This window comes from Arachis ipaensis, chromosome B10, assembly GCF_059453495.1.
Source record: "Arachis ipaensis isolate K30076 ecotype BB chromosome B10, ASM5945349v1, whole genome shotgun sequence".
In the NCBI taxonomy this organism is placed as follows: Eukaryota; Viridiplantae; Streptophyta; class Magnoliopsida; order Fabales; family Fabaceae; genus Arachis; species Arachis ipaensis.
Window position 1 is genome coordinate 138,261,200 of NC_142435.1, and position 144,179 is coordinate 138,405,378.

The window sequence follows — 144,179 nt, forward strand, 5'->3', positions numbered from 1 at the left end:
GCGGATATGGTGACAGAGCGGATGATGATATTTTTTATATTTTATTTTACTTTACTTTTGTTGTAGCATTCTCTCACCTTTTGTATATTTAACGTTGTTGCCTTGAAGGCTTTATTTCTGAAAAACTTTGAAAGATAGGTTGTTGTTGTTTTAAACTTCAAGACACTGTTGTAATCAATTTGACTAGCCGGCCTAAACTCCGTGGGCTATGGCTAGAGTCCTTTTGACTATCATACTTATATATATCTATCTTGATTATTATTATATTATGTCTCATGTTGTATCTTGTGTCTTTACGCGTGTAGTTATCGTGAGTGACGTTTCACACATTGTATCTCTGTTTCTATGTCCTTGAGCTATATTTCTTCATCGGGCTTCTCGTATTATTATTTTTTTCTATATATATATATATATTTATCGTATAAGCCTTAAAATTGTCGTGGCACTTAGTTATCTTTTGCTTTACAACATGAGGTAAGGGTTAGGGTAATTAGGATGTTACAATTGTCAGTAGTTTTTGCACACTTACAAGATTATGAGCTATATCTGGTGCAGGAAGTAAATTATTCAAAACAAATTGTTTATGATTATCAAGATAATAAAGATTTGCACTGCCAATATGAATAATACACGTACCTGAGCCATTACCTAACATAATTTGTTCTTGGCCAATGTATATTTCTACTTCAAGAAAACTGGATGGATCATGTGTAATGTGATGAGAGGCTCTAGTATCTGGAAACTATGAAGCCTCAGAAAAAGTAGATGGTGTAGCAAGATAAGCCTGGGGAGGATGATAGGATGGAGGTCGTGGAGCTGGCATAGATGATGATGCAAATTGGGGACATTAGAAATTAAAGATGACTGTTGATAACTTAGATCATATCTATGGAAGAAATGGCAATGTGGCCAAATTTTCCACACACTTGGCATTGAGGACGATTTTGTTGAAAAGAACCTCGGTCCCTGCGAGAGAATCGACCGCCCTTTCCTCTGCCACGATTAAAACCTCTAGTAGTGCCTCGCAAAAATTGAGAAGTGGTGTGTGTAAAATTGGCTTCGGGAAGGGATAATTGAGTTTTTTGGAATCGTGCAAGCATGGTTTCATGCCCAAGAAGCAAGGTTTCTACCTCAATCAGAGACAAAGACTCAAGCATAGGTGGGATTGAAGAAATGTACATTGCATAATCCTCATCAAAACCTTCAGTAATGGCTTCGACATGATCTTTAAGAGAGAGCGGATGATCCAATGCAGCCAAAGAATCAACAATTGATCGAATGCGTTTAAGATAGTTAGAAACAGTCATCCCTTCTTTTTTGATAGTTTTGAGTTTTGCTTTGAGTTGCTTGATTGTGGCTTTTGCTGATTTAGAGAAATAATCTTGAATTCGATCCTATACCTGATATGCAGATTTGCAGTCCAACATCTTGTTTCTGAATGAGATATCCATTGATTGAAGGAGCCATGATATGAGAAAGTGATCTTTTGTAGTCCAAGATTTATATATTGCTAATTCTGTTCTTGCTAATCTTGCAGCATCAAAGTCAAATCTTGTTGAAACTTGGTCCTTGAGAAGGTGATCACTGACTTCATTACCACTAATAATGTAAAGAGTAAGATGTTGCCAAGTTTTGAATGATTTTTCATCTAATTTGTCAAAAAAGGCATGGTGGGAGTAGAAGAAAGTGTAGTAGAGTATTAATTGGAACAATAGACCCCATGAGATCCGAACCTAAGTTCTTGATACCATAAAAAAATCAAGATAGAGATGAATAGAGATTGAAACTGAATTATAAATACTTATTGTAATTGTTTTGTGTCAACCACAATAGACACATAAATGCTATATATATAGGAGTTGTTATAATTAATACAAGTTAATTTATCTTACTGTTAAAGCAAGTAGCTTAATTTTTTTGTTTTCTTGTTCTATTCTCTTATCAGTTAGAAATTTCACTCTTTGATTTAACTGAAGCAAGAAGATGAGATGAGACACCTTTTTAACTTCAGTTTTAACTAAGAAAAATAGATTCTATATTTAAGAACTGGTGAATCTTTATAGTAATACAAATGGGGAGCTCATATGCTGATGTGGTGCTCATACGTTGAGCCTGGAAGTTTATTTGCTTAAGTGTGGTCACTAGAATTTTTTAGATTTATATTTATAAATTATAAATTATAAATTATTATTTGCTTAGGTTGTTATTTTCAAATTTTAAATTATTTATTTGGGTTGTTATACTTAGGTTGTTATTTTTTAAATTTTAAATTTTTTTATTTAGGTTGTTATTTTTAAATCTTAGATTGTTGTACTTAGGTTGTTATTTTTTAAATTTTAAATTGTTTTACTTAGGTTGTTATCTTTTAAAATTTAACACTATTTTTTAAAAAAATGTTGATTCTTTTTAGCACTATTTTTTAAATTTTTGTAGATTTTTTTCAAAAATTACAGCTACATGCGTAAATTTAAATATATTTACGTTAATTTAGAATTTTAAAAATTGTTAATATATTTATTTACTTTATCTGCAAATTTAATTCAAATTTAAACTAAAGTCAATCAAATTTAAAAAATTTTAGCTATGAGTCAATTATAAAAGTATAAGTTATGAGATATGTGTAGCACCACAATTCAAAGTACATCAAACCTCTTTCTTTACATACATCCAAAATCTAAAATTTCTCTACTTATTCCAATGGATGGTATTCACAAAATTGTAGAAATCAAACCTAAAATCGACAATTTGTGTGTAAGTATATGAGTGATACGGTTATGGACACTACCAAGTTACGGTAATTCTTCATTGCCATACTTAATTGAGATAGTTTGGCTCGATGAAGACGTGAGTTTTCTACTAATATTTTTTATTTTATTTTAAATTTATATTATTTATATTTTAAATTTGTTTGTTTATCCCCATCTAATTGTTCTTTGATTTTTGTTTATCAATTCTAGGGAGAAAAAATACACGCCTCGGTTAAGAAGGTTCTTGTGTCTCTGATTCGTGACAAGGAGGCAAAACAAGTTTTGGAAAAGAGCTGTGTAGAGATACTTGATCCACTCCTATTGGTAAGTTCTAACCAATATTTATTTCTAAAAATATTAGTGAAGATATTTTTAATGTTAATTTTTATATTATTTATTATTAATATATTATGTAATACCCTGCAGAAAGGAGATCTATTGGATACACCTACACTTTACTCAACCTAATTGATAAGACATTCCTCTTCATCGTTGAAGTTTAAATATCTGATAATCCACATTTTTCACCTTTTTATAAAGTTAAGAAGATGACTGATAATTTGGACCTCATAAATAAATTCAAAAATGCTCACCCTATTCAAATTGTGAGTACAGTTATTGTAACACCCTACCATACTTAATCTTATGCTTAAATCATAAGACTGGGATAGTAAGGTATTACGACCTCTAAAAATAAATAAATATATATATATATATATATATATATATAATAATAATAATAATAATAATAATAATAATAATAATAATAATAATAATAATAATAATAATAATAATAGGAAAAGAGATACTTAACTAGGAGCCTTGAAAAATGGTTAAAACAAAATGCAAAATAAAAAGCGCGACGCTTAAGGAACAGAACTACTTGTGTGCTAAGAAACCTAAAGATTATAGATAAAAATAAGTAAAAGAACGAAAGAAAGCCAAGAATACAGTGAAACTAGCTCCTGACTCTGCCTGCAAAGCCAAGGCTGGCCGAAGAATATTTATATATATATATATCCAGCGTCCCAAAATACCCAAAATATAGAAATAAAGTCCTAACTCTCCTCTAACCTCTATGAGGAACAAAATAACAAGTTTCTTGGAGAGCAAGCTAAGTAACTAAGTACATATATACATAAACTGATAAACCAAAATATCCCAGGGACTACTCTGCTTCAGGAATCTAGACGCCTAGCGAGGAGCCTCTCGACCTGCATATGAAAACAGCAACACAGTATGGAATGAGAACCGGAGGTTCTCAGCATAGTAAAGGTGCCACGCGTATAATAAATAAGGTCATGGGAATGCCAGAGGCAATCCTAGAACTCCATCATACAATTGTAAAACTTAATTTCTAAACAGAAGTCATAAATAGGGATAGGTATACTAAACCTGCCTAAACTCACTCAATCTTAAACCTAACCTAACATCAAACCATTTCACCCTTCCTCCGTTCTTCCGTCATCCATAATTCAGCAAAGACAAGCAACCAGACAAATTCACGCACAAGTAATAGGCAGCTAGTGCAAGTAGCAAGTATAGCAGGTAGCAGGATGTATACATACAGTTAGGCAAACTCAGGAAATGCATAGCAATCAAAACAAACAAATGCACATGATGCATGCTTGTCCTATGGCTGATGGGGCCCATCTGTCGGTTATCCAGCCAACCCGACAAGTGCAAAAACCTTAGACTGTCCCCTGTCGCGCATCCCCATAAGTCTATGCATAGATTTCACATTCATATATCAGTTAAATCACTCACTGGGAGCTATCCATACCCGGAAATTTATACATGCCCGGTCACTCTTACGACGTAGGGTCAATAGAGTATCGAGATTCAACCTGGAACACGTAGTGGTAAGCCACGGTTCTGTTACCCAGGAAAACTCGTATCTCAGATATCATTCATAAGTCATTCCATATTTATAATCAATATATCATCATTTATCAAGTCTTGGCATTAAACTCCTTTAATATTCTTATCTCCGTCATATAAGCCATCATTTACCTCTTACTTCACCCTCAAGTTATCTTATTTTCCTAGCTTCGCTTATCTACTAGACTTAGTACTATACTTTAAGTCTTAAAAGGAAGAAAATGGAGATTTAGAAGTGAAAATTGGGTTTAAAATAGTCAAAACCGGTTTTTGTAGTAGGCAGCAGCCACGCGCACGCGTAGGCCACGCGCACGCATGGAGCGTACAGCAAGTCACGCGTACGCATGCTTCTCGCGCATGCGTCATCAAAATGCCACGCCACGCGTACGCGTGGATGGGTGTTTTTTCAAAAATTTGGCAGAATGCCTAGAGAGCTTGCTGTAACCAGTTTTTAGTTCCTGCTTCACAGTTTTAAGTATCAATTTTCCATTGTCCATAATTTTCTCCACAAAATTTCGTTTTTCACAAAAATGATATCGTTTAAAAGCTTACAAAACCATCTTTCATTTGCAACAAATCACAACTCAATCCAAAATTTGAGGAGTAAATTATGAACTTTCAAAGTTCATCAAAATTTGGTTTTTAACCAATTCTCAACCAAACCTCATTTTCATCAACTCATGTCCCTTACCATTACAACTTGCATTTAAATACCATATCAACCCATTTCATTAACAACCATTATCAATATTACCTTTAACCAATTCAACAAACCTTGATCATCAATAAATATCAACACTTTATTACACATATCAACACCTTCATCAATCCTTCACTAATGATCTCAAACACACATGTTCAACAATAACAACTCTTACTCATAACTCCCAATACTAGCTCAATCACAAGAATACATACTCTTTACTTCAACACCTCACAAACACATATCAATATATATCACTCATATAAACAACCTTTCATTATTATATATCAACACTTCACATTTGTTATCCCTCCAACACATAAATCAACCCTTTATTACTCATTCAATTCCAATACAAGTTCAACCATAACTTTATCCAACAACTTCACAAGGCTAATCATTTAATGCACATAATCAATTTAACTTATCCTATGGTTTTTCTAGCCTAAGTTTTCACAACACATTAAATGTTAAACGCACGAAACCTAAATCATACCTTGGCCGATCACCGCGTTTGGTCCAAGGCAACCCGCAAGGCCAAATTGTAAGCCTCAATCACCAAAATTCAGCAACTAGAACTCATTTCTAGCTTCCAATTAAGCTCCCAACATATCCAATTGCTTCATATCACATATTTACATGCACCTAACATAAGTATCACAAGCATATTCCCAAAATTGAATACCCAAAACACCAAATTAATGAATTAATTAGAGTTCTAGGACTCTTACCTTACCAACGAGAAATCGGGACAAGACCCGGCAAGTCCACCAAGTTAATTTGATCCCAAACACCGAAATTGAACAATTTTTAACATAATTGCTCATAGATTTTCGAAACTGTAAATGGAGAAATTGAACAGAAAAACGTAAATTCCTTACCTTACAATGTACTGGGCTTTGTAGAGCTCGACGCTGCGGACGCGTGGCCGCAAACGGTGCGGTTCGGAGCTCCGGATCAAAAGTTATGTGGATTTGAAATTAAAGTGAGGGTTAGGTTTCTTATGATGCTCTTTCCCCTGTTTGCTTGCCTTCAGCGTTTTTTTGCATGCAAAACTGGGAAGAATGAGCTTCAGCTCATTTAAATGATGGGTCCGGTTGGGCTCACGGGCCCGGTTCAGGCCTGGTTCAACCGGTTTGGCCTATTCGGTCCAACTTTGGGCCAAATTTTTCAAAATTGGTATCAAAATTCTTGTTTTAACGAGCTTTATCCTATTTTGATATTTGTTTTGTATTTTTAATTTTCATATTTAAAATTCTATTTATTGACTAATTATTTACCGATTTTAGCAGGATTTACAGTTATAAGTGTACTTCCTATTAAAAAGCAGTTTATTTTTCTCTTCCTTGGTCATTAGTAGAATCTAATTCATAAATAATAATTAATAACTAATTATAATTTTAGGATGTTGACTACACCAGTAGTTTGCTTCCAACTTCAAAGGCTTCCTCAATCATTGAAGGGGAGAAAGTAGAAAGTATTAAGGTATTTGTTCTAAAAATGAATTTTATGTTTGTTTGTATTCTCAAAGTTAGATCTTTATTTTATTAAAAAATATTATTGAGATAAAATCAAAAGTGAGAAGGAAGTATTTAATTTAATGTAGTATTTTGTACAGAATTTGTTGCTTGAATTCTCCAATGAAGTTGCGGACAATGATGAATCCGAAGTGTTGAAAAATGCTATTACACCAACCAAGCGACTATCCTCGGAGTCGGAAGATTCGAAGGTGCAAGGAGATACCGCAACTTGCAAGAAGATCAAAATTGAGACTGAAACTTGAGAATTTGGATGCACATGTTTTAGAATCTCTTTTAGAGTATATCTAATAGAATAATGTCAAGCATATGTTTATTTTGGTGAAAACATTGTCTTTTCTTGAGTTGTTATTTTTTTTTTTTTGGTTCTTTTGAATTTTTATGTTTGAAATTTAGAATTTTTTAAATATAAATTGAAGTTATTTGGTTATTACTTATGGTTTTATTTTTAATTTGATTCACACCATTGATATTCTGTTAATTTCTAATTTAGTATTTAATGTCAAAAAGTTATAAATTTCTCATATAAATTATTCTTGATACAATTAAGTTAGTTATTGATTTTTAATGTGTACTTATTTTAAAAAGAAAATCTAATTATAATTTTTAATTAAAGTATTATGTTTAAAATTTTAAATTTAAATTCAAATAAACTTTTTTTTTGAATTTTTAAGTAAGCAATTGGATTTAAGAATATTTTTTAAAATTTTATATAATTTATAAGCTACTATACTAATTACAAAAGATTATATTAAAGTAAATAGAATTACCAGTCTTATTAAAATGTGAGGTTATTTATACTATTTAAAAAAAATTTAATTTGATATTTTTTTATATTTAATTATGTTTCTAATGTTGTTCCGACAAAGTTGAATTAATTTAGGAAATTTTATTTAAAAATTTAAAATTTGTACTAACTAATTAGAAAATTCTATTTAAAATTTAAAATTTAAAATTTGAAATTCTAATACTAATATTAAGTGACTTCTTAACCGTTTCGATTTTTAAATTTAAATTTTTTTACGTGCCACATTTATAAATTTTCTCTTTACTCAATTTATATTGTTATCTTTTAAATTGTTTCTGCAAAAATAGAAGTATATTTTTAATGTTAATTTTTATATTATTTATTGTTAATATATTATGTAATACCCTACAGAAAGGAGATCTATCGGATACACCTACACTTTTACTCAACCTAATTGATAAGACCTTCCTCTTCATCGTTGAAGTTTAAATATCTGATAATCCACATTTTTCACCTTTTTATAAAGTTAAGAAGATGACTAATAATGTGGACCTCATAAATAAATTCAAAAAGGCTCATCCTATTCAAATTGTGAGTACAGTTATAAGTGTACTTTCTATTAAAAAGCAGTTTATTTTTCTCTTCCTTGATCATTAGTAGTATCTAATTTATAAATAATAATTAATAACTAATTATAATTTTAGGATGTTGACTACACCGGTGGTTTGCTTCCAACTTCAAAGGCTTCCTCAATCATTGAAGGGGAGAAAGTAGAAGGTGTTAAGGTATTTGTTCAAAAAATAAATTTTTTTGTTTGTTTATTTTCTCAAAGTTAGATCTTTATTTTTTTAAAAAAATATTATTGAAATAAAATCAAAGGTGTAAAGGAAGTCTTTAATTTAACGTAGTATTTTGTACAGAATTTATTGCTTGAATTCTCCAATGAAGTCGCAGACAATGATGAATCTGAAGTATTGAAAAATGCTACTACACCAACCAAGCGACTATCTTCGGAGTCGGAAGATTCAAAGGTGCAAGGAGATACCTTAACTTGCAAGAAGATCAAGATTAAGAATGAAACTTGAGAATTTGGATGCACATGTTTTAGAATCCCTTTTAGAATATATCTAATAGAATAATGTCAAGCATATGTTTGTTTTGGTGAAAACATTATCTTTTCTTGAGTTGTTATTTTTCTTTTTGTTCTTTTGAATTTTTATGTTTGGAATTTTAAATTTTTTTAAATATAAATTGATGTTATTTGGTTATTACTTATGATTTTATTTTTAATTTGATTCACACCAGTGATATTTTGTTAATTTCTAATTTAGTATTTAATATCATAAAGTTATAAATTTCTCATATAAATTATTGTTGATACAATTAAGTTAGTTATTGATTTTTAATGTGTACTTATTTTAAAAATAAAATCTAATTATAATTTTTAATTAAAGTATTAGGTTTAAAATTTTAAATTTAAATTCAAATAAACTTTTTTTTTAATTTTTAAGTAAGCAATTGAGTTTAAGAATATTTTTTAAAATTTTATATAATTTATAAGCTACTATGCTAATTACAAAAGATTATATTAAAGTAAATAAAATTACCAGTCTTATTAAAATGTGAGGTTATTTATACTATTTAAAAAAAATTTAATTTGACATTTTTCTATATTTAATTCTGTTTCTAATGTTGTTCCGACAAAGTTGAATTAATTTAGGAAATTTTATTTAAAAATTTAAAATTTGTACTAACTAATTAGAAAATTCTATTTAAAAATTTAAAATTTGAAATTCTAATACTAATTCCTAATTAAGTGACTTCTTAACTATTTTGATTTTTAAATTTAAAATTTTTTAGTTGCTACATTTATAAATTTTCTCTTTACTCAATTTACATTGTTAACTTTTAAATTATTTCTGCACAATAGAAGTACTTTTATTTTTTTCTCTTTTTAAATATTTTTTCTAAATTTACGTAATTTATAAGGTTATTAATTTTTAGATTGTATTTAATTTTATTTATTTTTATCGACAAATAATAGGATTCACACTATTTATGACGAAATTAATAAAATTATTTTTAAATTAACAAATTCCTATATTCCTGATGAACAACGAACGTTTAATTAGAAAATTTTATTTAAAAATTTAAAATTTACACTAACTAATTAGTAAACTCTATTTAAAAATTTGAAATTTAAAATTCTAATACTAATTCCTAATTAAGTGACTTCTTAACCGTTTTGATTTTTAAATTTAATTTTTTTATTTGTCACATTTATAAATTTTCTCTTTACTCCATTTACATTGTTATTTTTTAGATTGTCTCTGTACAATAATAGAGGTAGTTTCATATTTTTCTCTTTTTTTAATTATAAGCTATTCATTTTCAATTTCTTTATTTAAAGAAATAAAAAAAGTTTTAACTATTAGTTGAATTTATTGACTGTGAAATTAAACGTATATTTATTTGAAAAAAGAAACTTTTGTGAAAAAATATATATTATTTTTTGTAAAATATATTTACGTAACTAAATAAATGAGAATGAAAAGAAAATTAAAGTCGCCAAACTGACCATTTAGTTATTTATTTATTGAGTAGAGATGCAGAGGAGTGAGGAGGTTGAATTCAAACAGGATAGTTGGTGAAATGGTTGGAAAAAAAATAGAGAAAAAAATGAGAACTACATGGATATAAATATATAACAAAACATAATGATTGATTTAGAATTTTTGATGGAATAGGAACAGAGAAGAAGGAGCAAATGTGCGTGGTGGGTCATGGGTATTTTGGCCAAATAAAATCCCATAAAATACAATATTTTTTATACATTATTTAGCTATTGACAAGTAATAAATTATTAGTTTATATTGTCTTCGTAATATTTTACTAAATTTGTTTATAAAAAAATTACAGGAAATCTGAGTGATAGTTCCAATGGTGTGCATTTTGAATCGGTGTTGTCGGACATTACAAATAGCAGCATCAATACAGGTTGATTTTTGGATGAGTTTTTTTGAAACTTGCTTATGTGAATATGCATTCACTTTATGTATTTTGATTTTCCTACCATTTAGTCAATTACAAACTTTAACAGAAAATTTTTTCAAAACTAATGTCTCGAATTATCTTATTAGGTAATAACCCAACACCATATCGACTAAGGTCTCCAACTACTAATCCACACTCTGTAGGTGAAAAAGAACAATGTGCCAATATTAATAGTATTAGTAATTCGGGTATCACACGTGGAGCATATGATAGCCTCTGTCATCAGACAAGTCAACAATAGCTTCAACAAACATCAAAAAATATCGACCAGTTATAAAGACAACATATGTTAATATGTTTTTATTACTTAAAGACCAAACATTTAATTTTTCAATTGGTCTATTAAAAAACAATATTTGGTATATGCTATATAATTATTATAGATTCATTGGAGCACACAAATCGAATTAGATTGGCCTTCAGTGATGTGATTAACCTTTCATTTGCCTGGAGAGCAAAATATCATCTTTAAAGACGATGATGATCTTGAGAAAATCGTGGAAGAAGAGAAAGAAAAATGTACGATGTTCTTAGCATGGATGGAGGCCAATAAAAAATTTGAATTAGGTCAAATTTTGACATATGCTGAGTTTCTAAATCAATTTGTTTATGATAAAGAAGCAAGGAATGACATCCACGCAAAAGAGGGTATTCTATCGGGAGGTTAAACTATGTTCCATCCGGTACAGGTGATATTTATTATATGAGAATTTTGTTAGCTGTTCAGAGAGGTTGCACAACATATGAGTCTATTAGGACAGTTAATGGAATTACATATTCTAACTTCCAAGATGCTTCCTATTCCATGGGACTACTGTGTGATGATAGGAAATTTATTACAGCTATTAATGAGGTAGCTGAACTTGCATTTGGTCATCAATTAAGAAAATTATTTGCGATGCTACTGATATCTAATAGCATTTGCAACCCAGAGCGTGTTTGGAATGTAACTTGGACATTATTAGTTGATGGAATACTAAACGTTGTGGTAGGCTTAGAGAATGGGGGTTGAATCTATGCCTTCCTTTTTAAGTTGCTGTTATGACCCTTTTAAAACAAACTTTCAATTCTGATTCTGTTTGTACTCAGCAGCAGAATTTTATGAGATAATTTATTTTTGTCTCATGAATATCAGAAAACAGAACACAACAGAGAAGATAAAAGCTAACACCAGCATGTATCCTGGTTCAGTTGCCTTGTGCTATGCAACCTACGTCCAGTCTCCTCCACAACAATGAAGGAATTTCCACTATAGTTAACAGTATTACATACACCAATTCCACAGGATTGACACAATCTTTTCACACTCAAGTTCTAACCTAACTTGATATTGGCTATGCTAATACCTAACTATTCACTCTTAGTGCTAACCCAACTAAGAAAGGGATACCTTACAGGTACAAGATACAAGACATAGACACACCTAAAGAAATCTGAAAATAACTCTAGGCTTTTCTCTCAAGTGTATCACTCAGCCTTTTTTCACTCATGGCTTTTACTTGAGCTCTCTCACAATGCCTTTTCTCACAAGAAATTACAGAAAGATAAACATAGAAAAGTACATCACAATCTGTAAAACATGAAGGAGATTGACTTCATCAACAGCCTCTTTGCTATGTGCAAAACCAGTTTCGCAAATCTCAGATACAGTTTTTCGGTATTGGCTGAATGCTTCTTTGAAAGAAAGCATTATCCAAGTAGAGGAACTTCTTTGCAGAACACAACTCTCAAACTCTAGTTTTCTCTCCTTGGTTCTGAATGAGCACAAAGTCTTTTTTTATCTCCTTGCATGTTGCTGGGTTCTTCTTCCAAGGTCAACACCTTGAGCATTGAGCTTCACCAACCCACAGATTCACTTTTTCTCAATAAACCTTAGAGTAGAAACTTTACTTCTGACTTCTTCATCTTGAACGAAAGCCATAAAGCAGCAACCACAAGAGTCTTCCAATGGTCAACTTAATATGAGCCATTAAGAAGCTACTTGGTCCCCAAGAATCACTTGTGACCGTAGATATACAGCAGATTAGGGCAGAAAACACATTTCCCTTGTATACCATTTTCGGACTTGCAGAGAGTTGGGAAGAAGAGAAGAAGATCTGATGCATGCAAGAGGAAATGGGTTACCTTTAACCTAAGCTTGATTTGGTTTGAACTTGGTGATTTGACATCTGCCTTTCAAGCTTAATCTTTCTCTTTCTTGCTTCTTTGACAATTGGCTTAGTGAAGAAGCTCTCTCTTTCTCTTTCTCACTTTTCTGAGTTTCTGACCAAGGTTCAGAAGTGAACGTTACTTTTGGTAAGGCAAAAGAGAGGGATTTGCTTGCTGAAATCAAATCGGGCTTGGATCGGGTAGTGATATGCTTGGCCCGTTTTGATTTCTTCAGCTTTGATTCCTTGGGCTTCTTATTTTTCTTTTAGCCCGTTATCCTTGCAGTTTGCTTTTCATTTCATTTGGGCTATTAAATTTTGGCCTGCAACAATAAATAATTAGTAATAAGTAATTATAATTAATCAACACTAATTATTTATTTTGCCCAAAAATAATGTTTGTCATCACTAATTATTTAGTTAATTTCTTAACTCAACAATCTCCCCCTTGATGACAAACATACTCAAGCAATAGCCAAAAGTAATTATATTTTAGTAAAGTTTGAAAACTTCCCTTTGATGTTACTTGCTCTAGTGTTGCTCCCCCTTTCCTTTTCAAGATTAGCTCCCCCTGAATTTATGCTTTCCTCTTTGTTCCTGTTTTACATTGTATTTAAAGAGAACACAATATAGAGCTATACACATTTATCTTGTCTAAGAGATATTAAGCAAACAACACCACATAATCAGCCCAACATCAAGCTAATATCAGCAGCAAAAAGATTCAACATATGAAAGCAATTTTTAATGCAACAGTCAGACAAAAAATCCCAAAAAAAATACTAGTAGCTGCAGTAATGCCAAAAAATTAATAGGACACATTTACCATCCTATTATCCTATTGCTATTACTCCCCCTTTTGTCATCAAGGGCGGATAATAAACATGATCAACAAAAACAATGTCTTGAATCCTGCAGAAAAGAGTCAGTACCCAGTGCAAAGTACGAACTAAACTACTAAAGGTGCAACAGTATTTAGAGATATTACAGTCATCCAAAATGAAACAGTTCAATATTAGCAAAAGAAAACAGAGTTCATGAGACAAAAAGGAGATCAGTAGCAGCAGTTTTCATGAGACAAATCCTAGGCGTCAGAACCATTCCCTTCCGAGGCAGCTTCCTCTTCAACATCAGTGGCAGGGTCTTCATCCTTTTGAAGGTTATCAATGAAGGTCATGAATACAGCCACTCTATCCCTTGATTTCTTTAGGAAATTCTCATGTTTGCTGGCCAGTTTTCTTTGCTCTTTGCTCATAGCAATCAAGTGACTTGATTGAGAAACGAACTCCTGAACAACATCTTTGACCACATTCAATAAAGCAGATTTCTTCCCAGTAGAGATGGATGTACCCTCAGTGGAAAGAAAAGGAGATTCCTCATGAACAAAGTCATCATCTTCATCATCTAAGACCACCCGTTCAGATCGAGTAGGACCTTTAGGCTGTTTCAATGAACCACCCCCTTTTAGGTATGAATGTCTATTTTGATATTCCTCATTGGTCAAGTCAACACCAAAATACTCAAATATGCAAGTTAGAAACATGTCATAAGGAAGTGCTTTGTATTTTTCACTCCTAACAGAGTCAAACATATATCTAACCATCAAGTATGCAAATGAAATTTTAGTTTTGGTGAGAAGGGCATATAAAACAAGAGTATCAGTGTAGGAAACCCTTTGATATGAGCCACTTTGAGGAAGAATAATGTGGTTGACCATTCGGTGCAACTGAGCACGCTCATACCCTAGGGCTTTGTGAGTGGGTGTAATGCCATCAATTAAAGAAACATGTTCACAAATGTGAACCAATGCATCATGATAAGAAATTCCAACACCTTCATCCCACTTAATCGAAGTGTAAGCGCAAGGCCCAACATTAGTATACTTCAAAGCATCACTGATAGTTTCATTATTTAAAACTATGTCTCGGCCCTTTACATATGAGTGAGCAGTGCCTTCATGATAGGTCATGTTGGCATAAAATTCTTTGACCAATAAGGGGTAAACAGGCTTTTTGATATCAAAAAGATGATTCCAGTCCAGAAAAATCAAGTTATCAACAAATGGAAACCCTTTCTTTTCAAAGATGGCAAATCAGCGAGAAAAGATGGACACAGAGTACGATACTGGATAACCCCCTCATAAAAGTCATTATTCATGGCAGATTTGAATCTATAGGGGTTATAGTTCGAATGAGAGGTCAAAAAATGAGCTTTGTGATCGAAAGGTCCAATGTCTGGTTCTTTAACATTTTTGAGAGGGACTCGAGTTTTACCTCGTTGAGAGCGCACAGGAACCGACCTGGATTTTCGTTGTGTTGGTTCAGAAACAGGTTTCTCAGCCGCCGAACGTTTGCCTTTGGAGGAGCTAGGCTTTGAAGAACCAGGTTTTGAGGAGCCTGGCTTGGAAGGAGTCGCCTTCGGTGGTGGCGTCGGCTTGGCAGAGGCAAGGAATCTGGGAGTGTTCTTGGTACGAGCCATGGGGTCACACCGAGGAGGAGAGGTAGGAGGAGAAGGAGAGGGTGTGAAGGTTTGGTCTTGGGAGCGAGTTGATGGCTTGGAGGAACGCTTGAGGATTTTTTTCACGAGGAGGCCTTTTAGCAATGGTTTTCTTCCTCATTTGTTAATATTTAGGCTTTTGAGGGAAGAAAAGCAGTAAAGAGAGTGGGAAGAAACTGAAGAGTTTGAGGAGAAGTTATGGAGAGAAGAGAGGGAATGTTGGTAACCGTACCCAAAAGAAAGTTTCTCAAACCATGCAACTGCATCACCACTGATTTGACTTGAAAAGACATGACCTCATTAAAGAAAGATTTTATTTGATTTTAAAATAAAATGGGAAATTAATTTTAAATTTTGAGAAAAAATCAAATTGAAAATATTTTTGGATCAAAAACATTAAATGAAAATCCTAAAAAAATTTAAACACACAGCCCATCAAAAAAAATAACAACCAAACAAAAATTGTAACACTCATATATGGGCCCAGAGATGGTTGGATTTAAGGAAACACATTGGACCACTCTAAATCTGATTTTGAGGTTGGCCCAAATCATTTTTTTTTACTTGAAATAAGCTCAGATCACGCTGATTATGGGGAACGCTCTTCTTCAACCCAAAATTGTCTCATACTTGACCAAACATTTAAGGACTTCCCAAGGAAGCAACATAAGCCTGAAGTGCTCCTTCTATCAACTCTATCACCAGCAAAATCTGCATCACAATAACCAACTGCAGAAAAATCATCAATCTTAGGATACCAAAGACCAAAATTGGATGTGCCATGAACATATCTAATGATCCTCTTAACTGCAGAAAGATGTGACTCTTTTGGTTTGGATTGGAACCTAGAACACAATCCAACACTTTGCACAATATCGGGTCTAGAGGAAGTTAAGTACATAAGAGAACCAATCATTCCTCTATACCTAGTCTCATCAACATCTTTCTCAGTTTCTCCCTTATCTAATTTTGAGCTAGGATGCATGGGAGTTTCCATAGATTTGGCATTTTCCATACCAAATTTCTTAACTAGTTCCTTGGCATACTTTTCTTGATGAATGAAAATAACTTTTTCAGTTTGTTTAATTTGCAGCCCAAGGAAAAAATTAAGGTCCCCCATCATACTCATATCAAATTCACTTGTCATGAGTTTTCCAAATTCAGAACAAAGGGATTCATTAGCTGATCCAAAAATAATGTCATCAACATATATTTGAACTCGAATGAAAGAATAATTAGAATTCTTGATAAATAGAGTTGTGTCAGTGGTGCCTCTTTGAAAACAATTTTTCAAAAGAAAAGAGCTAAGTCTCTCATACCAAGCTCTAGGAGCTTGTCTTAAACCATAGAGAGCTTTAGATAATTTGAAAACATGATTAGAATGCTCTTTATTTTCAAAACCAGGAGGCTGCTCCACATACACTTCTCTATCTATCACACCATTCAAAAATACACATTTCACATCCATTTGATATAATTTAAAACCACACAATGCAGCATAAGCTAAGAGAAGTCTTATGGCTTCCATTCGGGCAACAGGGGCAAAGGATTCATCAAAGTCTATTCCTTCTTCTTGGTCATATCCTTGTGCCACTAGTCTTGCCTTGTTTCTTGCAATGCTACCATCTTCTCCCAACTTGTTCCGAAATATCCACTTGGTGTCGGTCACTTTCTTTCCACTTGGCCTTGGAACCAAAGTCCACACTTGATTCTTTTCAAACTCAAGAATCTCATTCTCCATAGCTTTAACCCAAGAGGGGTCACTAAGTGCTTCCTTGACGTTTTGAGACTCAATTTGCGAAAGAAGGGCAATGTTTGATCCTTCATTTGCCTTTCTAGTGGAAGACCGTGTTTGCACTCCATGAGAAACACCCCCAATTACAAATTCCTCATGATAATTTTTCAAGAATCTTCATTCACGAGGTCTGGTGGATTTGGAGGTAGATTCAGATACCAAGGGATTCTAGGTGCTGCTGGCTTCAGAATTTCCTTCAGATTCATGAGACAAAATGGAATTGTCTCTTGAATTTTCAGCAGTTATAGTTTCTGGTTCAGCTTGACCAGAATTTTCTTTGTCATGATTCTGAGTAATTTCATCTTCCTTTTGAGCTTGATTTCCTGCATCACAATCTTCTAAAATGCTTTGTACCAAGTTAGTATCACAAAATGTAACATGTATGGACTCCTCAATAATCCTAGCATCTTGATGATAAACCCTATATACTTTACTAGTTGTGGAATATCCTACAAACATACACTCATACGCCTTTGGATCAAATTTTTCCAAATTATCTTTGTTATTTAAAACAAAACATTTGCATCCAAAGATGTACAAGTAGTCTAAGTTTGGTGGGTAACCTTTCCAAAGTTCATAAGGGGTTTTCTTTAGAAATTTCCTTATGATTGTTCTATTCAAAATGTGGCAAGCCGTGTTAATCGCTTCAGCCCAAAGGAATTTTGGAACATTACTCTCACATAGCATAGCTCTTGTCATCTCTTGTATGCTTCTATTTCTTCTTTCTAAACACCATTTTGTTGTGGTGTTCTAGGACACGAGAAGTTGTGAGATACTCCAAATTCCTCACAAAAGGGTTCAAACAAATTATTTTCAAATTCAGTTTCATGATCACTTCTTATAGAAGAGATTTTTAAATCCTTTTCATTTTGAATTTTCTTGCAAAAAGGTTCAAAGGCTGAAAAGGCTTCATTTTTGTGTGCAAGAAATAAAACCCAACCAAACCTAGTATAGTCATCCACAATTACTAAACCATAATGTTTACCACCTAGGCTTTGAGTTCTTGTTGGACTAAATAAATCAATGTGTAGCAACTCAAGTGGTCTTTTAGTAGATATGACTTCCTTTGGTTTAAAAGAACTTTTTGTTTGTTTTCCCATTTGGCAAGCATCACAAGTGATATCTTTGTCAAACTTTATCAAAGGAAGGCCTCTTACTAATTCTTTCTTTACAAGTTTGTTTATTTGAAATATACTTGCATGGCCCAGTCTCTTGTGCCATAACCACTTTTCAGATTCTTTAGAGTGAAGACAAGCTACATTTTGATCTTTTAGTTCATCAAGAGTAAGTCCATATATATTATTAAAACGCTTGGCTACAAATATCACTTCATTTGTCTTTTCATTAACAACACAGCATTCAAGTCTTTTGAAAATCACTAAATATCCTAAATCACACAACTGACTTATACTCAAAAGATTGTGCTTCAAACCACATACCAAAAGTACATCATCAATGAAAGTAGATTGCTCATTACCTACTTTTCCAATAGCAATGATTTTACCTTTACCATCATCTCCAAAGGTCACAAAACCTCCATCATACTTATTTAGTTTGATGAAGTATATTGACCTTCCAGTCATGTGCCTTGAACATCCACTATCCATGTACCACATGTCCTTTTTGTTCTTGGATGCTAGGCAAATCTGCATGAAGAGTTTCAAGTAGCCTTAGGTATCCAAATTAATTTGGATCCTTTGAAGTTAATCCATCTTGGTTGCCCTAGTGCATTGAAATCACAAACAACATTGTAAACTTTGTTTCCTACAACTCTCTTTTCAATGAAACATTGTGCATATGAGTGACCAAATTTCTTGCAATTAACACAATAATTTTATGATGTGTGTCGCTGAAATTGCGGTGAGTTATATTGCTTGAAATGATTAAATGGTTGAAATTTTCTGGTTTTTGGAGGAGATGCATTTCTTTTGACAAACTGATTTTTGTTATAATTATTCCTCTTTGCAAAAATATTTTCACCAGAATTTTTGGAAATCTTTGGATTTTTCGAAAATGAGGTTTTGTTGTAGAAAAATGGTTTCTTGAAAGCTCCCTCATTTTTCGAAATGTATCCCAAACCTGGCCTGTTTGAACTCAGTTCGGTTCTTGGTGAAGTCTCATTTTCACTTGTATATACTTCATCAAATCTTTCTTCAAATGTTGGAGCATATCCAATACCAGATTTATTTGGTATGGGTTTGGTATTTGATGAAGAAGCTACAGATTTTATAGAGGAAATATTGAAAACTGCATCTTCCTTGGCTATGTAGCCTAAACCAGATTTTTCAAACAATGGTCTTTGACTTGCAAGTAATTTGTCCAAGTTACTAGAACCTTGAGCAAATTTTGCTAAGTCACCATTCAGCCTTTTAATCATGTCATTTAATCTTTCATTTTCAGCAATTAACTCATGAGAAGGATCCACAATGTGCTTTCCTTTTAATTTTTCAAGTTCTGATTTTAGAAATCTGTTTTCTTCAATGATGTCCAAAGCACATTCAGTTTCCTTCACTTTTTCTTTTAAAAAATCATTTTCAGCCCTTAACATATCTCTTTCAGATCTGCATTCATTGTACTTGTCAAGTAGTTTTGAGGTGTTTAAAGTGAGATCATCAATAATAGCATGTAAGTCTTCAATGGTCAAATCATAATAATTTACCTCATCAAGATTATTGTTTCCAGCCATGAATCAGTCTTTATCATCTCCTTCAGATTCTTCTTCTTCATTTGAGTCGTTCTCAAGATCCTCCCAAGCTGCCATGAGCACTCTCTTCCTTTCCTTCTTTCCTTTGTCCTCCTTCTTGAGCTTTGGACAGTTTAGCTTGAAATGTCCAGCCTCCTTGCAGTGATGGCACGTCACCTTGCTCAAGTCAATCTTGTGCTCCTTTGAACTTGAACCCTTGTATTTGCCTTTGTTCTTTATCATCCTTCTAAATCTCCTAGCAAAAAACAAAAGCTCATCATCTGAAATACCATCACTAGACTCACTCTCTTTTAGTTCTATTTGTGACTTGAGGGCTATTTCCTTTTTCTTTGAGTTTGTGTTTGTGTGTATGGTTTCGTAGGTAAGGAGTTTTTCTCTCAGCTCATCATAGGTTATGGGACTTAGGCTGTTGCTCTCAATTAGGTCAGTGGCAGTGGTTTTTCATTCTTTTGTGAGGCTTCTAAGGAGTTTTCTCACCAAGGTCTGTTCTGCATAGTTTGTACCCATAGCATCAAGGTTGTTGATTATGATTGAGAATCTCTCAAACGCTTCATCAATGCTTTCTCCATCCTTCATGCTAAACATCTCATACTCTTGTTTAGTGCCTTCGTGTTTAACCTGGAGTTTTTTCCAGATTTCTTTGGCTGTCTTGCATCTAGACACCTTCTGGTACTCTTCAAAGCTGATAGCACAGTGAAGAAGGTTGATTGCTTTAGCATTCAGCTCCATCTTCTTCTTATCGTCTTCATTCCATTCAGCTTCTTCTTTTGGAGTCACCACTCCATCAGCACTTGTTTTTGTTGGGATCTTGGGACCGCTCACAACAATCTTCCATATGTTGTAGTCAATGAATTGGATGAAGATTCTTATCCTTTCTTTCCAGTAGGCATAGTTCTTCCCGTTGAAGAAAGGTGGCCGGTTGTTTAACTGGCCTTCAGTGAGGGTGTAGCCAACTGTGGTTGTGCCCAAGTTGTTTGCCATTGGATCTTTGCTCCAAGCGGTTAAGCTTGATTCTTGAGACCTTAGCTCTTGATACCAATTGAAGGTTGTGGTAGGCTTAGAGAAAGGGGGTTTAATATATGCCTTCCTTTTTGAGTTGATGTTATGACCCTTAACAAACTTTCAATTCTGATTCTGTTTGTACTCAACAGCGAAATTTTACAAGACAATTTATTTTTGTCTCATGAATATCAGAAAACAGAACACAGCAGAGAAGAGAAAAGCTAACACCAGCATGTATCCTGGTTCAGTTGCCTTGTGCTATGCAACCTACGTCCAGTCTCCTACACAACAATGGAGGAATTTTCACTATAGTTAACAGTATTACATACACCAATTCCACAAAATTGACACAATCCTTTCACACTCAAGTTCTAACCTAACTTGACATTGGCTATGCTAATACCTAACTATTCACTCTTAGTGCTAACCCAACTAAGAAAGGGATACCTTACAGGTACAATATACAAGACATAGATACACCTAAAGAAATCTGAAAATAACTCTAGGCTTTTCTCTCCAGTGTATCACTCAGCCTTTTTTCACTCATGGCTTTTACTTGAGCTCTCTCACAATGCCTTTTCTCACAAGAAATTACAGAAAGATAAACATAGAAAAGTACATCACAATCTGTAAAACATGAAGGAGATTGACTTCATCAACAGCCTCTTTGCTATGTGCAAAACCAGTTTCGCAAACCTCAGATACAGTTCTTCAGTATTGGCTGAATGCTTCTTTGAAAGAAAGCATTATCCAAGTAGAGGAACTTCTTTGCAGAACACAACTCTCAAACTCTGGTTTTCTCTCCTTGGTTCTGAATGAGCACAAAGTCTTCTTTTATCTCCTTGCATGTTGTTGGGTTCTTCTTCCAAGGTCAACACCTTGAGCCTTGAGTTTCACCAACCCACAGATTCACTTTTTCTCAATAAACCTTAGAGTAGAAACTTTACTTCTGACTTCTTCATCTTGACCGAAAGCCATAAAGCAGCAACCACAAGAGTCTTCCAATGGTCAACTTAATCTGAGCCATTGAGAAGCTACTTGGTCCCCAAGAATCACTTGTGACCGTAGATATACAGCAGATTAGGACAGAAAACACCTTTCCCTTGTATGCCATTTTCGGACTTGTAGAGAGTTGGGAAGAAGAGAAGAAGATCTGATGCATGCAAGAGGAAATAGGTTACCTTTAACCTAAGCTTGATTTAGTTTGAACTTGGAGATTTGACATCTGCCTTTCAAGCTTAATCTTTCTCTTTCTTGCTTCTTTGACAATTGGCTTAGTGAAGAAGCTCTTTCTTTTTCTTTCTCATTTTTCTGAGTTTTTGACCAAGGTTCAGAAGTGAACGTTGCTTTTAGTAAGGCAAAAGAGAGGGATTTGCTTGCTGAAATCAAATCGGGCTTGGATCGGGTAGTGATATGCTTGGCCCATTTTGATTTCTTCAGCTTTGATTCCTTGGGCTTCTTATTTTTCTTTCAGCCCGTTATCCTTGCAGTTTGCTTTTCATTCCATTTGGGCTATTAAATTTTGGCCTGCAACAATAAATAATTAGTAATAAGTAATTATAATTAATCAACACTAATTATTTATTTTGCCCAAAAATAATGTTTGTCATCACTAATTTTTTAATTAATTTCTTAACTCAACAAATACTATATGAGAGGAGAAAAGCTTTAAAAAATCAAGATATTTTACTATGTCTTTTTTTTATATCAAGATTGTATTCTTTTATTATTTTTATTTTTATTAATAATATTAATAGTTTTATTTTAGAATTACTTATTAAATATTTCATAAAATCACCATGTGCTTTTGCTAGGACTAAACATGACTGATGACGAATTGAAAAACCTCTGCCTTATTGAGATGAAAAGATACTCAATAGCAATGCGAGATCTTTAAGAGATTATCAATCAATGCCATATCCTAAAATGTCTGATGTTTGTAAGGTTCCACATCGGTTGGAGAGGGGAACGAAGCATGCCTTATAAGGGTGTGGATACCTCTCCCTAGCATGACGCGTTTTGACGAGTGAGTGTGGGGGGCTTTGGCTATCATCCCTATCCTCAAAGGCAAAACCGTGAGGCCTTGTGTGCCAAAGCGGACAGTATCGTGCTAGCGGGTAGTCTGGGCTGTTACAGATGGTATCAGAGTCGGAGCCCGGATCGATGTGCCAGCGAGGGCGCTGGGCTCCCTTAGGGGGGTGGATTGTAAGGTCCCACATCGGTTGGAGAGGGGAACGAAGCATGCCTTGTAAGGGTGTGGATACCTCTCCCTAGGATGACGCGTTTTGACGAGTGAGTGTGGGGGGTTTTGGCTATCATCCCTATCGTCAAAGGCAAAACCATGAGGTCTTGTGTGCCAAAGCGGACAATATCGTGCTAGCGGGTAGTCTGGGCTGTTACAGGAGTCGCTGTAATGCTACTGCGAAACATAGACCAGACTTTAGGTTTATGCAACGGGACAAGATTAATAGTTAACGAACTTGGCTGCAACGAAATTGGAGTGACGGTAGTGACCGGTAGAAATATTGGAGATAAAGTGTACATTCCAAGAATGAACTTGATCCCTTCAAATTCAGGGTTGCCATTTAAGTTTCAACGGAGACAATTTCCATTAACAGTATGCTTTGCAATGACCATTAACAAGAGTCAAGGTCAATCATTATCACATGTAGGACTTTACTTGCCAAAATCAGTGTTCACCCATGGACAACTTTATGTTGCTTTGTCAAGAGTTAAGAGTCGCAGTGGCGTCAGGGTTTTAATTCTAGACGAAGACGGCAATCTAAAGTCATCAACAACAAATATCGTGTTCAAAAAAGTTTTTAATAATATTTAGGTAAGAATAATATTATTTTTATTTTAATAGCATGTTATGATTTAATAAATTTATCTATAAAAATTTATTAAAAAGTTTTTAATAAATATTTACTATAGATATAATAAATTTATCTATAACTTTGTTTTCAGATTTGAGATAAAATGTGTAACAAGAAGCACAACATCATATGCCAATTGCTTTTCTAATGAAGTTAGTAAGATACTAGATTGTCGATAAATTTTTATTAGCCTTTTGATATAAAATTTAGTGTAAAATTGACATGTTATTATTACAGTTATATATGTTCTTATTTTTTTCATGTCTTCCTTTTTATGGTTTAAGAATATTATAAACTTTAAACTCTTCTATTTGCTTTTTACTTTGAATAAAGATAAAACAGCATATTTAGTACGTTTATTATATAATGATAATAATCGTGTTATACTAAATTTAAAAAAATTTTAATTATAAAATATTATTTTTAATTTAACATGTCAAATTTATGAAGTGGAAAATCAGCTATATAGTGACTATTTACATGATATGGAGAGAAAGAATGAAAATTTTATGTGCACCAAAGCTGCATTATTTTATTTTAGTATTTTATTTTAGTAATGTTCTCAAACTGAATTTTTAAGGTTTTAACTAATTTTTTATTTACTTTTATTATTGTGAATAAAAATGATGTACATATTAAAAATTAACTATCAAGTTAACTATTATATATGTATTTGTGTATATTAATATATGTTATTTGATATATTTAATCTATATTTTATATTTTAATATATATTTTATATAAATAACTGATTTAAAAATCGATTCTTTTTATACACATAATATGATTGATTTTAAATCAATTTATGTTTTTCTCATTTTAAGTAAAAGAGAATTATAGTGGAATGAAATTATCTTTTCACAAACAATTTATGTTTTCACACTTTTTACCTCTTACTACTGATTTTCACCAAAACAAACACTTATTCCTTCCCATTCATCTAATCAAATAACAATTCACATTGGCATTCCGCTAAAAGTAGTAATGCAAAAGTATTTGCAAGGAAACGTAATTCACAGAAAAAATATTAGATATCAAGTTGATTTAAAATAAATTTTGACGAGACTAAATTTAAACATAGAATTTTACATACTAAGTTGAGCACGAATCTAACATAACAAATTAAAGATCAATGTTTATTTTAAGTATATGGTATGAGTGGTTACTTACCCAAAAAAATACTTCTTAATTGTAAAATTTATTGTAATAAGTAAAAAATTCACATATATTTGTTTTTGTATGAAAAATTATTAGTTAAAAATTATTCAATAATAATTTAATCAAACATATTAAATTATTTAATTATTTTTAACTAACAACTTCACTCAATTATACGTGAGTTTCCACTCTCACTGTAATGTCCCTTCGAAACTTTACTTGAATTTCGGATGACAAACTATCAACAAATGTGAATAATATCTCACAGATGAAAAGAATCCACAAAATTAAAGTAATATATTAATCATAGTCCCAATTTGATTGGAAACTAGCAAAAGGCCATCCTGTTTTATCTCATTTTACAGGTTGTCTATATAATATCAAGACAAGAATTTAGCATTAAATCTTGATGTAAGAGGTTTTGTCTAAGGCTTTAAATAATAATTGAGTAAAATTCTAATCCCATAGTATTCAAAGTAGGCCATATGTTTCGCAAGCATACAAAATTTCATCTTACCATAGTGCTCAATAATTCCTTATTATATATGCAAGTCATAACCTTCACTCAAGTCAGTGTCACTTTGATTTTATTTTATTGTTTTTTCTCTGCTTAAGAATTACTCCAATCACGATACCAAGAATAAATAATTATTTTTTATAATAAAAAATTTAAGTGTTGATAAATTTAACTACAAAAACCAAATTAATGTTTTATTTATAAAAAATATGTTCTGATTAATAAAGCTATTTAAATTTTAAAAAATTATTTAAAATTTTCAAAATGCCATTATAAACCTAGCTTAACCTCAATTTCTAATTATAATTTAATTCTCATCCACCTTCAATTTCTAATCTTTTTTCATTGTTACACGTTATTTCACAACCTTTCTTCTTTTTTTTCACCCCATTTTTCTACCACCACACTAACTTTTCTTCTGCCTATGCAATGCCATCAATACCAAAATATCATTTTCTTTTCAAGTTGTAATAAACAGTGACAAGAATCCACAAATTAAAAAAAAAAAAAGTAAAATATGTCTTTTGTGCTTAATGTTTTCAAAATTTTTAAAATTATTCCTAACATTTAATTTGATTTAATTTTATCAGTCAACAATTAATTAAATTTTATTTTTCTAATTTTAACTTTTTCTCATCTAATCCTAACCAATTTCAACTCCTCCAACTCTTCACCTCACCACCATCATTCCAGCCACCAATACGGGCAATACCACATGCATTCCCCTGCACCCGTTTTTTTTTTTTTTTCCGAGTCATCAACTCACTAAATTCGTTTTTGACTCAACTCACCGCGATGCCAGAAGCTTGGAGGAACAAAAATGGAAACAATGTCGTCGAGAAACACCAACGGAAGCGCTCTGCCGACGAAGAAGCTAGGAAGCTTAGAGAGAGACAAAGAAGACGATTCTTCACCAACGTCGAAGAGAGATTCCCGAAAAGCACAGGAAGATTTGGAATCAGACTCAGAAACAGAGAGAAAGCACAGAAGCAGTTCGAGGAGGAAACCGGGACGAGATAGTTCGGATTCAGAAGATGAGAAGTCGCATAGGAGGAAGAGAAAGTCGCAGAGGAGGTATAGCAGCGACGAAAGCTCCGATTCCGGTTTGGATTCGGAGTCCAAAAGTGAAGGAGAGAGGAGGAAGGGGAGCGCAAACCAAAGGCATAGGCTGATGGATATAATTAAAAAAAAATTTGACTAACTGTTGACCGGTAAAAATTTGATGGTAGGGGTAAAATTGAAATTATTTCAAATGTTGGGAATAAAATTGAATCAAATTAAATGTTATGAATAATTTTAAAAAATTTTAAAAATGTTAGAGACAAAAAGTATATTTTACCCTTAAATAAATAAAAAAAAAAAATTAAAGACAACATCTCCCTCCACCACATTCCATTTCTTTGTTCTTTCTTCATTTCTTTCTTTCTTTCTCTCATCCTTTGCCTCACTCGCATTGATTCATATCCAACAATGCCTAATGTAACCTTATCACATATTGTTACTGTCACTGTTGTTGTGGAATAATATATCCTGTTTGTAGCTTCCTTAAGATGTTATCTCCCTAATGACATTCAAATATAATTGTACAAAGCCGATTTCAACAACCGTCTTAACTTCATCAACACCAACGCCGCCGCGCAGTCCACCGCTTCTGTCATTGCCAATGCATCCAATGCACCGCAAACAGAGTGGTCCACCAACAAAGTGGTCATCTACAAAAAATGCCATCTATTAAACTACTCTTCCACCTTAGTTCATGACAACAATACTAGAACGCAGAATTTTTCGACATTAATGGCATTTTCCGACAACGATACTAGAATAAATGAGATAGACTGGCGATGATTGTAAGATTTTCGGTGAGAATAGTTGTCTTCATAATATCTTTGGTGTGCTTTACGATGTCCATGAGGAGGCAAAGGAGGAATAACGGCAGAGGAGAAAATAAGAAAGTTGCGATCAAGTTCGGATACGTAGGTCAAATGCAGCATTGACGGTGGAGAAAACGATGTAGGTAAAGCAAGAAAGAGAACCAGAAGTGAGTACGTATGTGGTGAAAGAGGAAGAAAAGAGGGTTTGGCAGTAAGGTAAAGATGGGGTTGGGAGTGGGGGTGATAGATTGGAGATTAGGGATGGATATAATTAAAGTAAAGGTGAAAATTTGGGTTGGGTTAGAATAGGTTAAGATGAGTATTTTAAAAATTTTAAATAATTTTTTAGAATTTGGATAGTTTTGTTGATAAGAATTCATTTTTTATGAATATATCAATTTTAGTTTTTTGTGAGTAAATTTGTCGACATCTAAATCTTTTATAATTAAAAATGGTCATTTATTCTAAAATAAATTAAACTAACTTTTGACGACATGCATGAATCATTAATTTAATATCTACATCACATACTAATTATCAAAGCATTACCCAAAAAATGGATTAAAGAATTATTACTTTATAGAATAAATGACTATTTGTATCCATGAAAGATGAAAACGCTGACATATATATCCACACTAAATCGAAACTAAACTTGTACCTACGCAAGATGCCCTCCATGTGACAAAAGTAATCTGTCTTTTGAGGGTACAAGTTTAGTTTCGATCTAGTGTGGGTACATATGTCACAGTGTCTTCATCTTTTATATATACAAATGATAATTTATTCTTACTTTATATGTTTACGAATATATATTTAATTATCAATATTATGGGCAATTTATATAAATTAATTAATTCAACATTTAATATATAAATTGTTTATTTATAAAATCTATCTATCACTTGCAATTTATTAACAACAAAATTGAAAATTCACAATTCACCAATTAGAGCATGATTTATAAACACTATTTAGTGTAATCATACAACATTTTAATAAACTCATGATTTAGTACTATGAAATTATCTAAACACCCAATCTAACCCACCATTTAGTTTGGATCCCGTGAGCATAGTATAAAAGGATACACACATGATTTAGCATTTGGTTCCAAAGAAGAAGACAACAACAACTCAACAAGCACCAAGAAGAGAATGGTTGTTTGATCTAGGATATAGAGAATAAAACAAAGCTATGAATTATGGGGATTAATTGTATCAGTTAAATTATATTATTTATGTGACGTGATTCAGAAAGTAAGAGATTAATCAAATAAATGTTTTGTTACATTCACTAGATTCATATATATCAAATTAGATTATACTACATAATAGTGTTCTGGCTTAGGGAGTTTATGTTAGACTATTAGTATAGTATATTACAGAATAGTTGTGATTATAACTTAGGTTGAGGGATATATAATTAGACTAGAAACTCTTCCTATAATTATAACGATCGCAAATTGTGTGAATAGCAATATGTGAATGAAACGCGAAATTGATTTAACTTACTTTCTATTCAACATACATACTAAATCGTTGCACTTAGTTTTGGTTTTATGCGTACAGTAACTTATGGAACATTACTATATATGATTTATTAGTTCATTATAATCTTACTAAATCGATGTCTTATGTCTACGATTTTTATGAAGAAAAAAATATTTGTATACTAAAATTAACTATTAAAATTAATTACTAATATATTTGTATATAAATATATATATTATTTAATTTATTTTAATATATATTTATATTTTAATATATATATTATACTAGTAATTAATTTTAGTGACTGATTTTAATATACAAATAACATAGTTGTACGAAGAAATGTAATATTTTGACATGTACTTTTATTTATGTTCCTAAAAAATATACTGTCTAATATAATTATTATAAGAGAAAATTTCACTCCCCTCTCATGCGGATGCTAAAATGATACTTTCATTCTCTCTATTTTATAAATGTACATTCTCCTCCCTTTTAACTTTTAAAAAATCTCCTCTTTAATCTATTTTAAATTTTTTGTGTTAATTAATACTAACTTTATCCATTTTTTAAGAAAAAATAAATTATTTTTTAAAAAAATACCCATTAACAAAAATTTTATTTTTTATCTTTAAATTTTGCTTACCAAAATACCCTTTAATAAATTATTTTTTTATTGATTAAATTATACTTTTACCAAAATATTTTTAAAAAAATTAATAATTAAATTATTTTTTTCTAAGAGACCTACCTTTCAATAATTTTTTAATTATTAAATTATAATTTTACTAAAATTTTTGTTAATAATTATTTTTATATTTACTATTAATTTTTTGATATCAATATATATTATTTTAACATTAAATAAAAAAATCTTACCACTGTTAATATGTATAACAATTAATATATATTGATATTGAAAAATAATCTTACTAAAAATTTTTATTTAATGTTAAAATAATATATATAAATATCAAAAAATTAATAGTAAAATATAAACAAAATTTTAACGAAAATTTTAGTGAAATTATAATTTAATAATTAAAAAATTATTGAAGGGTATTTTAAAAAAAATAATATAATTATTAAATTTTTTTAAAAATATAATTTAATCAATAAAAGAATAATTTATTAAAAGATATTTTGGTAAGCAACATTTAATGATAAAATTTAAAATTTTTGTTAATAGGTATTTTTTTTTTAAAATAATTTTTTTCTTAAAAAATGGATAAAGTTAACATTAGTTAACACAAAAAGTTTTAAATAGATTAAAGAGGAAGTTTTTTAAAAGTTAAAAGGGAGAGAAATGTACATTTATAAAATAGAGGAGAGAAGAGTGTCATTTTAGCATCTCGCAAGAGAGAGGAGTGAAATTTCTCTTATTATAATTACCAAAAAAATTAATCATATGTACAATTAAGGATGTCTTTATTAATGAACAATATAAGGCACACTATTATGTATCCGTACGAGGTATATATTTAGCCCCAACATTTGTATCATAATAACTATTATTAATTATAAATTAGACCCCTAAACACAACTTTCAGAGGCATGTATGTGTTGCTTGTTGGTATTTCTCTATATGGTAAGTACAAGTATCAATCATATAAACTGAATCATATATTCTATTCGATATAAGTGAAGGATTACCTTACGAAATTAAAGTGAAAGATTTGAGAGTTAGATATTACCTTATTTTAATCATACAACTAATAACCAAAATTTAAGAGACTCTAAAATGAATCTAGATATATACGACTATGATCAATAAACAATGACAAGAAGCCCCACGACACCTTTTTGCTACACCAACTTACAAGTTAGAAAATTACTTTTAATTTTTAAAAAAAGGAGTGAATTTTATGCAGGGCAAAAGCTACATATCTTTCATATAGATCCAAGAGCTAGCATAATAGTAATAATTTAATAAATAATAATATCTAATCAAAAGAAATTTTATATTTTAAAAATATTATTCATATATTAAAATTAATTACTAATATATTTATATATTTTTTAATATGTATTTATATTTTAATATATATTTTATATTGAGTAGATTTTGATGAGTAATTTTAGTATAATTAATTATATTTTTATATATATTTTATATTAATAATTAATTTGAATATATAAATTGTTTAAGCGATAAATATTAAATTTTTAATTTAAATAAAAAAAGCCCTGGTGCATGTTGTTACTTAAAATGTTTTTAAAATGAACGGTATAGCCGTATAGGCATTCCCGGTGTAGTAGTGTACAGAGTAAAGACCAATCAGAAATTGAAAGGTGGTCAAACTACTCACTCAATAAACAACTCCAGTCAAAAGGTGATGTTATCACTTATCAATCACCAAAATCCAAATCCACTGTTCACACAATTTCCCAACTCAATCTTACCTCCGTTACTCTGGATCTAGGATTAGAAAGAAAGAAAATCTTCAATTGTGATAAGATAATTATCACTTTATTAGACTCCAATGTCAATTTTACCTCACTCTCATTAGAAACCGCAGGATTTGAGTAGTACTAAATTATCTAAATATTTATAAAAAATAAAAATGATAGACGCAAACAATTACATAAATTTGCTTTTCTTTTCTTTTTTGTCTCAAAGCTTGATCAACATCTTATATAGTTGTTAGTAGGTTACATTTAAGACATATTATAAGAAAGGAATAAACGATAAAATTTAAATTTCTCCAATTTAGCAGTTTTTCAAAAAATTAAATTGTAATAGTACTCGGAAGTTCACGACAGATTAGTAATTGAGTAGTCGGATTGAAGAATAACTTACCAAAAAAGAAAGAAGCAGTTGTCCGGATTTGCCACATTAAGAAGTCTAGTTGTTTGGGGTCAAAGAAAATTAAAAATGAAAAATAATAAAAAAATCAGTCATGTTCTGCAACTCTTGTTCCATTATTCACTCCCTCAACAACTCCTTCACTGTAGTCTGTATCTGTACACACATTCATTATTACTTCATTTATTTATTATTATTCTTTCCCAGCGCGCCCCTCTCTTTTTATCTTTCTTCCCCCCCCCCCCCCCCACCACCACCCAAAATCAACTAAAGGCTAATGCCGCCACCACTCCCACCTCCACCGCCGCCGCCGCCGCCACCGCCACAACTAACACACTAAAACATAAACCCCTCACCTCTCATCCCAAAAATATATAAAATAAAATAAAATGGATCTCAAAAAACTCTTACTCTTCCTTTGTGTCTTAACCCCAGTCCTCTCTTCCTCACAGGGAACCGAAGAAGACGACGTGAAGTGTCTCAAAGGAATCAAGGACACTCTCCAAGACCCTCAGGGCCGACTCGCCACGTGGCGCTTCGGAAACACAACCGTCGGTTTCATCTGCGACTTCGTCGGCGTCACCTGCTGGAACCTCAAAGAGAATCGCGTCCTGGCTCTCGACCTTCAAGGCATGAAGCTCTCCGGTCAAATCCCTAGCTCCCTCAAATTCTGCGGTAAGAATATCCAGAAGCTGGATCTCGGTTCAAATTCTCTTTCTTCCAATATACCGCCCGAGATCTGCACCTGGATGCAGTTTCTCGTTTCGTTAGATCTCTCCGATAACCAACTTACCGGTCCGATTCCGCCTACTCTTGCTAACTGTACTTACTTGAATGAGCTTGTGCTTAATGATAACGAACTTTCTGGAACCATTCCGTACCAGCTTGGAAGTTTGACTAGGTTGAAGAAGTTATCTGTTGCTAATAACCGTCTTAGCGGAACGGTTCCTTCGTTCTTCAACGGTTTTGATAAGGATGGTTTCGATGGCAACGATGACCTTTGTGGTGGCCCGCTTGGCAACTGCGGTGGCATGAGCAAGAGGAATCTTGCTATAATTGTGGCTGCCGGTGTTTTCGGTGCTGCTGCGTCGTTGCTTTTGGCGTTTGGATTGTGGTGGTACTATCATTTGAGGGTCGGTGGGAGGAGGAAGAAGGGGTTTAGTGGTGGTGGTGGCGGTGGCGGTGGTGGTGGCAATGATTGGGTTGTGAGGTTGAGAGGGCATAAGCTTGTTCAGGTTACGCTTTTTCAGAAGCCGATTGTGAAGGTTAAATTGGGAGATTTAATGGCTGCGACGAATAATTTTAGTGCGGAGAATGTTTTGATTTCGACGAGGACTGGGACTACTTATAAGGCGGATTTGCCGGACGGTTCGGCTCTGGCAGTGAAGAGGTTGAGTGCTTGTAAGATTGGGGAGAAGCAGTTTAGGATGGAGATGAATAGGTTGGGGCAGGTGAGGCACCCGAATTTGGCACCATTGTTGGGTTTCTGTGTAGTGGAGGATGAGAGGTTGTTGGTTTATAAGCACATGTCAAATGGGACTCTTTATTCCTTGCTGCACAAGAATGGAGGGTTGTTGGATTGGATCATGAGGTTTAGGATTGGGGTTGGCGCTGCGAGGGGGCTAGCGTGGCTTCACCATGGCTGCCACCCTCCAATTATTCAGCAAAACATTTGTTCCAATGTGATCCTCGTCGACGAGGATTTCGATGCTAGGTTGATGGATTTCGGGCTTGCCAGGCTCATGGCATCGGATTCAAATGGGAGTTTCGTGAATGGGGATTTGGGGGAGTTAGGGTATATTGCACCGGAGTACTCGAGTACCTTGGTTGCTTCATTGAAAGGGGATGTGTATGGATTTGGGGTTTTGCTTTTGGAATTGGTCACAGGGCGAAAACCACTCGATGTTAGCAACGGGGAGGATGAGTTTAAGGGAAACTTGGTGGATTGGGTGAACATGCATTCGAGTATGGGCCGACTCAAGGACTGCATTGATAAGGCCATAGCCGGAAGGGGGCAGGACGAGGAGATCCTGCAGTTTCTGAAAATTGCATCTAATTGTGTGGTTAATCGCCCCAAGGATAGGTGGTCCATGTACAAGGTTTATCATTCATTGAAGAGTTTAAGCAAAGACTCAAGTTTGTTTGATCATGATGACGAGTTCCCCTTGATCTTTGGTAAGCCGGAAAACGAGTAGTTCTCGACTGGACTGAGTATTGCAGCATGAGGGAGAGTAAACTTGTGGTGCCGGATTCGGATTCGTATTTATAGCGGAGAGGTTTTCAGAATGGTCCTGATGGTTTTTCTGATTTGAACAATTTCCATGGCTGGCACCTAATCAGGTATAGTTTGTACTTGTATCAGCTGCATGTATGATATATTAATAAGCTTTTCCTGAGTTGGTAGATTAGGTTATTGGGATTTCTGAAATCTATTTGTTTCAATGTTTTGTTGTATGAAAAATGCAAAACCTCGAATGAGGTCCAGGATTTCTGGAGTAATGCCTCTCATTCGAAATCTCAAATAGGCAAGAAAAATGGAAGCTGACTTGTGTTCAAGATTATCTAATCAAGATGATGCATTTCATTTAGATCTAAATATCTAATTGATTGGTTTGGAAAGCTTGAAAGTTGAACCATTTTTACATGAAATGTAAATTGAAGTTGTAGTGTTCAAGTTTACCATTTTAACTAGTAAGCCCTGCCACGACTAGTAACAAATTATGGTATTCAACTATTTAAGATTGTTTCATTGACACGTTTCTCCTCTTGAATTATTGACGACCTCCAAAGAAGGATTAGTGTGACAAAAATATTAAAAATGTTAGATGAAATTGCTCAACGAAATGTTCATTTTGAGTAGTTTGTTGAATTAATATAATCTTTGGTGTGTCTGAGGTGGTTTAGTTTATATATTTTCTTAGTAGACGTATAAGTAGGGACGGTAATGGAGAAGGGTGGGATGGGTAATTCAATATCTAGTTATCTACACATCATACTTGTCGCTGTTCTGTTCTGAACATGATCTATATAATATATGATTTATGAAACAAAAATATAAGAGGAATGCTAGGGTCAACAACTTTTGTGATTTGTAGCCATCAAATAATCATTAATGATAGTTTTAATGGTGTGAGATTGGTGTGAGATTTCATCCAATTTTGCTGGTTACATGTTGGCCAGAATTTAACAAAGTAGCTGACTCCTTAGACTTTTCCAAAATAAAAAATAGAATATATACCCATTTTGGTTCTCAAAAAATTTCAGACTGGACACTTTAGTCCCTAACTAAAATTAATTACTCGATTGGTCCCTAACAATTAATTCCGTTAGTCACTTAGGTCTTTTACTCCGTTAACTCTAACGGAAGACAAAATAGTCCCTGACAACTCTAACAGGGGACAAAATGCTCCTTGATCTCCTCTGTTCGGAAACGACACTGTTCTCTCCTAATTTCCATCATATCTCGCATAACACTAGCAGTCTAACACTGTAACTTCAAACTACACAATGTACACTATAAATTTAATGTTCACACAAAAAAAAATCCTCAACTTGTTCTCAATCAATTCATACTCAGGAAACTAATGTCTATGTCTGTTAACTAGTTATCGTCTTCGATGGATCCCATGAATCTAGACAGCAAGTCTGATTTGTTAAGATCCGTCGTCGTCGTTGCCATCTCCCTCTTCCTCTATCCTATCATCTCCATGACCACATTCTCTACCACTACGATCGCTTCCTTCAGCTTCTTCTTCGAATCAATGTTCAGTAATCGCTTCAGTTTTCATGAGTGGCAACGACAACATTGCTCGTTGTACTGATAACTTGGATGCAAGGTCAAAGCTGTCTACCAACTTGGACTCTGGAAAAGAAGGAATGAAGCACTCGGTGTCTATTTCAAATGAGAATTTGCATATGATGTCGAAGGAGAATAGTCTCATGATGTCCTAATGTCCAACAATCTATATTGCTTGCCGGAGAGTGGAGAAAGGCGTGCCCTTGGAGTAGTTGTGGAATTTGGTCTTGAGGATGTCGTGGACGTGTCGGGGTTGGAGGTGATGTTATCGAAGACGTGAAAGTGGATGCTTTTGGTGGGTGAAGTGCAGAGATTTAGGAAGTGTGTGGTCCATGACATGTTGAGGTAGGTGCGATACGTGTGACAATTATACGATAGCTTAATCCTGGAGCTAAAGAGGAGGAAGGAAAAGATGGAAAAGAAGACTGTGAAGGTGAAGAATGAGAGTATGAATATTAGGGTTATGCGAGATATGATAAAAATTGGGGAAGAATAGTGTCGTTTTCGAATAAATGGGTCAGGGATCATTTTGTCCCTTGTTAGAGTTGTCAGGGACCATTTTGTCCTCCGTTAGAGTTAACAGAGTAAAGGACCTAAGTGACTGACAGAATTAATTGTTAGGGACCAATCGAGTAATTAATTTTAGTTGGGACTAAAGTGTCCAGTTTAAAATTCTTTGAGGACCAAAATGGATATATACTCTAAAAAATATTTAAAAAATTATGTAAGTTTCAAATATAATTAAAATAATTATATTACAAATTCTAAATTTTTGAACAAAGTTTAACTTCATCAAATTTAATAATCTATTTCAAAAATTTGTTTGTATACGATCGAAATTGGTTCAAATGGTCATGAAGTATTATTATCCATATTTGTTCCAAAATTTAGTCAAGGATTGAAATTGGTTCAAATTGTCATTTTCACCTATAAGTATTCGAGATATAATTATTAATGTAATTTTTTTTTATCAATTTAAATTTGTAGGATGAGTGCTTTTATGATAATAAGTGATAAAATATTTAATGATTATAGACACTAGTTTATTCTTCCTAAAAACTAAAAAGAATGAATTGGAGGAATGGAGGGAGGAGATGAGTGAGTACCGCATTACATATTCAAATGAGATATGCATAGAATTAATTTTAAGATTTGTTCTCAAATGTGGGAAGAAAAATATCATCCATTCCTTTTCAAGCATGATGAAATGAGTTTGACTAATGGCTTTAGTATTGAGGATCATCTTCCTATGAAAGTTGTATCATATGTTTTAGTTTACCCCGTAAATTCTAGGGAGACATAATTGTTATTATGCTTCTAAGGACAAAAGGGAAGCATAGGTAATCCTAACATTTTTTGCGTGTATGTTTCGATCCAATATACCAAAAGTTAGCTATATGTCCGTTACTGTATATAAAAATATGTATTTAGTATTTCATAAAAAATAATATATTATTATAAATAAATTTATTTATTTTATTATGATAACTTTGATTATTCTAATAATTAATTATTTAATTAAAAACTAGGTAAACATTCATAAATATAAAATACATAATAATTAATTTAGTAATTAATTTTTAATGTCTAGAAATATTTTTGGTTTCCAAACTCTAATAGGCAAGAGCATTAAGGGGGTATTCTACTATTCTATATCTTAGAGAAAAAAAAAATAGTCAAGCTGTTTTTTTTTTTTTTCAAAATTCTCCAATTGAAAATAAAAAAATTGAACGGTCAAAGATCAGAAAAGTAATAGAATGGTGCAGCTTATGAGGACTATTCCTATCAGGCTGAACGATGACTAAACTTGTTCTCCACGACCAAAAAAAAAAACTTGTTTTCGAAGGATGATAAATTATACTTTTGTATGTATTGTTATATAATAATTTTTTCATATTTTTAATACATGAATTATTGATATTTTTAACTAATACAATTTATAATTAATATTTGTACAAAAATAAAAATAAAATTTTAAAACATGCATTAAATATATTTGAAATTAGGCAAGTGTTTCTTTTCATAAATTATATATCTTTGTAAGAATAAAAATGAGTTGTTCTGGACAATCGAGAAAAATAATCTTTGTAAGAATAAAAATGATGTGATCAGTTAATTATCAATCCTGATGCGATATTTTAAATTCAAATAAAATGAGTAAACAAGTTTATTTCATGTATTATATATGTGCATATTTAAATCTATATATCATAATATAGGAAAGTTTTCACGTATTTCTGTGTACGATTGCGGAATTTCATGTTCCTGTGTACTATCAAGTTTCCAACAATATTTTTGTTTTCTAGTAAGCTTTGAGATTACTATATTAACCCTTAAAGTAGACATGAAATTATGCAATTGGCCAGCTGAGAATAGTTCACATAGGAATAGCAAGATAGTTCGAATGTTTGTGGCTTAATCATTGGCCTAATTTTAACTGAGTCAAAGTGTATAAGAATAGGATAGAATGACTTAACATTCCTCATTTCCAATATAGAGCATTTGAAAATATTTTAATTTTTACATAATTTTAAAAACAATTTTTTACATATTAATATTATTATAGAGAGTAATTGAATATGTTAAGCGACTAACACTGATAAAATTAAACAATTTGTTAATAGGAAGGAAATTAAGTATAATTAAGTAGATATTTATACAATATATAAAAAAATTCTATTCAATCTGTATTTATAAAATTTTTAAAATTTATTCTTTATCAATTTATTTAATTTGTATTAATTTCATTTTATTGCAAAAATATTCTTGAATAATTATTGGAGATAGAAGATAAAAAAATATAATTATAAGAAAATAGTGTTAAAATTTAAATATGACTATATATATATATATATATATATATATATATATTGTTCTCAAAAGTATTTTTTCTTTGTACTTCTTTTTTTTATTTGTCTTGTTAGTTTACTATTATTTTATTGTTTTAAATTATAATATAAAATTAAGTGCTGTCTTTTTTTAAAGTAATATTCAAACTATATTCTCTTATTATGTTGTTTTAGTTCTTTTGTATTTTAAAATTTGTTAATTTTTTTAATATATTTTTAATTAGTATATCCATATATATGAAAAATTTTAGGGGTCAATAATTTTTGGGCAAGTTAACAAAATAAAATATGAGCTCCAAAATTACCGAAATACAACTTTTACAGTTTAGATACGAAAATACAACTTTCTACAAAACTATGTAAACTACTGATAGGGTCCCACGATTTTAAAATACACATAAACCGCTGATGGGATCCCACCGTTTCTGTGTGAATGGCAAATAGGCATAAATCATAGAAGAGATCTAGCGGTTTATGGTTACACAAACAAAATCGCATCAACTTTACTCAAGAGAATCAAAATTACATAGAGAAACACAAATAACAACGACATTACAGTAAAACCAAATCAACAGCATAACAGTAAACATTCAGACCAACAACTTAACACACCAATACAAGACAGCAAAACAAATAAGGATAGAACAATAAAACTTAAACACAAAGATTTGATTGACAGCTATGTATCGGCTTCGGGTGCAGCACATCGTTGGGGGCAACTCCTGCGAGTGTATCCAGTCTGCCTACATAGCCCACAGCGCTTCGGCCTAGTAGTATCGGCCTCATCCATGGTGTTACAGATTCTGGTATACCTCGGTCGCCCTTCTCTGACACGTCTCATGTTAGGATCAGGAACGACAGTCGGACTGTTATAAGGTGGCCAGAGACCCTTTGGAATAGGAGGCAGAAACCCCATCCGATATACATTGAACACCTCAGTTATGGTATAAACTTCATGAACGTATGTAGCCCAGTCTAGCCGGGAATGAGCACAGCATGCAATCGCATGGCAGCACGGGTAATGTAGAGTCTGGAAGTACCCACAGTCACAAGTGCGATCCCTGAGGAAAACCCGATACGTACCTAGCGAGAAGTTACCGGTAGCTGTCATCTCTGCAATAGTATACTCAGACTGATGTCTGTCAAACAGAATAACAGTGAAGCACCTCGAATCCTTCAAGTCGCTCTCTATCGCCTTAACCAGCGTCTGACAAAATCGGTGGCCAGATCCCAACTGAGCCTCTGCTGACTGTCCTCGAATGACAAAAAGCTCTGCTAGCCTCCCATATGTCGACTTTACTAGTGCAGTGATCGGCAGATTCCGTGTCCCCTTCAACACAAAATTGACACACTCGAATATGTTCGTCGTCATGTGGCCGAACCGTCTGCCTCCATCTTGGTGCTGAGTCCACTTGTCATGCTCCATTCGGTTAGCCCAATCACATATGGCCGGATTCTCAATCCTCATAATATCAAACCAATAGTCAAACTTGGCCTCAATTTTGGCATATGCGGCATTCACGAGCAGCGGCCTCGCATCCTGCCCCTTGAGCTGCAACGTGTCGAATGCAAAACGCTCGATATGCATGAGGCGGTAGCCAACCACTATCAGGTGCTTCCAGTGTAGCCTTAATGCCATTGTGCCTGTCAGAGATCATTAGAATGCCTTCTTGAGGAGTCACATGTTGACGCAAATTGGATAAGAAAAATTACCAGGACTTTGCATTCTCCCCTTCCATAAGTGCAAAGACAATAGGCAAACTCCCATCAACGGTTTACATAGTTTTGTAGAAAGTTGTATTTTCGTATCTAAATTGCAAAAATTGTATTTCGATAATTTTAGAGTCCAAATGTTTTATTTTCGTAACTTGCCCATAATTTTTACTATTTTTGTCATTATTTGTACAAGTATAATTATTAAATTATCTTTAACAAATAAATTTTATTAATTTATGTGTGCAAAAAGACTTTTAAATTTAAATTCTATCAAAGATTAATTTTTCTTTTATGTAAATTGAAAGTTTTTTCTTATTTTTCTGTAAAAAAGAATTAATAGTGAATTTTTTTACTTTTAAATATTTTTATTGTGTGCTCTTTAAGACTAGTTATTTTAATTTTAAAAAATACTTGTTTTTTGTTGTCTTTTTGTATTATAGTCACAACATATTGTAACACTTACATTTAGTTTAGTTTTATAATAGTATCTCTGATGTTTTAAATATATTTTAGTTTTATCTTTAACAGCTATTTTATTTATACTTCTAAAAATATTAATACCATATAACATGACAAATTGAACTATTAGTAATACCTGAGTTAAGTACCGCTATATATAAGTGAAATTAGCATAACATTATGAAGTTATTAATTAGCCACATTAACTATTGGTTATTAATTCACTAAAAATCAACACTAATTTTTTTTATAAAATTAGTCGTGTGATTCTTATTATGAGTAATACAAAGCAAAAAAATACAAAATTAAAAGAAGAAAAATGTGCTTTCAATTATATTAAGTATAAAATAGACATAAATTTTATATTTAATTAGAATGAAATTAAAAAAAATACAAATGCGTGATCTTTTTATTTTAATTAGCAATTGAGGTATTTTATATATATATATATATATATATATATATATATATATATATATATATATATATATATTTTACTTATAATCTCATATAATGGATACTTACTCTTTTTTTTAGAGAAAATTCTACTCTTCTTCTCTCCGAGATGTTAAAATGATACTCGTCTTCCCTCTATTTTATAAATGTACATTCTCCTCCTTTCTAACTTTTAAAAAACTTCTTCTTTAATTCATTTTAAATTTTTTGTGTTAACTAATGTTAACTTTATTCATTTTTTAAGAAAAAATAAATTATTTTTTGAAAAAATATCCATTAAAAAAATTTTATTTTTTATCATTAAACTTTACTCACCAAAATACCCTTTAATAAATTATTCTTTTATTGATTAAATTGTATTTTTAAATATATTCATTAATCATCAAAAGAAGAACCCTATTGTACTTAATTTAAAGTATTTTATTTCTTATAAAGTCTATCGACTTTACTTTATTTTTGATTAATATTCAAAATTTCTACTAAAATAACTTTTTAGGTTTCACAAAATATAACCTACATAATTTTGATTGCAAACAAAATTAAGAACTTACCATGATTTTCTATCAAAATTTAAATAAATTTTTAAGCTCATTACAAACATATTTGTAAGTTAAAAAATACTATGTACATACAAAAAATTAAATATTAAGATAATTACTATGTATTAAAGTAATATGTAGAAACGGAGTTATGTTATATTTTGAAAAAAAAAAAACTAAAAATTAATTTTATAAAAAGAGAGTTAAATAAAAATGTATATATAATTTGTTAAAAAAAAATTAAGAGGGGGCATTACGCCTCTTCCTTTACACAAGATTTTGTCTTTATTTATACATATTAATTTACATATTTTTAATTAAATAATTAACTATTAAAATAATTAAACTTAACATAATAGAATAATCAAATAATAAATAAATAATTTAATTATTTTATAGTACTATAATGAAAAATTTTATGAAAATTAAATGATATTTTTATACACAATAACTAAATATTTTTTATATCATTGCATGATTTTTGTTGTGAAACTCGTTAAAAAAAAAAAATAACGCCATTTAATGCAGCTCAGCCAAGACATATTATATGTGGCGGCTGGGAAAATGGCTTTTAAAATTTGTCTACAAGGACAAACTAAGCTGACTTCAATCATACAAAACTTGTTAAAGGAAAAAACGGTTGCATGTCTACATGTACCACCCAGCCTTCATGTTTATGTGTGTTTCACTCGCCAAATCTGGACCTTTTATTTTTTTTTATTATTATATCTAAATGGTTAACGTTGTTGGAATATCATATTTCAAAAAGGACATTGGCATACGTGAACATCTTCCCATAATATATTCCAAAGAATAATTTATCCAAATAACTAATTGAGCAAACTTTTGGTAAATGATATTTATGAAAAATCAATGACTTCACCTTGTGTTGAGTATTATGTGAATTGTTAAGTAGTTGCTTTAATTAGAAAATTAGACACAAATAATAAAATAATACTAAAAGAGTACTTTGTTTCAAGTAGGGCTGGCAATATATACTTTATCCGCAGGTATCCAATCCGTTCGGGTAGGGTTGTTTACTCGATCCGCTGCGGGATAGGGTAGGGTGCAGTGCGAGTTTGTTTGCGGCGGATAAGATAGGGTACGGATTTAGGGTGCACTCCTAATATATTATATAATATATCTGTAAAAGTTATGTATATAGTGAAAAAAATGAGTGTTGAATCTACAATCTTTCTCTTATAAAAAATTTAAAATAACCAAGAAACTAGTTGATGATTATATTATTTGTAATTTTAAGTTAAAATTTTTTAAGATTTTATTGTTTTTAATTTTAATTTGAACTTAGTTTTTTATTTTCTATTTTATTAATATGTATGGAATTTGAAAGGTTGAATTTTATATTTGTTTAATTTTTTTTATTTTTCTGTGGGTAGATCAGATAGGATAGGGTCTAGAACTTTAGGGTGCGAGTAGGGTTAGGGTTAAAAAATTCTCAACCTATAAATAAAATAGTGTAGAATTTTAAAAAATTTTCAACTCGCGTATAGAATTAAAGTAGAGTTTAAACTCTACCTTACCCTATCTATTGGCATTCCTACCAAGGACCAATGGATTGAAATTCTAATGCTTTAATAAAAAAACTTTAAATAGAAATTAGAATTTTTATGAGTATAAATCATGTCTAAAACAGTTAATAGACTCTCTTATTTATTCTCATTTTTTTTTTTGGAAAAAATCTTAGACATGTGAGACTTTAGCCCTTTTGGGCTGTTCTTAATGCCTCTAACCGTATTAGATTAATTTTAATAATAATGTAAGAAATAAGTTGATAGATTAGGTTGCTATAAATATTTTTAGATATTGATAAAATTTTGGAATAATAATTAGTTATTAAATTTTATAGTATTTTTTAAAATTTAAAAAATAGGACAATACATCTTTATATATTGATAATATGTCTTTTACGAATCATTTCATCCTCAAAATTTTAAAAAATATCATAAAATTTAATAATTAAGTGTTACACTAAAATTTGATTAATATCTAAAAAAAGTAGTCTTAATTTGCACCCTTCTTCTATTTGCTAGAACTAAATTGAAACAAATAATAATAATAATAATAATAATAATAATAATAATAATAATATAAAAGCCAGAATGTGGGGCTTCCCCGTCCATAGAGATTCACCTTCTTTTGATAATTATTATATAATAATTAATAAGAATAGACACAGACATTTGCATATTATTATTGTAGTACAATTTTGATCAAATTGAGCAAGAAGAAGAGTCATCTGGTTCTTACATCTGCCAAATATATTTCAATAAAGAGAAACAAAAACTGCAAGGACTGAGAATATGTCTCCCATGCAATTGAAAAATAAAAAAATAAAATAATTTTTGTTTTTTTTACAGAAATTTTGAATCTATGTTACTTTGGACCAAGTCACATCCTTCTCGAATCTATAGGAAATCAGACCAGAAAGAAAAAGCAAAGTTAAAGAAAAAGCAGCAAACAGAGATTGCTCCTTTGCTTATTTGGCTTTTTTTCAGATACCTTAATTTTTGCAGCCTCTCAATTAATTTGTATTAATCATTTGTTTAGGATTTGCACAAGATATGCCTTCAGCCCTTAATTAACTAACCAAAAGCTTATGAAAGCATAAGAAAAATTATCAAAGTAGCATATATTTAGAATTCGATTTCTATGTTTTATTAATGTAAGAGACATTTAATTTGGTATTGTTAAATAGATATAATTGGTTTTCCTTTGAGATACTCAGCATAAAACTTAACTAATTTTATTTAAAAAATTATTGAAAGTCTTTTAAATTATTCTCTGAAATTTTAAATAATAAAGTTTTAATTTTTAATATTTTAAAAAATAACATATATTTAAATTTTTTATTTAAATATTAAGATAATAGTTAAGAAGATAAATTAGTATTTCTAATCATTATTTATTTTATTTATGTGATGCTATCTTATAGGTCCACATGGCACTGAAAAGATAACGCTTGTTATATTAATTATGCATTTATGCAATGATCAAGACAAAATGGAAAGAAAAAGGGATTGTTGTTCACTATATAATCTTCAAATTAGTTAATTAATTAAGGAATTTGCTTTGGTGAACACAAGATATTTAAAATAAGGTGTCGCTAACTAATTTGGATTCATCGATTAGTCAGCTCACTTATTTGTTTAAATAAATATTGGAAGTTTATCACTTTGTGCTTATAATAATTTATTGGCCAATAATAAATTCTTAAAAAAAATTTAGATTTGCGATAAATTAATTTTTAACCTGTCATATGGAAAATCCTATTCGACACCAAAAAAAATAGGGTACCGCCAAAAGAAGGAATGCCCAAAATATGAAGCTTAATTAATAATTATATTATCATGCATGGAAATGGAGTATGCCTTTTCTTGCATATATTGCTCTCATCATAATCCAAATTGGTTAATATTTTGATATTTATTTTTTTTAACAGTATAGTCCTATCCACAAATTAAATCTCTCATTCTCATTCTCTTTCTCTAGATTTGAGTAAGGAAAAAGTAAATAAATAGACTGTGTTGCTTTCAAAAGTGTTGTCTTTCTCAAGATTCTCACGTGTATGTAAATTTTGTTAAGATAAGGAATGATGATAAGAACATCCACTATTTCTACACATTTCTTGCAAAATTACATGTTTTCTTACTACAACAATTTTGAGGACACAAATAAATTTGCATGCAAAATTTTGGTTACTTCATCATCATCACCTAAGGCCTTAATTTACATAACATCATCATTTAAAGGTACATTCCAAAAAAGGGACAAAAAAAAAAGAAAAAAAAAACATGAGGATCACACTTATATAGTCTTCAAATACTTATATAGCACTAATATATGTAACAAAGTGACAACACTATCTTATAATAGAAACATATGATGAAATTCTTCCACAGAGATAATAATAGAAAAAAATTCAAGGGTTTTTCTTGTATGATTTTTTCCTCACACAAATTGTGGAGCACAACATTTCTCACTCAAGCTTGTGTTGGCGGCTGTCTATATTTCACTGCTCTCCTAAAAAAAATATAAAAAAATAAATTATTGAATATTCATTGAACACTTAATTATATGAATTCAAGAAATAATAATAATAATAATAATAATAATAATAATAATAATAAATTTAAGATAAATATGTTTCATGTAATGACATATCAGAATATTTCAAACAAGTATATTAATCTTACCCCTATTGTTAAAATTTGTCTAGTTATTTCTGATAATAAAATATACATTTTTATTTAGAATGCCACTACTTTATAAATATACATAATAGGATAGAACTAAAATAGTATATAGTGTAATAATAATCATTAAATTGGGTCCTCAAATCTACAGTTTCTTTGAACCGAGGCTTGAATTGAATTGGGTTATGCTCAGTGCAAATGGGGCTAAAAGTAGCTCATGATCCTCCAATAAATTAATTAAGCTTTCCATAGAAAGAAAAAGGGGAACCTCCTAATAATTTTTCCCCACTCCAATAACTAAAGTGGTACAGTTATTCACCCAATGTCTTTTTTTTTTTTCCTAATTTTTTTTCGGTTTCTCATGAAAATAAGAGAAAGATTGTTCGTTAAAGAAGCTTTTGATAAAGAAGTGAAAATTATCACTCTTTTGAGTTTTGACTGTTTCAAGTGTGAGTCCATTATGTTCCCCATTTAGCCAAGTAGAAAGTGACATGATATATTATGCTTATTAGTCCTAATTGAATAAAATCTAGTTGATTTCGAGATTTTAAATTCTTGTGATTTTAACCTCTATTGAACACACTAAAATCATGTTTCTAGCATGAAAATTAATTTGACACAACCAAATTCAAAATGAAGCTTAGAAACACCACATCTAGTAGTAATAGTAGTTATGTATGTTCATGGAAAAATAATGGTTTATATTTTAGTTTTGGTTTTATAATTTTTTTTTGTTTCTTTAAATTTTAAAATAGAGTTTAATTTTGATGCATTTTAAAGAGTTTTACACGGTTATTCAATTAAATTCATGTGTTTAGATATTTTTTAAATAAACAATTTAAAACTAATTATTTTTAAGGGTATAACAATGTAGATAATTAAATAAATGTATAAAATTATTTTACGTGTATAAAAATTAAATTCTATAAAATATATGTTTTTTTTTTCTCTAACTAGATACACAGTGTTTTAACATATCACTTAAATATTTAACATAAGAAATTAAGGGTTTAACTAACATGTGTCTTAAAATAAATTTATCATCAGTAAAAAAATTTAAATATTTTTATTTAATAAATATAAAATAAATACATTAAAAACTTAAATTTCAATAAAAAATTTTCTTGATTTGTAATATTAAGATAAGATAGATAAACCCAAAAACTAATTATAGAGACCTAAAATTAAAATATTTTAAATCTTAAGCAAACCGAAACAAAAAGTTATTAATTTTGTATGTCAAGACAACATTAAACAAAAAACCAAATAGGAAAGAAAGAAGTTCAAAGTTCAAACCCCATCCCAAGATGAATTTACCTTACTATGATCCTACATTATTACTCTATCTTTCACCCACAATTTTCTAATCACATTTCATGTAAGAAAGCATGCAGATTAAAAGAAGAAGTAGAAGAAAAAGAAAGAAAAATTAAAGTATATGATTTTGTATGTATATGAATGAAACTCAAACCTGTTGTGAATTGGATCAGGTCCATTAGGAACTCTTCTCTTGCTTACAAAGATCATTTCAGATTTTGAATGCCTCTTCATCATACTAACCAACTTTAACTGCTTTGACATCGCATTCACTCTCAATGGAACTACCATAACCGTCTTCTTCGCTTGTCGATGAAGACGGTTAGCCGATATTGCTGTTAGCATCAACCATGTAACTAATATGAATCCCAAAATTCCAAGAATCAACCTTCCCCTGCCTACACCACCACTACCCATATTTATTTTTTCTCAATTTTCTTTTTCTTTTCTCTTCTCTTATGACTCTTTACTAAGTGGCAATATCTTGCAACTAAAGAAGCTTAAGAACAACAACAATAATATCATCTTGGCATTGATGATCACTAGCTACAACAATGATAATTAAAGAAAGAAAAGAAACAGAGAATTATATAGGAAAGGAGTAAGGACAAAATAATGAATTGGTTCCTAACTTGGCGGGCTTGGAGTGAATGACCCTATTTAAAAGCAGACATAGAAGAGAAAGAGAAAGAGAAAGAGAAAGAGAAAGGGAGAAGAGAGAGCATGGCCAAACATATAAAGGGTTTTTGTGAATCACAAAAGTTAGTTATTTAAGAGTCTCTTTAAGCTTGGTAGAGATAAAAAAAAATTTGATAAATGTTAAGTGTAAAACAATTTTATACGTGCATCTAATTATAAAAAAATAAGTTAATAGAAATAATTATTTTTTATATTGACAACTTGAATAGTCATCCTGAAAAACTAATAGAATGAACAATTACGTAAAGGTAAATATTCGCATGCAGTTGTCTTTGTATGAAATTGAACGTTGAAAGCTGTTAGAGAATAGTTTAGTCAAATATATCAAATTATTTAACGATTTTTTACCAATAACTTCACATAAAAACAATCACATGTAAATTTTTATCTTATGTAAAATGTGTTACATTATCAACGCATTAAAATTAAATTATAAAAAAAAAAGAAAAAAAAAAGGGGTGTGCATTTTCATGCAACTAAACTAAGAAAGTGGATCTATCCATCTATCTATGTATCTTACTCTCTCTACAAACACTGTTTTGTACTTTGTAGGAATGCAAAAAGCTTTGGCTAGTTGTGTGTGAACTGTGAAGAATTATTTCTTTTTTGATTGAATGAATGAAAACCTGATTCAGAAAGATTCATGTTATATATTGTAGTTTCTCTCTTCAGGATCTACACTCAGAGAAAAAGTAAAGTAAACCAGAGTTACTTTGAACGGAGTAACCAGAATTCTTCCACTGTAATCAAACTTCAGAAATTATCTAAGTTTGTGGAGTTTAGACAAAATTGAATTAGAAGTTCAACTTATGAATTTAGAGACTTTTTTCAAAAGAAAAAAGCTCAAAGTAGTAAAGTTAAGAGTTACTCCTAAAATACATGTTGAAATATAAAATATATATTGAAAATAAATTAAATAATACATATATTTATATATAAATATATAGTGGCTAATTTTTGTTATACACGTAATATTTTTATTATTAGAATGTGTGTTTAACCAATGAATACTAATACGTTTTGAAAAAATAACGGATGCAGTACCTCTTAAAAAGTAACTTGCTATTAGAAGTAACAAACCTATTAGTAGTAGGTTTTGCCGTTTTGGGCTTTTATTTTCTTAAAAATTATAATCTTACAAAAAAATAGTTACCTAATTAATAGATTATTCTTTTAGATTTGAATTACTGATATAAAATATAACAAAAGAAAATTAAATTTTGTTTAATTAATAAAAGGTATAATATTTTTATTTAATAAAAGTGTTTAAAGATGAGCCGTTTATAATTGAATCTTATTTTAAAAACTAAAAGTAAGTTAATTTAAGAATTTGATATATTGTGCCATTCATTTCTCTATTTTTTTTTTCTAACAAAAGAAAATTCAATTGGATGTTAAATATTACTAAAATATAAAATATTGGTGACAATAAGAATCAAATTTCCTTGAATTCCGTTATGATGTATATTGGACAATAGACATTTTTAATGTGTAAGTCTCCATTCATCAAGTTGCCAACAATTCAAATACCATCTAACCAAATTGTTGTTCAAAGAATCTTAAGAAAAACTAATTTAATGTATTTGGTGCCAACTAATTTTGTTTGATAAAAATTCAAAAGCTACCCAGGAAGATTGGGGAATGTATTGTGCAGAGTGGGACACAAGAATTTGAGGCATATATATATATGACACATTAAAATATTTAATTTCTTGTATATAGGCAACGCGCATTCCTGTCTCAATAAATCTAAGACATATAATTACTACCCAAAAGGGCAAAAAAAATTGTAAGAAAAATGATCACAATATAAGTTGTCCACGTGAAATATGACTATGTCGTTTAACATGATCAATAAAAACACGAAAACATAATTATGAAAGTGAGATTAAAAACCTAACATGAATCATATTTACAATTTTGGACTAAATATTTATATTCTAAGAATTGAAACGACTAATATAACAATTTAAAAGGCTAAAGCTAATCTTTATTCTCTAGTAAAGATTTTTTGTTTTTGCACTCGTGAGGGTTTATCAAAGCAAACACAATAATGTTACATAAAGAACTTTTTTTTGTGCAATTAAGACTTAAAAAAGTTTCAAATGAAAATTTCCTAAACCTTAATTATACAGTTGTGAAAATAAAAGTTTAAACAATTTTCTTGGACAACTAAACAAAAAAGGCAAGAGAGCAGTGTGTGATTGAAAAATTTATCTCGAAACATGTGTCTACTATGTTGTGTTAGAGATAATAAAGAACCGGGGCCATGAGTCTTATTCATGTGCAACAATTTAGGATGAGAAAGAAACTAATGTGTTGGTGGGATTTTGTGCAATAATAGTATATACATGATTTCTTTCATTACTAAAGAAGACAAAAGTCATTGCTGTTGCTGCTAGTTCCATTCAAGATAACATTTTCTTTTTGGCTGTGTCTATAGTTATTGAAATAAACTTTTGATTAAATATTAGAGTGAGTATTAACACTAATATTTTGATATTATCACTCCAATGTTTAACATATTCATACAAAAAAAAAATGCAACAGAAGAATATATCTGACAGTGATAATATCCATTTCTTAAATATTATATCCTTACTTCTAATTCTCAAATTATAAGTGAACTTGGTTTTTTGAGATGAACGATTACAATATTATATATACTCATCTCAAAAATAAATTCACATATTGTTATTCAGTGGTACAAAATTTTTTTAAGCAGTATCCATCCATGGATTAAAATTTTGTATAGCTTTTATGTTGTTTGTTTGAGAATTAGCAGCACCAAAACCTAAATCCTTTTGATCCCACATTGATGGATTAGACATTCTACTGCAATTCTATAATTTGAAGGAGTCATCTCCTCTTCTTTTGAGCCCATGTTGGTCCGTAAATCGCCAAGAGAGTCCGGCCAAATCGCCTATCGGTTATCTGTAGTTCCAGACAACCACTTAACAGCTCAAACTATGGCCATAACATTAATATTTGCAACTAATGTATAATCCAAAATATATAAGGGATTCTCTTTATAACTGCTATTGGTTTCTACTACTTGTAATAAAACTTTTCAGCTCCAGACATATATCTATGGTAACATGTTTATTACCCTCTCCATTCTCTATTATCAGTTATTGTCACATTTATATCTGGATCAATAAGTCAACGGATAGATTGTTCAGATATATTGATCCAAGAATGTAGCAAAAAGAGGCGGTAACATGTTTGGGCGCCATTATTTTGATAAAAAAAAGATCTTTTTTCAATGAAAAAAGATCTTTTTTTTATTTTTTAGTGTGTTTGGCAAATTTTGAATAGTAAAAGTAAAAGTATTAGAAAAATCAGAAAAACATCTTTTTTGAGAAGCTGTAATTTACATATTTTTTTAAAAGATCTTTTTTCCTTAAAAAAAGATGTTTTTCATGTAATAAATAAACAAAAAAATACTTTTATATTATTATATCCAAACATAATTGATAGATAAAAAGATCTTTTTGCATGAGATACCCAAACATAAAATTACTTTTACTTTTTCATAAGATCTTTTAAAAAAAGATAATTCGAAAAAAGATCTTTTCTTAAAAGCTCACCCAAACAAGCCCTAATTAGGGTTTATTGCCTACAAGGAGAGTCCCTAACATTTCATGTTATGCATACACAAGTACCATTGGTTACTTGAATTACCTTTACAAGGCACCCGCATGAATCCAACATGTCGGTTTTTAAAGGATACTCAACAACCTGGATCAGATAACATGGCAATTCAATAGAAACTTAGCAAGTGAAAGATTGTTTGGACCAAGAATAAGAAAAGCAAGAAACTGCTACATACAATAAAAGTGTCTTCTCCAACCAAGGATGACTCTGAAATTTGCCTCATGAGCACCCCATAGTCAACTTGTGTGTACGGAGGGGTAACACTGATGTAATCAAATGGGCCACTGTTTCCTGCATGCAATAAATTTTGAATTTACAACTGCGGGAATGGTTTAAATTGGCAGGATTTATAATTTATGCATCAAACAGAATTGAAAGGAAAAAGATGCACATGCCTACAAATTGATCTGCCCGTTCAAAGAATTTTTCGACACGGACAGTATGTATGATTGAGGCATCAAGGAATCCAGTCGCCTCTAAATTTAGACGCAAAACATCCGATACAACCCATGGATCCATTTCCACAAAATGCACCTGAAATTCAGTTTGTATCATCGAAACAATAGACTTCAAGCAAAACACAAATACAAACGTAGGCAGAAATTAGCAATCAAATTCTTAAAACTCCTTTCCATCACCATGACCTTGATGAAATCTTTCAAGAGATTACACTTAAAAGTTTTTGTAGAATTAACAATACATAGTGAAATGCTCGTAAAAAACATAAGTACCTCGGAACATCCTCGGCTGAGAGCTTCAATTCCAACAGAACCTGTACCACTATACAAGTCTAACCAGCGCCCTGGTCTCAATGATGCAGGACAGCCACCAGCCGCCTTTGAATTATTAAACAAAATTATAAAAAAAAATTTCATTTTATTGTTATTATGGAAAAAAACAGAATTATCAGTGTAAACATGGAATTTGCACTATCAAATTATAAGGAATATATACTGCATATCAACTTCCAATACGCAAACTAGTACCTGTAATATATCAAATGCTGCACCTTTTACCACTTCCATCATGGGGCGCACATCCATGCCCTTTGGTGAGAGCAGCTTCGTTCTTCGAGCCGTCCCTCCAAGAACCTATCTTGCCATATAAATCAAAGATTAAAATTTTCAATTAGTAAAGATAAGTTGACAACAAGCTTCAAAGATTATCTCAAAATAAATAGATGTGGCAACCTTGAAAATTAAGAAGTTTAAGGCAAACCTATATTCATAAGAGAAATAGAATACAGTTAAAGAGTGTATTGATGAAATCATCATTAGATTTAGCTCCATAGGCATCATCACTTTCATCTTCTAATGAGTGGAAAAATATTTCTACTGTAGATTTTAGAATGAGTTAATCACTAAAGGAGGAAAAAACCCATAGATCCTAGGTTTTAAGTTTGGAACTACAATGTGTCAATTCCTCTTAACCTTCGAAAATAAAAAATGATTAATAGTTAGGAAAAATAATTATGAGCTCATAAAGAAGAAAAGTGTTAGAATGTACTAATGATAAAACCTCAAATATATCTATCATCTTTAATCTTATAGGTAATGCTTCATCATATACATAAGAAGCAACCATCCTAAATGATGTTGGGAATGCAAAGACTGCAGAATACAATGGAATAAGCTCCTCAAAAGTGCAGGGTACACTTTACTTACTATTCCTTTGGGTGGTTGTTTGCAAGTTGGGATTTTGGAGATGAAGGAATGGTCCGCACTTCATAGAGTAAAAATTGAAAATTTAACAGGCAAGCCTTTTCTTTTCGCATTTCCTCCAAAACCCCGAGCCACAAACAACCTAAGGGAGCTTCTGCAGTACCCTTACAAACTTCAAGGGTACTGGTACCCTTATTGAAAATTATTAGTACCCTAATTTTCGAAGTCCCTATTGTACCACCAGCATCCAAGTTCTATCACCAGAAATCTGACCAACCCAACAGAAGTGCTATCAAGGGAGTAAAGGTTTCCCATCTAAATTCTTTTTCCATTCCTAGTACTAAATTACAAGTACCTATATATTAACAATGGAACCAAAGAGAACCCCCTTAGTTTAGTTGCTTACTTAAAAAGCAAAAGCAACCTTGCAGCATCTATATGAACTTACAATTCAGCAGTGAACTCCCTTAGGAGGTGCCTTGCTAGTAAAATACTTTTACATTCCTGAGAATTTTACCTTAAAACAACTTTCCGAAGTAAGATTTCTAGTGTAAAATTCCGTCATAGAATTCTAAATCACTATGAATGATTATCAATTTGCACTTTGCACTTGAAAGAAGCGAGGCTAAAATTAAGAGTTACCTGAAGCAACTTATGTGTAGTCCTTGGAGGCTTAGCTTCCTCTGCTGAATCTTCTTTCACTTGCTTCCCTCTCTTCATCTTAGGTTGCTCCTTTCTCCTCTTTGACTAAACAGTGGCATTAATTATAACAAAACCAAAATGAACTATAAATGAATAATATGCAGTAATTTTCACACAATACAGAAAATTCAGAAAGCTTTGTTGTGAAATTGACACAGAATTATAAGCATTGGAACCTTGGAAGACGGTTGAGAAAAGTAGTCATCAGCATCAACATCGTAACCATACTTCTCAAGTAAGATTTTTTTATCTTTACTGGCCAATCCATTTTTCGATTCTGCAAACACACACACGATTCCATTAATTTAAGGAACATTAAACCAAATATATATAAAAAAAAAATTATTTGTAATTAGGAAAAGATGAACATACTAGTGTAAGATGAGACTATGAGAGAGAGGGGTCGAATATTGGTGCGAGAAGAAGAGAAAGTGAAGAGATGAGGAAAAGGAGAAGAATTTGATGATGATGAACCAAGATTTGTTTTGGTGTTTAGAATGAGAGGTGAGAGTATTGAAAGTGAAGAACAAGAAGAAGAAGAAGAAACCGCCATTGCCGGAGAATGAAAGAAGGTGAAGAGTGTGTTTGAAAGAGTGAGGATTTTTTGTTTTTTTGTTTTTTTTTTTTATTAGTAAATAATAACGAAAAAAATAAAAGAAAGTAGAAATTGTTGAGGTTGCTAAATGCTAAGAATTTGAAGGATGAAGGCTCTGTACTCTAGTGTTAATCTGAAAACCCAGAATTGAGTTAGGAAAGGATATAAAACGATCTCAAACTGAAAAATTGCTCTTACACTCCTTCAAATTTGTCAAAATTGTTCTATAACGTAAACTTTTTATAAAATTGCAATGTACCCCAACTTTGTATTACAAAACAAAAATCGCTTTTTATTTTTATTATTGAGATTTCAATAATGTTAGGAACCATATGGTTCCAGCCAAAAATCAGCCAAATGTTTTTGGATGAATCTAAAATCTCTACGTGGATGGTGTTTATATTGGTCATTAGGATGTTTTTTTCTTTGTAAATTGGATGGTTCTGAATCTGTTTTCTGATTTATCATGTTTTAGGTATTTGGAAAGGGAAAGAAGGTGAAGAGACCGAAACTAATTGAATCAGTTTTCGTGATTCACGTTGCAATGATACTGAATGTATCTCCTCCTAATTTAAATTTGGTAAAATATTTAATAATCAATATTTTAAATCATAAATAAATAAAACTAATTACTATATTTATAATTAATTAAGTTGTTTCATTCTTGACTGATTTAGAATTGGTTCTATATATTTGTCCTTGAGATTTTGGTGGTGTTTTAATCAATGTGGAGAGTTAGTATTTTTTTTTTTTTTTTTTGTATGGATGCCTCCACGTTGAGGGTGAGATTTGTGGTTTTTTATTTTTATTTTTTTATACCATTGTGGTGAGGGTTAGATTTGTATTTTAGTGTTGAAAAAATTGTAAACATGTCCTCTGATTTGTTTGAAAACAAAAAAAAAAATTTCACCACAAATCGAATCCTTTGATTTGTGTACTATGTAAATCTGACCCTCCAATTTTTTAAATTTAAAGGTCCGATTTGTTATTTAAAATAAAATAAAAAATTTTAAATTCATATAAAAAAAACATACCAATTAATCATGATACTTAATTATACATCATTTTTTTTATTTCTAAAAAAATTAGCCAACAAAAATACCTAACTTTTTTTTAATTTTATATATTTAAGACTTTAAGAATAAATATATAATTCAATTCTTGTCTATTTTTACAAAAGATAAAACAATTTCTATATAAAAAAATAAAAAAGATACACTCCGATCTTCAACTTTTTTTTTTTGAGACAAAACGATCTCTCTATTAAAAAATTTGTTTTTTTTTTTATTTCTAAAAAAATTAGCCAACAAAAATACCTAACTTTTTTTAAATTTTATATATTTAAGACTTTAAGAATAAATATATAATTCAATTCTTGTCTATTTTTACAAAAGATAAAACAATTTCTATATAAAAAAATAAAAAAGATACACTCCGATCTTCAACTTTTTTATTTTGAGACAATACGATCTCTCTATTAAAAAATCTGTTTAATAAGGATAAATATTCTATTTAGCTCTTGATCTTTTCTCCGTGAGACATAGCGTACTTTAATCATTCTTAAACCTCAACCAAATCTCATTCATTAAAAAAAATGGACAGATCGACCCTACTACCGGATGATAAAATGTTGCCGCTGACGTGTCAGATAACAGTGCCATGTGTTATTCCCAAATAGTTGCAGGGACTAAAAATCTTCTACATGTCCCTCCTTCTTCTTCCTTCTCCTCCTCTTTCTCCTCCTCCTCATTTTTTTTCAAATTCCAACCTTTGTGCCTTTGTTTCTCTGTGAATAAATGCACCTCTTTATTTTTTTCCTTCAAAGTCTTCTTTCCTTCACTCACTTATTTCCAATTTCTTTCACAAAAACACCACTGAGCTTCCATTTCTTCATCAATGGTGGATACCACTGAACTTTCATTTCTTCAACAATGACAAATTCTACTATCACCCATTTCACAACCACTAAACCTCATTCTCCATTCACCTCAAGAATCCACCATCCAAAATCTTCTACCACCATCACCAAAAAAGATAAATTTATAGTACCTAATAATCGATAAAAATTTCAAGCGGGTCAAATTGAACCATCTATATAATATATCACGTCACACACATAAAAATTTAAACTTTCATTTGATTAGTAGCAAAAAATAAATCTAGAAATCGTAAATGAAGAAGCTAATAACTTTGAGTTTTTCGATGAGATTGGCGACGATAGAGGTGGCTTCGAAGAGGATGGAGGAGGTGTCGACGCCGTCAAGGGAGAAGTTGGTGGAGATTTTGAGGCACTTTATCGTTTTTCTCTTTGTTCTCTACTGCTTACTAGTGAACTGAACAAGAAGAAAAAGGGATAGGGAGGGAGTTTTTAGTCCCTGCAATTATTTGGGGGTGACACGTGACATTGTTACCTGATACATCAACAGCAATTTTTTGTCATCTAGTAGCAGGGGTCAATCTGTTCATTTTTCTTAATAGATGGGGCCTGATTGAGGTTTAAGAATGATTAAGGTACATTATATCTCACGAAAAAAAAGTCAAAGACCGGATAGGGTATTTACTTGTTTAATAATAACAAAAATTAGTTTTATGGAGTTTTATTTGTAATTTGTGGGGTTTTAAACTCCCACAAACTATTAATAAAGTTGTTTTTGAAAAATTTATTCATCAGGTTAGATGGAGAAAGACCATTGACAAAAATGATGTCGTAAAAAAAGATAATTGCAGTATGGTTACAAAATAGAAATAATAGATGTAAAAATGATAATGATGAGAATGAAAAAGACGATGGTAATGGTAGTCATAGCTAGTCATATCATTGAATAGAATTTTGTGGGAATTTAAAATTCTCACAAAATACAAATAAAACCCCATACAAATAATTACCGCTACTATTTAACAAAATTTTTAACGAACGGGTCATATTATCCCAAAATAAAAAGTTAAATAAAAATCACTTTATCCTTCATAAAAATAGACATAGACCAAATTAAGTCTTTATTCTATTTTTAACATTATTATTTTCTTTTTTTTTAATGAATTTTTTAACAAAAAATTATTTCATTGTAAGAGAATATATTACAAAAAAGCAAAAAAGCCCTTCGGGATTTATAAAATTAGATAGAATATGATTTTTCCAACAAAACCACAAATAAAAATAGAACCAAATCTAAAAGAAAAAATCGACTAATACAAATAAAAAATATAAAACAATAAGATTAAATTATTTTATTAGTTTTAATAATTTTACTAATTTTTTAACAATATTTTTATTGTCTAAAAAATTATAATTAATTTTTTATATTAGATAAAAAAATTTTATTAGATTCTTACTAGCTGAACATACTAATTTAAAATAATTACTTTTATAATATTTTGTAATTTATCCCATACTAAATACAAAAATAAATATTTCAAAAAAAATCATATTTTTTAACAAAAGCTAGTTAAAAAGAACTTAATTAATTTTTTTTATCTAATATAGGAGTATAATTACAAATTTTTAAACTATAAAAATTTAATGAAAATATAATGACTAACAGAATAATTAAATCAAACGACAATTCCTAAAATTAAAAGAAAAAGAAAATAAAAATTAGAATTTAATTTTGTTCGGTGGGTCGGTTACCGGACGGTTTGGATTGCGATCCGGGATGATGGTAGGGGCTCGTCAGGTCGTGGACTGCCGGTCGAGGGGTGCGAGGTCCCGATGTCCCGTGTTCTTCGTAGAGAGAGGGGGGTGCCACCTGCAAAGACACTCCGACGCTCTTGTCAGTAAATGTGCAGGCAGAAAGGGTAGTGTGATATGTGACGTACCTTGGGGGAAGAGCAAGTCTTCCCCTTATATACCTGTCAGAGGTGGGCCCGTCCAGAATAGGCCCATGTTCCTAGGGACGTTGTCCCCCAGCTGCACATGAGCTGTCCTGGACGCGTGTCCGGGTCAGTTTGCGGGGCGTCTATCCGGATCGGGCGGTGTTTGGGTCGGCCCGGCCCGTGGAGGTTCTGGGCCAGGCCGTAACAGCCAGTGCCCCCGACGCGCCAGTGATGGTCGTGAGGGACATTGGTGGCGCGTGATTTCTTTGTTCGTGTGTTGTTGTCGGGTCGGCTGACCGTGGGAGGGACGTGCCCCCTGCGCGCGTGTCTCTTGGTTGCTGGGGCGACCGTTTTGTCGCTTCGTTCTTCGCGCTGAGCATTAAATGCTCATAATGGGTTACGAAAAACCCCGCGCGCAAAGACCATTATACCCCTGGCCTTTTCGCGCTTTATGCAGCGGTTTTTAAACAGTTTCTTATTTCCTTTGCTCCCACTTTCGCTATTCCTATTTTCTTCTCTCCCTGATATCCAAACCTTCTTATTCGAGCGTCTCTGTGCCTCTTCCTTCACTTTCCAGTTCCTACAATCAATTCAGGTAATTCTAGAATCCTTCTCTTTTCTGTTTCGTTCTCACATGCTTGTTGTATGTATTTGTGTTGCCATTTTTGCTGTTGTGTGGCCATTTGATGCTAGGTAGATGTGTTGCGGGAGGGGTACCATTCTTGGGTAGGTTTCTAGGTGATTTGTGCGATTGGTATAGCTCTTAGCCGTATTTGGTCATGATTGAGTAGAAAGGGTATAGTTTCTTGGGTTTTCCCCGGACTCCCGACCTCGTAGACTAACGGAATGGTACCCCGCTGTAGGTATGCCTCGTGTCGTCTCCCGGGCTTCCCCTTCCGCGGCGAGCTATGATCCGTACGCTTGGGTAACCTCGGATGTAAAGGATTCGCCAAACCAGATGGATCTGGCGGAGTTGACGGAGTTCCGGCAAGCCGGGTACTTGTGCGGGGGAACAGACGAAGAGGCCAATTATGAGACCTCCGTGCCTGCCCCCCATGAGCGGCTGTACGAGATCAATCTTCACTCTCCCCGAATCGCCGACTGGATTTGGTTTTACAAATCCATGTTCACCCAGGTCAGGGTTCGCCTTCCTTTTTCCGAATTCCAGATGTCGCTCTTGAATCGGATATCCGTGTCACCGTCACAGCTCCATCCGAACAGCTGGGCTTCTATCCGCTGTTTTGAGATGGTTTGCGAGTATCTCGAGCTGCCGGTGTCGGTGGATGTCTTCCTTTTCTTCTTCAACCTTACCAACTCTTCCAAACAAGGGAAAGCGAGGAAAGGGTTCCTCTCTTTCCGGTCTGCCCAGGATAGGAGAATATTTGGTCTGTTCGAGGACTCTTACCATGGGTTTAAAGATAAGTTCTTCAAAGTCCGTCCCGTTAAAGGTCGCCACCCCTTTTGGTTGTTCTTGGAGGGGGAACGCCTCATCCCCACTTACTGGAGTTTTGGGGCGGGGTCGAATCCTTTTATTAAGGTAACGTATAAGAGGATGTCCTCGGTAGATAAGAAAATAGCCGATGTGCTATTTGCTCTTTTTGAAAAGAACCCCGTGAATCCTCATCTCCTCATGGGTGAACGGGAGGCCGCCAGGAGCTATATCCGTGAGTCGTCTTGTTTTGTATTTTTTGTGTTGTTTATTATTGTTTGCTTTACGCGATCTAACGACTGATGTGTTTGTTTGTTTGCTGCAGTGGAGATGTCTGCTACAGTGACGGGTCTTGAGAACCTGATAAAGACCTTCTTCGAAGAAAGCGATGACGAGAAAGCCGAGGAGAAGGATGCCGGGAACTCGGTTGTCCCTTCTGGGGAGAAGGAGGACCAGACTGTGCCCCCTCCCCAGGATACTGATATGTCGGGTAAGAACCCAGAGGGGGCGCAGGCTTCTCCCCCTCCCGAGGTCATCGTTGGCGGGCACTCGCCCTCTGCCCCTCAGGAAGATGACGATGTGGAACTCATCCACACCCCTAAGAGGCGGAGGGCGTCTTCGAGCCCGGAGGGGACTCTCACCATCATGGAGAGAAATTTCGATGCCACAACCTTTATCGACTCGCAGCTGATCCCTGGGACAGAGGAGCATTTCCATGGAACCGACCTGGCCGGGCAGGCGAGATGGATGTATCGGACTTTGCTCCGGGGGGCCGTGATAGCTCGAAAGGCTGAGTTCGAGCTATCGGGAATGCAGGCCCTCCAGAGGAAGCTCGAGTCCTCTGCCAAGGCGAACAACGACTTCAAGATGCAGGTTGAGCTATTCCAGAGCCAATTGTCTGAGATGGGGGAGACTCAAGGCATCCGAGGAAAGGGCGACATCCGCCGAGGAAAAATTGAAGGCTTCCGACGAGACGGTGGCCCGTTTAGCTGAGCGGGAGATGACCTTGGAGAGCCAGCTGAATGCCGCTCAGGGTCGGGTAGCGGTCTTGGAGAAAGAGCGTGACCAGGCCGTGTCGTCGGCTAAAGCCGCTAAGGTCAAGGTCGAGGGGCTCCGGAGGAAGCTGAAAGCAACCAAAGAGCAAGGGAAGAGTGCGATTTCTATGACTGAAGATGCTCTGAAAGCCCAAGTGAGGATCGTGGCTCCCGACTTCGACATATCGGCTATTGGGGTCTTCAAAATGATCCAAGACGGCAAGATTGTCGATATGCCTAGGAAGTGATTTCTTCTAACTTGAACATTTTGATGTAGATTTGTTGAACATTTGTTGCATGTTTTGTAATTTGATACTTCGTTACAGTTATGTTTAGTTGGTCGTTTGGCCGAGTGGCCGTTACTATCTTTCGCCTTTCTCGTCGTATTATTTTTGTTACCGTCTTTTCGGGGTGGGCTCATTGCTTGTGCCCGTTTTGTCGTTTTTACTTTGGTAACGATTTGGACCGATTTGGTCGTGTTGTCGCCGTGTTAATTATTGCTATGGTCTGTCTGGCTCCCGGGTTGATCAGTCCTGGGCTGCCGTTTTAGGACGCAATCGTGTGAAGCGTGTATTGGGAAGCAACAGATAAGTAGGAGAATATTTTCACAAGTGGGAATTAATCGTCAGCTAGGCAAGCTTGTTAATATGGCAAGTATTCGATAAGAGTAAATAGCTAAAAATGGACTAAAATTTAATCATGTGAACAGAGAGAGCATTCGTGAGTCCGTTAGGCCTCCTGGTCGGCTTGCCCGAGTCAGGAGTAAAACCTTCTCAAGTTACCTGCATTCCATGTTCTAGGGATCTCTTTGCCGTCGAGTCTCTCGAGCTTTTAGGCACCCTTTCCAAGCACTTCTCTAATTCTGTAGGGACCTTCCCAATTTGCCGCCAGCTTTCCTTCTCCAGGGGTCGGCAGACCGACGTCGTTGCGTCGCAGAACGAGGTCTCTTTCCCCAAAATCCCTCCTGAGGACTTTAGCGTTGTAGCGCAGGGCTATTCTTTGTTTCAATGCTGTTTCTGACAAATGGGTCATCTCCCTCGTCTCCTCCACCAGGTCCTTTTCTACCGCTTCGTCCACACCTGCGAGCAGTAGCCGCGGGCTCGGTTCGCCGATTTCGACGGGTATCACGGCGTCGACCCCGTATGTTAAGCGAAAAGGGGTTTCTCCCGTAGCGCTTTGCTCGGTTGTTCGGTAGGACCATAGGACCGAAGCGAGCTCGTCAGCCCAAGCGCCTTTCTTGTTGTCTAGGCGTTTCTTGAGGCCAAACAAGATGACCTTGTTTGCGGACTCCACTTGCCCATTTGTCTGGGGGTGTTCAACTGAGGAAAACTTTTGCTTTACCCCTAGGCCAGTGAGGAACTCTGTGAACTTCTTGTCAGTGAATTGTGTTCCATTATCCGAGATGACGACCTCCAGGATGCCGAACCGGGTTATCACCTGTCTCCACATGAACTTCCTGCAATTGGAGGAAGATATGCTGGCCAGTGGCTCGGCCTCTATCCACTTGGTGTAGTAATCGATGGCCACTATGAGATATTTGACTTGTCCAGGGCCAACCGGGAAAGGTCCTAAAAGGTCGACTCCCCATTGAGCGAAAGGTCTTGTGGTCGTCAAAAGGCTTAACTCGGAGGCCGGCGCCTTGTGGAAGTTCGCGTTTTGTTGACACTTTACGCATTTTTTAACGAATTCTCTTGAGTCTTTCATCATTGACGGCCAGTAATATACAGCTCGGATGAGCTTCCTCGCTAGGGCCTTGCCCCCGATGTGGTGGCCACAGCATCCCTTGTGGACTTCTCTAAGTACGTAGTCCGTCTGGTCGGGGTGCAAGCATTTCAATAGGGGTTGGCTGAGCCCCTTTCTGAATAATTGCCCCTTGTATGATTGCATATCTGGCTGCCTCCCTTCTCAATGTTCTAGCTGTCTTCTCGTCGTCTGGTAATTTGCCGAGCTCCAGGAAGTTTGTGATGGGGTCCAGCCAGGAGGGACTCGCCTCCGTCAAGTGGAGGGCGACCGTTGGCTCTTTCACCATGCCTTGAATGAGAGACCGGTTACCCGTTCCTGGTTTCGTGCTTGCTAGTTTGGACAGGAGGTTCGCCCGTGTATTCCTTTCTCTAGGGACGTGTTGGATCGTGACCTCTTGGAACTGACTTGTCATTTCTTTAACCTTTTCCAAGTATTTTTGCAGGAGGGGGTCCCGGGCATGGTAACTTCCGTTTACTTGCGAGGTGACGACTTGTGAATCACTGCATACTTCGACCTTCGTTGCTCCGACTTCCCGAGCTAGTATTAGTTCGCTTAAGAGAGCTTCATATTCCGCTTGGTTGTTCGACACAGGGAACTTGAACTTGGTCGATTGCTCGTAGATGACTCCTGCTGGGCTTTCTAAGATGACCCCGGCTCCCCCAGACGTTTGGTTGGAGGCCCCGTCCACGTGGAGCCTCCACCGTGTGCCCGTTTCCTCGGGGGGATCACCTGCTACCTCAACCAAAAAGTCTGCCATTGCTTGGGCCTTGATTGCGTGCTGGGGCTCATACTGCAAGTCATATTGGGAGTACTTGGCGAATTGCCTAATCCGTTCTCACGACTATACGGTGGCCCTGGAAGTATTGCCTTAACCTTCGGGAGGAAGTTAGGAGTGTAAACGCCAGTTTTTCCAGTTTGCTGTACCTCAGCTCGGCTCCTTGTAGGGCCCTGCTCACGAAGTAGACCGGCTGCTGAGCTTTCCCTTCTTCTCTTACAAGCACTGCTGCAAGCGCTTCTTCTGTTACTGCCAGGTAGAGGTAGAGTGATTCTCCGGCCTTGGGCTTCCCGAGCACCAGAGGTGCTGCTAGGATCTCCTTGAAGTGGTTGAATGCCTCCTCGCACGCTGGGGTCCATTCGAATGCTATTCCCTTTTTCATCAGATTGAAGAAGGGTAGGGCTTTTGCTGCCAATGCGCCGAGGAAACGGGATAAAGCCGTCAGTCTTCCCGCCAATCGTTGGACATCTTTGATACAACCCGGGCTCTTCATCTGGAGAATCGCCTGGCACTTCTCGGGGTTGGCTTCTACTCCTCTTTGGGTGATCATGAATCCCAGGAACTTTCCAGCTTCCATGACAAAGGCACATTTAAGCGGGTTGAGCCTCATGCCGTGTTGTCGGAGGGAGGCGAATACATTTCCCAGGTCGCTCAAGAGATCGTCGGGTCGTGCAGTTTTTGCGAGGATGTCGTCCACGTAGACTTCCACTGTCCTACCTATGAGCTCACTGAATATCTTGTTCATCAATCTCTGGTATGTGGCGCCAGCATTTTTCAGACCAAATGGCATCACTTTGTAGCAATAGGTCCCCCCGGGCGTTATGAACGTCGTTTTCTCCTCGTCGGGTCGGTGCATCGGTATCTGGTTGTACCCGGAGTAGGCGTCCATGAAGCTCAGATACCGGTACCCCGCTGCTGCGTCGACGAGTGCGTCAATGTTGGGCAGGGGGTAGCAGTCCTTAGGACATGCCTTATTAAGGTCAGAGTAGTCTACACACATTCTCCACCTCCCATTGTGTTTATTCACCAAAACTACGTTCGACAGTCAGGTCGAGTAGTCCATTTTCCGGATGAACCCTGCTTCAAGGAGGCTGGCCGCCTGCTTGGCCACCTCCTCTGCCCTTTCCTGTGACATCTTTCTCTTTTCTCTGGGCCACTGGCTTGGCTTCCGGTTTGACGTCCAGATGGTGTGACATGAGCTGGGGATCTATCCCTGGCATGTCGGCTGGCGTCCAAGCGAAGAGGTCGGCATTGGCTCTGATCATCTCCATCAAAGGCTCCTTTAATTCATGGGGAAGGTTTCTGTTTATGAACGTGAACTTCTCGTCCCCGTCACCGACCCTAAATTTCTCCAAATCCCCTTCCGGCTCGGGTCTGGGCTTGTCTTCTATCCTGGCGTCCAGGTCGGCGAGGAAGACCCCCGATGCTTCTTTGGACTTTTTCCTGAGAGAGAGGCTGGCGTGGTCGCAGGCGACCGTCGTTTCCAAGTCTCCTCTGATGGATCCTACGGATCCGTCATCAGCAACAAACTTCATCACGAGCAGCTTCGTACTAATAGCTGCCCCCAGGTCATTGATGGTTTTTCTCCCCAAGATGATGTTGTAAGCTGTGGAATCTCGTAAGATTACAAAATCGTCCATCACCGTCCTTCGCCTCTGCCCTTGCCCCACGGAGGTCGGGAGAGAGATGATTCCATCCGGTTTGATGAAGTGGTCTCCCAACCCTACCACACCGTGCTGGTGGGTCGCCAGATCGGCATCTCGTAGTCCCAGGGCGTCAAAAACGTTTCGAAACATGATGTTCGAGTCTGCCCCCGTATCAACCAGGATCCGCTTGACAAGGCCGGTTTCAACCCTGGCTGTGATGACCATGGGGGGACTTTCCGGCGCCTCGTCGAACCATTGGTCTTCCGGGCCGAAAGAGATGGATGGGAGTCCCCGGGAACTTCTAGCAGACGAGGAGGAGACCGCGAGGACTTTGGCATCTTTTTTCTGTGCCGATTTCGACCTTGGGGCGGAGTTCCTCGCCGTTACTACGTTCACCACCGTGAGACCGTGGTCGTCTCCCTCTGGTTCTTGGCGTCGTCTTGTCGCCCGGGACCCGTCTTCGCTTTCGCGATCCCGATTGCATCTCCTCGGCTCCCTGATAAGATGGGAGAAGTCGGCAAGTTTTCTGTCCCTGATTGCCTGCTCCAGGGTGTCTTTTAGGTCAAAGCAGTCTTGGGTTTTGTGCCCGTATCCCTTGTGATATTCACAGTAGAGGCTCTTGTCTCCCCCCGTCCTGCCCTTCAGAGGTCGGGGTTTCGTCAGTATCCCCTTCTCTGCTATCTGTTGGTAAACTTCCGTGATCGGTGCCGCGAGGGGGGTGTAATTGGTGAATTTCCCGATTCGGGGGAATGGCTTCGGCACCTTACTTGGGCCGCCGTCCCTGGCGTGTTCCCTTGGTTTTTCTCTGCCTTCGTAGTGCCGGGTTTGGTTGTAGACGGGCTGCCGTTTATTGGCAGCCACGACCCGGCTTACTTCCTCGTCGTTGATATACTCCTTGGCCACGCACTGGATCTCCTGCATTGTCCAGACGGGCTTTGTGGTAAGGTGCTTCCTGAAGTCCTCATTCAGGAGCCCGTTCGTCAAACACAAGCTCGCCACCGAGTCCGTCAGACTATCAATTTCCAAGCATTCGTCGTTGAAACGATCCAAGTATTTCCTGGTCGGTTTCCCGGCTCTCTGGGTCACCCCTAGCAAATTGATCGGGTGCTTGGCTTTGGCGATCCTGGTTGTGAACTGAGCCAGGAAGGCATGGCTGATGTCGGAGAATTGGGTCACCGAGCCCTGTGGGAGGTTATTGAACCACCGTATTGCAGGTCCCGCCAAGGTGACCGGGAAGGCGCGACATCTTACCTCATCTCCTACTCCTTCTAAGTTCATCATGGCCTCAAAGGCCGTTAGGTGCTCTAGGGGTCCTACGTTCCGTCATACCTCATGTCCGTTGGCTTGTCAAAATGTTTTGGTAGCCAGACCTCGAGTATGGAGTGGTGGAATGGGGTGGCCCCTATTATCACGGGTCCCCGAGTATTCGTTCTCCCCTCGTCGTCCTCCCGGCGAGCATCTTCGTCCCCACGGTTTGTGGTACGCCGCCCTTCGCGCTTGGCGTAAATGACAGGGTCATGACGCCTTCTTGCGCACCCTCTCTCCCCAGTGCTTTCTGACTCGACCTGGGGGCTAGGCGTGCGCCGGGAGCGGCTCCTAGAGCGAGAACGAGAGTGACTCCGTTCCGGGGTGCGCTGGTCGCGTTCTCTGTCTGCTAACCGGCGCTCTAAGTCTTGCATTCTATGGCATAGCTCTTGCATTATTCTGGCGTGGTTGTCGCCAGTTCCCCCGAAGGGGCGTCTCTCGTGTGCCTGGGTCGTGTCCTTCAGGGGAGATCTCGGATGTTGTCGGGTTCCCGTCCCGGTGACGTCGCCTCCGGGTACGGCCTCTTGGTAGGATGATATGTGACGTACCTTGGGGGATTAGGCAATTCGCCAAGTACTCCAAAAACCTGATTTGGCTGGTAGGATGATATGTGACGTACCTTGGGGGAAGAGCAAGTCTTCCCCTTATATACCTGTCAGAGGTGGGCCCGTCCGGAATAGGCCCATGTTCCTAGGGACGTTGTCCCCCAGTTGCACATGAGCTGTCCTGGACGCGTGTCCAGGTCGGTTTGCGGGACGTCTATCCGGATCGGGTGGTGTTCGGGTCGGCCTGGCCCGTGGAGGTTCTGGGCCAGGCCTTAACAACTTAAATTTTTACCGTCAATTAATCTAATTTTGCTCTTTAAATAAAATAATACTAAATTTTTTCATAAAAAATTTGGATGGTCGTATCGCATTGTCAAAATCAAACTCCGCCATTATACTCAGGTAATTATTATCCAATTTATACTTACCTTGTTCAAACTCTTATTAATTTAGTCTCTAAATCCATCCTATCAAGTATCAACTCACTCACCAAGCCTATTTATTCAAAAGAAAAATTCTGTGGTATCTATCAATTGTTACCTAACTTTTGCCTAACTTATTTTTTGTAATAAATTTTAAATTTTTAAAAATAATTTATTTTTATATTTTTTAAATTAAATATTAATTTTAACCCTTTTTAATAAATAAACACTATTTTTTAGACACCATAACATTCACCTTATTCAAAATCTGTTTCAACTTTCAAGTAAACCTCACAAGTCACACCAGCTTCCTTACTAAAATCTATTGTCCCACCACAATATAGCATGAAATGCCAAAATAACTAAATTTTTCTTCTACATACTGTTTATTTTTTTAATGATATGATTATTTTATTTAAAATTAACTGATGCTGATTTTATCTTGTCTATATTTTTCTTTTGTATAAAAAAATCAATTTTCTTTATCTATATCCTTTGTTTTAGGAATCGAATGAGTTGATTTCACTGGATTGTGATATAAAGTTTGGACATCAGAAAATCAGTCCAAAACCGTTAACGGCTTGAATTAATAATGGAGATAGTTATGGTAAATGGATTTTAAAAAATTAATAAAATGACTTTCTAAAAATAATTTTCCATAAAAAATAAAATTTATTATATCCAATTAAATTTTGGTAACTTTAAATTTCAAACCATAGTTATTAGAACCGAACTGGTGATCGAATCGATCAGACTACTGGGTTACTGGGTCATTGGTTCAGCCGGTGGGTCACTGGTTGAACCGATTAATCCGGTCCCACATAAGTAAAACATATAAAATAGCTAAAAACTTAAAAATTAACAGTTAAAAAACACATCTCCAATAACATTTTAATAAACATTATGTCTCAAATCCTAAAAATAAGTAGTAATACGAAAATAAACATAAAATTTAGTACTATTGTCTATTAGTCTATTACATGAACAACTCAATTTAACACAATGAAAATAACAATTCATGGATTATATCCAAGGAGTAACTTCAAAGTCTGGATATCTTTCTTCATCTGACAAATAATCTGGAGCTACATCCTGATTGGTTTCATTCTGATTTGTATTTTCCGCAGAAGTATTATTAGCTTCACCATCATCTCGATCATCTTCCAGATTCAATTCATCTAGCATTTCAATAATGTTTCACAAATCATAATCAATAATAAGACAAAATATTTGGTTAAAGCATTACAAAATCATCCCTAACAACAACATACCCAAATCATCTAAAGCTTATTGAAGAGACTTATTTGCAAGATCATTCCGTAAAGCATCAACTTCTTCAGGAGTTAAAAATGGTGGTGAATCTTTCATTATCCATTCCGAATGATCATCAAATGCATCAAGACAAATTGGATCATAACTTTGCTTTCTCATTCGGTTCCTATATTATCAATTAACTTGATTATTCTTATTATGACTAAAAATTTAAAATAATGCCTTCAAGAAAGAATAATAAAAAGTACCTTTGTTGTAGCCTTAAGTTGTAATGAACATAAACAAGATCATTAAGCTTTTGATGCTCTAACCGATTCTTTTTCTTTGAGTGAATGTGTTCGAAAATACTCCAGTTACACTCACAACCTGAAGAACTACAAGTTTACCTCAAAACACGAATTGCTAACTTTTGCAGGTTTGGTGCTCCACATCCATAAGATTCCCACCATTGATCTTAACATAAAAAGAAAATAATCACAATCATAAAAATCAAATCTTAAACATATCACAATCATAAAAAACTAATTTTAATAAAAAATTTACCAGGCATCACTGTGCTTCGCTCACGTATTGCAGACTGTCTCCCAAAGTCTCCTTCAGCATTCTTAAAGATTCTCTTCTCACTTGTCAATTTAGTATTCAAATCAGCATCACCGTAAGCATATCTCTCAATCACATCTAGTAGGCCAGAAATTATTTCTTTGTGCTTGTCAAATTCTGCAGAATTAAATCGAAAAGCTGGATTTAACCAATAACCAGCAGCATGAAGGTTTCTTTTAAGTTGTGAATCCCAACGTGAATCTAAAATCTTCAAATAAGGTTCAACAACCCTCTTTCTTTTTTGAAACCTTTTCACCATGTCTTCCCTAGCCTTATACATAGTTTGATAAAGGAAACCCATTGCAGCTCTATCTTCACTATCCACAATACGCAATACATGAACAAGTGGCTTCGTAAGCTTAATAATATCAGTGCATTGATTCCAAAATTTAGAATCCAAGACTTGATCCACAAACTTTTTTGCTTTGGCTTCTTTAGAGTAAGCTGAACTTGTCCATTCTCTAGATGTCACCATAGCTCTCAATGCATCCTTTTAAGCCAAAATAATTTGCAAACCAATACAATCTAGGAAGCTCCGATTCCAACAACCTTCCAGCAGCAACGTAATTTGCAGCATTATTCGTCACTACATGTACAACATTCTCAGAACCAACAAATAACACAACATCCCTAAGCAACTTAAACAAAGCCTCAGCAGTTTTCGAGATATGAGAAGCATCAACTGACTTTAGAAAAACAGTTCCTTTAGGGCAATAAACCAAGAAATTAATTAAAGTACACCTACAACGATCAGTCTATCCATCAGCCATGATAGTACATCCAGTTTGTTTCCAAATCACACGATAACCTTCAATCATCTTCTTTACATCTTCAACCAATTTACTCAACAAATATCCACGAACTCTTTGGTAATTTGGCCCTTTATACCCTGCACCCATGTTTGCAATAGCATTGATCATCGGCTGATAATAAGCTGAATTAACCACATTGAATGGCAAAGAGGCATCCATCATCCATCTTGCAATAGTAATATCACACTTCTCCACAATTTCTTTGCTTTGGAGAACACTTTTAATACTTGGTTGAGCTCCAGGTGTTGCTGCCGGTGGAAAAAAGGATTGTAATCCCTTGAGTTATTTTCCAACTCCCTTTCTAGAGCTAGGTGCTGGAATTCTTGATGCTTGTTTTTTGTCGCATCTCATTACGTTCAATCTCATCAAATTCCCTTTCAACGTCATCACAAGCACCATAACTTTCTGCATATTCTTCTTGAGTTTTTCTTTTCTTGGTTCGAAGATCTTCAATATTTTGATTGAATTGGTGTCTCACCACAGCTAACACCTTTCGATATGCCTCAATATCTCCGCCTTTTCCAGCCAAATGATTCTTAACCCGGTTAATTCCTCCACCTCTAATAAGCTTCTCGCAATAAATACATACCAGAGCAATTTTTTCTTTATCCAAAACTTGTTTACAATGGCCCCATGCAGGATCAATTTTTCCTCTGTTACTATTTTTTTAGGTTCCAATTGTTGGATCAGGAGTTGATCATTGTTCCTGAGAAGTTGGTATTTCTGATGGTGTATTTGATGAAGCCATCCTAAATTCCTAATCAACCAGGGTCCAGGACTAAATGACTAATCTCCAATAATAATACACAACAACAATCCACTAACTACTAAGAATAATATACAGCAGCAACCAACAATGGATAATCAACAAACTGAACAGAAATAAAAAATAAATCAAGAAACAAGAGAGATCAAACAGAAAAACATGTGGAAGTGTTCATGTTCTCATCTGTCCGCATACAAAAATCAAACAGAAATCAAGGTATCAAACATATGTGAACAACCAACAATCTAAATTCTAACAGAAATCAAACAGAAACCAACATACATAATCAATCTACAATAATCAATTAACTTCAAAAAATTAAAAAATTAAAAATACTTACCTGGACGGCTGGACCCTGGACCTGGAGGGATGGAGCGACGAGTAGAAAAGAGGGAGACCTGAAGCGACGAGCAACGAGGAGGCGACTTGAATGTTCAATCTTCGATGGACCGTGGACGTGCTTCTTGGCGGTGGTGAGTGGCGCACTGCTTTGGATGCGGTGGTGAGGTGAGTGTCGTGCTGGTCGAAGCTAAACGGGGCGACGAGGTGGCTAAAAACCTGAAACTGAAGCAGAGTAGCAGACTCTCTATCTCTCAGTTGTCAGCTCTCATGGAGTCATGGTGCCATGGTGATGGTGGTCTCTCAAACCGTTTGGGAATGGGAAGGAAAAGTGGGAAACAAGGGATGGAGGCTAGGGTTACAGCGTTTCAGCAGCAGCTTTTTTTTTTTAAGAAACGACGTCGTTTCCAGCGCAGAAACAAAAAAAAATCGAACCGGTCCGGGTTAAACGAAACCCGCCGGTTCACCAGTTCTGATCAAACCCAGCCGGTTCAATACGAGTCTTTTCGGTTCGACTCCTTGTTTGGTTAGATGCCTCACCCGGACCGGTTATGGCATCGGTTTGCCGGTTTTTCGGTCCGACCGGTCGGGTCGGTCCGGTTCTGTCTTTATCAATTCAAAACCTTATCAACAACAATAACAATAATAATAATAATAGAAATTTTTTAATCGTTACACAGAAATTTATCAATTTTGATACCAAAATTTGTTAATCGTAACACAAGTATAGTTCTTATTAAGAGGGTGAAACAAGAGTTATAAGCAATATATTGATGATTTTCTGGATTTAAAATTTACATGCATGTAGTTTTATGATTGATTAATTTTTGTTTGTGTGCTTGTTTTGAACTGAGTTTATGTGTGTGTCGTCATTATTAAGTAATTTCGGTGCATTCTGGATTTAAATAAGGTGCACTTAGTCTGTGTTTATTTTGAACTGAGTTTGTTTGTGTATCGTCATCATTAAATAATTTTGGTGCATTGTAAATTTGAATTATTATACGTATAAGAAAAAGACAACGATGATGACAATAACGATAGCGATAACGATGAGGATGATAATAATAATAATGGTGATGGAGGAGGAGGTGTTGGTGGTGGTGACCACGACGCTAATAATAATAAAAAAATGAGTAAAAAGGAAGAGGGAGGAGGAGGAGGAGGAGGAGGAGATGGAGGTGGTGGTGTGGTGACGACGACGACAATAGAGAAATATGAGGAAATAGTAGGAGGAGAAAGAGGTATAAAACAAGATTAGTTGGGCAAGGCTTCCATCAGGTAGAAGGTATAGACTATCATTAGAAGGGGTGTATACGGTCCAGCCCAGTTCGAAGGCCCGACCTGAAATCGAAGTATTTTGCATATTTTGGCCCTGCCTTGAAGTGGTCCGGGTTTGACCCTGAGAAAAAAAGATTCACTCGAAAGACATAACTCAACCATGTCTAGGCTAGAGCTCGGGTCATCTGGCCCAACTCAGTGAGAATGGCTTAGCTAAATATTTCATAAATATACTCTTTGATCCTTAGTAATGAGTCTCTGGTCCCTGCACTGCATTTTCGTCTCTCTCAAACTCAAATTAGGACACGGTTTCAGGCTTCAACCCTCTCTCTCTCAACTCCAATCTGATCTCACTCCCTTGCCCTCTCTCAGCCGCTTCTCATCTCAACCCCGCCTCTCTCACTCCCTTGTGCTACCAGCGTCAAAGTCTTTTTCTTCGTGTCAAAGCTCTTCCAAATCTTCTTCTATCTCCACGTCGAAGTTCGTCAAAATCTTCTCTGCGTCGACACTGCAGTACTTGTCGGCGGCGACCCTCAGTGACAACGCCAGCCACCAATAGCATTTGCATAGTGTGACGGTCAGTATGCCGGCACTACCCCCTTTTTCTGCTTCTTCTATTCCTCCTCCTCCTCCTCCTCTTTTTTCTTTGCCACCACCAGTCATGCAAAGGTTAGCTCCACCATCACTAGAAGCCCGTGTGAAGCTCAGTCAGCTACTACCTCTACTTAACCACCATTTTTTTTCTATTCTCAAGGTCAAAGAAATCGATATCTTCTTCTTTTTTTTCAATTAATTAAGGTTGATTCTAAACTTTTGATGATTGTTGTGATTATTAGAAAATTGATTATTGTTTTGAATTTTGATTATCATTCAACTGATTATTATCCTAAACTTTTATTATATTGTTCTGATTATTAATTAAGATTGATTATTGTTTTGACTACTCTTATTATAAAGTTTCTCCTAATTATTTTCTTCTAATTTGTTCTATTTTGATGTGATTATTATTGATTTTTTTATTATTGTTGTTATAGTATTTTTTACTATTGTTATGTGGTCTAAATTTCTGATTTGTTATTTATTATTGGAAAATAATATCTGATTTTTTTTGTACAAATTATTGTTAAAGGCCCAATTTTCACCCGCTTTAATTGTGGCATAAAAATATTTAGATTTTATCGAGTTTAGAGTCAGATTAGGGTTTGACAAATAGATTTGGTATGTATTTAAGGCCCAGTCTGGATTAAAAAAAAAGTTAGTTTCACTCAATTTATATACACCCCTAGTGTGGTGGTTGAGTGAGAGATAAGATGGGATTAGAGGTGAATGGTAAATTTAAAATATGAAAATTTGAGTGAAGCTGTTTTTGAAATAAAATGTTATTAAAATTTTAGTTCTCTTCTCTAAAAATTTTAGTCTCTCTATTTTCATTTGAAAATGAAATTTTAGGGATATTGACTAAAATTTTAGGTTAAATCACAGATATAAACCAAATGGAGGCATATATTATACAATTCTATCAAATTCAAAAACGTTACAAAGATTTACCAGATGGACAATTTCATATAATTCGAATGAGGCTCATTCGAATTACACAAACAAAGAGTAACTCAAAGCAATCAAATTCGAATTATAAGTGATCAACATAAATCGAATTGGATCAATTCGAATTATGCATGCATAAATTCCAGAGGTAATTCGAATACACTCACGTTTTATGATATAATTTGCAATACTCTTTCTACCCATTATTTTATTAAAAAATTAATAATTTAAAAATTTAAAAATATATATATTATTCCATGTATTAAAAAAAGTTAACAAAATATTTAATTACGAGACTTCTTCAAAATATTATGAGTTATCAATTCGAATTCTATACAATACTCTTCTGCCCATCCTTGATAGCTCATGAATATTTTTTAATAAATTTATTTAAATTATACTACAAAAAAATATTTTATTCTATGCAAAACAATTAAAAAAAATGGCTCAAAAGATGTTAGGAGCATAGTTGTCAGAACCGAACCGGTGAAGTTACTGGGTCACTGGTTCAACCGATGGGTCACTGGTCGAACCGGTTAACCCGGTATAATTAAATAATTATGTAAAATTTAATTATTTTTTCTTTATTATAAGTACTTTTATTTTGTTTTTATAAAAATAATTATTATTTTTAAATTTTAATACTTTATTAATTAATTTATATTTATTGTATTATTATATTATTATAAGTAAAAACTTACATATAGTTAATTTTCATGTGATGTTGATATTTAAAAAAAGTTAAATGATTTGACAAGTTTAACTAAATATCATCTAACGATTTTCAATTATTAACTTCATATGAAGATAACTGCATGTGAGTCTTTACCTATTATTATAATACAAGTATTTATTGAAAAAATAATATTCATAGATATCATATAATCATAAAAAGAAAAAATAAATTATGGTTAATAATTTTTTTATCTTTTAAATATATATATATATGTATTAATAAAATTTATTGTTAAATAAAATATAATTAATTTAAAAATGAGTGACTTTAAAATTAAAATTAATTGAATATAAGTAAAATAAAAAATTGTTATATGTATTTATTAAAAATAATATTAATATATTATATAATTATGAAAAGAAAAAATAAGTGAATTTATAATTATTGTTAAATAAAAATATAATTAATTTAAGAATGAGTGAGTTTATAACATAAATTAAAATAAATTAAATAAAAGTAAACTATTTGATGAAAGATATATATATATATATCATAATTTGCATACATACACATTTTGGATAATTTTGACTTTTAAACGGTTCGGTCAGACCAATCTTAATCTTATTGAGTTTGACCGGTTCTTACTGGTTCACTCTGAATTTGATCGGTTCATTTCGATTTCATACCTTGCACAGTCCAAAAGTCAAACCAGACCGGTACTAGGTTCGGTTCATCGGTTTTCCGATCAAACCGGCCAGTCCGGTCCGGTCCAGTTCTGCTAACTATGGCTAGGAGTACTATAAAAATTTATAATGTTCTAATGACTTAGTAAATACATGCATGTACTCAAATTTTAAATAAAATACTCTACATAGTCAATAATAATTTAAAAATTAAAGAAAATATATTTTTATCATGTATTTACCTAAGTCACTGGGACATTACAATTTTTATATAGTACTCCTAACATCTTTTAAGCCATTTTTTTAAAATTATTTTGTATGAAATAAAATATATTTTTTAATTGTTTTGTATGGAATAAGATATTTTTTTTAATTTCTAAATTATTATTGATTATGTAGAGTATTTTATTTAAAATTTGAGTACATGCATGTATTTATCTAAGTCATTAGAACATTACAAATTTTTATAGTACTCCTAACATCTTTTGAGCCATTTTTTTTAAATTGTTTTGCATAGAATAAAATATTTTTTTGTAGTATAATTTAAATAAATTTATTAAAAAATTTATTAAAAAATATTCACGAGTTATCAAAAATGGACAAAAGAGTATTGTATAGAATTCGAATTGATAGCTCATTAATATTTTAAAGAAGTCTCGTAATTAAATATTTTGTTAGTTTTTTAATGCATGAAATAAAATATATATTTTTTAACTTTTAAATTATTAATTTTTTTAATAAATTTTTTAATAAAAGAATGGGCAGAAGAGTACTACAAATTATATCACAAAATGTGTGTAGTTCAAATCAAGGTTATTCGAATTACCCCTAGAATTCATGTATGCATAATTTGAATTGGTCCAATTCAATTTATGTTGATCACTTGTCATTTGAATTACTTTTGGTTTGTGTAATTCGAATGAACCTCATTCAAACTATATGAAATTGTCCTTCCAATAAATTCGTTTTTGAGTTTGGTAGAATTATGTAATATATACCTCTATTTAATTTATATATGTGATTTACCTAAAATTTTACTTCTACCAAATATAGTACTGAATTCTAATTCCCAAATTTTAGTCCTCATTTTAGTCCAGTATCAAAAATAAACTCTGCTTAAAATCTCAGAGAGATTGAAATAAAGTAACGTCATATACTCATATATACAAAAGTTTATCGTTAAAAATTAGTTATTAATAATTTTTATACAGACACCATTAATTAGTTATTAGTATAGAAATAATATGAAATCGTCTTATAAAGAAGTGCCTTTCTAACCAGTAACTTACTCAGAATTCAATACCCACACACACCCAGCTTAGAGGCCCTGATTTTAAAGCGTGTGCGATCAAAACCACGTTGTTTTCGTGGCTTGATTATATCAAAGACATCTTCTGCTACCATGGCTTCAATCCCCCCTTTCTTCACCATAGAGTTCTTTATTGCTGTTTTCAGAAGCAATTTGTTAACGCGAGTAGCTTTCTTTAACGCATTTAATGCCTTTAATTTTAATCTTTTTTCTGCTTTTGCTCTCTTCTCACCCTGAGGGCCATAGTAGAATCTTGCTTCTTCGAAAGAAAGCTTTGGCGTGTATGAACAAAAATAATCTTTTATGGTTCTTGCTTTTGCTGCTACTGACTTGCATAACATTAGATCTTGAAAAGGAATCGTAGTTTGGTTTAGTGTTATTCGATCATCGCCTTCGTCGTCCACGTCGTCGTCGTCCATTGTTGTTGGTGCTAAGCCGTAGAATCTTGCTTCCTCAAACGAAACCGCAGCCACGAAGTATGAATACTCCATTGCTTCTTCCAGGAGAGTGGAAGCCATGTTTGAATGATCCTTCGTTGTTGCTGAGAAAGTGAAGGAATTGGGGGTTTGTGACATAAAGTGTGCTAGGGTTTTATTTTTTCCCTTATAAATTGAATTAATATCTGTTACTTGTACAATAAGTATCAAATCAGTTATGGAATACATATAGAATTTATTTGGGTGGGATTAAGTTGTTAAAAAAATATTATATTTTTTATCTTTTAGTATATTTGATAAATTTTTAATAATAAAAATAAAAAAGAATCTTTTTTTTATAAGTTATCATTTATATTTTATTTAAAAAGATTTTTTGTCTTAAAAAATATTTTAACAAAATAAATAAACAAAAAATATTTTAAATTATTGAACTTAAATATAATTGATAGATAATAAAATATTTTTACATGAGATATTCAAATATCAAATTTTATTTTATTGTTTTAAAATATCTTTAAAAAATTTATTAATTTTTTTTAAATTCATCCAAATAAATGCATAATAAAATATATAAAATATAAATTAAAAATAAATAAAATAACTACTATATATATATATATATATATATATATATATATATATATAATAATTGTTTTGATAACTAATTTTTTTTGTATTTTTAATATTTTTGTTGTACTATATTAAAAGATTAACTTTTTCTTATTAATATCAATTAATTGTTTTTGAAACTATTATTTGGATCTTGGTGAGATTATTCTAACTGGTTAGCATTTAAAAAGTATTATACAGACTATAAAATATAATTGCTTTTATATTCTTAGTTTACTAAACCCAAAATTTATTATTAGATAGATAATGTTATTAGATATTATATCTAACAAATACACTCATGCAATTTTTACTGTCTATAACTAATTCTGTTAAGGTCTCAAAAGTTGTATTTGTTTATAGGTACAAAATATTAAAATAGAAACATAAAAATACAAAATTATATTTACCAGATGAGATATATATAGAGATATTATATTCAAAAATATTAAATTAATATATTTTTATCTATTATAACAAAAAAAATACATAAATATTAATAAAAAATGTAACTTATTTTTATTTTTTATTATTTTTGTTAATTTTAATTTTTATAATTATATTATTTAAAATTTTGTTACTAATAATTTTTATATAGACACCATTAATTAATTATTAGTATAAAAATAATGTGAAATCAAGAGCTTATCTATTCCTATTTATTCAAACAAAACGACATCATTTTGACATCAAATTAATTAAAAACTTATTTGAAAGAATCTATTTGTCTTAAAAAAAATTATACAATATTTTTTGAAATTAAATTTTTAGTATTATAATATTTATTATATTAATATTTTTTAATAAATTATTGAATATATAGTATAATAAATATAAACTAATTAATAAACTATTTAAATTTAAAAATATTATTTATTATGGCAGTAAGTAAATAATTATCGGTGTAAAAAAATATATAAATAGTAAAAATTAAAATACAATTAATTAATAGATTAGTAATATAATTTTAAAAAATAATAATGTTAAAATATATTATTATTATTATTATTATTATTATTATTATTATTATTATTATTATTATTATTATTATTATTATTATTATTATTATTATTATTATTATCTACATAATAAAGTGAAAACACAAACATTATTTGATATACGTGGCATATATAATAATTATAATATTTTTACTAAATTTTTATATGCAGAAATTTTTTTTATCAATTATAAACTTAATTTATCATTTTTTTAACTGAATTAGTTATTGTATTTTATATCTTTGTTTTGAAATACACCAGCTGCCTCACATATATATATATATATATATATATATATATATATATATATATATATAAATGAATATTTATTAATAATATAAGAAATAATGTAGATTCATTGAAATTAAAAGAAATTAAAAATGTTAGGTGCTTTTCGTGTAAAATTGTAAATTAATTATAACTCTTATAATAAAATTATTTTAGCGTGTGTGACATAAATTGATTGGAAAGAATAAATTCTTTTGATTTACTCTAAGAACATCTAATAATGACTCTAAATAGTATAACTAATAATTATGGAATAATGACTTCTGATAAACTTTAAGTAGTTGTTAATATATATAACCATGTATAATGATTTAGACTAATATATATAAATTTATATATGTGAACATCATAGTATATATTGTTAAAGTTGATTAACTTTTTTAAAGCATGTGCTAGTCATTGACTTTCGATGTTACTCCTGATAGTTTTTTATCTTGTAATTTTAAAAACATAAATTTTTAGTGGCCAGTAATTTTTTATAACTTTAACTAATATTTAGTCAGTACAACTATTAAGTTATTTTTAATAAATAAATTTTATTAATTTATTTGTATAAATTTTAATAAATATAAATATAAATTACATTAATTTATATGTGCAAAATTTAGTAATATAAATACAAATTATATATTTTTTGCGTATAAATTTTTGTAAATATAGATATAAATTATTGTTGATAAAATACTGATCTAAAATAATAATATTTATTGATCATATAATATTTTTAATAAATTTAAATGTTTTTACATGAAAAATAATAATAAAAAATTAAAAATAGATAAAAATTAATGTGTTTTGACATTAAGAATGTACTTATTTAATGTCTAATTCTGTACCAATTATTATTATATAATTATTACAAACAAGTACAAAAAATTTTCAAATTTTAATTATAATTCTATAATGCTATCAAAATAATTATTAATTAGTTTATATTTTTAAATTTAAATAATTTATTAATTAATTTATATTTATTATACCATATATTTAATAATTTATTAATAAATATTATAACAATAAAAAATTAATTTAAAAATAAAATTGTATAAATTTTTTTAAGATAAATAGATATTTAACAAATAGAATCTTAACTAACTAACATTAAAATGATGTCATTTTATTAAATGAATATAAATGAATAAGTCTTTGATCAATTTGAATTTAGGGATAAATCAATTCATATTCGTGTTGCCATTTGACGTTAAACGTAATAAGTCAATTACTTTTGTTAATAGATGACAGTAAAAAAGTCATATTATCTCATTATCTCATAGAGATCACAAATAAAAACAGACATAAACCTTTTTTTTTTAATAAAAAAATGTGTAATCATTCTCAAAAAAGACCGGATTGGGTTGGTACTTTGCTCCACTAAAATTTTTAATTATAAATTTTTTTATGTTTTGTAACAATTCGTTGATAAAGAATAAGGGATGGTAATGGGTCTTTATGGGTGGGGGAGGCTGTCCATCTTTGTCATTTTTTTTGGCAAGAAAGACAAAAAGTTTTAAATATTTTTATTTAATGAATATAAAATAAATATATTAAAAATTTAATTTTTTTATATTGTTAATTAAAATTTTTTTATTCTGTAATTTTAACATATACTTTTAAGACATATAATAAATAAATTTTATTATTATTAAATTTTAAATTTTTTTAAAAAATTTAAAATAACGATAATATAATTTAATCAAATATATTAAATTAAATATAATTTAAATACAAATTTAATATAATAATATACATATAAAATTTTCAACATATAAATTAAAATAAAATAGATTAAAATTACTTACATAATTTATATATAATGATATTTAAATATATTTTTTTCGTAAAAATTTAAAAAATACCTCAATTTCTACCCCTATCTCTATTTATTCGTGAAAGCATATCTCCATCCCATAGAAATTTTACAAATCCCCACGAATATAGATTTTTATGCCTAATCAGTAATCAGGATAAATCCAATTTTAAAAAAATCACGAACAAATCAAACAAATAAGACCAAAATGAAGGGATGACTTTTCAAAGTTTGTGCATTAAATGGAAAACACGTGCTCCAACGATGGACCTAAAGACACAATCACACACACGCACTTGAAGCACTCTGCACGACACACACACTCATAATTTAGCGGTGAGCAACACACCCCGCTTTTAATTCTGTTGCATATAATTTACACACGTTTACTTTTTACTTTTTATTTCTTTTAAAAAGAAAGTCATAAATCTAAAAATATGATTTTTTTTAATTTATCAAATTTAATGTATCAATAATTAATTTTGATCATACAAATTTACAAAAAATAAAAAAAAATAGTAACTGTATCCTAAGATAAATATACCGATTGTAAAAAGATTATAATTGTAGACATTTTTAGATGTTTAGATGAGTTCTTTTAAATATTTTTAAAGTGATATAATTAAAAATACTTTAATATTTAGATATTTTAAAATTATTTTTTGTTTTTAATTATGTTAAAATATTTCTTAAATAAAAGATATTTTTACATTAATTTAAAAGAATATGCCGACTTACTTGATGACATCTGTCAATAAAAAAGAAATATTAAAATATTTTAAATTAATTAAAAAATTTAAAATACTAAATAAAAATTCGATACAAAAATGACTTTGACGGAAGAAATTAATACTTTAGCTCATCAACTTATTATTTCTATAAAATAAGATCAGTCAAACTTTTAAGTTTTAACCTTAAATCCATATCTTATCTGAGAATGATAATCATAATAATAATGGAATATTAATTAATATTAATGAGTTTAAAGAAGAGATTATTATGTAACGTCATCCTATCTGAATTCTGAACTAGTACTTTGTTGGAGTTTGGACTGACTCCCTAATCTTCTTCTACTTGTTCCATTATTATTACTGTGGACCCGAACACGCGCCTCCACGTGTCACCTTTCGTAACCGTCCGATTAAAATCCTCCATCACCATCACCATTCACAACCAAACCCACTTTGAACCCTTTCACACAGCTCAACAATATGATGAATTAGATGAAACTCGACACCATTACCCTACTTTGATTTGATTTTCCCCCAACTCCTTCTTTGAACCAGCTACTATTTCTTCTTCTTAATTAATAGGAAGATATAGAAGAATCTGGAAAAAGAAGAAGAAGAAGAAGAAGAAGAAGAAGAGGAAGATGGGGAGTTGCGGGTCTAGACCTAAGGTCTCAGAAGACCCCTTCACGAAGAAGAATCGCCATCATCGAAGGAGAAGAAGAAGAATCCTCCGAAGAAGAGTCTCTTCTAGCAAGATCGAAGCCAATAACGTATCTCACTGCAACTCAGCTCTTCAACTTTCTCATCGCACTTCCGGTACCCTTACTTCCCCCTTTTTTTCCCTCATGGAATTGTAGTTTTGTTATGAATAGATTATAAATTTACAGAACCCTATGATTGATTGATCTCTGGTGTGATGAATGCTGCTACTTGCTTTATTGCATGTTTAGTTTTTTTTTTCCCCTGAGCTGAAATTTCGTTTTTTTTTTTAAATGATTTATTTAATGCTGGTTTGACTGAATATTTGAATCTGAAATCGGAGTGAAACGGCTTGTTTTGTTTCTGTTTCTAGATGCTGCTTGGTTTGATTCTACTTCAGCCTTGGATTCTGAGTGCGACGAAGAATTTTACAGTGTCTACGATGGTAAGTGCCTTCTCTTGCTAATTTTGAGAATCAATTTGCTAATTTATGTTTAGCTTTTTCATTTTAGGTTTAGCAGCATGATTATTAACTGGTTTTCTAGCATTAGATACCTAGCAACAGTAGCAGAAAATTAAAGGTCACTTGTAATTTTTTGTGCATAAACAACCAAGATCAAGATCAGCCAAAAGATTTTAAGATTCTGCATTGGAATAAGGGTTGGTTGTAGAGCTGAGTTATATTTTGTTTCTGCAGGGGAAGCTATTTCGAGCCATGCTGATGAAATTGTAGAGGACAACAAAAAGCTTACCTCAGATCACTGCGGGATTCTGCCAAATACTTGCTTGCCTTGTCTTTCTTCTAATGCCATTGCCGTTGACAAAAGAAGGCCGTCAAGTCCAGAGACACCAACTTCGAGGAGAAAGTCGCTTTCTAAACTGTCGTTTAAATGGAGGGAAGGGTCTTCCGACACGATATTACGTGAGTGTTGTCTTGTGGTTTCCTAATTTTGTTTATTTTTCTATTTTATGTCAGTAGAAGAGTTAGAATGAGTGCGAAAATGGTGTTTCTTGTGAATGACTGAGCTTCTTTTATTTCCCCAGCTGTTAAGACAAGAAGTTAAAATAAATAAACATGAAAATTTAGTTTCCCAGTTTATTGGCTTTTAGTTTTCGGATGTTTACTACCCTTGTTTTTTGGTAGTTTTTCTTGTTTCTCACTCTGGTCTCATTTGTTTCAGTTTCACCCAAGGCACCTAAACTAAAGCCAATAGCAGGTTTGTCAATTCCATTTTGTGCAATAGAGAAACAAAGCCCTGGTTCTTGGTCATTAATTGAGCCAAGTTCATTCAAAGTCAGAGGGAAAAACTACTTTAGGTTGGTACAAAATACTTGTTTTTGTATACACACCGTTTTGGGGGGATTAATGCTTAACCTTTGGGTTATGATCACCCTCATGTAGAGGATATTATGACAAAAACAAAATTTTTCATTATTGATAGTGCTAGAATTCATTGTTGCTTGGACTTGGTTGGCAGGGACAAGAAGAAAGAATTTGCGCCAACCAATGCTGCTTTCTATCCCCTTGGAGCAGACCTCTTTCTGTCTCAGCGAAAAATTGAACATATTGCGCGCTTTATACAAATTCCTTCTATAAACATACCTGGGGATGTTCCTTCTATTCTTATTGTAAATATTCAGGTAGCTGCATATTTCCTAGTCCAGATTGAACTTCAACTGAGAATTTCTTATCTTGAATTATTGGGGTGCAAATTTTATGTTCGACATCTGAATATTAGTTTATTCACTTTCTGTATATGCACGGCAATTTTTCATACTCTTGTATGATTTCCCCTGAAATTGTGTGCTGTTCAAACTGCAGATTCCATTGTATCCTGCCACTATCTTCCAAAGTGAAAATGATGGTGAAGGAATGAATGTGGTTTTGTATTTCAAATTATCCGAGAAGTATTCTAAAGACCTCCCAGACCAATTCCGAGAACATATCACTGTAAGGACTTTTGCCACATCATTCTGCCTCATGTTATGGAGGATGTTGCCTCTGGAACGTAGTATCTTATGGTCTTTATATGCTCAATTAACAAGTTTTGTGCTTTTTCTTATTTCTTGGCAGAAATTGCTCAATGACGAAGTGGAGAGAGTTAAAGGCTTCCCCCTAGATACGATTGCACCCTTTAGGGAGAGATTAAAAATCTTAGGTAGAGTGGCAAATGTGGAGAGTCTTTCCTTAAGCGCAACTGAAAAAAAGCTCATGAATGCTTACAATGAAAAACCTGTTCTCTCACGCCCACAACATGATTTTTTTGTGGTAATTACACCTATTTTATTTACAGATTTAACGCTCAAGTAGACACTTCATTTGCCATTCAACAGAGATTATTGAAGTTTGTTTCTCTAAAATATTAGAGTTGTATTAATAAACTAATGTTAATCCTGCTGTAAGACAAACAAAAATGTGTTCCTCCATCTCAGTGTATGCTTGAAATATCTTGAAAATATTTTTCAAAGTCATTGTTTATGCTATTTCTTGCGCAGGGAGAAAACTATCTTGAGATAGATTTGGACGTGCACCGATTTAGCTACATTGCTAGAAAAGGGTTTGAAGGATTTATTGAAAGACTGAAGCATTGTAACCTGGATTTTGCTTTGACAATTCAGGTAAGTTCTAACCATTTTATCAGCAACAAAAAGATAATCCTTCAACAAACGTTTTTAAGTTTTTTTTTGTGCTTTTCAAATGAGTTTACTTTTAGTAAGATAATAATTTCCCGAACACGCTAACAAACTTAGAAAGTAATTTTAATGGTGCCGAAACAAGAACTAAGACTAACTATGGTCTTTATGCTACAGGGAAACAAGGCAGAAGACTTGCCAGAGCATATATTATGTGCAATAAGGCTGAATAAAATTGATTATAGCAAGTTCAACCATCTTGGCTCTTAAGGTCACAGGATCAACGGAGCTTTAACCATAATATATATTATTATGAAGAATTGCAAGCCGCTTACTCACAGGTGGTTTAAGAATGGGAAATTCTTTAGCTAACTCCAATGTATCGTTGAATTTATTGATTCATTGATATAAGGGTGTGTTTGTTGGTTAAGTTTTTGGAAGGGAATGAATTGAAGAAAAGGGTTTGAAGTGTAGCTATGAATTCATTCTATTCTTCAAACCCTTTCCTTTTCTTTGGTTCTCCTTGAAAACTATCTTGAAAACAAACACACTAAAGGTGTAGAATGTACAGTGATAAGAATTCATAAATTGGAAATAATCAAGGAGAAAATTGTCTTTTCCGAATATATAAGCAATCCCCAAACTCTTGTAAAATCATGAGTTGGGCTACCAACTACCATACAATACATATCGTTGGATATTTGCATATTGGTTATAATTGTGAAAGTGGGTGCAGAAATTGGTATATTATCAATTCAAGCAATTGCATATACTTTTCTCTTTTTCTTAGCTGCTATGAAATGATACATGACAGGAAAGGAAGTGATGGATATCAGTATATGACGAATTTCCTCTTGACATTAAAGATAGTATTCGTTATGAAAGCTCAAGGATCCGTGACATTTAATTTCAAGTCGCACATGTAGCTTTTTTTTTTTTTAAACGGTATTTTGTGACATTTAATTTTAAGTCGCACATGTAGTTTTTTTTTTTTTTTTAAACGATATTTTATCGAAATTTTATTTAAGAGTTTGTCGTTGGAATGAAATGTTACACGCAGGGAGCGAAATTTAAACTCCTGACATATTTGTATGACATATTTGTATGGTATTTAAAATTGTTCGATTACATACAACGACAAAGCCTTAAAATTGTCCGATTACATTTAAACTCCTGACATATTTGTATGACATATTTGTATGGTATTTAAAATTGTTCGATTACATACAACAACAAAGCCTTAAAGTTGTTCGATTACATGAGGGAAAAAAAAAGGAAGAAACTATACGACAAAGCCTTAAAATTGTTCGATTACATGAGGGAAAAAAAAGGAAGAAACTATACGAGCGAAAGTTAATACAAGACTAGTTTAATCAAGATTTATATATTTAAAATTAATTTCTTTTTTGTTATTTATTTGGCTGTATTTTAGTGTTCGAGATTTTTTAATTGTACAGTAGCTATCTTTTCTAACTCATGGTACACCCGTTATTCTGATTCTGTTCCAAACTAACTAGTTTCTTCTTCACAAATATAGCCAATAACCTTAATTTATTTGGTTGAAATTGAAAGGAGCAATCCAAATATTAACATATTTACATAAATTGAAGCAGCTAATTCCCATCAAAACAAATATAAACTAAAAGAAAAAACTAACAGTAATCACTCACGAATTGGTGGAGAACTCATACATCGTCCAAAGATGATAGAGAAAAAACTTCTATGCACCTTGCCTCCGGCTCCAGATTTTGCTGACGAAGTTGAAGTTGAACTCATAGAATTTGAATTAAGAGGATGTGAATGTGGAGCAACCTCGTATCTGCTCTCACCGACGTTAGATGATGCAGCAACCCCATTCACTTTCGGATCCACGAACACTTGATCCGTCCATATTCGACCGGAAGATCCTTGTCTTCTAAATGAACAAGATGATCTTGTCAAATTATTCATGATTTCATTACAGTTCCTTGAGTTGTAATATATTTTTCTTATTCTTTCTCTCTTGTCCCTTTTCTTTCTAAGTATGTTTTAACTTTTAACACCTTTTACTTTAAATAATTATTATTGTTTTGTGATGAGAAAATGTTTATGACTCAATTAGCATGTAGCTTCATAATTAGTAAATAGCCTTCTGTTTTTCCGTCGTCTTATCCATTGAATTTTGACAGATTCATTTTATGGTATTCCATAGTTGGAATCTAACAAATGTCCTTTTATCTATACTTGTAATATGATGCTAATATTAACATAACCAATCAATTAATTTTAAAAATTCCTGCAAAATTTTCAGAAATCAAAATTTATTTCCCACTCATATTGCATGATTAGAAGTTTTAAGTTTCATGCAAAATTTGTTCTCCATACATGTAAAATTTACTTATTATTCATTCAATTTCTGATTTTCGTAACATATTTTTTCTTTTGGGTAATGCAATCGCATATATATTGTTATAAAATTAATTCATGAAAAAAATACGTCATGCAAAAAGTATTTCGTTCCCACATTACAGATTGAGATTTTCAAATTTTCTTTTTAAGTCCTCCCGTACAAATTTTATTTTATAATTTGTTAAGAAAATAAATAGACGAAAAACTAGATGAATTACTTATTTTAATATTTTTAATAGGTTTTTATATTTTATGAATTTATTTTCATCCATGCAAATAAATGTCACCACATGTATAATGGTCGTTCAAAAAACAGATGTAATTAACTAACTGAATGACTGAATACAATGTATCAAAATTAAAGTTATATTGTATTGAAAACGGAAAAATTTTAGCTAGTAAACAAATGATTTATTTGGTTCTTTTGATAGATTTCATTTAGTTACGTTTATAACAAGTTGATGGATGAAATTTTGGTACGTTTACATTAGAAACTTGGAAATTTTTGGTTTAGAGGGAGAAAAAAAGTAGTTGGAGTTAGATAATTAAGATAATTCTCCGAACCATAATATATAATTTAGAAGAAGATAAGTAATTTCATTTTAAATCAAATCGAATCTCTCTTCCATCTTGATATGATCCAACTTGAAGTTAGGGTCACAACCCATTCAATAGAAGTGAGAATAAGAATTGACTCAAAACTTAATATATTATGCAAAATGAATACCTCAAACCAATTTTTTTAGTTCAGAACTATGAAGGTAGAGACTAGAGAGGATTAACACCATAATAAAAAGATCATATATACTAATAACCACACAGATTGTCAAACTTTTCAATTAAGACAAAGAAAGAAATCTAATGTGAATGTCTTTTTGATTATCCAACTAATTGATTATTAAGAAGAAAATAATAATAATAAATGGCATGCAATTATGAGTCAATAATCAAAAGCATCATCCAAAAGTTCAGGGAATGCTGCCCTTATTTCACTGTCCCTGTCCAAAATACCATCCACAAATGAATCCCCTGAATTTGAACGGCCTTCACACATGCTTGCGCCGCAAGCAACAGCGCCGAATGCCTCACTGGATGACATAACCCTCTGTGGATCACACTGCTGCATCTCTGACCACATGATTGAGTCACCATGAAGAAAGTCACTCCAATCAAACGACGAGGAACAAGGAGTTATTTGAGAATTGTGACAGTTATATGACTGCTGAGGGGAGCTCAATTGAGTGAGATTGGAGGATGATGAGGAAGAACTCGACGAAGCAGCTTCGCTGAAGACTACATTTGGTTGGACACATTCTGAGGCCAAGACTTGGTATTGCACCTGATTTTCCCAAAATTGAGCTTGTTCCTCTTGTGTCTGCTCCACCATTGGGTTGGATGGTTCTGTTCTGGTTGGTAACATATTGTTCATCAAATCCTTGTTGGCGGCTAAACCAATTTGGTTTCCTGTGCTTGGGAGGCCATTGATGCTTCCCAAGTCAGAAAGGACTTGTGACACCGGCTTATGAGTTACCGGATCGATTCCCATGTTCATAAGCTTTTTCCTCAGCTTTGTGTTCCAGTAATTCTTGACATCATTGTCTGTTCTCCCGGGAAGCCGTTTCGCAATTAATGACCATCTGCATTGAATTAAAGAAAAGGGCAACAATGTTTTTTGATGAGATTATACAAATAAAATGAAAATATCTTTTAAGGAGAGCATGTTAATGATGTGTGCCAACTTAATGGTTAGTTCATTTCACTCTATACATAAATCAAGAAAATACAGTTCATAATTTCCTCATGTCATAAATTATAAACCATTAACTGCATTTGCATAATGTTTTGTCATGCTAATTTTGCTTAGACTAATTGTTATATCAGAAAAACAGAACTTAGTTGCATCCCACTTTGGAAAATAAATCCAATTTCCAAAAGGAAGCAAAAATGTAAATGAAACATAAATGTAGTGTAAATAAATACTAATATGATAAGATTCATACACAAAATACTAACCTTATATAGATTTAATTTGTTTATTTTTCACATTTGGCTTAATTTATTAGATTGAGGCTATGCAAAATTCTCTCCAAATGTGAGTGAAAAAAAATACAAATACCTGCTTCCTATAGCTGCATGAAGGTTAATAATGAGCTCTTCTTCTTGGGGAGTGAAATTGTCATGCTTGAGATCCGGTCTGAGGTAGTTAGTCCATCTTAGCCGGCAGCTCTTTCCGCATCGGTTCAGTCCTAAAAACACATTCAAACACACAAAAAAAAACAAAAGGGTAATCTCAAACCATTTGAAATTATGCACCATGATTCCAATTTCAACTATCTTCATAAAGAAAGTTATGAACAAATTAGAACCTGCTTTCTTGGGAACCAAGGTCCAGTTTCCAATTCCATGGTTGGAGACATAAGCAAGTATCTTAGCATCTTCCTCAGGAGTCCAAAGACCCCTCTTCACATTGGTTTTGTCACAGCAAGGAGGTCTTCCCATTCTTGAAAAACAGAGAGAGAGAGAGAGATTGAAAAGATTGAAGGAATTATGTAATGAGTGATGCAATGTGCATTGAAGGAGTTTATAACTTTAAAGTGGTGAATGAGAGAAGAGAGGTATGAGGAGGCAAGAAAAGCATGCAATTTTTGGCTCCTAATAACAACAAATGCATGATTATATTTCCATCTTTATGTAAATCTCAAATGAAATTAAAAAACCAAAACCATTTGTATGACATCAGAAACATATAATGCAAGTGCTTCCAATTCCTATTTCAGGTGCAATTTGAATGACCAATTTGGTTAAAACTGAATCGGTTAATTTGATTCTGATACCATAGAATATACATGCAACTCAAAATTGTTTCATCTTATGCTACTTTATAGTGTCCATATTACAGTACACAGTACATGCACCTCTGCACAGAACAAAATAATGATGAAAAAGGTCAAATGCATTATCAAAAGTCATAGTAGATAGAGCACCAGTAAGCATTCTATCAACAAGTTATTAAAATTGGTTCCCAGAATCATACTTTTTTGTTTCTTTCTTGCATTCCTTTTTTTTCCCAATTAAAAGGGAAAAACATTTATGAGGAAGGAAAGAGTTTAATGCCAAAGAAATGTAGCTGAAAGGAATGATTTTTTTAGTTCATAATAACAAGTTTTAGATTGGTCCAGTTGCACCAATCCCCTTTCATGGATAGTATTGTCAGATTTACACACTGTTTTAACTTTTAAGTATTGGTCAACATTACTTCTGTTGTATATAAGAGAAAAATAAGGATGCACATTTATTTTCCAAAAGATGAACATATAATTTCAATAGACTTATGGGGACAAAGATGCTTTTGAATTTGAATATCAAATAATTAATTCAGTATCCTTTAAAAATGGTATAATATTTAGTCTTTTATTACAAAAAAATAAAATAAAACAAACACATTTAAATAGATTTGGTATCTTTTTAAAATTAAATACACATCTAAAATACAAACTAAATAAAACTAAAATTTAAAATTTAAAATTTCTGTTTCAGTTTTATTATTTTTAATTATTAACAAATTATCATTTAAATACACTTCCAAAAATATAAATTCAGTGAAATTGAAGATTTTCATTTGTCTTTGTGACTATTCGTCCGCGCCGCCGTCCTCCTCGGTACCGCCGCGTCATTCCCAGCGCTATTCGTCCTCTTCGCCGTTCCTCTGCAACGCCGTCATCCGCCTCGCTTGTTCTTGGCATTGCCTTCCTCCTCGCCGCTCAGTCCGCAGCCTCGCTTCATCCTACTCCTTGTCGCGTTAGTCCTCATCAGCGTCGCTAATCCTTCTGCGTCGGAAGTGGACTTAGGTATTTTGGATGTGTTTAAGAGAAAGCGATTCATAGTTAACCGTATGTATCAGTTTAGTTATTCAATCACATTGATTTTGCATGCTATGTACAACATCCTAATTTGTGTTGGAGAATGGTTTAGGTAGAAGAACAACTTAAAGAATTACAATCCTCAAATTGTCAACACTGTTATATCTAAAATTATAGCCACTGCAAGGGTTTAAATTTTTTATTTATGATTTTGAATGTTTTAGAAATATTTTGTATATCACTTCATAATTTTAGATGTGTTACAATTATTTTTTAATGTTTAAATTTAAATTTTAGATTTATGATTTTAGATGTGTTTCAAAAATATTTTCTGTATAAGTTAATAATTTTAGATGTGTTATAATTGAAAAAGAAATTACGGTTATAATAGAAAAAGAAATTATGGTCACTTTAAGAAAGATGTGAAGAACGAAATAGAAGAAAGAAGAAAATCGTGTTACAGAGAGAGAGAAGGAATGTAAAAGAAAGAAACAAATCAAACAATAACTAACTATAAAGTGGGTAGAAAATTAGAAAAATTTTAGTTTTTGAAATTTAAATTAATCTTAATTATAAATGTATATCTAAAAAATGGGAATATGATTTGTTGAGTTAAGAAATTAATTAATAAAATTGATGATGACAAACATTTGATTAGTGGGCTAATCACCCAATTAGTTTTGATTATTTTTGATAAAGTGATGCAGGCCAAAAACAAGTGTTGCAGCAGCCCAACATCAAACAAAAAATATCTGCTAATGGGCTGAATGGTAAGTAAAAATAAAAACAAGCCCAAGTCATTCATCTCAAGCTAAATTCTTCAAAGAAGCAAAGGCAAGGCACCAACGGGCTGAACTTGAGTAGAACCCGATCCAAGCCCGAATTGAATCTCAATTCCCTCTCACTTGCTTTCACCAAATCAACGTTCCTTTCTTCTCTGTCTCAGTCAAATCAGAAAATCAGCAAAGTGAGAAAGAGAGAAAGAGCTTCTTCTCTAAGCTAGTCACCAAAGAAGCAAGAGAGAGAAGGATTAAGCTTGAAACACAGAAGTCTAATCAGAAAATCCAAACCAAATCAAGCTTAGGTTAAAGGTAACATGCATCAGATCTTCTTCTCCTTTTTCCAACTCTCTGCTCTGTCCGAAATGGGATACAAAGAAAAGTTATTTTCTGTTCTTCTCTGCTGTATATCCACGGTCTTAAACGTAGCTTGGAGACCAAGTTGGTTTTCAAGGACTCAGATCAAGTTGACCATTGGAAGACTTTTGTGTGGTTGCTGCTTTATGGCTTTCGATCAAGATAAAGAAGTCAGAAGTAAAGTTTCTACTCTAAGGTTTAATAGAAAAAGTGAATCTGAAGGTTGGTGAAGCTCAAGGCTCAAGGTGTTGACCTTGGAAGAAAAACCCAGCAACATGCAAGGAGATAAAAGAGGTTTGCTGTTCATTCAGAAACCAAGGAGAGAAAACCAGAGTTTGAGAGTTGTGTTCTGAAAAGAAGTTCCTCTACTTGGATAATGCTTTCTTTCAAAGAAGCATTCGGCCAATACTGAAGAACTCAAGCTGAGGTTTGCAAATCTGGTTTTGCACATAGCAAAGAGGCTGTTGATGAAGTTAATTTCCTTCATGTTTTACTGATTGTAATGTACTTTTCAATGTTTATCTTTCTGTCATTTCTTGTGAGAAAAGGCATTGTGAGAAAGTTTAAGAAAAAGCCATGAGTGGAAAAAGGCCGAGAGAAACACTTGAGAGAAAAGCCTAGAGTTATTTTCTGATTTCTTTAGGTTGGTTAAGTGTCTTGTATCTTGTACCTGTAAGGTATCCCTTTCTTAGTTGGGTTAGCACTAAGAGTGAATAGTTAGGTATTAGCATAGCCAATGTCAAGTTAGGTTAGAACTTGAGTGTGAAAGGATTGGGTCAATCCTGTGAAATTGGTGTATGTAATATTGTTAACTATAGTAAAAATTCTTCCACTGTTGTGGAGGAGACTGGATGTAGGTTGCATAGCAGAAGGCAACAGAACCAGGATACATGCTGGTGTTAGCTTTTCTCTTCTCTGTTGTGTTTTGTTTTCTGATATTCATGAGACAAAAATAAATTGTCTCATAAATTTTCGCTGCTGAGTACAAGCAGAATCAGAATTAAAAGTTTGTTTAAAAAGAATAAAAACAGCAACCAAAAGGCAGGCATAGATTCAACCCCCCTTCTCTAAACCTACCACAACCTTCATGGTTTTAATTAAAAAATAATTAAATAATATTAAAGGCTGACTAAAGGTTGAATTTTGTTGTACAAATAACATTTTCCAATATCAAATGGGTTGAAAGAAGTTGTTCAAAATGTTGTGCACACCTTGAAGTTGTTCTGCAAAGTTTCAGGTATGAAGGTTAACATTGAAAAATCTAAAGTTATTTGTTCTAGAAATATCTCTAATAGAAGGAAGAAAATGTTGTCTGGTGTTTCTCATATTCCTTTTACTAGTGACCTAGGCAAATACTTGGGGGTGAATGTTAATCATCCTCGAGCTGCTAAGTCTATTTTTTCGGACTCTTTAGAGAAGATTAAGAATAGGCGCAGTTGGAAAGGTCGGCTCCTTAACAGAGCAGTCCGGCTTTGCTTAATTAAATCTGTTGCTTCTTCTCTTCCTATTTATCAGATGCTAGTGACTCTTTTTCCTACTTCGGTTTGTCAAAAGATTGATTCTGTGCTTAGACAATTCTTGTGGAAAGGAAAGGTGGGGGACCGTTGCTTAAATTATGTCAAGTGGAACAAAGTTGTCACTCCAATAAAATATGGAGGCTTGGAAATTAGAGATACCCAATGTGTAAATTTTGCTTTATTAAAAAAGCTTGTTTGGCAATTATTGCATAATAAAGATAAGCTTTGGGTAAGAATTATGTTGGCAAAATATTTATCTGGGAGTTCTTGTTTTTCACCCAATTTTTCTAATAATGTTTCAAGCACTTGGCGAGCTATTTATAAGATAATAGAAAAGCTTCGTGATGGTTTTGATTGGTGTACAGGCAGGATGTCTCAATCCTTTTGGTATCATGCTTGGCAACCATGTGGAACGCTAGCTCCTTTAGTTCCTTTTGTGCACATCTCTGATTCTCACTTGAAGTTAGAAGATGTCTGGCACCATGGACATTGGTGGTGGAATATTCTTTGCACAATGATTCTAGAAGAAGTTAAACTTGATTTGATGCTCTTTGATCCTATCAAGCAGGCAGGAGATAAAACAGGTTGGTTTTGGACAAACTCAAATACTCTCACCTACTCGACTAAAAGCGGGTATGAATGGCTATTGAAAAAGAAATTTGGCTGGAATGAGAATGAAAATTGGCTTTGGCTTTGGCTTTGGCGCTTGAGAATACCGGAGAAGATAAAGTGTCTGCTCTGATTTTGTCTCAACAACAGAGTTTCCACAGCTAGTTACCGGTTTCAAAGAGGTCTTGCTACTTCTGATTTTTGTCAGAGATGTTATCTTGCTATAGAGGATATTAACCACTGCTTTAGGACTTGGCAAAAAGCTCGTCAGATTTGGATTAACTTAAATTTGGGAATGACCGCTGAGGACTCTAGTTTGGATTTTGTGTCTTGGATTCATTCTAACCTCTACAGAAATGAGTTTCTCTTTGCAGCGGCCTTTTGGTGGATTTGGAGGGATAGGAACAATGACATCTTCCATCAAGATGATCCATGGAGTAAGGAGAAAATTGTTCACTTAGTTAAACATGCTGCTCGAGATTTCTCTAAGGTTGTTACCAACCAAAAACATATTATTCCTTCCTCTTTGCAATATAATTGGGAACCACCTCCAATGAATGTCTATAAAGTGAACTGCGATGCAAGCATTTTTTAAAATGAGCAATTAGCTGGTTTTGGATGTATTATTAGAGACAGCATGGGAATTTGGATGAAAGGTTGTTCTGCCAGTATACCTCTTTCTAGTGTTCTCTGTTGTGAGTTTCATGCTATTTGGAGAGGGCTTGTTATGACTTGGGATTGCGAGTGCAAAGAGATCGTATGTGAAACTGATAATCTTGATGTGTTTCTTCTTGTTTCGCGAGGCACAACTAGCATGATTAGGAATGACTCTGATCTGCTTGACAAAATCAAAGAGATGCTTCAGCGTAATTAGACAGCTATTTTAGTGCTCATCCAGCGCACAGCAAACAGAACGGCTGATTTAATGGCTAAGACTGCTGTTTTAAACAAGCAGGTGTACCTAAAGTGGTTACTACCCCTAATAATTTAGACATTATTATTAGAGAGAAGTGCTACTCTTTCTCTTAGGTCCTTTTTCTTTGTTATATTCAGTCACCAAAAACTGGGTTGAAAGAAATACTTTTTAAATTTGTTAAAATAAAAATACTTCAAAAATATTTTAAAATAGAATAAAAATATCCAAACCTAATATATATTCTCAAAAGAATTTTCGGTATCGAATTTGGATACAACTTTTTGCAAGCAATTATTAGATAAAAAAATAAAACATTTTTATTTTTAAAATTTGATACTTTCACATAAAATAATTTTTTTTTTATCAATGGCCAAAAATATATTTTAAAAATAAAAAAATAATTTAGAGATTGAATTTTAGTCTAATTTTATAATTGCACAAATAATTATCCTAATATTTCTACAAAATTTTAAGTTAAATGTACAATTAATTTGTCAAATAAAAAAAAATCATTTTGAATTCATAAAAAATATATTTTTTATTATTTTAATTGCATTTAAAAATATTTTTATTATTAACAAACTTAAAAAAGTATTTTTATTAGTAATTTGTTAATTCATTAATTCAGGACTTCTTTGTTTTAGTTTACTTTACTCTTCCATTTTTAGTCATTCTCATTTAAGAGCAATCTGTTAACTGTATTATGCTTTTTAAAGCAAGGATTGTGTAAAATGACCTTGCTTATAGAAGATATTAAGGAATCATCAATAATAAATTTAGTTACAAGGATAGAAGGAACATAACACACTTTAATATCACTCTTGCTTTAAGAAGAATCCCTTACTTTAAAAGAAGTTCATTTTAAATATTTTCTTTTCTTTTCTTTTCAAGCATACAATTTAAAGGAACCAAAGAACCAAAGTGAGGTAAATAAATAAAGCCAAACCTGGGCAAAAAGAAACAGTATAAATATCCACTTCATATAGAAAATGTTTTAAACCTTTAGTTTTTTCTTTACCCTTTGAAAAGTTGCTAGACCAGAAAAACCAGTATAAAAAACCGCAATATATAAAGTTGCAGCTAAATTCCATGTTGCAGTTCAACTAAAAGTCTAAAACCAATTATATATACTAATATACATTATATTTGACAATGTATTTGTGACTCTACATGAAAATTGTGATAGCAAACTCCCTCATCAGCAAACATTGCAGCTCTTCATACAATACCCTTTGACATCACCATTACCAACCATATAAAGAGGGTTCTTCTCGCATTCACCTACTCTAGCCCATCTAGAACAGTTCTCATTCAGATCAGCACAATCCCCACCACCACTCTCAAATTTCTTGATTGGTTTTTCAAAGTCAGCCACGTGAATCCACTTCGTTGCAGACCATTTTTCACCCTCGATCACCGGGCAGCTTCCATGCAAGCTTCTGGAATCGGTAGTCGCATCCAGATGAAGACTGAAGAACAACAGGGCATCGCCCTTCTCTGGTTTTACTGAAATGATAAGAATAAAATCCTGAGTTTAGATCACAGCCAAAAACATAATTGCAGCAAATTCTCGTGATTAGATTATGTAACAAGGAATGCCAAGATGCCAATTTTTTTTAGAGTGTGGACAAGAATTAGTGCTCCCCAGATATATGTCGTTGAATTAAGTTAACCTCAACATTTTCAACATCAATTTAATCCTTCACCTTAAACTCTAATAAACTGCATACCAAGAGGTGAATAATAACTAGAAAATATTGCCAAAAATGGTGAAATCATGGGTTTATATATGTACATACTTAACACTTGAGGAAAGGGAAATTTAGTTAATCTAGCACTTTAAACAAGTGGATAGAAAAGATGCCAGCTACATCATGAAAACTGAAAAGAAAATCAACCATCGCACCCTTGAAAGTAAGTTACTGAGACCACTCAATATAATGTCTTTTTGAAATATTATACAGCTTAACGCCTTAAATCTCACACGTCAAGAAATGAAGAAACCATGTATATTGTTTGTATAACAATCGAGAAACGTGTACCTGCATATCCTTTGTGAGCACATTCGGACCAGCTCTCATCTTTCGGCTGGGATTCCTTTGCCTGAGGAAGATTTGATTCGAATCCCGTTAGTGCAAGGGGAGAGAGGGAGACAGAAGAGGTGTTCATTAGAATGGGCCATAATAGAAACAAATGTGATGAACACTTTACCTCAGCATTGGGGAAAATGGTTTCCCCACCCTTTTCAACATTAGATAAATACATCAATACAGTGGCAATCCGATGGCCACCCATAATTTGATTTGCCTTGTCATGGAAGTAATCAAAATGTGGTTCGTACTTCTGGCCATTCTCATAGTGCAAAATTTGGATAGACTCCCCATTCTCTGATGACGTTGAAGGCAGATAATTCAGTCATAGAGAGCAAAAGCAAAAATAGAATGGACCAAAGAACGATATTATCTAGTTACCTATGGGAAGGAATGTCCAAGCAGCAATCCGAGCTTCGATGGCAGCAACTACTTCATCCTTGAATATTAAAAGCAATGAAAAAAAAAGACAGTAACTTTGTCAAAAACAGCTTTTAGAGAGTAAAACTTCAGTTCTTGAACACAGATGTACTTAGTCATTTTCTCAATCTAAGTAGAGGAAGAAGAGTGATTTATTGTGAGAGACGGCAGGAGTTATTGGTGACCATTGAACACGCTAGATATATAAACTACTTTAAAATAAATGACTAAATGTGAGTCATCTCCAGATCATTCACTGGCCCCACTTCCTCTCTCAAGCAACATAGACTCTCTGCAGTCTTATGTGACTGTCTTTTGTTATCTATTTGATGCAAACCTCATGCTTTGTGCCAAGAGCTTCAGCGAAATTATTCAGATATGATAAGTGAACCATTTACTTATTAATAACAGCACATATAGTTAAAATCATTGGCAGTGTATGGAAGTAACTCCTCTCAGAATATATGTCAGCCACACACATGTGCTCACTCACCAACGCACAAAATACATACACTCACTCCCTTGGATACAAAGTTCACTTCTTCACAGACATAAAGTATGGTTTTCATTGCTTAATGACCAAAAAATTACTAGGTCCCGCAATTTCCATTGCTTCAAGACATTAATAAATATATGTATAACAACATTTGCGATAATGATGGTGGTGCTGAATGGCAGTTCACTATGATTACACTCCATTATTTTCATCATTCATAAAATGATACTTGCTCCTCCTAGTTTACTCATAATCCAGAACTAAATGACTTCTATAAAGCCAACAAGGTATAGCATTATGAAAAAGCAAGCATTTAAAAAATTTTACAGTACCTTTTATCACTAAAAGAAAATAAAAAAATACACAGTACCTGTCCCTTGCCGAGAAACATCCCGGAACTGGTTCTAACTTCACTCTCTATACTTTTCCCAGATTCATTATCCGCCACCATAGATTTCTCAAGCTTATCCTTGGCCTAAAACCATCAACAAATCAAATAAATAAGAATTCAGGTAAGAAACATCATAATAAATTAATCCCCCCCCCCCCCCCTTTCTTTTTTTCTCTCCTTGAAGTTTTGAAATTTCTAACCGTGGAACAAAATTTCAATCAAATACTACCATTACAAGATACATAAAAATAAAAAATAAAAAATAAAATCAAAGAACTAACCAGAGTGATCAAATGTTCACATTCTTCGTCAGTTAAAAACTTCTTGTATATAAAAGCCCTGCATGACATCACTCACCAAATTATATTATTACTACTAAGTTAACTATTATTTATAATAATAAAATGAAAATAAATAAATAAAAATTACCCTTTGGAAAAATTAAATAGGGAGAAAAGGGGTTTTATACCTTGGTTGCCACGATAGCTGAATGACCCTTGTTGGATCAAACACTGAAGAACCACCTCTGTTCAATCTAAGAAGCGATCCATGCCTATATGAACAATAAAAATATTATAATAAGAAAAAAAAAACTAAATAACAAAAAAGAGGGGTAGGGTGCAGGGTAATTACGTGGTCTTGGTTGCATCGGAAGAGTGCAAGCGAATTGAGGAAACAGAGAGATCGGCGAAGAGAAAGAGGAAAGATATGAAATGGAGAAGGAAATGGCGACGAGACAGCAGCATTGCGCAAAATCAAAGAAATTGATGAAATTAATTTTGAGGAATTAGGGTTTGAGAAAAGGGGAAAAGTGTGAATTCTTCTTTAGATTGTATGATGTCGTTTTTTTCGTGACAATAAATTCAACGAAGTACAATGAAAACCGCCCACTGGATTTGGGTAATGGCTTCGGGTTTGAGCTTCTCTCTGTGTTTTTCTAATTTTCTAATCTCCCAACACTGTTTACTTTCTGGAAGCTTCTTCTTCCTCCCTTTGTCTTTAACTCATAACACACAAAAATAAATAAACACTAAACAATAAGGGTTTTTTTTATTTAAATTAAATAAATATAAAATTAAAAAAAATATAAAATACAGTATAATTACATAAATATATAATTGACCACATATCGGTTATTAAGGGGTACAGGCATAGTTGTCCGGTAATCGAACCGGTCATGTTACTGGATCACTGGGTTACTGATTTAACCGATAGGTCACTGGTTGAACCGGTTAATTCGGTCTTATGTAAATAAAAAACAAAATATAGTAAAAAAATTAGAATTAAAAATTTAAAATACATATTTTTACTAATATTTTAAAAATATCTAGCTATTCTAAACAATATGGAACAGAAACAATAAATATTTTATTAATTTTACTCTATCATAAATATTTTTATTTTGTTTTTATATTAAAATAAGTATTATTTTCGAATTTTAATAATTTATTAATTAGTTTATATCTATTATACTATTATATACTACAAATATTTATTGAAAAATAATATTAATAGATATTATATAATTATGAAAAAAATAATAAGTGAGTTTATAATTACTGTTAAATAAAAATATAATTAATTTAAAAATAAGTGAGCTTATAATTAAAATTAAAATAAATTAAATAAAAGTAAATTATTTACCAAAAGATATTAATATATATTTTAATTTGTATCTATTTTAGTAATAGACAAGGTAGCCTGGTGGACATAGCTACCTGCTTCATTTTGAGAAAATTTTAAATTGTTCCAGTTCGATCGGACCGGTTGCTACCGAATTTGACCGATTTCTACCGGTTTTTTACAGGTTTGATCGGTTCGCACCGATTCTTAACTTTGTGCGGTCCAATTATCGGACCGGATCAATATAAAATCTGGTTTACTAATTTTTTGGTCAAACTGACAAGTCCGATCCAATTCTACTAACAGTGGGTACAGGCACCTCAATTTATATTAAAAGAGTTAAATAAAATTTTAGTATTCCAAATACATGAAAAAATAGAAGAGAAACTCAATATCTAATATATACATCATACCATAAATCAATGATTCAGTATCTGAAATATGATATTTTTTATTCCAATAATATTTTTGATAGAACATGTAAGTATGAACTTGATTATAGTATTACAGCAGTTAGTTATATTATTGAATTGTTAAGAATTTACAAGGACATTGAATAGAATGAAGGAAGATACATAAGGATGAAAAGAGTCTTATGTGCTAGTCTTCAATTATATGGAATCGCTATAGATACTTCTTATTCTACTGTATAATTGTTTTCGCCTTTTTGGTGAATTTAAGTTTTCTCTAACGAGTATATTATTTTTTTCATATTGCAATGGTGTTTATAATTTATACATAAAAATTTTAAAATTTTATTTTAATAATAAATAATAAATAAATTAAAAATTAATTTTTTTATAAAATATTTTTGATAAATAATGAATAAGTATATTTGTTTTTATTGAAATAAATTAAATTATCAACTAAATATATTTGTATTATTATACTGATTATTTATTATTTATGAGTATTGACAAATTATTATATTTAATTATTTATATTAATATATTTTTTATTATTTATAATTAAATTATTTATAATTATTTTAAAAGAGTATTATATTTAATAAAATTATTGTCTTTTATATATTATTAGACTCATTTTATATTGTTAGATACTTTCTTACCATACCAACAACGTTATTAGACAAAGTATGTCCAATTTATTTTATAGGTGCTTGAGTTAATTTAATGATGTCATTTTTTAAATTAATTTTGCAGTGCTCATAAATAACTAGTAAAACAATACAAATATATTTGTTTTTATTGCATTAAATTAAATTATTAATTTAAATTATAATCATCTAAATTTTAAATGAAATATTTTTATAATTTTAAAATTTAAAATTATTTGAGTTAAATTAGATGAGCACACATTTCAGATACTAAATCACCAATTCGCACATTGCATTGTGCGTATCTCGCAACTGCGCCTATATTCTATTTTTGCATGTATTTTTCATACTGAGATTTATTTAACTCTTCTAACACAGAATTAAAGTCTAAGTACCGAGATGTGTTTAAATTTTAGAACTCCCTAAATATAGTCAATTGTGTATTTATATAATTACATTGTATTTGATATATTTTCGTAAATTTTATATTTATTTAATTTAATTAAAAAATCCAAACAATAAACATTTAAATTTCAATAATTACATTTTTCTTTTTGATAAAAGTATTTTGAAGAGAATTAATTTATATATATTTAGAATTAATTTTATCGTAATAAAATTCATTAAAAATCGTTCTTTTTGTTTAAATATATATTAAAATTTAATTTAAAATAAAAAGAAATTAATTTGTCTTCACTCTTGAGAATAATTTTCAAACATTTTAAAAATAATAAATACAGAATAGAGGAGGTGACCAAATAGTCAAAGGAAAATAATTGAAACTTAATTGCAACCAAACAAAAGCAAAAAAAACTTAATTGAGTTGACTTGACAACAAATTTTAAACATTATTCTAATTTTTAACCATTGCAAATGAGATTAGACTTAAGATCGAGTTGGTTTGATATTTATTATTACATACGAGATATAAAAATAGTAATTTATTAACTAATAATAAATTTTTAAATAAAATTTAAATTTATAATAAATTAATCTTTAATTTATCGGATTAAGAGATATATTAAAAAATAAAAAAAGTCATATATGATAATAATAATAATAATAATAATAATATTTAAATTTAAACCAATCTAAATTAAATTATTTATCTTGTAATGTCCCAAGTGTTTTTTATTACTACGTTATCCTCATATTTTATCAAAATTTCTAGACTACCCTTATCCCTCTTTTTCCCACCTTAACCTTAATCCAAAAATCCCTAATGTTACAACACATACACCCACAAATAAGAGAAAGAACGGGAGAAAGGGAGGAGAACAGAAATCAAAAGAGGAGCGATTGAAGAAGAAAGGAAGAAGAAGAAAGGGAAAAGAAGAGACGATGCCAGCAGGGGTGGGCGCTGCTGTTGCCATCGCAGAGAAAAGAATAGATGCGCGAGAGAGATGAGAGTGAGATCACAGGCCTTCCACGGAGAAAGAGGAAAGTGCGTGACGTAGAAGAGGGAGGAGGGAGTCTTGTCATCGTTGCTGTGCCCGTCGCCGCCCACTGCAGTTGATTGAGACTGTCGCCGCCCCGGTTGAGGTCATCATCGTTGCCAACTAGGGCAGAGAAGGAGGACGCGAATGGGAGGGAGAAAGGGGAGCTCTGCTGGAGCTCGTCGCCAAAGTGCTGTCGCCTTCCACCACCGTGACACAGAGCCAGCCTTCTGTTTCTCCATCGACATTGGGGTTGCCTCCGTTGCAGGTGGAGGAGGTCACCGGAGAAGGATTGTTCTGTTCTGCTTCTGGTTTTGGTTTTCCATTGGTTGCCGGAGTCTCTAGGGCCATGAAAGTTGCTGCCGGAGTCGTCGCCGCCAAGAGCCACCACTGCTATACCTTTCCCTTGGTAAAACAAACCCCATTCTGCTTGTACTTGACATCTCTTCTTATTCTTGTTCCACTTTAATCTACCTTACTGTGTCGCTCTATTTTCGTGCCATCTTTCTTGATTGATTTGCTTTTGCTGCTGTTTGTTACGGGCTAGAAGTGGTAGCGATGCTGCTGTTGTTGTCGAGATGACATTCGAGACGTAGTCGTTGGTGCTGTTTGAATTGAAGTTGCTGTCACTGGCTCGGTCCAAACTCTGTGTTCTGTCGTTTCATTCTATTCCAACCTTTCTCAGCTTTTAATTCGGCATTTCGGGTTCGGTTTCTTCGGTCCCTTAGGACCAAGTTGTGAGTAGGCTTTACATTTATAATTGTTTGGCTTTACGTCTATAAATTTTTTTTTTTTTTATATACGGTGCTTTGAATTTAGTTATACTTACAAAGATTATTATCAAAGGATTTTAAATTGGTTTTACTAATTGAGTTATTAGAACTATATATTTATCATTGTTAAGCTCATTCTAATATGCACATGAGACTATATATTTTTATGAGACTATATGTATGTTTGAAGAAGTTTTATATTATTTTAAAGCATTTGATTCTACTCGAATATGTATTTTTGAAGCATTGAAATTTTGTTGGTACTCACTTATTTTGGAATTATGAAATATGTTTGAAATGCTTTAAGATTGAGAAATAGGATTGAATATGATTTGGATGAGAAAGTATTATCTGATTTGATTTTATTCGATACCTTATATATTTGAAAGATCAAAGATTTGTTGTATTTAAAATTATATGTTTGGAATTGGTTTGGGAGGCTCGTATTAGAAAACCGTAGTTAACGGCGGTTATGACGTTAACTTAGATGCATCTAACTCAGACTCCAGCTAGCAGGGGTGTTGCTAGCCTAACGTGTAGGCCACACGTTAGATCTGTTATTCTGTTAGGACACACAAGAGGAAAGGGCTACCCATAGAGGTGGAGCCATCCAGGTGTGGACTTTTGATTTGATTTCTGTATGAGAACTCCCTTATTGATTCACTTATTATTATCAACTGCTATTTTCTAATTTAAATTACTTTGATAATAATGTTTATATGGTCTCATGTAGATTATAGATGTATTGTCTAGTCACTGAGTTGCAAAACTCACCCCTTTTTCTAAAAATATTTTTCAGGAACAAATACTTGACCATGTGAGACTTTCTAATCAAGAGTCACGATCTACAATGAGTATCTATTTTTGTCGAGTCCTAGATGTATATGCTCCATATGTCACAGGCAGGATCCATTCATATTTATTTATTTTACCTTTTGTTAAAAACATGTAATTATTCATTTTAGAAACTGTAAAGTTATTTTAAAATATTTGTAATTTTCTTATTGAATTTATCTTTGAGTCGGTTAGGCTTGCTAGGGATTATTTTCCTGAGCGCCGGTCATGGCTCGTTTTGGGCTGTGACAAAGTGGTATCAGAGCTTAGGTTTAATCTGTGTAATATGGAGCAAGTGTCCTATGGTAGGATCACAGTTGTATAAATAGGAGCGCGCCTATTTGTACAAATTGTGGCACTATCAAAGGCCTATAGGAATGTCCTCTTTGTCCTCTATGTCATTGTTGTCTTCTGATTACTGTGATCATCTGTCATCTGCCACTTCTTACTACTCTTGTCCTTTTTTTTACCCAATTTTGACTTATCCTTTGGTAGATTTTCTCGAACGTGTTTTTGCAAGTTTCAGTTTTAGTTCCGGTTCGCGATTCCTGCCTTGTAGCTAGTTCTAATCTTTCTCGCTTTTGTGAATATTTTGCTTTAATCTTCTTCATTTTCATGTTGTTTTCTATGGTTTTCGATTTCAAGATTTCATCCATTATCTAGAAGATTCGATATGTTTTTGCTGTGAATTATTCCTTTTATAGAATTGCATTTGAATTTGTGGATTTACTTAGCTGCTGATTGAGATGCTTGTTCTGGATTTCGATAAAACAAGTTTGATCTTATTATGTTGATGATCTTTGAAGTTAACATAATTTTGAACCACTCGTGATTCTTTCTTTCGAATCGATAATTTTGAAAACTGTTATTCAGTTGCTCAGGTAGAAGAGCTACGTGACGAGCATATGCATGGAGTGTTATTCTTGTTTGCTAGATTGGAATTATAATTTTCTCAATTTAGGTGTGGCAATTTTTTTATGATCAGTTAATTGAATTGAAGATCTTTTTTGATCTGAAAGTTTGGTTGAGCTTTTTTTTGTTTGATTATTTATTTTGCTATTGTTTTGTTTGTTGAACGTGGCTTTTCTTTCAAGGGCACTATTTTTTCTGGGAACCTTCAAGTTCTTCCCTTTTCAATCTTATGGTTCCTTTGATTATGAAATTTTTGGATTTCAATTGACTCATTTTACTTCTGTTCAATTACTGACAGCACTTCATACTTTTCATGGTAAAAAGACTCAAAATAGCATGCAAATTATGGGATATGAATTTTGTGCATAGAAATTTTTATGTAGTAATCACTTCTTCAAAACCCGTGCTTTCTTTTTCTTTTTCTTTTTCGTTTTTCTACTGGTTGACGCTACTTTGGATTAATACCCTTACCTTACTGTGAAAAACAATTCAAACCAGTTTAATTTATTGTGTACTGAATATTGTATTGAATTTTGAAGAAAGGTCTTTCTTTCCTCCTTCATTTCTTTTTCAATCATGTTCTGAAATCTAAAATTCTTTGTTGTTTTTCAATACCCGAGTTGAGCATTATTTTCAATACCTTTCAAAAGTTTTGAACTTATACTTGTTGGTTAGTTCTTTCTTTTTATGCATTATATTTGTTTGATTTTTGAATACGGTAACATTATTTATTTTATGAAAAAAAATGCTTTGAATGTTCAAGATTCCTTCCTTTATAGATCTTTGTTTTAAACTATTAATCAATGCAAGTTTTACCCTCGCACTTCTGTAATGATTTGCTTGTTTGGATTTTCATTGAAGACCCTTTACTCACAAGTTCCTAATCCATTTACTGATTTTCAGCTGTTTCCTAGTTCCAAATTTATGATCCGAAAAGCATTTTGCTTGAAGTTACTTTACCTTGTGCAAGTTAATCATGTTCTGGTTTAAACCTTGAATTGTTGCATATGTAGGGGGTTTAATTTTAGAATGCCCATAAAGTTTATTGAATAACTGCAAATAGGTTTAATTATTGTGAGTAATTGATTGATTAAATCAAGGCTGAATTGTGACTGTGAAAATGTGATTGGAATTGTTGATTTAGTGATATTGACTGATTATGTGAATCATGAATTGTTTGACCAATAATTACTGGGAATTCTAAATTTGTGGTGGATTACATTGGATTGATTGCCGTTAAGATGGTTGATTGATATATGGTAATGATGGTGAACTTGACTGATGGTTGATTTGGAATTGATTTTGAGAAGTATTAAAAGGGTTGAATTTTGAAATACTAAACTATTTGCTGAAAATCTGAGTTTTGAAATAAAACGGCAACTTTGAAAGTGAACCAGTAACTTAATAGTGATTGGAATGATATGAGACTAAAAGCTAAGCGAACTACAACAAGTATAGTTATTAATATTCAATTTTGAAGGTTTCGTATTAACTGGAGAATTAGTTATGATTTTTCAAAGTTGAATTATAAAATCTGATTTTTGCATTATTTTAAACGAAGTTAGAAAATTTGAAAATCGATAACTAATTCTGTGATGATCGGAATTGTATGGGATCAAGTCTGAATTAAGCTTGGGAATATAAGAAGTTGGACTAGTGAATTTGAGACCTTTCTATTAAGTTTATGATTTATGGTGAGTTTTGAATTGTGGATGTCAAATCTGATTTTTCTGCAGAATGTTTAACACAACAACAACTTGTTTCCTCTACTGGAAATTCTCCAGTTTGAATTTCGAAATGAAACTAGCTTTAAATAAAACTCTAGTCTTATTACTTTAATTTCATAAAATTCTTTTGCTATGTGATTGAATTATATTGAAAGCTAAATTACGTTTAAAGATTTAGACAAAATAAAAAGTAGCAGTTATTATAACTAATGTTAGTTTAAGTTAATTGCAATCACATCAAATTTTAGTTTTATTTTCATTATCTTATATGTGATTTATTTGTAAATTAAGTCATAACTGTGTGATCATATAAAAATATTTTAGTGTATTTTACAATGATAATAAGTTAGATGTACATGTAAATGTTGGCTTAGAGGATAATGAGATGATTGCTGATATTCTTCTGTCATGTTTTACATAATCTATCGATTAATGACATAGATACGTAATATCCAAGGCCATGATAATAATCTAAAGGCACTTCGTTGAAGGTTTCTATAGAACGGGAAAGGAAGCATACTGATTTTTGTGACATTATTTTTAATTTATGTTTTACTTTGCTTTCTCTGTTGTTGATTTTGCCTTTTTGCTTATGCATATCCTTACTTGATGGTACACGTATGTATCCTCCAAGGTTCTTGAGGAAAAATCTTTGTCCTTGACCGCTATTAATCTCCAATTCATAAACCTTGCATCTTTTGTTTCAATTTAAATTTGTGTGACGTGATAACATTCATGCCTTTTATCATTTTTTTGAAATGTTCGTCTCATAGTTTTCCTTTGAGAATGTGAAATAATTCTTAGTTTTATCCATTGTTGATGGATATCTTATTTGATTGTGTTCTTAATCACTCTCTTAAATCTTTGTGAACATTGTCATTGACTTTAGTGGCCATCTCTTATGAGCTTTGTACTTCTTTTATTCATTTTGAACTTGTTTTGACTCATACTCCATCTTTCATTTTTTTTGCTTCTATCGAAGTTTCTTGATTCAGATTTTCTTGTTAAGATGTGGTTTGACTTTCTTTTGGCACATTTCATTGTTTCTATACATCCTTGTTTCATTGCGATCCTACACATCCTTCCAAATTCTTGTGAACCTTATATGTGATACTTGTTCTTCTCTTCCTAAACTTTGTATTCATTTGAGTAAACTCGAGATTTTATCGGTTAACGTGTAATTATTAGATATAACAAGCGATACGTTAGTTTTTTAAGATGTGGCTCATGGGCCCGGAAGGTGAAACTTGTAACTGTGTGACGTCAAAAGAAGATTATGGAGTAGCAGTATTCTGAAGAGGACGTTAAGGAGATTTTGGTATAAGTTGAAATGTTAGTCCTAATGTTTGACTTTCAGATATTCTTTGGGAGTGATGAACGAAGTGAAAAGCGCTATATGTGTTTGACTTATTAACGGAACAAGAGAGTGTGAATGTTAACCACATCTTTTTAACACAAACCTACCTAGTAACCATTTGTACCTGATTATATTTCTTTCTCATGTTCGGTAAAGGCTAAAACCATGTAACATTTTGCATACTGTATCAATTTTCGAGGACGAAAATTTTTGTAAGGAGGGTAGAATGTAATGTCCCAAGTGTTTTTTATTACTACCTTACCCTCATATTTTATCAAAATTTCTAGACTACCCTTATCCCTCTTTTTCCCACCTTAACCTTAATCCAAAAATCCCTAATGTTACAACACATACACCCACAAATAAGAGAAAGAACGGGAGAAAGGGAGGAGAACAGAAATCAAAAGAGGAGCGATTGAAGAAGAAAGGAAGAAGAAGAAAGGGAAAAGAAGAGACGATGCCAGCAGGGGTGGGCGCTGCTGTTGCCATCGCAGAGAAAAGAATAGATGCGCGAGAGAGATGAGAGTGAGATCACAGGCCTTCCACGGAGAAAGAGGAAAGTGCGTGACATAAAAGAGGGAGGAGGGAGTCTTGTCATCGTCGCTGTGCCCGCCGCCCACTGCAGTTGATTGAGACTGTCGCCGCCCCGGTTGAGGTCATCATCGTTGCCAACTAGGGCAGAGAAGGAGGACGCGAATGGGAGGGAGAAAGGGGAGCTCTGCTGGAGCTCATCGCCAAAGTGCTGTCGCCTTCCACCACCGTGACACAGAGCCAGCCTTCTGTTTCTCCATCGACATTGGGGTTACCTCCGTTGCAGGTGGAGGAGGTCACCGGAGAAGGATTGTTCTGTTCTGCTTCTGGTTTTGGTTTTCCATTGGTTGCCGGAGTCTCTAGGGCCATGAAAGTTGCTGCCGGAGTCGTCGCCACTAAGAGCCACCACTGCTATACCTTTCCCTTAGTAAAACAAACCCCATTCTGCTTGTACTTGACATCTCTTCTTATTCTTGTTCCACTTTAATCTACCTTACTGTGTCGCTCTATTTTCGTGCCATCTTTCTTGATTGATTTGCTTTTGCTGCTGTTTGTTACGGGCTAGAAGTGGTAGCGATGCTGTTGTTGTTGTCGAGATGACATTCGAGACGTAGTCGTTGGTGCTGTTTGAATTGAAGTTGCTGCCACTGGCTCGGTCCAAACTCTGTGTTCTGTCGTTTCATTCTATTCCAACCTTTCTCAGCTTTTAATTCGGCATTTCGGGTTCGGTTTCTTCGGTCCCTTAGGACCAAGTTGTGAGTAGGCTTTACATTTATAATTGTTTGGCTTTACGTCTATAAATATTTTTTTTTTATATACGGTGCTTTGAATTTAGTTATACTTACAAAGATTATTATCAAAGGATTTTAAATTGGTTTTACTAATTGAGTTATTAGAACTATATATTTATCATTGTTAAGCTCATTCTAATATGCACATGAGACTATATATTTTTATGAGACTATATGTATGTTTGAAGAAGTTTTATATTATTTTAAAGCATTTGATTCTACTCGAATATGTATTTTTGAAGCATTGAAATTTTGTTGGTACTCACTTATTTTGGAATTATGAAATATGTTTGAAATGCTTTAAGATTGAGAAATAGGATTGAATATGATTTGGATGAGAAAGTATTATCTGATTTGATTTTATTCGATACCTTATATATTTGAAAGATCAAAGATTTGTTGTATTTAAAATTATATGTTTGGAATTGGTTTGGGAGGCTCGTATTAGAAAACCGTAGTTAACGGCGGTTATGACGTTAACTTAGATGCATCTAACTCAGACTCCAGCTAGCAGGGGTGTTGCTAGCCTAACGTGTAGGCCACACGTTAGATCTGTTATTCTGTTAGGACACACAAGAGGAAAGGGCTACCCATAGAGGTGGAGCCATCCAGGTGTGGACTTTTGATTTGATTTCTGTATGAGAACTCCCTTATTGATTCACTTATTATTATCAACTGCTATTTTCTAATTTAAATTACTTTGATAATAATGTTTATATGGTCTCATGTGGATTATAGATGTATTGTCTAGTCACTGAGTTGCAAAACTCACCCCTTTTTCTAAAAATATTTTTCAGGAACAAATACTTGACCATGTGAGACTTTCTAATCAAGAGTCACGATCTACAATGAGTATCTATTTTTGTCGAGTCCTAGATGTATATGCTCCATATGTCACAGGCAGGATCCATTCATATTTATTTATTTTACCTTTTGTTAAAAACATGTAATTATTCATTTTAGAAACTGTAAAGTTATTTTAAAATATTTGTAATTTTCTTATTGAATTTATCTTTGAGTCGGTTAGGCTTGCTAGGGATTATTTTCCTGAGCGCCGGTCATGGCTCGTTTTGGGCTGTGACATATCTAATTCAATTTAAATTAAAAATTGACTAAAAATTGCACTGATTTAAATTTGATTAGATTTTGGCAAATCACATAGATTAAATAGAATTTGAAATTTACTTTTTAAAACTTATTTAATTCAATTCAAATCACACCATATAATATAATATTATTATTTTATTTATAATATGTTTAATTTATTATACATTTTTATTTTATTCATGTCTTATTATTATTTTGTGAATATTTTATGAATTTTAAGAAGATATTTATTTATTCTAATCAATTTATAATTTTTTTTATTTTTACGTTATTATTAATTTTTTAAGATATTATTAAAATTTATTATATTATTATTGGTTATTTGAGATTTAATGTTGAGATTTATTATATATATTTAATTTTTTTATTTACAAAATCGTAAATCTAATTTAATTTAAGTCGTTTAAAATTGAATTAAATTGTCTAAAAATAATCTAATTCAAACTGTATTATAAATAAAATTAGTTTTCGAATCGGATAGTTTTTTTTGTTAAAATCAATTCAAACTGCGGCTGCAAACACTTCTGTTAATAATTTGCCATTTGATTTTATAATGAAATATGTTGAGAGAGTAGATTGAGTAATTTATTATAAATAATGTGTCCCTTAAGGGTTTGTTATCTTTTAATAAATAATTTGCCATTTGATTTTATAGTATTTGTAATATTTTTAATGGTTTTTGTTATCTTTTAATAAGAATATAATTTTCTTTGAGAAAATATAATTATCTGTTTGTGTTTGTTTCTACTTGTTTTGGATCTTGAAAATTAATAGGTTGAGTTCACTTGTATTTTGAAACTGGTATTTGTAATTTGATTTACTTACAATGAAAAGTCCATATTTTATAGCGGACACTAAATGTATGGTCTTATTACGGTATTAAAAAAGATTGAATCAAAATAAATGATAGAGAGAAAGAGACGAGACAAAATCAAAACAATTTGCTCTATAGATGATCTTACTTATGTTAACTATAAAAATGTTCCAACGTGAATCCAACTTATCTCCGTTAATGTTTTTTGACTTTTTGTTGAGGTGGCTAATAGAATTGCTATTGGGACAAATAATAGAAATGTCTGTGGTAAGTATACCAACAAAAAAAAAAAAAAAAAGAAAGAAATATCTGTGGTAAAGAAAATTGAGGAGTAGAGGCTCAATTTAGTTTTTGTCTATTTTTAAGAAAAATAGATGATTTTTTTTAAAAAAAAATTGATTTTCAGTTTTTATATTTTGAAACCATATAATTTATCCGTTAAAAATTTCGTTAAATAGTAATAGTAATTATTTGAGGAGATTTATTTGTAATTTTAAATTTTTATAAAATTTTTTTAACAATATGACTAATTATGACCACTATTTATTTATTTATTTATTTATTTATTTATTATTATTATTATTATTATTATTACTTTTATTTTTATTATTTTTATTATATATCTATATTTTATTATCATTATTATCTTGTCTATTGTTGTTATCACTAATACCAATATTATTATCATTAATGTTCTTTTATTTTGTTTCTTATTTGATGTTATTTTTTTAAAAGGTATTTGTATTATTATTTTTAGCAACGGTATTTCTCCACTTATATACCACTAAAAAAAAAATTTTTAAAAATAAACTTATGAATAGTTTGTGAAAATTAAAAATTTCTATATATTATAAATAAAATCCTCATAAAATTAATTTTTGTTATTATTTAAAAAAAATTTAATCGTATTGTCTCAAAATAAAAAAAATTAAAAATCAAAGTATCTCTTCTTTTTTTTTAAACAGAAATTGTCTTCTCTTTTGTAAAAATAGACAATGACGACCAAGTTAGATGTTTACTCAAAATTAAATAACGATAATAATCTCTCACTAAGCAATATTTTCATCATTCTCACTCTAGTGTGCACGTGTCAATTTCATCGAAGCTCCTTAATCATTGTTTTACTTTTCTTCAAGCGATGATACAATGCTTGAAGTTCACCATTATCATCATTCTTCTTGCTTTTCTGTAAATTAAAGAATATCCACATCAAATCTTGAAGTACAATTGAAGAAGAAACACTTCATTGGCTTCCTTTCCCTAATCTTCAACCGCATTTTTATATATATACACACGACATTCACTAGCTCCATGTTCATTTTCCAGCACTCATACCAATTTATTCAGAATGCAGCTTCCAAAGTCCATTTCCACCTTGCTTTTCTTCATAATCTGCCCTTCCATTTTCTATGGTAATAATTACATATTTCAACTCTCTACTATCCCCAAACAATAGAAACATATATGTTATTTCCTGTCAAATTTGTTTGGTTTTATAATACTCTTATAATCTAAAGTGTAATTGAATATTTTACTTTAGAATATAGTTATATAGAATGCAATACGTTTTGATACGCGAATAGGTACATGATACATCATATTTAAAATATGTATATAAAAATATATATTTATGACATTTTAGTATGTAAATGAATTGTAAATTAGTATATGGTATGTTACCTAATTAGTAAACTCATATAACTATGTTTCAGACAATAATATGATGCCTCGAATATAGTTTTGTGCATTACACACTAGGATAATCTATGATATAGATTTTATCATTTTAGCATAATTTTACATTACTAACTTGGATTAGCTTAATGCATCATACATCAAGTTAATCTCTGTATATTTAAGTGATTTCCATTTATTTTAATGTTACAACATGTAAAAATTTTGCAAAATTATTGGTTTGTTGAAATGACAAAATATATATAAATGCAGGGAATATTGTTATAGAAGCACATAATGCAACATTCTATGTGCACAATAAATGTTCTTTTCCAATATGGCCAGCAACAGCACCAAACAATGGCCAACCAATAATAGCAGATGGTGGATTCTACCTTGCTCCAAACCAAACCCAAAAGATCATAGCACCATTGACATGGAACGGTAGAATTTGGGCTAGAACAGGTTGCAACTTCAATTCGAATTGGAAACCAGCATGCCAAACTGGAGATTGCGACGGAAGACTAGCCTGCAAGGGGCTCATAGGCACGCCCCCGGCAACACTAGTCGAGTTCTCGCTCCAGGGCGAGAAAAAGGCTAGTTTCTATGACGTTAGCCTCGTTGATGGCTATAACATACCAGTTTCCGTGATGGCAAAGAACAAGGATCCTAAATGTTCAATCCTAGGATGCTTAAAAGAGTTAAAAAATTATTGCCCCCATGAGCTTGAGGTTTTGAACACTCGAGGAGAAGTTGTGGCTTGTAAAAGTGCTTGTTTGGCTTTTGATGTTGACAATTTCTGTTGTAGGAATGAATATGGTAGTCCAGAGAAGTGCAAGCCTAATGTGTACTCAAACATTTTTAAGGAGGCTTGTCCATATTATTTTAGTTATGCCTTTGATACACCTACTCCTTTGGCGAATTGTTTTTCTAAAGAGTATGTGTTAACATTTTGTCCTTATGGGTTGGGTGGTGGTGATAATAATGGTAATGGTAATGGTAATGGTGATAAGTACCAATCTGAATAGAATTTTGATATGAATTTAAGAACTAATTTGTTAATGTATTAGTCTTGGTTATGTGTGGTGGTTGATTTCATCAGAGTCAATCAAATTAATATTTGTTATTGTTTGAAATATAGTAATGAAATTGTATATGTGGTTCAATTCTAATGTTGACATTAAAAAGGGTATTGGATTTTATTGGTTGAAATTGTTGGCACTAATTAGTTGTTGCCTGCTACAAAAGGAACACATTTTTTGCATTTTTTTTTCTAAGTTTCACTTTTGGAAAGAAAAAGTCTAGGAGCAACAACTTTATTAAATTATAGTCAGTATATAATTAGCAAAAGAGAAGTGAGTAATTCTATACAATTGAATGAAATCTCATACCATTAAAAATATCATTAATAGCTACTTAATGAATACAAATCACAAAATTTACTGGGCCTAGCATTCCTCTTTTTGAAAAAACAGTTTCTTCCACTTTTGCAGCTTTTAAACACTCAATCACTTGTATTTTTTTTCTCTTCATAAGAAGTGTTATGAAAAACAAAACCTTAAACTCGCTATGTCAGTATTATTATATGTCTTGATTTGTATAAAATGTTGTTGGTGAAGAAGTTGTACTATTTACATCCATGTTGCTATGTATCATGTTATATGCCGATATTATCATTGTTATTTTACATGGATTTTTTTGGATGATCAATTTAACAATGTGTTAGTAAAAATTAAAAGTAAATAATTCTATAGGTTTTTCATTTTTTTACTTGAAACAAATACAATTTTTTGACTAATATTTACTAATTTGTTTGAAATTATTTTTTTATTTTGAATTTTAAATTTTAATTATAAATCTGAAATCTAAAAAAATGGGACAAAAAAATAATTTTATAATAAAAAAATTGACTAATTAAAAATTAATTTTCTATACTTATACAAACATAAAAAGATATTAAATAGGCTGGAAAATTGGGCTGTTAATGTTTTATGAACTGAATAGAAACAAAGCTTAGAAATGGTTTTTGACCAGGCCCATAACCCAGTCACCCCTTTCCATGTTTAGGGTTTCTACGTTCTACTTTGCCGTCGAAATCCTCTTTATAAACCGATGCAGCATCTGGTTACAATCACTGCCTCCAGGTTATGCTTTTTTCGTTCCTCCATATTTCTCTGTTAGATCACCTACTCTTACCATTCATCTTCGTTAGGTTACTCTATTTCGCTTCTTTCTTAATCGTGTGTTTGTTTTCAATCAAGTGATGAGAAAATAAAACTGCAACAATATGAAATGGATTCAATCCATGATTACCTGTATTTAAGTCTCTGATGATTCACTCGCATCTTTTGTTTCTCCTATTCAGCTTCTTTTTTATTATTATTATTTTTTTAAATTTTGTTTTCATGAATTGAAAGCTAAGAGACATGATGATTTTTATATTGGTCCGTGTTTCTGAATTACCGTGACCGACATCTTTTTCCAATCTCTGATCTCTATTAGCGAAATAACAAAACTTATTTCCCTTTTTTCCCAAATCTTAGGGTTTTGAATTTTATATCTCAAATTCAACTATTCTGAACCTTCAATTAGCGGTTGCTCTGTGATTTCTTGCATACATTGCAGTATACGCTATTCCGATTTAACGTATGAGCAGAAATTTTATTGCGTATGAGAGCTACTGCTAATCTGCTATATTGTTCTAACCACAATTGTTGATTTTGTTTTTCGTTCTGTTGAAATTTTCAGCTGAAAGTGAATAATAGATTCGTGTTCTGCTGTGACGAACTAAGAATAAAATTCACATGTCAGACTTCAGAGATTTTTCAAAAGTCAATGAGAATGATAATTCTTCACTGAGCAGAAACTACAAATTTATTTAGTTTTATTATGTTTTTGTTAAGAAATTTTGGAAAATTTTATTGACGGGAGATTTCTCCGAAGGAGTCTCATACATAATTGAGAGCAAACTTAATTGGTGTTTGCATAGTTCTCAAGTAACCGTCAGAAATCAATGCTCTTCGGCGTCGACGGTGTCGCCCTAACGGGTGGCATCTCCGCCGGGGGCTGTCTCATATTCCATTGCCTTGTGGAGCGGCGTCGCCGCCTTTACCATTTGGGACTGGCCATGAGACATACATTTCAATTTATAACTAAATTTTTTCTTTAGATTATATAATTTAGGTATAGTATACTTTTAATTCTTAATTAATTAAATTGTTTAGTTATATTTAATTTTGTCTTTTCAGATTTGTCTCAAAATTATACTGAATGATAATTTCCCGTAAAATGATAGGGATAAAATTTAAAATTTTAGGGATAATTTTATCACACTTGAAAATATAATTGAAAACGTTAGCGTCAAATTAAATTTTAGTGGTATTTTCTAATATTAGGACAAAAAACCTATAATTTATTTTCATGTATACATAATGTGATATAATGTGTCGTGTAGTTTCTAGATATTAATAGATAATGGTGTCAAATTGATTTTAGTTATGCATATGCTAAAATTAACTTATTAATATAGATGAATTTTTGTTAATCTTTTATTGGCTGGCAGGATCTTTATGGAAATGGTTCTACCATTTGTTTAAAACCGTCAAGGAAAAGAAAAAGTTCTTCCTACACCGCAAGATTCTGTTCTCTACAGAGTAAACATGTTCTATAATGTTCAAATTATCCTAGAGAAATTCGTTTGCAATATTGGTAAACTATGAATACTATGTACATTTGTTCTATTTTGTTATTAATGCATATTTTATTAACTGGGACCATTTTTTACACGTTGAGAGTACACGTTTAAGGCCACGTCTGGTCCCTGGCCAATTTTAGGTCGGAATACTTTTTGTTGTTTGCCTCCTGAGTATGTGAAATCTCAATCAGGTAGCATGTTTGTTGGGAGGCAGAATGATTTCTCAGGACGTTGGTTGCGGGGCTGCTCATGTATCTAGGATGAGTTTGTTAAGAATAACATTTTAGCTTCGATTTGTAGTAAGGCTTTAAGAGTGGAATAGATATCTCCGAGGTTCATGTTATTGTGTGAGCAATTGGAAACACCCTGGATATTATGCGGAATTAAAGGTTTGCCAAATTTATTTGATGGAAGCAAAGAGGTTAGACTCTATCAACTTGGTTCAAAATGTTTACTAGATACTGATATGCATAATCTTTTATTTCTGCATGTATTTATGAACTCATGAACAAGGGTGAAACTCAAATCCTTTACCAGCACTGTTTGCTAATTCTCCTCTAACAACTTAAGTTATCAAATCTTTAAAGATCAACCTCTCTATATGACTATATCCAACACAACATTTGGGTGATGCATCAAATTCAAATCTGCCCCCCATAAGAGACTTGTCAAATTCTCATCCTCAATGGGCAGTTATGATTCTTTTTCTGATGTTGTAACTGGCCTATTTCTGTGCATACCTCGTCCAAAAGCTGCTTCCCCTGTAGGTTTCTACCTGGTAGCTGGTATGTTAGGCGACACTGAGTATAAGAACCCTCCAAAAATGATGTTTGAACAAGAATGTCATTAACCACATCAAATTATGAGTTTTCTTTGCATTTGCTCTGGACTAATAATCTTGCCACTGTTAAAATCCTTCTTGTTTGTTTTCATGGCGAGTGCTACGGTGCTGAAACAAAATTTTTTTAACACCTGAAATGAGGTGGTGACAAGGAGAGTTGGACACGTATTGGTATTATTGTTGCAGGAGGAGACACAAATTACAGAACAGCAGTAGTAGCAGGAATTGTATTGGAAATATTAAGTAGTTATTAATAATTAAATAAAGATAACCTTTTTTATTGGTTTTTGTTGTCATTGGACATGAACATGCTATTTTCATTTTGTAGCTGGATAAGTTATTCCAAAATTGAACCATTAATCAATAATAATAATAATAATAATAATAATAATATTTGGATATGGCATGATATTTAGAGCATGTAGTAGTTATTTGTAGTTTTGTATATGAAAATTAAATAGGACCACGATAATACTATCATAGTAATAATGAATTAAAATTATAAATTTCAGTAAAATAAATAATAATAATAATAATAATAATAATAAAATCTTAAATTCTTCTATTATTTTATCTTTTTTTTTTTACAAATTCATTAAACCTTAAAACACAAATTTCTAATTAAGAAATTAATTTTATTATAAAAGATAAATCACATAATTTAAGTATATATATAAAAGTCTAAAATAAAATAAAGAAAGTTAATAAAAAAATAATAAACAAATTAAAAAAAATGTGTTCGAAAAATTATAAACTCTAGTTGCTAAATCCTAAACTCCCTAAATTTTCGACAACAAACTCTAAGCTTTAACCCTCAATCCAAAATCTCTAAATCCTAACTCAAATTTTATACCATAAACACTAAACTACAAACCTAAATAAAAAATACTAAATAAATAACCTTTAACTATAAATGCTAACTCATAAATTCAAAATTATAAATCACACTTTCTATTTTATCAACAATAAACACTAATTTCTTAACCCTAAATTCTAAATAATATCATACATAGTAAAATATTAATAAAGATATTTTGTATCATTTTTTTAATTAAAAATACTAAAATTTTAATATTTATTGTATACAATCTTTTAAATTAAAAAATTTCTACTAAAACCTAATATTTCAAAATGTCAAATCTAATATTGTAATGAGTAAACGAGTTTCTAATTTTTATGTGAGGATAATTTTGTTTCAAAGGATTTATTAAATAATATTGAAGTTAATCTAAAATCTTCTTCTATTGTTTAGCTAGTAGTCATAAAATCATTTATAGATGTACACCTATAATTTTCATATATTGCATTCTTTTTTTTTTTTGGCCATGCAAATTAAATTATGTGAATAGAATAACATACATTAACATAGAATAGACATATAACTAATTTTTATTCAGGACATATATATAATTTTAGCCTTCAATCAATTTATTAATATGAATTATCGTTGTTTTTAAATCCTATATATATTCTTCTTTTAGTTTTATTTTCTTAAAAATTTACTATTCTTTTAAACTTTGAATGACTCATTAATTACTTTGTATTATTATGCTCTTCAATTTTTTTATAAAAAAAGAAAATATTAAAATTATCAAATCACAAAATACTAGCAAAAATAAATTTTTTAATTTAAAAGATTATATACAATAAATATTAAAGTTCTAGTATTTTTATTTAAAAAAGTGATACAAAATATTTTTATTAATATTTTATTATGTATGATATTATTTAGGATTTAGAGTTAAGAAATTAATATTTATTGTTAATAGAATAGAAAGTGTGATTTATGCTTTAGAATTTATGAATTAGCAATTTATGGTTAAAGGTTATTTATTTAGTATTTTTTATTTAGATTTGTAGTTTAAAATTTATGGTATAAGATTTGAGTTAGGATTTAGGGATTTTGGATTGGGGGTTAAGGTTTAGAGTTTGTTGTTGAGAATTTAGGGATTAGAATTTAGCAGTTAGGGTTTATGATTTTTTGAACATATTTTTCTCAATTTATTTATTTTTTTAATTAATTTTATTTATTTTATTTTATACTTTCATATATATACTTAAATTATGTGATTTATTTTTTACAATAAAAATAATTTCTTAATTAAGAAATTATGTTTTAAGGTTTAATAAATTTGTAAAAAAAAATAAAATAATAGAAGGATTTAGAATTTAATTATTATTATTATTATTATTATTATTATTATTATTATTATTATTATTTATTTTACTGGGATTTATAATTTTAATTCATTATTACTATGATAACATTATCGTGATCCTATTTGATTTTTATGTACAAAACTACAAATAACTACTCCTACATGTTCTAAATATCATGTCATATCCAAATATTATTATTATTATTATTATTATTATTATGGCCCAAAATAATTTTTTTTATCAATGATTTATTTTTCAAATAACTGGGTCCAACTAATAATAATAATAATAATATTATTATTATTATTATTATTATTATTATTATTATTATTATTATGGCCCAAAATAATTTTTTATCAATTATTCATTTTTCAAATAACTGGGTTCAACTATAAAATAAAATAAGCATGTCCATGTCTAATGATAACAAAAACCAATAAAAAAATTATCTTCATTAAACTATTAACAAATACTTCCAACAAAATTCCTGTACCACTGTGTTACTCTGCGTTTGTGTCTGCTCCTGCAACAACAACACTAACACGTGTCTAACTCTCTTTATCACCACCTCATTTCAATAGATGCTGAAAAAATTTTGTTTCAGCACCACAGCATAACCCTTGTTTTCATTTATTCTAATGCAAAGAATAACTTTGGGTTAATCAAGTAACCTGTTGAATGAGAAATCTTGCTTGAGGTGTGTCCGCCAAAAAATACCTGATGCTAGCAGGATTTCTGCTATATATTTATGGTCATTTATTGTCACTGAAATTGGTGAGTTTCTCATCATTTTGATTTGATATCTTGAATAATTTGAATGAAATTCCGTGTATTCGAGTCTCTTCATGAATGATGAAGTTAGCTTTTGTTTTGTTCGATAAAGGAAAGATTAACAGAGTTCGCCTCACTGTCTTCATCGGCACTTAGAACTTCTTCACCTGTATGAGAAAATTTGAAGAGAATTAAAATGTAACTCGAACTTTTTTCTTGAGTTGTTGTAATGCCACCAAGGGTATTAGCTTGAATAATTAGTCTGACAATGAACTTAAGATTATCCATGATGAAATAAAAGTTGAATACCTAAATCATCTGAGATGTTTGATCTCTTTCTCACTGGAGATGGTGGGTCTTACCTGTAGAATGCAGGATGAAGAATAGACACAGGACTTGGTTGTTCTACGGTAACCATTGTGTCAGCCACTAGAACCTACTTCTCATGGCCTTCTCTTCTTAGCAATAGCCAGTCAGCAATCAAAGAGTAAGTATATGTAGGGAATAGGAGTAGGAGCGAGTAAGAGACGGGGGAATACGAGAGGATAGGGCCGTGGATGAGCAGGAGAAGGCGATTAAGATTGTTAGCCAGAGCCATCGTAATATGGATGGTAGGGATCGCTCCCTTATGCTTTAGCTGATATGGAGTGAGGAGGCAAAGCATTCAGGAGCTGTTACAGAATAAGGTCTGACAAAATCAGTTGTAAAAACGGATTCTCTGCATGCCATGTCTGTGTTTTACTGCCTGACTTTACTCTAAAAAGCTCTTTCTTTGCAAGTGGCAAGCAGGCTATAGCTATGGTTCTATGGTTAATGACTGAATGCTGGAAAGAAGGGTATTCAGGTTTGTTGAAGGGTATTTAGGTTTGTTTGGCATGAAGTACACATGGTTTATTCCTTTATTCAGTAAGCATGGTATAAGAAGAGTACCCATCACCTCTTTTTATGCAAATCACTCTATGAATGCAGAAGATTCAGTGGTAGTTGTCTAATAGATAGAGCAAGAAAGATAGAAGCCGCAAGGATAGTGATTGGTGAATGTATAGCTTCTGGTTCCTCTCTTTCTCTAAAAGTTTTGAAAATGCAATCCTACAAGTACTGTTTTAGCAAGTAAGATTTTGATCCCCAACGATAGGTGAACGGACATTTTCGGGGACTAGCCTGCTTCCTATTACTCAAGTAAGAGAGAAATTCCTAGCACATAATTAAGGGAGTCATGGAAAGGTGACTGAAACACCAGAAACGGCGACTACCCGAGCTAATGATAGAGGCAAGAACACTTTCTGGCCAAGTCCCATTAATTGATCATAACGATATTGTGGAAATGCTGCGCAGACCCATATATATAGAAAAAGAAACAGAATTACTTTGATATTAAACCGGGCGGACCCATATATATAGCAAAAGAAACAGAAACCTTGATACTAAACAAGATCAAGCCCGGGATCCTCTTTGAAACTGCGAAGATCTAGGATAGGCGGCCAACCTCCTGGAGAGAGTGATGTGCATGGACTAGGTGAGTAGGGATGCAGCTCTGTGGACCGCTCGTCGGGCTTGATAGGTGGTGGTATCACATCCTTCTCAAAAGAACCGTACGTGAGACACTCGCATCATACGGCTTCGCTCCGGAAGAAGGATCCCCCCTTTCCTTTGACCAACGGGTCCTCGAACCAATGTTCCCGTTTTTTTGCTCGTTAGCCTTTAGTTTTCAATAAGGTTCGGCTTTACTAATAGAATAGAAAGGGCTTTTTTCGCTTGTTTAGTATTGCTTTGGCTTCGCCATCTGTATCTTGCTGGCGCGGAAGCTGCCGCAACTAAAAGAAAATGAATGAAGGAAGAAAGCATTAGCATTACAAAGACTACAAAGGCATTCCAGGCAGACTACAATACAAGTCATGAGTGATAGCGAAGCCAAGCCGGATAGGCTTTTTGATTTATGTCGAAAGCCCCAAAACTAGCTATCTTTTTGCAGACAACTAACGCAAGCCTACTCAACTAATCTCATAAGTAAATGTCTGTCCGCATCGCAACTAAACTAATAGAAAAAAAAACGACTAGACTTGTAGTGGAGTGCTCCTTGCTGTTCGGATCTTGATCGGGTCCATGCTTCCCAAGCTCTATGCTGTTGGGGAACTCTGCAAGGGTCTTACCACCTTCTTGATTTATTATATTTGAGTCTTTGGAGTACTTGGGGATTATATTCCGCGCTGAGGATTTGTGCTTGTGGGCTAAGGTGAATATTGCAGACCAGCGGATCTGGTGGTCGATAATCATTCGGACTTGGTAAAGGTTGTCGCGGCACCTGTAGTAGGACAAAGGACTTATCGGGATGCCGACAGACTAATTTAAGATGTCTCTGTCGCTGACGTTCGTTAAGCAGGCCACGTGGATTGGCCTGGCTCTTCTTCGGCTAATGATACCTCGATCCCGAAGCCTTCGCAGTATCTTTTTTGATAGGCACCTCTATTTGTATGGGGAATTCGTAACTGATAGATCCCGCCCAGTGCCCTCCCCCTGCCACCTTCCGAACCGCAGGAGTATACAATGACAACCTCCGGACACTCATGCCCGATCGTGCGACTGCGTCTTGAACATCCGATGGCGCGTTGCTCCGACCTGAGCTATGCAATGAGATCCCCCTTGATCCTTGCCAGATGTGTTGGAAGGTCCCCCAGAATACGCTTACTTGGGGGCTTCTTACTCTAGCAGTTCCAAGAGTCTCCGCTAGTGGAACTCCGTCCAGTAGATTCTCTGTTTCGCTCATCCCCTTCGTCAGCTGTTGGATCGGGATACTATTCTCTAGGTTCCTAAACTTGGAATGGATGACAGAGCGTAGGTGGCAAACAGTTATATGGATACGGTGCTTTACCCGTAGACGCTTCTCCAGCTCTCGCAAGAATTGTTTGGGAGTCGTCCTCGGAGGGACTTCCCAAATGACCGTACCAGGGAATTCTACCGTACTCCGTGCAGTTATTGTTGTTGATCCTGCAGAGCCTACCCAAAGGTTTAGGCCGGATTGTAGGAAGTGCGCAATACATTTTTGTATTTCTATGAGAAGCTCTACGGAACCCACGATTCCCAGTAGTAAGTCATCGGCATATCCCACGTAAAAAATCCTTATGAAATAAGGGTTTTTAATTTGGAAGGGGCCAGTTTACGGGCCAGGCCTCTCTCTGACCTGATAACTAGTCACGCCTCCCCGCCCAGCTCTATCAGCAGGCCCTTTCTTTTGCAATACTTAATAAGGTCTCTCATGGCTCAATTTATTATTCAATTCTCTACCATAGAATTCGGCCTTTGGGGTCAACCCGGCGGCTTCTATGAAGAAGGCGGCGCAAAGGAGGCTCGAGACCGTCAAGCTGGATAGAAGTGCTATTAGTATTTTCCGATTGATCAATGCGAATGATTTCTGTATCACTACTTCTCTTATCAAAAGCTGGAGAAATAGACTTAACACGAGCCTTAAAATCCCTCCAACGGACGTTAGGCTCGCTAAGGCATTCATTTCTTTCGGTCAATTTCAGACTTGGTGTTGTACTTGGGAAAGAAGGAAACCCCAAAGAGTTCCTATACTGCTGCCTTCTGCTAATACCAAAAGGCATGAAGCAACTATAACCAAATCTAAAAAATAGAATGAAAGAATGAATCATGAAATACCGTGAACGCATAACAAATGGTCTCAGTGCGATCTGTGCAAACACCGATAGCACTTACCAGAATAAAAAAGCTTTGGCCTCTTCAGATCCGATCTCCATCAGCTCAGCTACAATATCAGGTGAATCGACATGTAAGAACCCAGAAAAAATATAAAGAAATTAGTGGCTTAATAATACAGCCTGATACAACAAAAAATATCTCATAAAAACAATGAGGAAAACAAAATAATGAAACGAAACACTCAAGACATATAACAATAGGAGAAAAATCTTACAACATACCAACAACGACGGATTAGACAATCGAAGATTGTGCGGTTGAGGAACCTAAAACAGATGCATGGGTGAAAAAGTGAGACGAACACACCGATAAGATGGGTACATTGAACAGAGGATAGACAGAGAGACAGTAACCATCCCCAACGACAACCACACACCACCAACAACACCCATACTGAATTTTTGGATTTTGGAGAAAAAAGATATCAAAACAAAGAATGGAGAGAGAATTGTTAATCTCACTGAACTAAAAGGTGTGACATTGAATTCAATCAATTGAATTCAGAAAATAATTCTGCTATGTCAACAACAGTGGTCCTGCTAACTTTTGCCAACTTTCATTGGTTGGATCCCAAAGTCCATTTCATTCAAAAAGCCACTTACCAAATTAACTTGGATTAATTCTAATGTCACTCATTTACTATTGTAAACCTAAATGACCACACTTTTATCGTGCAGCCACATCCCCCAACTCTTCCCCTTTAGCGCCACGCAACCTCTCCTCTGTGCAGTCTTCGACGGTCGCCGCCATCAACGGTAGTCAATGCCGCCGGACTGCCAGACAGCAACCCTCGCGAGTTCCTCTGCGCAGTTGCCCTAGTGCTGCCGCCTCTGCTGCATGTCGCCGTCGGCCCCCCTTTAAAGATGCATCCATCCATCCAGCATACCCCCGACGGCAGCTCCCATTGCTTTGCCTCAACACACGCTGCGGCTGATGTCTACCTGCGTCGTCGAGTAACTAGCAAGTCCCACTGCTGTGAATCTGCTAGTGAGTGACCTTCTTGATTAGTACTTATTTATGTATCTTGCATGATCTTGTTATAAGTATAGTATCACATGGATTTCAATCGATGAAATTAGAATCTCCGGCTATACTGTGTTTAGGTCTTTAAGTTAAATTTGTTTTTATGTTATGTTCCATTGTTCATATTATATGAATACTTGTTCATGTTTTTTAGTTTAATTCATTTTGTTCATGTTAAGTATGTTAATTATCATTTTTACATGATTTTTGTTGGATTAGTATATGTTGATGTTGAAATATTTTATGGGTATGTCTTTTAGTGCCGTTTCTTTCCAAAGTTTGTCCATAACTGTCTCCAAAGTAAATACAAGGTTCTCATTCTCAACCTCATCTATGAGTTTGAAAAATTTTATAAAAAATTCAATTCAGCACTGCTTGTTCAGTAAGACAAATTAATATTAAAGACAAAATTTTCAGACACATACCATCAAGGAGCTGAGGAAGAATAGAACGGATTTTATTAAAATCTGCAACAACATAGAAAAATAGATTAAGTATAAATAATATCAACCACATAGAATGAAGTACTGAAACTAAAAAGGAAAAAAAAAGGTACCACCTTTGCAAGCTTCGATGAAAGAACGCAAAGCAAATACAGAATCAACTCGAACATAAAGTTCAGAATCTTGGATTTTGGATACAAGCACAGTGCAATGCTTTTCGATTGTTCTAATCTAAGAAGTTAATATGAGTATGCTGTTATGCAAATTAGCTTACACAAATCATATTAAAATATGGAACTGCAAATAAATTAAGGTGGAGATTAAGATGGAGGCACGACGAACGAAGCAGTTGCGGTCTTTAGCGAGAGGACGGCGCAGCGTGGGGGTTATGGTGGAGGCGCGACGAACGAATTGGAGAGAGGGCAGCGTGGGGCTTGGGAGAGAGAGAGATTAGGGATTTTAGGGAGTGAATGAAAATAAAATTAGGATAAATATTGATTAGTGGTCATTCAATTCTTAATTTTTTAAAATATAAAATAAATATTTATTAATTAGAGTTGTTTAAAAGGTTGGTTGGTTTGAATTGTCTACGTATACATTTTCATTGACTAATAAGGTCATATCAGAATTCACGTCAAAATATCATTTTTCAATAACATGTGATTTGAAAATTGGGACAAAATACATATAAAAAAATTAAAAATATAAATAAAGTGTTGAATAAAAAATACAAAAATAAAGGAGAAATTGCCAAATCAGCAGTCAAATACCGAGTTTTAAGATTTAAATAACCATTTAGTTGTGAACTTTCTAGTTAAAAGAGTTTATGCAATTTGATTGTGTGGATTGATGGATTATTCAAGAGAGATTGCTTTTGCTTAGCTTTTGAAACATGAGTTTTAAGATTTAAATAACCATTTAGTTGTGAACTTTCTAGTTAAAAGAGTTTATGCAATTTGATTGTGTGGATTGATGGATTATTCAAGAGAGATTGCTTTTGCTTAGCTTTTGAAACATGTTTTCTTTATTTTTGTTTCTCTCTCTTTTTTTAGGTGAACATATGTTTATTTTGAAATGCCTATTTTCGAAGCAAGACTTCTTTTTGGAAGGGCTCTACAATTAAAATATGTAGAAAAAAGAGCGGTTAGATCATGTAGAAAAAAAGAGTACACCTAGACTATACGACTAATGTTAAATGTTAAAAATCGTAATGTTAAAAAATATATAGAGATAGAAATTATTTCCCATGAAAGTACACATTTAAATATTCTTTTACTAACATTTTCTCTAATTTCAATTTTTATATTTTTTTTATCAATCTTTTTTTGGTTAATAATTTTTTAATCTATCGTTTTTTTGGTATTATACTGGGGCTGAGGGCCCAAAAAAAAACTAAATTACAGATTAAGACGAAGCAGAGATACCCCTTGTTCATCATGAGCTAGTAAACACAGAGGTATATCTCAAAAGTAGAATCCTAGGTTTAGATTCAAACTTTTGCGTGCCATGCAATCTGCACATCTGTTGCTCTCTCTATAAATATTTACAAAAAATTCTCTAGTTTCTCTGTTTTCATCTACTGATTTCTCTAATGAGCACGTTTGGGTCGCCCAGGAGATTTTTTGGCTGTTGATAGTATCCACAACTGCTTTGGAGTCACATTCCACTTTCACTTTCTTCAGGCCCAATGTCCAAGCTAGCTCCAATCATTTTCTAATACCCCATAGCTCCGCCTCAAAGGCTGAACATTTTCCGATGTTATAAGAAAAATCAGCTACCCATTTCCCCTTCCATCTATCACCAACCCGCCACATCCTGCCCTGTTGAAGCTCCCTGTGATGTGCCATCTATGTTCAGCATCATCCACTCATGTTCTGATGGTACTCACTTGATTTGTCTCACTTCCATGTTCTTACTTAACCCATTCTCTTGTCTTCTTCGAAAAGCCTCTTTGACTTCCTCAAATTTCTTCAAAACTTTCAAGTGCGGTGGAGTCTTTTATATTGTTGATCATGCATCTCTTTATTTCTCCAGTTCCACATCTTCCAGCATGATATCATAAAGATATCCATCCAATTCTGAACTGGGTTGCTTACAAATCGGTTAGTCATGTTTGTATCCATTTATTCTTCCCTGTTAGCCTGAAAAAAAAGTTGAAGAGCCTCTGGCCGAACTAATTACGCCCAAGTACTGGAGACCTTAAGGCAGTCTCTTAACGCATGCAAAAGGTCTTCTTGTGAATTGGCATTTTTCGCTGCTTCCAAACATCTTTGCCTTCCTCTGATTGGTAAGGATTCTGTTGTATTTAGCTTTTCAGATAAAAATCTTGGCTTTCTGAGGTCCATGCCATTTCCATATCCCGCTCCAATTGGTTGTGGTGGATTTTGTCCAATTTGATAAAGCTTTGTATGTGCTTGCTACAGAGAATTCTCCATCTTCTGAGTACATCCAACAATCTCTATCTTTCCCACTGTTCTGATTAGGTGGTGGAAGGGCAAGAATTCGCATTGTGGTGTCTTCAGGTAGGTATTCCAGAAGTTTATCTCTGTTCCAGTCTCCATCTTCATTTATCCACTCACTAACTCTGCTCTCTGTTTCCCTGACACTCTTTTTAGCTTGTTCCAGAAGAGGGCTTCTGCTCCTCACCCAGTTGTCCCTCCAAAAAAGAGTTGTGCTGCCATCCCCAATGTATCTTATTGTGTGCTCTTGGAAAGTTGGCCAAATCTTCATAATTTTTCTCCACAAGTCAGAGTCTCCACTCTTGGTACTAAAATTGCTTATGTTACTCTCTCCGTTACAATACTTTTGAATTAGGATTCTAGCCTACAGTATATTTGGGTTCTCTCTTAGTTGCCAAATTAGTTTTATGAGAAAGGCATCATTCATCAGGCTTAGTTTTCTGAATCCTAATCCTCCTTCATGTTTTGGTGTGCAAATGATTTTCTAGCTAATGGTATGTAACTTCCTCCTTTGCCCATAATCTCCTCAAATAAATCCTCTTTGAATCTTTTCTATTTCATTACAAACAGTTTTTGGAACTCTTGTATGCTGTATATCAAAGTTTACTGTGCTAAAGTGATCCTGCCGGCAAGTGATAAGCACTTGGATTTTCATCCCTTCATCAATTACCTTGGACCCTTTCAAGAATTTCCTTGTAATTTTCTTTTCCTGCCCTATTGTTGTTGATCATGGCTCCTAAATATCTTCCAAGAGTCGAATTCTCCCTATTACTAGTTTTTTTCTTAATTCTTTGTCTTGTCCGAGTTGGTGTATTTTTTGAAAAAACTATGGAGGATTTGTTTGCATTGATCTTTAATCCAGTGGCCTTGCAAAAATTTTCCAAAACCGTGCTAATTATCTCAGTTTGGTCCTCTGAAGCTTCCGCAAAGAGTAGTAGATCATCTGCGAACATTAGGTGAGATATCTCCATCCTCTCTCATCCAACTCTAAAAGGGTTCCAATTTCCACAATGCACATCATGCTCTATATAATGTGATAGTTTATCCATGCAGATAATGAATAGATAACGAATAGATATCTCCGTCTTGCTTCCGTTCCAAAGAATACTATAGTTGACTGATCTGACTTTCTGCATAACAATGTCAATAATTTTTATAGGGAGCTTTAACTCTTGTAGTCTTTCCTGCATGAAATCCTAATTAATTCTATCGTAGACTTTTTCTAAGTCAACTTTGATAGCCGTGTAATTTTTTTCCCTCTCATCTTCTTCATAGAATGCATAATCTCCTTTGCAATCATGATATTATCTTGAATTTTCCTGCCAGGTATAAAACTAGATTGATTGGGCCTGATTCTGTAGTTTAGATGGGGTTTTAGCCTCTGCATAATGATCTTTGTCAAAATTTTCAGCCTGACATTGCAAAGAGCAATTGGCCTAAACTGAGAGATAAACTCTGGGTGTTGTATCTTCGGGATGAGTGAAATAAGGGTTGAGTTAGACACCTTTAACAAGGTAAGGTTCCTCCAACAATCTCTGATATAGTCACAGACTTTTATGTTTTAATAAATTCCAATTATTTTTTAAGAAAACAGCTGGGTATCCATCATCTCTTGGAGCTTTGAAAGATCCTATGTTGAAAAGTGCTTTCTTGATCTCACAATTCGTTGTCGTTCTCTCCATCATCCTGCAATCCAAAGGATCCAAGTTAGGCACTATAATTTTTTCTAAGGTGAAAGGAGTGGTATTTACCTGTTTTTGATAGAGACTTTTGAAAATTCAAAAACATGTTCCTTTAAATCTTGGTCTTCTTTAATCCAATTTCCTCTTGCATTTCTTAGCTTGAGAATCTTGTTTTTCCTTCTTCTTATGATAGCCTTATTGTGGTAGAATTTGGTATTTCTATCTCCTTCCACCACCAATTGCTCTCTTGATTTTTAGAGCCAAAAAATTTCTTTATCTAGTATTTCCTCAAGCTCTCTCTTGAGTTTTACTTCCAAGTCATCCAAAAACGTATTTTTTTCGTAACTTTCGCTCCTTTGAATGGCATTGATTCTATTTAACAATCTTCTTTTTTATTTGATAATATTTTCGAAAATATCCTTATTCCATTTGTTGAGATCTCTTCTTAGACTGTTTAGATTCTGGATAAGTCTGTTGTCTTCTCTCCAGTGCTCTTCCAAAAGGGCTTGAAATTTGGATGCAAGGACCACATAGCTTCAAATCTAAAAGGTCTTCCACTCCTGCAGTTGCTTTCTTCCTCCTCTTTGATTAGCAAAGGGTAATGGTCTGAAGTGGTTCTTGGAAGGACTTTGACCACTGCTTCTTAAAACCTAGTTCTCCAGGAAGGATTTGATAGAGCTCTATCTAATCTTTTAAAAACTTTATCATATCATTTCCACTGAGGTCCTCTCCAAGTGAATCTTGTGCCAACAAAACCCAAATCCACTAAACCACATCTGTTAATCCAATTAGCAAAATTCCTACACATTCTCTTATCAATGGGGCTACCTCCTTTCTTCTCCGTACAGTCTTTTATTTCATTAAAATTCCCAGTTAAAAGCCACAGTTCATTTATATTTCTAGTAATTCTGTCAATATCCGACCAGAGAATCCTTCTATTGCTTGGTTGAGGGCTAGCATAAATTGCTGTAAGGCACTAAAGTTCTTCATTCTGCACTTAGATTATTGTATGAATAAACTATTGATTTGTTTCCAGCGGAGTAATGGAAAGAGTACTATCCTTCCAGCAAATCCAAATTCCACCAATGAAGCCTTGCGTCTCTTTTATGATGACGTTGTTGAATCCCAAACCTTGTATAATTCTTCTCGCATTGTCTCCACTAACTTTGATCTCCAAAAGTATGATAATATCCGGGTTGTATCGTCTAAGGAACTCTTTTAAGGTCCGTCTAAAAGCACAACTAGCTGCACCTCTAATATTCTAAGACATTATAATCATTAAAAAAAACAAGGGGATAAAAGGCATATCTAATTTAGCTGCATGTCCGGAGCTTCAGCTCCTTCCAAACCACTAGTCCTGGGGTTTTCAAAGCCTACCCCCATTATAAGATCTTCTATATCCTTATGCATCTCTATATTCCTAGAAGCTTTAATTTTCTGTTTTGTCTCTCTCGGATCGGGGGGTTCATTCTCTTTATTATCTTGTGTTTCTTCTGCTTCCATAACATTTTCTTTTTGTGCTTGGTTTTGTGTTGCATCGTCATTTCTATTCCAGTTTTTTCTACAGTTGACTATTTTGTTTTTTTTTGTTCTAGCTGCTGCTTTTTCCTTTGTGTGTTTCTTTTCCTTTTGTTGATATGATTTTTTTCTTTTTGTATTTGCTGGTTTTGCTTCTGGTTCTGTTCTTTGTTGTTGTTCCTGTTGGTTGCTATCTGATTCCTTTCTCTGTGAGTTTTACTTGGTTGAGCTATCTTTTCTTCTTTTTGCATCTGTTCTTTTGGCCCTGTAACTTTTCTATTATTGTTCGCTTGATTCCCCTCTTCCTCATTATCCCTGCTGTTATTTTCTGGTTCTTCTATTTCCAACGCACTATATCTAGATATATTGTGCTTCTTGTTTTCCTTCTCTTTTGAATGACTTAGACCAGCTCCATCCTTGTTTGCCTCTTTTCTCTCTCTTCTTTGTCTTTGGACAACCATCTATGACCCATAGTTATTTGATTCTTTTTCCTTTGTTGCTAAAATTTCTATTGTCTCTGTGTTCTCATTTCTTTTTTCGTTCTCTAGTGTCTCTGCCCTTTTTTTCATGTTGTCTTCTAGTTGTTTTCCTCTTTCCTCTTCTGTCTTTTGTTGCTGATGTTCTGCTTCCCTTAATTCCCTCCATATGGCATAGTACTTTTTGTTCATGTTCCACTTTTTCACATGTGAAGCATATTTGGTAGATACTTTCATATTCAACTTGATAGACTTTTCCATTCACCTATACCTCCCTAGCAGTGGCTTGGTTAGATCGACTTCAACGCTAGCCTGGCAAACTTTCTTCTGCATAAATGAGAAGTATTATAGTCTATCTTGCATGTTCTTCCTGTCAAATCTCCAATTTTTCTCAAAATCTTCTCATTATAGAGTTCAAAGGGCAATCCCAGGAGTCTTATCTACGCTGTGATCTTAGCAATAGTAGTGAGCAGTAGATTAAAATCTTGTTCCCAGAGTCTTACCGCCAAGTAGTGGTCATATATTTTCCAAAGGTCCTCAAGGAGGGCGTGATCTAAATCATCTTCAGCGTAAAACATAACCAGGTGGAAGTTATTGCCCAGGTTAATAACATTTACTGTACCAAATCTCCCCCATAGAGTTTCTATTTTCCTCTTCATGGCTGCATAACCAATTTTTCTTCCCATTAGTTTGACTATTATGGATTTCCACTACGATTTTTAGAGTTCTTTTTTAACTGTATCGTTGATGATAAAGTTAAATAGTCCTTCAACCATATCTACCACAATTACTTCTTCTGATTATTTCTTTTTTCCTTTTCCTTTTGTTTCTGTTATTTCTGGTATTTTCTCCTGGTCACTCATCATATCTTTCTTCTTTGAATCTGACATGTCATCATTGGACATGGCTTCTACTCCAATCATTATGTTCACATAATATCTCGTTCCATAATTTCCTTCGTTGTCATCCATCCAGTTTTCATGTCGAGGGATAAGAGCTTAGGTCCCCGAGTAACCTTCTTCTCCTTTCCTAATCTTCTTGTTGATGCACAGTGGGTTCTCATGATCTTGCGGTGGTTGCAGTAGCTCATTGTGGGCCCTTTCCGGCCGCTCGTTGCCGGTCATGGGCAGAGGAGGCTGGTTGTGTATGAGATGTATGGAGAGAAAATAGAGATACCACTAACGACTATTTTTTTCAATAGCAACAATTGGTCTCTACATAGTTTAATTTCACAATAGGATATGTGTTTTTTTAATATTGAAACTGGATTTTAGCCCACACACAATATGACATTTAATAACCCTTACTACGCATGATGACAATAAGCCCGTTTTTTCTATGTCTCTATGTCAGGGTCTTCAAAAATGCCGGATGCCGCTAAAACCCAAACATATATAAAGGCACTTTCAGATAAGATAACATATACACCCAGATATATTTTTGTCAGAGGCTATACACTCAGTCACTCTGGTAAAAGGCACCAAAGACACTAGGCCTGATTAGCTTCTATAATTTTCTTCTTCGAATTAATTATTTATTATTTAATTTTAAATCTAACTAATTGTCAACTTCAATCATAAAGTCCTCGCATGCTTTTATCCTTTCTTTATCAAAGCCCATGACAACGCTGATCTAAACAAAAAATTTTTGCTGACTTGCAAGAACCAAAGTCTTCTCACGTCTCCTTGAAATTGCCGACCTGAATGGGGATTGGTTGGCTTCACAACACTCCCAAGAGTCACCATCTGAAGGAAAATTCACCTGAATTTCCCTTTGTTGCCTGGATTTTAAATATTATGTTTTACTAACGTGTTTTAATGATGCATTTTAAAAGTATTATAAAACAAAAATATTTTTTATTATTAGATTCTTAAAATATGTCTTCAAAATAACTATAAACTACTAAAATAACTAATTATAAATGTTTATGAAACACCAGCAAAGATTTAGCTAAATAATTTTCTAAAGATATTTCAAAGAGTCAAAATAAAAATATTAATTTTTTAAATATTTAATATATTATAACTTAAAAATAATTATATTTTTATTAAATATAAAAATGATATTATCACGCTTATCTTTTAGAATACCACTTTATACATAATCATTAATTATTTTTATACATTATATAAGTTTATAAAAAATGAGTAATATTCTCAAAATGAGAGTAATAATATCTATTTCCTAGAATGTGTGGTATAATAGTTTTTCTGCTAGGTCACATGGACACTCAAAATATATCGTTACATGATGAAGTTGGACTCCACTTTTGGAAATGTGATCTGTTAGAATTTAGAAGCTTGTGAGTGGTTATAGACTTATAGTGATGGACAGAAAAACACAGCTTCCAAGTGATTTTGCGGTGAGCCTTTTCTTTTAGGGACCTTCTATGATGCTCGCTATAAATTAGGGCGACAAATGAGTCGAGATTTATTAAGCCGTCTCGTGTAATTCGTCAAAAAAGACGAGTGATGTTGAAAATTTAAAATTGTCATAATTAAAAGATCAGTATAATTTGTACTGTTTAATTTATGGATTTTGACGGGATAGTTGGACAAATTTTTTTGATAGACTGTTGTTTTTTTTTATGTAATTGAAGATTTTTCAAGTTATAATTTAGATTATATTTTATATTTGATTGATTAGAGATTTGAAGATGTTTAATTATATGTTTTAAATAATATTTATTTTATTTTTTTATAATATTGGTTTTATTATTTTATTTCAAAAAATATGATTAATGATTATGTTTATTACATATTTAGAATTATAAAAACTTTAATATTTGCGAATTTAGAAATTATAATTTTTTTAGATATTTAAAAATTATAAATTATTGAAATAGTTGTGAAATTATATATATTGTTTAATATCTAATGATTTGTTAATAAAAAAATTAATAATAATAATAAAAAAAAGAATTGGTGGGCTTAGTCTGCCAATCCGCCGTTAGACGAGACAGGAGAGAAATTTAAAACTGTTTCATTAAGTGGGACAGGACGGAACAGGCCAACCTGTCAAATGGAGGTTTTTGACGAAATAGGACGGACGAGTCCGTTTGCTATCCCTACTATAGATAAAGACCATGATAATTCAAATTTTATGTTTAATAATTTGATTTAGTATTTTACACTACAATTGTCTCAAATGATTTTTTTAAAGATTTACTCAATTTAAGAAACCAAAATCAAATTTGAACTATGGTAAAAATGCTTAATCTCGCTAGCTAATCCAATGTGTGGAAATTTCTAAAACAAATATAGAAATTTGATAAATCTGTTTTTGTTTGTGTTTACTATCATGTTTGGCAAGTCTTTCCACTCTACACACTATTTGTTATTTACAATGATCTAAAATAAAGAGAGGGTCTAATGTTCACGAATTTAAAATAAATGGAAGAAAAAGCAATTGAGAACTCTTATATCCTTTTACTAAATAATTAGAATTGATATATTTTGCAACAACATTACGATAGGATCACAAAGACAAATGAATAACACAATGGCCCATAGGGTTTAAGGTGCTCTGCTAGGATTTTGGTGCTTCTAGAAATTTTGAGTGAAGAATTCTAATTTTACATTTATGTGTATTTTACTCACTCATATTAGTGTGATTGTGAGCAATTGAAGAAAGGGGATTAGTGGACGGTGGAGGAGGGGATGATCGTGAGAGGCTAAAGAAGAATGGAATGGTGGTTTTTGATGATAGTGATATTCAGGAAGGATTGGAGGTATGTAGGAAGAGCTTGATGGATCACATTCTGACAGATAAATCATTCTCTATTGGCACAATTGAACCTGCTATGTTCGCTATATGGAGATAACTTAAAGGTTTTCGTGTTACTGACATGAAGACAACACCTTTCAGTTTTTCTTTGATAGAGAATAAGACCTGATTCAGGTGGAGAAAGAGATTTCATGGCTTCTCAAGAATTATATTGTCAATATATGAAGATGGAATAAAGAGATAAGCGTTGCTGCTGAAGAATTTTTCTTTATCCCGATATGAGTTCAACTTTGAGATCTCCCAGAGTACTGCAAAACAATTGAATTAGGAAGGAAAATTGGTGCTACAATTGGAGAGGTACTGGATGTCTGGGTGTTTACGATGAAAGGAAAGAAATTAAGAATTGTGAAAGTTCAGATCAACCTTGATGTCACCCAAAAACTAAGGAAGACTGTGAGGATTACAGGGCCAAATAGTAGAATTATGGAGATAGACCTGTAGCATGAGCATATAGGATGTTTCTGCACATATTGTGGTAATCTAGGACATGAATTGAGAAGTTGCAGCACTTTGATTGATGACATAGTTCAAGGAGAAACAATGGAGGAAGGTTGGGTGAGTGGTTGAAAGCGAAACAAACTGGTAAGAGGGTGACACACTTGAAATAGAACCAGCAAACAAATCAAGGTTCTAATTCAAGTGATTCGAGAAAAAACTTTAAGAAATCCATACTAGTTAATCTTCTCAGAAGCATGGCAACTTTATCAAAGAAAGAAAAACGAAATCAGCAAGACAATGAGGTAAATGAAGCTGCCAACAGTGAAGGGATTATCAGGGTAGTTAATAGAAGTCCTCTAATGGAGATGCAATATGTTAAGGAGGGAGAATCAAACCAAGCTGCGGAATAGACAAGGAATGTTGATGATAATTAATGCATTGTTAGCTCTACTAAAGATGGACAAGGAACAAATTTTGTGAAGTCAGTGCATAATAATCAGCAGATTTGAAGAACTCATTGAAAAGTTGGTCCTAATAGCAAAAAGCCAAAGCTTAAACACTTGATTAGGAAGGTTGATTATTATTCTCCAAATGCAGTGGGTTTTAATAGGAGGTCAGGAGAGGCAGAGGATGAAACTTGGTGGAGGAATGAAGACTCTGATGATTTAATTATAGCTGAATCGGGAGTGGGTACCAACCCGCAATTGGCACCCTAAGGCCAATGAAGATGATGATGTGGAACTATTGGAGTTTGGAGAAGACCCTAACAGTTCACAACATTTAAGGGATTAAAAGTATCATTCCTACGAAGTGTTATTTTTATGTGAGACAAAAAACAATTATTCGTTTGTCAAGAGACAGTGTGAGAAGATTGGTTTCAGAGAAGCATTCTGTGTAAAACCACAAGGTGTGGCGGGTGGTATAGTTTTGACATGAAATTCTAATTCTTAGATAACAGTTATTAATTCAGGGAGTTTCTTTGTTCATTTTCATTAGCTGGACAAAGGAAAGAATATATTATGAGTTGTATTTGCTGTTCACCTTCACAGCAAAGAGAAGCACCGTAATAACCAGTATTCGGAGATCCTTCAGTGAATCGAAAGTACAGGGGAGCATTATTTACTGATTGGAGACTTCAATGCTATTCGGAGTCAGCATGAAAAAGAGGGAGGCAGACAAAAATAAGCAAACTCTATAATAGATTTCAATGAATTCATGGATGCCGGCAGCTTAAGAGATATTGCTTATGAAGGCTGTAAATTCACCTGGTCCAATAGGCAATTTAAAAAGAATTTAATCAGAAAAAGACTGGATAGATGTCTTATTTCTAATGGATGGTTGACAGTTTATCCTCATGCAAGAGTGATTCACTTAGAGGATGTAATTTCTGACCATCGGCCAATTATTATTCAGTCTGACCAGCAGCTTAGGAGACAGAAATGGCTGTTTAGATTTCAAGAAAGGTGGCGCGAATTAAAAGAGGTAAAATACATAATCAAGGAGGTTTGACAAATGAATACCACGGGTTCAACTATGCATATTTTATTCAGCAAGTTGAAAAATTGTCACTGTAAACTTGTTTAATGGCAATCTCCTATAACGGCCTAAGTTTTTACAACTAGAAGACATTTTGCTAGATTTCGATTTTCCAGCGATTGGTTTTATTTTGACGAGCCGGTTCCGAATTTCGAAAATAAAATAAATAATAATATAATATTATTATTATGTTGTTATTTTATTTTACATGCTATAATTAAAATAGAATTTTGGTAATAATATTATTATCGGGTTCGATATCCACCGATATAAATAAATATCGGTATTCCTTGATGAACTTAGAATTGCTAATGTTCTATCATATATTTTTATTTATTATAATCATTATGTTACTAATGTCATTTATATTAGTAACTTATATATATTTATTTTCATATGTATTATTACTTGTATTTTAATATATTTATCTTTGTAATTATCTATTTAAGATATTGGAAAAGTCTAGGGGACCAGCAACTTTGTTAAATTCTGGCCAGCATGTAACCAGCAAAGAAAAGTGAGCTATTGGATGAAATCTCACACCAATCTCACACCATTAAAACCATCATTGATGGCTACAAATCACAAAAGTTGCTGGTCCCCTAACATTCCTCTAAGATATTTATAACTTGAATCGCTGATTCAGCAGCTTAATGCCATGACACTCAACCCTCTTCATTTAATGCCTTTGACACCTCATTACCATCACTAATTAATCATCATCTTATCTTCTTATTTGGTCACCAAACAAAAGAAAAGAAAGAGAACTCGAGAGAGAGAAGAAGGTGATTCCATGGAACCAAAGAATTTTTAACCTTGATTTCTTGAGTTCTGTAATTTTAGTAAAAAATTTTAATTCGATTAAAGTATTTATATCTTCCTCTTATTCCCGTTGACATCATTTTTTATTGGGAGAAATTAACGGTGAAACTTTTTTTCCAAATTTGTATGATTCGGCCGGAGTGAGGAGAAAGTAGAATAGCCATTTTTTTACGTTTTCTTTTTCAATTGTTTGGTCATAAACTTTGTATGGAGTTTCAGTTGTTGTGATTATCGTACGGAAGTAGAATTTGATAATTTTGTAATAATTAAATGTGTTCTGAACGTATGATTGTTAATTTGATGATTATTGCTTGAAATTAAATGTTAAAAAAACTGATATTAAAGTTTTTGTTATTTTTTTTGTCACGAAATTACTGAGCTATATTTTAAAACCTAATGTACAAAGCGCAATTGATATTGGTCAAAGACACGTGCCTGATTAATTTGAATACTGGAAATCTGGTATTCTATTCACATATATACGAGGAGAAATTAATGCAAGAGAGGAAATGAGAACTACATCCCTTTTTGGATGGATCTTTTCTCTGCTTATTTCATACCATCTTATTTAACGAGCTAAGAAAAATTCTTAGGACCAATAATATTAATATTTTTTATTTTTATTTAATTAATATAAATATTAAATTATTATTAATAAATAAATTTTATTAATTTATATGTATAAATTTTTAAATATATAAACACAAATTATATTAGTTTTTATATATAAAACCTTTAAAATATAAATATAAATTATTAGTAGTTAAATATACTAAAAGAAACAATAATATTTTATGTTTCAACTAAAAAAAATGGATTTAGATTTTTTAAATTTTGAATTTTATTTTAGAAAATAAAATTTAATTTTTCATCATTTATTTTATAAGTGAAACAAAAAAAATATGAAAAAAAAAATTATTTAAGAGTAAAAAATCAAACTTTACTCTCTAAAATAAAATTTAAAATTTAAAAGATTAAAAGAAAAAACATATAAAGAACACCTATCCAATTTGTACCGCAACAGTGGGACCCAAATTTCCAAAAATAAACTGTAAAATAAGTACAATAATGTAGATGTAGATAGGAAACTTTCAAGAAAACAACCAGCACTTACATGCCAGCTAAGCCTTGAACCACGCCTTCTTTTTATAGAATAAAATGAAAATCATATTGTGAATGAAAATTACATTTTGTCTCATCACAATAAAACAATTAAGTTTTAAATAAAATACTAGAAAAAAATGAATCACTCCTGCTCTTAATAACATTTTATGAATGTTTAAAAGTGATTATAACATAAAAGATGTTTGTTTTGGGTAAAAATTATAATTTGATATGTTTAATTAATACGTGTTTAAAAGTGATTAATATTTTATAGTTATTTAAATTAACACCCTCAACTCTTGTATTTTCTTTACTAAAAGTGTTGATACTCCTTGCATTTTTCTATTTTAGCTATTTATTATTTTAACTATGATATACGTACCTAAAAAATTAATTATTAAATTAATTATAAATATAAAATAAATATTATTAAAATATAAAATTTATATTAAAAATAAATTAAACATCATATATAATACAAAAAAAATTGGTGGTTAAATTTTAGTGTGCATATAGTATTTTTGTTAAGTACTTATTGTTGGAATAAATTAATTTCAATAACCCAGATCATCCATATTAAATCACCAAAATATATATATCATACTCGAATGCGGAAGTGTACCTGAATTCATAAACATAAATCATATGACAGGAAGAGTTTGGATCTTGTGGTTCTTTCGATCTTCCTCAACCAAAGCCTTCTGTATTCCTAGGAGGCTGAACTGCAACTCTTTTGATGGGAAAAGAGTAACAAAGGCGGTTTTAGTATATTGGGGACCGAAACCCTGAAGGTCTATTTATATTTGAACATGACACCCATTAAACCCTTATGCCCAAATAAAATAGTATCTAAAGCCCAAAAGATAATATATCTAAAATCCAAAAAGATAATTATCTAAGCAACAAAAAATAATATCCGGTTTTATTCTCATTTAATTCCAAATCAAAAGTAATAATGACTTATTCAATTTAGCATTTATAACAATAAATGAGATCATCATTATATAAGTCATTTAATTTGAAATAGCATAATTTGTGATTATAATTAATATATGTATTGCCCACAAATAAGTTAGGAAATCAAATAATTTCCTAACACTTATTTTTATGAAAATATCTTTATATGAGAATGGTATTATAAACTGTTAAATCATTCGCTAAAAATATTAAACTATTCAGGTGAAAATTTAAGTATAGATAAAAATTGTCAAATAATTTGATATATTTGACTAAATTATTATATAATAATTATCAACTATCAACTTCACATGAAATTAGCCGTATCTAAATTTTTATCAACCATTTAATTATTCATAATAGTATGTTCACGAAATATTGGATGATGGCCATGTTTTGGTTATTGAAAAAAGATTCTCTAAAATGACAATATTAATAAAGTAGTAAAATTACGTTTTAATTATCTTTAAATTTCTAACCTGTAAGGGACTAAATAACTATAGAAAAGCAGAATCTTTGTTATAAGTAAGATCAAATGAAGGCGTGTAAAGTGTAAACCTTGGGTTCCAAGAAAAAACTGCGAAGATGGCTTGATCATCACTTTAGTACCGTTATAAATACCAACATCTCTTGAAATAACAAACACAAAGAGTGTTACTATTACAAGAGACAAATGGAGGCTATTGGCAATTTATGGTCACAACTAGGCTCTATCATGGCATCCATAATGTTTGTATATGCAATATACGAGCAATTCTTCCCACCTTCCCTTCGAACCTACATCCGAAAACACACACAAACCTTCACTAACTTTTTCTACCCTTACATCCAAATCACCTTCCCGGAGTTCTCCGGCGAAAAGCTCCGCCGCAGCGACGCCTACACTTGTATCCAGACTTACCTCAGCGAAAACTCCTCCAAAACTGCCAAACGGCTCAAAGCCGAAGTCGTCAAAGACAGTCAAACGCCGCTCGTGCTGAGCATGGCCGACAACGAAGAAATCACGGACGAGTTTAACGGCGTCAAAGTCTGGTGGTACTCCAACCACACCACACCAAAAACGCAGTCGTTTTCGTTCTACCCTGCTTCCGACGAGAAGCGGTTCTTAACCCTGACGTTTCATCGGCGGCACCGCGATCTCATCACCGGCTCTTACATCAATCACGTGTTGGATGAGGGCAAAGCGATTTCCACGAAGAACCGCCAGTTGAAGCTCTACACGAACAATCCAAGTGATAACTGGTACGGATACAAACGCACCAAGTGGAGTCACATAGTTTTCGAGCACCCTGCGCGGTTCGAGACTCTGGCCATGGATCCGAAGAAGAAACAAGAAATCTTAAACGATCTTGTTAAGTTCAAGAAAGGGAAAGAGTATTATGAAAAAATCGGAAAGGCTTGGAAGAGAGGGTATTTGCTGTACGGTCCTCCAGGGACTGGAAAGTCAACAATGATAGCTGCAATGGCGAATTTCATGAACTATGATGTGTATGATCTTGAATTGACGGCTGTGAAGGAGAACACCGAGTTGAGGAAGCTGTTGATTGAGACGACTGGGAAGTCTATTATCGTAATTGAGGACATTGACTGCTCGCTGGATCTTACTGGACAGAGGAAGAAGAAGAAGGAGAAAGAGGAAAATGAGGAAGATCAGAAGGATCCATTGAAGAAAGCTAAGAGTGAAGAGGAGAAGGGAAGTAAGGTAACGCTTTCGGGGCTGTTGAACTTCATTGATGGGATTTGGTCTGCGTGTGGAGGGGAGAGGATTATAATCTTCACGACGAATTTCATCGATAAGCTTGATCCTGCACTGATAAGGAGGGGAAGGATGGACAAGCATATTGAGCTTTCTTACTGCGGTTTCGAAGCGTTTAAGGTTCTTGCAAAGAACTATTTGGATGTTGAGACTCATGCCTTGTTTCCGGTTATTGAGAGGAAGTTGCTTGAGACTGATATGACGCCTGCTGATGTTGCTGAGAATCTTATGCCCAAGTCTGTTGATGAAGATTCGGATACTTGTTTAAGGAATTTGGTTAAGTCGCTCGACGAGGCGAAGGAAGAGGCGGAGAAGAAGAAGAAGGAAGCAGAGGAGGAAGCAAAGAAGAAAGCTGAAGAAGAAGCAGCAGCTAAGTTGAAGGCAGAGAAAGAAAAAGAAGAGTTAGCAAAAGAGAAAGAAGTGAGTTGCAATGCTAAATCTGATGGTGATGGTGGAGTGAAAGAAAATGGTGTCTTGCATTGATTTCAATTAGGATTAGTGAATTTCAAACAGTTATGCTTTAATGTTAAATTATCTTATGTGCAGATAGTAGTATCAGTAGACAGTAGGAGTATTTTGCTGTTCAAAATTGCATATGTGGTTTTCGTTAGTTTTAGTTCATGTTTAACATGTAAATGAAATAGATTATTCATGTGGGTAAGGTTTGGATATAATTATGAATATAAATTGGGATCCAAAAAGTCTAAATGACCAACTTTTTTAATCAAACTTAACCATCATTCAACCATCAAGTATCATTTCTTTCCAAATATCTCACGCGCGCATGAGCGCATGATAAAGTTTCACCTCTGATACTCATTTCTTTTTAAATGCTGGTTGTTTGTTGATTCAAAATCTGAAAAAGTACTATCCCTAGCATTGTTAATTTGGATTTACATTTACATCAATTAGCTGATGATTCTATGACTCTAGTGTGTTATCTTGCTTGTATTGTACCAGGTCTACTTTTTTTCATTGGTTCAACGATGATGGCTGAAAAATATTAAACTTCTTCCGGTTATCCCCACTCCTCTCTATTTTAAGCATTTTTTTTTAATTTATTCATTTGCTAAAATCAGACAGAGAAATGCCAAAAAGAATTTGTCCTCTTGACCCCTCAAAATTAGAAGTAAACTCAAACAATATAGTTTTTTTTTTTTTTTCAACTAAAACATAGTGATCATAACAATAGACTCTCATAACTAACTACCTCATAGTGTTAACATAACATGCATCATGCAGTAACAAGAACAAATGAAGGGCATTAAACATGTGGAACAACGCAAACTTGATTTTCAGGGCATTCAACTATGGGAGCATCTGGGGGCTTGTACAGGTCGGATGGTGGGTCCAACTTCTCTATTGGGTTGGGCTCAGACAAAAAGGAGACACTGAACACAGGCCCAATTGTTTGCAAAAGATGACGAGCTTCTAAACTCAAGCTCATGCTTGCAAATATCACAAAGACAAAGAAAGCAACACCAAAGGATTTGGTACATGCCATGCTTAACGCGCAAACTATAAAGGGAAGCGAGGGAGGAATTTTCTTTGAGATAGTACGATATGCCAACAAACACCACTTTGTTGTCTTATATAGGGTAAGAGAAACGTCGAGAAAATTGGCTAATTGGAGCACTGTGTACACTTTTCAACAACCCCAAGAGCCGCCATTTACTTGTAGCCTTTCATTGTTACAAAGTTTAATGGTTGGAATTCATATTTAATTTTGGGGTTAGATTAGGTTGCTAGAGTACGTAGTTTTGTATGCTGGTTTTGGCAAGAAACAAAACAATAAAATGATTTAATTATAAGCTGTTTCTTAAATTCGTTCCATCCCATGTATAGATGTAAATAAAGTACAAGTTATTTTTTATCATCAATTTGGAGGTGTAGCAAATGCTAGAAATAATAATGAAAGACTTATATTAGTTCATGCTTTAATTTTTCGATGGTTTGGAGGTTAAGATTGTTTCATGTGCCTGATGTGTATAATTGGAAGTTTCACAGTACTTACCGTCAAAAAAGAAAAAAAAAAGTTTCACCTTTTCTGGTTTTCTATAATTGATATCAGTCAAAAATACCTATACTACACTAATAACCTGTTTTAATAAAAAATATTTTTGAACTTTTAAATCTACAATATTCT

The 144,179-nt window shown here is 32.8% G+C and overlaps 11 protein-coding genes, 1 long non-coding RNA gene, 4 other non-coding genes and 2 pseudogenes across 17 annotated transcripts; 9 read left to right on the forward strand and 9 right to left on the reverse strand.

The window, feature by feature from the left end:
* Nucleotides 1-31,588: 31,588 nt before the first annotated feature.
* On the forward strand, nt 31,589-34,124 carry LOC107622924 (Leucine-rich repeat protein kinase family protein). Its single transcript, XM_016325008.3, has one exon. The coding sequence runs from the start codon at nt 31,926-31,928 to the stop codon at nt 33,729-33,731; it is 1,806 nt and encodes a 601-aa protein (XP_016180494.1). The 5' UTR covers nt 31,589-31,925; the 3' UTR covers nt 33,732-34,124.
* A 4,736-nt stretch (nt 34,125-38,860) lies between these two features.
* On the reverse strand, nt 38,861-39,820 carry LOC148581877 (uncharacterized). The gene has a single exon (XM_088494271.1). The coding sequence runs from the start codon at nt 39,818-39,820 to the stop codon at nt 38,861-38,863; it is 960 nt and encodes a 319-aa protein (XP_088350397.1).
* Nucleotides 39,821-45,061: 5,241 nt separating this feature from the next.
* CLE25 (CLAVATA3/ESR-RELATED 25) lies at nt 45,062-47,597 on the reverse strand. Its single transcript, XM_088495207.1, has 2 exons — nt 47,037-47,597; nt 45,062-45,392 (listed from the first exon to the last, which is right to left on the reverse strand). Exons 1-2 carry the CDS (start codon nt 47,297-47,299, stop codon nt 45,353-45,355), a joined length of 303 nt encoding a protein of 100 aa, XP_088351333.1. The 5' UTR covers nt 47,300-47,597; the 3' UTR covers nt 45,062-45,352.
* Nucleotides 47,598-50,138: 2,541 nt separating this feature from the next.
* Nucleotides 50,139-54,411, reverse strand: LOC107624189 (methyltransferase). Its single transcript, XM_016326669.3, has 9 exons — nt 53,974-54,411; nt 53,778-53,878; nt 53,542-53,646; nt 52,225-52,329; nt 51,970-52,074; nt 51,634-51,772; nt 51,414-51,529; nt 51,266-51,322; nt 50,139-50,515 (listed from the first exon to the last, which is right to left on the reverse strand). Exons 1-9 carry the CDS (start codon nt 54,152-54,154, stop codon nt 50,441-50,443), a joined length of 984 nt encoding a protein of 327 aa, XP_016182155.1. The 5' UTR covers nt 54,155-54,411; the 3' UTR covers nt 50,139-50,440.
* Nucleotides 54,412-64,072: 9,661 nt separating this feature from the next.
* Nucleotides 64,073-65,917, reverse strand: LOC148581879 (uncharacterized). Its single transcript, XM_088494286.1, has one exon. It carries the CDS (start codon nt 65,915-65,917, stop codon nt 64,073-64,075), a length of 1,845 nt encoding a protein of 614 aa, XP_088350412.1.
* Nucleotides 65,918-67,931: 2,014 nt separating this feature from the next.
* LOC148581880 (uncharacterized) lies at nt 67,932-72,251 on the reverse strand. The gene is made up of 7 exons (XM_088494292.1): nt 72,210-72,251; nt 70,699-70,887; nt 69,947-70,160; nt 69,589-69,840; nt 69,371-69,483; nt 68,724-69,270; nt 67,932-68,086 (listed from the first exon to the last, which is right to left on the reverse strand). Exons 1-7 carry the CDS (start codon nt 72,249-72,251, stop codon nt 67,932-67,934), a joined length of 1,512 nt encoding a protein of 503 aa, XP_088350418.1.
* A 9,106-nt stretch (nt 72,252-81,357) lies between these two features.
* Nucleotides 81,358-85,145, forward strand: LOC107622609 (uncharacterized). The gene is made up of 9 exons (XM_016324572.3): nt 81,358-81,874; nt 82,131-82,202; nt 82,455-82,679; nt 82,939-83,074; nt 83,236-83,398; nt 83,580-83,708; nt 83,832-84,026; nt 84,254-84,376; nt 84,569-85,145. The coding sequence occupies exons 1-9, from the start codon at nt 81,700-81,702 to the stop codon at nt 84,659-84,661; spliced, it is 1,311 nt and encodes a 436-aa protein (XP_016180058.1). The 5' UTR covers nt 81,358-81,699; the 3' UTR covers nt 84,662-85,145.
* Nucleotides 85,146-87,719: 2,574 nt separating this feature from the next.
* TDF1 (Duplicated homeodomain-like superfamily protein) lies at nt 87,720-89,453 on the reverse strand. Its single transcript, XM_021113495.2, has 3 exons — nt 89,146-89,453; nt 88,896-89,025; nt 87,720-88,416 (listed from the first exon to the last, which is right to left on the reverse strand). The coding sequence occupies exons 1-3, from the start codon at nt 89,276-89,278 to the stop codon at nt 87,720-87,722; spliced, it is 960 nt and encodes a 319-aa protein (XP_020969154.1). The 5' UTR covers nt 89,279-89,453.
* A 6,416-nt stretch (nt 89,454-95,869) lies between these two features.
* LOC107622610 (putative prolyl 4-hydroxylase 6) lies at nt 95,870-99,220 on the reverse strand. Of its 2 annotated transcripts, XM_088483980.1 has the most exons (8): nt 98,848-99,220; nt 98,684-98,767; nt 98,496-98,553; nt 98,194-98,298; nt 97,289-97,346; nt 97,029-97,204; nt 96,860-96,920; nt 95,870-96,323 (listed from the first exon to the last, which is right to left on the reverse strand). In XM_088483980.1, exons 1-8 carry the CDS (start codon nt 98,958-98,960, stop codon nt 96,016-96,018), a joined length of 963 nt encoding a protein of 320 aa, XP_088340106.1. In that variant the 5' UTR covers nt 98,961-99,220; the 3' UTR covers nt 95,870-96,015. The 2 variants fall into 2 exon arrangements, with proteins under 2 accessions (XP_088340106.1, XP_088340101.1); XM_088483975.1 differs by having other exon boundaries at nt 96,860-97,204; nt 98,848-99,209.
* Nucleotides 99,221-112,475: 13,255 nt separating this feature from the next.
* LOC107621742 (Pathogenesis-related thaumatin superfamily protein) lies at nt 112,476-113,988 on the forward strand. Its single transcript, XM_016323751.3, has 2 exons — nt 112,476-112,588; nt 113,124-113,988. Exons 1-2 carry the CDS (start codon nt 112,525-112,527, stop codon nt 113,876-113,878), a joined length of 819 nt encoding a protein of 272 aa, XP_016179237.1. The 5' UTR covers nt 112,476-112,524; the 3' UTR covers nt 113,879-113,988.
* A 1,116-nt stretch (nt 113,989-115,104) lies between these two features.
* Nucleotides 115,105-115,186, forward strand: LOC148581881 (small nucleolar RNA Z199). Its single transcript, XR_015899264.1, has one exon. It is a non-coding gene; the product is annotated as a small nucleolar RNA Z199 (small nucleolar RNA).
* Nucleotides 115,187-115,271: 85 nt separating this feature from the next.
* Nucleotides 115,272-115,346, forward strand: LOC148581882 (small nucleolar RNA SNORD18). The gene has a single exon (XR_015896665.1). It is a non-coding gene; the product is annotated as a small nucleolar RNA SNORD18 (small nucleolar RNA).
* Nucleotides 115,347-115,446: 100 nt separating this feature from the next.
* LOC148581883 (small nucleolar RNA U54) lies at nt 115,447-115,529 on the forward strand. Its single transcript, XR_015899258.1, has one exon. It is a non-coding gene; the product is annotated as a small nucleolar RNA U54 (small nucleolar RNA).
* A 92-nt stretch (nt 115,530-115,621) lies between these two features.
* LOC148581884 (small nucleolar RNA R64/Z200 family) lies at nt 115,622-115,716 on the forward strand. Its single transcript, XR_015899270.1, has one exon. It is a non-coding gene; the product is annotated as a small nucleolar RNA R64/Z200 family (small nucleolar RNA).
* Nucleotides 115,717-116,412: 696 nt separating this feature from the next.
* On the forward strand, nt 116,413-116,974 carry LOC107624140 (uncharacterized). Its single transcript, XR_001616760.3, has 2 exons — nt 116,413-116,558; nt 116,736-116,974. It is a non-coding gene; the product is annotated as an uncharacterized LOC107624140 (long non-coding RNA).
* Nucleotides 116,975-120,045: 3,071 nt separating this feature from the next.
* Nucleotides 120,046-120,914, reverse strand: LOC107621457 (uncharacterized; annotated as a pseudogene).
* Nucleotides 120,915-122,224: 1,310 nt separating this feature from the next.
* LOC107621456 (uncharacterized) lies at nt 122,225-123,821 on the reverse strand (annotated as a pseudogene).
* A 16,971-nt stretch (nt 123,822-140,792) lies between these two features.
* Nucleotides 140,793-142,734, forward strand: LOC107623456 (AAA-ATPase ASD, mitochondrial). The gene has a single exon (XM_088483983.1). The coding sequence runs from the start codon at nt 140,951-140,953 to the stop codon at nt 142,514-142,516; it is 1,566 nt and encodes a 521-aa protein (XP_088340109.1). The 5' UTR covers nt 140,793-140,950; the 3' UTR covers nt 142,517-142,734.
* Nucleotides 142,735-144,179: the final 1,445 nt, after the last annotated feature.

What these genes read in the sequence shown, in the direction of transcription:
- LOC107622924 (XM_016325008.3), top strand. Translation starts at nt 31,926, where the DNA reads ATGGATCTCAAAAAACTCTTACTCTTCCTTTGTGTCTTAACCCCAGTC.
- LOC148581877 (XM_088494271.1), bottom strand. Translation starts at nt 39,820, where the DNA reads ATGGCATTAAGGCTACACTGGAAGCACCTGATAGTGGTTGGCTACCGC.
- CLE25 (XM_088495207.1), bottom strand. Translation starts at nt 47,299, where the DNA reads ATGGGTAGTGGTGGTGTAGGCAGGGGAAGGTTGATTCTTGGAATTTTG. An exon ending in CCTGATCCAATTCACAACAG is followed by an intron (nt 45,393 to 47,036) that starts GTTTGAGTTTCA and finishes TATTTTTTTTAG; the next exon opens with GAGAGCAGTGAAATATAGAC.
- LOC107624189 (XM_016326669.3), bottom strand. Translation starts at nt 54,154, where the DNA reads ATGGCGGTTTCTTCTTCTTCTTCTTGTTCTTCACTTTCAATACTCTCA. An exon ending in CAGCATTTGATATATTACAG is followed by an intron (nt 52,075 to 52,224) that starts GTACTAGTTTGC and finishes AATAATTCAAAG; the next exon opens with GCGGCTGGTGGCTGTCCTGC. An exon ending in TCAGCCGAGGATGTTCCGAG is followed by an intron (nt 51,773 to 51,969) that starts GTACTTATGTTT and finishes ACTGAATTTCAG; the next exon opens with GTGCATTTTGTGGAAATGGA.
- LOC148581879 (XM_088494286.1), bottom strand. Translation starts at nt 65,917, where the DNA reads ATGATGAACTTAGAAGGAGTAGGAGATGAGGTAAGATGTCGCGCCTTC.
- LOC148581880 (XM_088494292.1), bottom strand. Translation starts at nt 72,251, where the DNA reads ATGCAGTGCAGGGACCAGAGACTCATTACTAAGGATCAAAGA. An exon ending in TCCAGGGTCCAGCCGTCCAG is followed by an intron (nt 70,161 to 70,698) that starts GTAAGTATTTTT and finishes TATTGCGAGAAG; the next exon opens with CTTATTAGAGGTGGAGGAAT. An exon ending in GCGAAGCACAGTGATGCCTG is followed by an intron (nt 68,087 to 68,723) that starts GTAAATTTTTTA and finishes TTGAAATGCTAG; the next exon opens with ATGAATTGAATCTGGAAGAT.
- LOC107622609 (XM_016324572.3), top strand. Translation starts at nt 81,700, where the DNA reads ATGGGGAGTTGCGGGTCTAGACCTAAGGTCTCAGAAGACCCCTTCACG. An exon ending in CACAACATGATTTTTTTGTG is followed by an intron (nt 84,027 to 84,253) that starts GTAATTACACCT and finishes TTTCTTGCGCAG; the next exon opens with GGAGAAAACTATCTTGAGAT. An exon ending in ATTTTGCTTTGACAATTCAG is followed by an intron (nt 84,377 to 84,568) that starts GTAAGTTCTAAC and finishes TTTATGCTACAG; the next exon opens with GGAAACAAGGCAGAAGACTT.
- TDF1 (XM_021113495.2), bottom strand. Translation starts at nt 89,278, where the DNA reads ATGGGAAGACCTCCTTGCTGTGACAAAACCAATGTGAAGAGGGGTCTT. An exon ending in CTTGGTTCCCAAGAAAGCAG is followed by an intron (nt 89,026 to 89,145) that starts GTTCTAATTTGT and finishes ATGTGTTTTTAG; the next exon opens with GACTGAACCGATGCGGAAAG. An exon ending in CATGCAGCTATAGGAAGCAG is followed by an intron (nt 88,417 to 88,895) that starts GTATTTGTATTT and finishes AATTCAATGCAG; the next exon opens with ATGGTCATTAATTGCGAAAC.
- LOC107622610 (XM_088483975.1), bottom strand. Translation starts at nt 98,960, where the DNA reads ATGCTGCTGTCTCGTCGCCATTTCCTTCTCCATTTCATATCTTTCCTC. An exon ending in TCCGATGCAACCAAGACCAC is followed by an intron (nt 98,768 to 98,847) that starts GTAATTACCCTG and finishes TTGTTCATATAG; the next exon opens with GCATGGATCGCTTCTTAGAT. An exon ending in TGCTCACAAAGGATATGCAG is followed by an intron (nt 96,324 to 96,859) that starts GTACACGTTTCT and finishes TTATCATTTCAG; the next exon opens with TAAAACCAGAGAAGGGCGAT.
- LOC107621742 (XM_016323751.3), top strand. Translation starts at nt 112,525, where the DNA reads ATGCAGCTTCCAAAGTCCATTTCCACCTTGCTTTTCTTCATAATCTGC. An exon ending in CTGCCCTTCCATTTTCTATG is followed by an intron (nt 112,589 to 113,123) that starts GTAATAATTACA and finishes ATATAAATGCAG; the next exon opens with GGAATATTGTTATAGAAGCA.
- LOC107623456 (XM_088483983.1), top strand. Translation starts at nt 140,951, where the DNA reads ATGGAGGCTATTGGCAATTTATGGTCACAACTAGGCTCTATCATGGCA.